We start from the raw sequence: 130784 nt of genomic DNA, 5'->3' as shown, positions 1-130784 counted from the left end.
TGTGCGTGAGATTATAACGTCTCGTCTTGACAATATTTTTCAATATAGCAACTTTTCTTTATGTTCAACCAACGTGGGGTGTACTTTGTGAGACCAGTACCACGCGCTTATACAATTGTTTGACCCATCAGGTTAATAGTAAGACGATAGTAACCAGTTCGAGGTTTTTCTTTTGTAAATTGCTTTTCGATCTAATTTATTTTAATTAGCAAAATTATTGTGGAGTTACACTCTTTGTGTAAATCAAGTTGACCACGTGAAGCATGTCGTGTAATCATCAAAGTAGCCCTCAGCTATTCGTTTCGGGAAGATTTCACAGAGAGTTAGTATGAATTTAGTGTACCAGTGTGTGGTAATTACATGACGGACAGGATTGTGCTACGAACGTAACTTCTTTGGGTGAAAATTGAATCGGTTGGTTGTGGTTAATTTCCTCTTGCATATGTTTCAACGTTCTTCGTGTGTTATTTTATGAATGCAGTGTTGTATGCAGTCTCCCAATCTTGGCTCCATATTTGATGTGTTCCGTAAGAATACAATCTCACATTTTCACACTCCTAAATAAGGCACCAGCTTAGTTATGACTCACGTTTAATATGCTGAAATTTCAATGATCAATGTTAAAATAAATTTCCAAATATAAACTGATTTATTTCTTTTTATTTCAATTCTCTTATATATATATATATATATATATATATATATATATATATATATATATATATATATATATCACCGGTTGTCGTATGACTATTAAAAGATTATAATTAATGTTAGTCTGGTTGGGAATTTGGTAAGCTAGACTGGATACCAGGTGAAACAGTTGCTCAGTAATGCAAGGTTAACTTCCCCAGACAGCTCACGGCTTTTAACCCGCTTTTATTGTCTATCAGCACCGCTTACACCACAAATCAATGCAACAACGTTACAATTTTTATCAAGAATTAAATAAAGTTACCTGGTGGCCTGGTAGTACTAATATAGAAATTGCTTGTTGACGTGGTGATATTAATCTCGACGTGAAGCTTCTGTGTTGCTGCATACTGTGACTGGTGACGTGTGTAATGCTACGGCCTGTGGGTGGCACTTTTCGTACTCTATGTATTACGTCATTTGCTAGCTGTTACCTGCGGCTACTCCCGCATATCAGTAGAATGACGTAAGTAAGTTATTGTACATTAACTAACGTCAGCTGTCATCACTGGCCTGCAAGTTCTGGCAAACGTAGCTCGTAGACTACGCTCCCCTCCAACTTCCAAACGCACGACGCAGCAATATGTACAGTAGCGTAGCCGAGCGGAGTGTACGAGGACCTAACGTGCCCACAAAGAGCATGTTCGGTACATGTGATTGCCTTGAAGGCAACATGGTGTCGAGAAGAGACTCCTGAGGAAAGCTAACACACGTGTGCTAGTAACAAGGACTTCACAATAAATGCGCCAAGGAAATTTAATATCCCTTTGGCAGTGGTGGGGCCGGAGGATGTCGGTAATGTGCCTGGGAAACGAGTTATGTGAGATGATACCGACATTCTCAAGATACAGCTGGGTGGTACTTTGTCTCATATATGTGTTCATTGTGTTGAATCGTATTGCGTAGAACATGTCAACCAATAGCAGCTCTTTCACAAATATGATAAAGTTCAAAACTCAAAGAGCAAACATCTTCAAAGAGTAAGTATGTTTCCATAATTCGCACTATATTTAATACATCCGCCACTGGGTTAAAAAGCTAACAGCGCCATCTGTTTGTTCTTCTATGCACTACCCCGTTATGATCGCGTAGCTGGGGTAAACGTCGGGACTGCTAAGCTGAGCAGACGATTTTAGATAAAACTTTAAATTACGATTTCATTTTTTCGTTTTCCGTTGAGATACAGGCCAGATGTTGCCCCGCGTTAAGTTAAAGTTAGGCCTACCTGTAACAATCCAAAGCAAAATTCGTCTGGTAGTTTTGCAGATCAATGTGTTCTAACAAGACAGACAGACACAACGGTTTTAGATAGAATTTTAAATCACGATATCTTCTTTTTTCGTGATCCGATTTTGAATAAATTAAGCAAATACGTTGCCCCCAGATACGCTCAGGTTATCTGTGAAAACCTCAAGAAAACCTGGGTTTGGAAATTAGGGTGTTCAAACAAAACAGACGGACGCGATGGTTTTACCGTTTCATTATCGCTATACTCGTAGACATAACTGAGAGGTGTTTTCGATGTGTGACGTGCTGTACTGTTCTATAGCCTTTTTGTTGCCCATTTATGCAGGAAGTTAAACATATTACACATCACTCACACAGTTTAAAGTGCACAGCACACGTTGAAAAAAACCAAAGGTCTTGGTATTTCTGCATAAATGGACTCCAAGAAAACATGAAGGGAACACAACAATGCAGCACGTCACACACTGTAAACATCGCGCATAAATGACATAACACACTAGGAGCGCACTTAAAAGTGAACTGCATCGCGCTAAGTATAAATAAAAAGCAAATCGTGACTGGGAGCAAATAAAGTTAATGTATAAACAAACATATTGTTGAACGTAAGTTTCTTCCGACGCGAAAAAATATTCAAATAACTGACATGGAGGCAGCTAAGTGACGCCTTCCACAACCATCAATATTTCTGCAGGTGCTCACTCCGTTATTTTCAATGAAAATATGCAACGAGAGAGCAGTGTACACGGAAATTTAAAACCTCGGTATGCAGGGCATTTCCTTTTGAAAATGCTACCTGCGCGCCACCTCGTTATTTTCATCGCCCACCCTATGCATGGCTGGCCAGCACCACAAAGAGCCTATGATTTGTATTACCATTATTATTAGTCATATTCCGTGAGAAAATTGTGTGAAATGTGTGTTTCGACCACTATCTAAGATTAGGGCCCATTTAGAGTCTGTGAAGGACGCTCTTGCTTTGCGTAAGGCGAGTGTTTATCGTAACCTTTCCAGTTGAGCCACGTCATATATTTGTCAGATCATCAGGACCGTGTAGGTCTGGTGTATTTAACACAAGCGTCACACACACTTCTAACAACAGGGGAAATCTGCTATTGCAGGTCTTTGTCTAGGCACCGGTTTGCTAAGCAATACAACAACGCGAAGATTCTGGAATGTACCTCGAGCTGTTGGGAACGTATTTCTGAGGAAACAGTTGAGAATAAATAATTAGCAAGTAATCTTACAGATAGAGATTGAGGTTATTGCTTAAATTCCACTTGGAACCCTATTCTCTCCCTGGTCAAACCACAGAGAACTAGACGCAGTGCTAACTCGCCGTTGATAGCAGTGTGCGATTTGTGGTTTTACCAGTGGGGGGGGGGGGGGGGGGGGGGATGTCTTAGGGGGTTAGTATAATTATATATGTTACTAGCGTGGACCGTGGCGTTACCCATGGTTAAATAGTTATTTATAAATAGATTTTAATGCCGAAACTCACTATTCACGCGCATGCACTATCAGAAAAGCCATCCCTTGTTGTATCTTTAAAAGTACGTTATAGGTAAATCTTATTTATAAAATCATCTACATACAGGTATACGAGGGCAATTAAAAAAGTAAAGGCACATTTGTGAAAAGCTGTATTTATTCTGATGATAGAAAACTGAAACATGCGTTATTTTACTACGTGACCTCCCTGAACTTCAATGCAGTTTTCCCAACGTTTTACGAGTTTTTTTATTTCATCAGATAATACGTTTATCGGTTGCATCTGTAACCGCAGCAATGACGTCTTCATCACTTTCAAATCTTCTTCCCTGTAGTGCTCCCGTTAACGGTCGAAACATGGGAAAATCGCTTGGAGCCAGGTCTGGACTGTATGGTGGATGTTCCAGCACCTCGAACCTGAACTCCTTTATTGCGTCGGCTGTCCGTTTGGCAGAATGTGGGCGAGCGTTATCTTGCTGCAGGATGACACCTCTTCACAGTTTTCCACGACGTTTGGATCTGATTGCAGGTTTTAGTTTCGTACGCAACACATCACATCCACCATACAATACAGACCTGGCTCTAAAGCCTCGTTTACGCTGGGGCGACGTCTTGCAACATTGTGGCATTCTACGGAAATGTGGCGTGCGTCGTCTTGTCATTTAGTTCTAAATGTTTTGAAATGCTTAACTACTACATAACACTTTTTCAAAATTAATAAGCAAACATATTAATAGTATTAATAGTAAACTTTCAGTGTTCGGCTCCACAAATTTAAATTATATGTAAAGTTTTACTCCAGTGCGTGGGAAATAAACATCCCAGGTTGGGATGCATAAACTAAAACCAGAGGAGGGGATGGTCTGATGCAGAGGGGGTGAAATCCCCCCCCCATCCCCCCCCCCCCCCTGCAAATCGCACACTGGTTGATAGTTAATGTTCACTATCGATAACTGCTGACGTTGATCATCTTCGGTGACGCTAGTGTTAACAGAATATGTTGTTAACAGTATGTGTTGTCTTTCTGCATTTGCCCGCTCCCGTAGTATCTGTACTTTCAAAGAGACGGAGTGTGCGCGTGTCGAAACATCGGTGGATGTCGAAGACGTCATCTGACCGCATTCCTGTAAGTTGTTTGCCCTCATTGTTTTAACAGTCGCGTGCTTTCTCCAACCGCTTCTTCAGGTTAAAATAAAAATCAGTAGTCTAATATTTTGGAGAACACTGGAAAGGGTAATTACTTCGTTTTTATCTGAATTCTTAGATTTTAGAGCCGGCCGGAGTGGACGAGCGGTTCTAGGCGCTTCCTGCCTTGGGCATGGATGTGTTTGATGTCCTTAGGTTAGTTAGGTTTAAGTAGTTCTAAGTTCTAGGAGACTGGTGACCTTAGAAGTTAAGTCCAATAGTACTCAAAGCCATTTGAACCGTTTATTAATTTGATGTCATGTTTAACTTTCAGTTCTACCGTCCAACAATGTCGTCGAAATAGGCGAGGTGGAAGCTCAAGTGGTTTTTATTTATTATTTTTCTTTATTTATTCTTTAAGAAGGGGTATGGATCTCCATGCGAGTGTGTAGAAATAATCGTAAACTCAGGTACAGTTTGTAAACACTCCATTATTTGACAATATAGTATGGAACATTCCACTGAGCTGTGTTCACTGACGCTCATACACTGCAAGGAAAACAAGTGGAACACCCTCAACGACTGTGTTTAGTAGCATAGGGTGTACACTGAGATGACAAAAAGTCATGAGATAGTGATATGCACATATACAGATGGCGGTAGTGTTGCTTACATAACGTATAAAAGGTCAGAGCGCATTGGCGGAGCTGTCATTTGTACTGAGGTTATTCATGTGAAAAGGTTTCCAACTTGCTTATGGCTGCACAACGGAAATTAACAGACTTAGAACGCGGAATGGTAGTTAGAAGCATGGGACTTTCCATTTCGGAAATCGTTAGGGAATCCAATATTTCGAGGACCACAGTATCAAGAGTGTGCGGAGGACACCAAATTTCAGGCATGATCTCTCACCACGGACAACGCAGTGGTCGCTGGCCTTCACTTAACAATCGAAATTGGCTCAAATGGCTCTGAGCACTATGCGACTTAGCTTCTCAGGTCATCAGTCGCCTAGAACTTAGAACTAATTAAACCTAACTAACCTAAGGACATCACACACATCCATGCCCGAAGCAGGATTCGAACCTGCGACCGTAGCGGTCGCTCGGTTCCAGACTGTAGTGCCTAGAACCGCACGGCCACTTCGGCCGGCAACAATCGAGATAAGCGGCGTTTGTGTAGAGTTGTCGGTGCTAACAGACAAGCAACATTTCGTGAAAAAACAACAGAAATCAATTTAGATCGTAGGACGAACGAATCCGTTAGGTCAGCGCGGTGACATTTGGCGTTAATTGGCTTTGTCAGCAGACGATCCGCGCTAGTGCCTTCGTTAACAGCACGACATCGCCTTCAACGCCTCTCCTGGCCTCGTGGGCCCTAGACGACTGGCAAACCGTGTCCTGGTCAGATGAGTCTCGATTTCATTTGGTAAGAGCTGATGGCAGGGTTCGAGTGTGACACACACCTGTCAACAAGGCACAGTCAAAGCTGGTGATGGCTCCACAGTAGTGCGGGCTGTGTTCACATGGAATGGACTGGATCCCCTGGTCCAGCTGAACCCATCATTGACTAGAAGTGGTTATGTTCGGCTGTACGAGGCTCATTTTCAACCATTCATGCACTTCATGTTTCCAAACAAGATAGGGTTTTTATGGATGACTATGCGGCATGTCGCTGGACCATAGTTCTACGGGATTGGTTTTACCAAGATTCTGGACAGTTAGAGCCAATGAGTTGACCCGCCATATCGCCCTACCTGAATCCAATCGAACATTTATGGGACGCAATCGAGGGTTCACTTCGTGCACAAAATCTTTCACTGGCAACACTTTCGCAATTATGGTAAGCTACAGAGACAATAAGGTTCAGTATTGCTGCAGGGAACTTCCAACGACTTGTTGAGACCATGCCACGTCGAGAAGCTTCCCTAAGCCGAGCAAGAGCAGGTCAGCGCGATATTACGAGGTATCCAATGAGTTTTGTCACCTCAGTGTAATGTGTGCATACTATGGGTTTGTAGTGTGCCGGCCGCGGTGGTCTAGCGGTTCTGGCGCTGCAGTCCGAAACCGCGGGAATGCTACGGTCGCAGGTTCGAATCCTGCCTCGGGCATGGGTGTGTGTGATGTCCTTAGATTAGTTAGGTTTAAGTAGTTCTAAGTTCCAGGGGACTTATGACCTACGATGTTGAGTCCCATAGTGCTCAGAGCCATTTGAACCATTTTTTGTTTGTTTGTAGTGTTGGTGATTCATTCGTCGACCTGATGGCGCTGAGGAGGCTTGGCTAAGCTCCCTCGGTACAGTTACTGTGCTGAGTTCAGAGGTCAACAGTGGTCGCTGCATTCATTGTAGGCCACAACCACGCTCCAGTGACTAGTACGTAGTCCCGATGAACAGCTTCAGCCACTTAAACGGGGTCGTATTGTGGACCCGTTCCAAGCTGGATGGGTGTAGGGAAGGACTGCTGCACATTTTCGCACAATACATCGGTCACGTGTAGTTGTTGTCAATAGTGGTCCGTGGAACATTCTCACACATGTAGGCTAGGTTCTGAGCGTCCGCGAAGAGAAGACGCGCGTCAAAATCGCCGCACTGTGCAAGCAGATGTGGCCAACCGAGCGCCATCCAGCGACGAAATTCCGGCGCATAAGGTACCTGCTGGGTCACTAAGAACAACTGTAAACCGTCTGCTTGCAGCAGCATTAAGATCAAATGCGCCTTTGAACATGTTACCACTGACATCAGTACACTTCCAAGCGTGGGTACTCAGATGTAAAGGATCGAAGAGAGATTTGAACGGCGCTGTGCTGTCTTCACTGATGAGAGTGTGTTCTGTCTGTATGCAAGTGATAGACGCACACGTGTATGACGTGAACCTGGTGAACTGCCTGTAGCAGAGTGCATTCGCTCACGACACACAGGTCCCATCACAGGCTTCATGGTGCGGGGGGACGACAGTTACAACTCGCGGTCACATTTGATGTTTCTGCAGGGTAAAGTAACATGTGTCCGCAACATTAGACCGGCTCTTATCCCCGTGCTGTTACCATTTCCTCGAGACCAAGGTGATGTGCTTTTTCAGCAGAAAATTGTACGTACACGTATGGCTGTTCCGACCAGCGGGCTCTTCGTGGTGAACAACAGTCCTGGCCAGCAAGATCACTCGACCTCACAACAACTGAACACGCATGGGACGTGATGAGCGGAAACTCACTCGTTCTCTAGGGCCTGCAAGAACTATTGACGAATAGCAACAAAAGGAGGATGGTGTTTGGGCAGTCTATCGCAGGATGCCATTCGGCACCTTTTGTGGTCGTGGAAACCAGCGTTGCCGCCAGTTGTGTGTGGGGGGACGACAGCTGTGAGTCGATGTGGCAGTTTGCGCACCCATTACTGTAAAAAATTAGAAATTTGTGGTAAGGTCTTATGGGACCAAACTGCTGAGATCATCGGTTCCTAAGCTTACACACTACTTAAACTAACTTAAGCTAAGGACGACACACACACCAATGCCCGAGGGAGGACTCGAACCTCCTACTGGGGGAGCCGCGCGGTCCGTGACAAGACTCCTGAGACTGCGCAGGTATCTCGCGCGGCTTACTGTCACATATCTGTTTCATTTGGTCTGAATTTGTTATCATTCTCCTACTATAATGAACAATCTGTCACCAGACTTAATGGTAAAATTACACTGCTGACCATTAAAATTGCTACACCACGAAGATGACGTGCTACACACGCGAAATTTAACCGACAGGAAGAAGATACTGTGATATGCAAATGATTAGCTTTTCAGAGCATTCACACAAGGTTGGCGCCAGTGGCGACACCTACAACGTGCTGACATGAGGAAAGTTTCCAACCGATTTCTCATACACAAACAGCAGTTGACCGGCGTTGCCTGGTGAAACGTTGTTGTGATACCTCGTGTAAGGAGGGAAAATGCGTACCATCACGTTTCCGACTTTGATAAAAGTCGGATAGTAGCCTATCGCGATTGTGGTTTATCGTATCGCGACATTGCTCCTCGCGTTGGCCGAGGTTCAATGACCGTTAGCAGAATATGGAATCAGTGGGTTCAGGAGAGTAATACGGAAGGTCGTGCTGGATCCCAACGGCCTCGTATCACTAGCAGTCGCGATGACAGGCATCTTATCCGCATGGCTGTAAAGGATCGTGCAGCCACGTCTCGATCGCTGAGTCAACAGAAGGGGACGTTTGCAAGACAACAACCATCTGCACGTACAGTTCCACGAACGTTTGCAGCAGCATTGACTATCAGCTCGGAGACCATGGCTGCGGTTACCCTTGACGCTGCATCATAGACAGGAGCGCCTGCGATGGTGTACTCAACGACGAACCTGGGTGCACGAATGGCAAAACGTCATTTTTTCGGATGAATCCAGGTTCTTTTTACAGCATCACGATGGTCGCATCCGTGTTTGGCGACATCGCGGTGAACGCACATTTGAAGCGTGTATTCGTCATCGCCATACAGGGTATCACCCGGCGTGATGGTATGGGGTGCCATTGGTCACACGTCTCGGTCACCTCTTGTTCCCATTGACGGCAATTTGAGCAGTGGACGTTACATTTCAGATGTGTTACGTCTCGTGGCTCTACTCTTCATTCGATCCCTGCGAAACCCTGCACTTCAGCATGATAATGCACGACCGCATGTTGCAGGTCCTGTACGGGCCTTTCTGGATACAGAAAATGTTCGACTGCTGGCCTGGCCAGCACATTCTCCACATCTCTCACCAACTGAAAACGTCTGGTCAATGGTGGCCGAGCAACTGGCTCGTCACAATACGCCAGTCACTACTCTTGATGAACTGTGATATGGTGTTGAAGCTGCACGGGCAGCTGTACCTGTACACTTCATGCAAGCTCTATTTGACTCAATGCCCAGGCGTATCAATGCCGTTATTACGGCCAGAGGTGGTTGTTCTGGGTACTGATTTCTCAGGATCTATCCACCCAAATTGCATGAAAATATAATCACATGTCAGTTCTAGTATAATATATTGGTGCAATGAATACCCGTTTATCATCTGCATTTCTTCTTGGTGTAGCAATTTTAATGGCCAGTAGTGTACCTTGTCCTTGAGCATGTTATATTTTTTCCGGCAGTGTGTTTACCATACGTGTGAGTAACCGAGCTGTACCTGCCCCGCCTGGGTGTCGCTGGTATTTGTGATGAGTGGGCTCTTTGTGCGGCGCACCTGCCGGGATGAGTCGTTTACTGAGACGGACTCGTTCTTCCAGCGGGCACCCCGGGCGGTGGGCGTCGCAGCGGCAGCAGCAGCTGGCGCAGACGCCGCTTCAAAATACTTGGCGCGTGCCGCGACGCCGCCTAAAAGATGGCCGCCAGCTGCGCCGCGCCGCGCCACGCCGCACAATGGCTCGCAGCCGCCAGGTGGCCACCCACGCGGCGGGGCTGCCACGCACGCGACACGCGGGCGCGAGCGACCAGTTGCCGTGTCCGCTGCCGGCGCGGCGGGCGGAGGCAGCCGCAAGCGCTGCCAGGCCGTGTAAGGTGAGTCACGTACTCTGACGCACTGCTCTACCTGTTGCGCTGGAAGCTCGGCTGCCGACGTCGCGGGGGGAAGTACCGGGCGGTGGGGGCTAGAGTGTACTCTCCTGCAGAACATCATCCTGCTTACATGAAACTCGATGTTGATGTTAGCCCTTCTCTACACACTCATCGTTCTGTGAGACGCATTTTCCAGCGTTGGATAATTTGTTGCAGACCTCGCTTGCACAAGCCTGCATTTCGGCTGTTCAGGATGTGATTCACGAAGTACATCAGCTCGTCGTCATTCTGGAAATGCCTGCCACGCAATGGTGTCTTCATCCGAGTGATGACATCTCTGCCTTTCCATGTCAGGTAAATACGGTTGGTGAGGCAAAGAAGCAGCATGTCTGACTATGGCCTATCCAGAATGAGTTGGGGAGTCGTCGTGATGCATAAACACTACCTTGGACCGCTTCCAGCGACCCTTCATGTTGACTGAGGTGACAAAAGTAATGGGATTGTGATATGCTATGCGGTACGGCGGTAGTATCACGAACACAAGGTATTGACGGACCTGTCATTTGTACTCGGGTCGTTAAGTCCCATAGTGCTCAGAGCCATTTGAAACCATTTGTACTCGGGTGATCCGTGGGAAAAGTGTATCGACGTGATTCCGGCAGCACGACGGCGATTAACAGACAATGGTAGGTGGAGCTAAGCGTATGCGACATTCCATTTCGGAAATCGTCCGGGAATTCAACATTCCGAGATCCACAGTGTCAAGGGTGTGCCGAGGATACCAAATTTCAGGCATTACCCCTCACCATGGACAGCGCAGTGGACGACGGCCTTCACTTAACGACCGAGAGCAGTGGCGTTGGCGTACAGTTGTTAGTGCTAACAGACAGGCAACACTGCGTGAAATAACTGCAGAAGTTAATGTTGGACGTACGACGAACGTATCCGCCTGGGTGGTGAGGCGCAATTTGACGTTAATGGGCTATGGTAGCAGACGATTGACGCTAGTGCCTATGCTAACAGCACGGCATCGCCTTCAGCGCCTCTCCTGGACTCTTGGCCATATTGGTTGGACCTTAGACGACTGGAAAACCGTGGTCTGTTCTTCCCGATTTCAGTTGGTAAAAAGTGGTAGTAGGATTCGAGTGTGGCGCCGACCCCACAAAGGTATGGATTCAATAACGCACTGTGCAAGCTGGTGGTGACTCCGTAGTGGTGTGCGCTGTGATTACACGAAACGGTCTAGGTCCTCTGCTCCAACTGAACCGATCCTTGACGAAAATGGTTGTATTTGGCTACTAGGAGACCATTTGTTCCCAAACAACGATGGAATTTTTTGGATGGCAATGCGCCATGTCACCAGGCCACAATTGTTCGCGATTGGTTTGAAGAACGTTCTCGACAATTCGAGCGAGTGATTTGGCCTCCCAGGCCACCCGACATGAGTCCCGCCGAACATTTATGCGATGTACAGTAATTTAGAAGTCAGCTAGTGCACATAAACCTGCGCTGGCCACACTTTCGCAATTACGGACGGCTGCAGACAGTATGGTTCAGTATTTCTGCAGGGGCTTACAACGACTTGTGGAGTCCATGCCACATCGAGTAGCTGCACTGCTCCGGGCAAAAGGAGGTCCGACACGATATTAGGAGGTATTCAGTGACTTTTGTCACCTCAGTGTAACTTGTTCAGGGAATTTCGGCAATTTACTCCTGTGACGGTTTGGCCCTTGTGAGCAAAATCTATTAGCACCACAGCATGGCAGTTACAAAAATGCTCAGCATCACCTTGTCCGATGATGGTTGGGTCTCTACTTCTTCCGCCGATGGTGAAACGACTACTGCTTCCTTTGCTTCTTTGACTCACCCAGCATTCGCTCAAGGTGATTAGGTGGATGAAAAACTCGTCTTGATTAGCTTGGAACAACATTTCCGATGCTGCCTTATTTCGGCCGGCTTTTTCAAAATGTGTGAGCAGTCGCAAAGCCCAGCAGGTGGCGACCTATGTAATGTTTAATTGTACTAAAGTTACTTTTTCCACTGTCGTCTCGACTGAGGTAACCCTGTATTCCGGCAGCAAGGCCTCCACTTGCCTTACGAATCCCAATTCTTCACGGAGAGACGGTCGTCCACTTCGTTCTTCCTCATTCAGGTTACTCAGATTTATCTGAAATCGTCCCACAACTCAGCGTGGATTACCGAACCCGCCGACGGCGTCGGTGGCCGAGCGGTTCTAGGCGTATCAGTCTGGAACCGTGCGACTGCTACGGTCGCAGGTTCGAATCCTGTCTCGGGCATGGATGTGTGTGATGTCCTTAAGTTGGTTAGGTTTAAGTAGTTCTAAGTTCTAGAGGACTGATGACCTCAGATGTTAAGTCCCATAGTGCTCAGAGCCACTTGAACCACCATTTGAACCGAACCCGCCCTTCGGGGTCTGAAATGTTCAAATGTGTGTGAATTCCTAAGGGACCAAATTACTGAGGTCATCGGTCCCTAGACTTACACACTACTCAAACTAACGTAAACTAACTTATGCTAAGAACGACACACACACTCATGCCCGAGGGAGGACTCGAACGTCCGGCGGAAGCGACCACGCAATCCGTGACATGGCGTCTTCGGGATCTCCCAGCTGTTCATGCCATACGATTTCAGTATATTTAGTTATTAAAACGGTATTACCCTGTTGTGGATTGGCAAGACAGCCAACCCACTATGAGAGGAAGCCGAAAGGCACGCGTTTTAGCTCACGCAGGCTGGCGTGAGGTCTGGAACAGGTCAAGGAAATGAGACTAGCAAAAAACGTACGTAGCTGCTGGAATACTTAACTTTAATCCTTAATTGGTGAACATCGCTCTTGACGGTACATGTTTTACAGCATCAATAGTAACTGGTAATGGCGCCTTGCTAGGTCGTAGCAAATGACGTAGCTGAAGGGTATGCTAACTATCGTCTCGGCAAATGAGAGCGTATTTTGTCAGTGAACCTTTGCTAGGAAAGTCGGCTGTACAACTGAGCGAGTGCTAGGAAGTCTCTCTAGACATGCTGTGTGGCGGAGCTCGGTCTGCAATCACGGATAGCGGCGACACGCGGGTCCGACGTATACTAACGGACCGCGGCCGGTTTAAAGGCTACCACCGAGCAAGTGTAGTGTCTGGCGGTGACACCACATCGAATGTCTGTGTTCAGCTCCGTTTTACTTTGGCTGCTCTAGAGGCCTGTTACGAAACTTTGGCAGGGGTACACCAGTGTGTATCAGGACTGCTGATAAACTGAGGTGACCAAAGTCATGGGATATCTCTAGTATCTTATATTCGTCCATAATTGCGGAAGCGTTGCCGAAGCAGGATTTTGTGCACGAACTAACCTCTCGAATATGTCCCACAGTTGCACGGTGGGATTCATATCGGGCGATTTGGGTGACCAGATCATTCGCTCGAATTGTCCAGAATGTTCTTCAAACCAGTCGTGACAATTTCGGTCCTTGGACACGGCGCACTGTCATCCATAAAAATTCCATCGTTGTTTGGGAATACGAAGTCCATGAATGACTGTAAGTGGTCTCTAAGTAATCTAATATAACCATTTCCGGTCAATGATCGTTTCATTTGCACCGCAGGACCCAGTCCATTCCACAGTCCACATTTTTGTGGAGCCACCACTAGCTTGTGCACTGCCTTGTTGACAAGTTGGGGCCGCGCGGGATTAGCCAAGCGGTCAGAGGCGCTTCAGTCATGGCTGTGCGGCTGTTCCCGGCGGAGGTTCGAGCCCTCCCTCGGGCGTGGGTGTGTGTGTTTGTTCTTAGGACAATTTAGGTTAAGTAGTGTGTAAGCTTAGGGACTGATGACCTTCGGAGTTAAGTCCCATACGATTTCACACACATTTGAACACACATTTGACAACTTGGGTCCATGGCTTGGTGGAGCCTGCGCCACACTCAAATGCTACCACCAGCTCTCACCAACTGAAATCGGGACTCATCTGACGAGGCTACGGTTTTCCAGTCGCCTAGGGTCCTACTGATATCACGAGCCCAGAAGTGGCACTGCAGACGATGTCGTGCTGTTAGCAAAGGCACTCGCGTCTGTCGTCTGCTGCCATACACTACACTGTCCTAACGGCTACGTTCGTCGTACGGTGGCTGCGGTTACTTGTGTGTTAGCACTGACACCTCTTCGCAAACGCCACTGCTCTCGGGCGTTGAGTTAAGGCTGTCGGCCACTGCGTTGTCCGTGCGAGATAATACTTGAAATATGGTACTCTCGTCAGACTTTTGACACTGTGGATCTCGGAATATTGAATTTCCTAACGATGTCTCATGCGTCTAACTACCATCCCACGTTCTAAGTCTGTTAACTCCCGTCGTGCGGCCACAATCATGTCGGAAACCTTTTCACGTGAATCATCCGAGTACAAATGACAGCTCCAGCAATGCACTGCCTTTTCATACCTTGTGTCGCGCTACTACCGCCATCTGTATATGTGCATATCGGTATTCCATGATTTTTGTCACCTGCAAACAAACAAAAAAATAGGTATGTAACTTTATTTTCGTGTGGTGACAGTTAAAAAGCTTAGTTAGGCGTGTCTCGTGAGTGGATGTAAAGGAATGCAAATCGAATTAGCAACTGCGGCCGACTTACAAACATGCATTTTAGATATGTTAGCTAATCTTACAATTGACAAATCTGCTGCGCCTTTTGCGGCAGAATCATTGGATAACTTGTCGCGTCAGATTCGGTTTAAGTCCCAAGCGGTAGATGATAGCCGTCCCTTCCGTCATCAGGGAGTAAGTCTGGCTATGACAAAACTTGCAAGGCTCTAATTTTTATATCCAGGGGAAGGCGTCTGGCAGGCAACATTACATCATGGGGAATAGCGCATGCCGAGGTGGCTCCCTCCTTCTACGTCCATAGATTGCATATGCACTCGCTGTCCTTTGTCGCTTATAGGGCCACCATTTATATTCGGCTATAAAATCAGGAAGTCTTCCTCTGTGCTCTTTCTTTATCAAGTGCACGTTTCGATGCGTTGTTAAGGGCATAACCAGTGTTCTAGCTGAGCACCTGGCATTGCCCGCGTATGTATTTATTCAAATTATATTGGTCAGTCCTGTGCTTCCCCTTCTCTCTCTCCATCTCCATTTCCATATTTGTCCACTTCCTCCACCTCACCCCTCCTCTCTCTATCTCCACATGCCCCTCTCTCTGTCCGTCTGCCACTGTCCTCTCTCTCTGTCCATCACCTCCTTCACCTCCTCCCCCCTCTTTGTACATCACCTCCGCCACCTCTCTCAAAAAATCTTATCTTCCGTTTGTCTGTCTCCTCTTTCGTTCTTCTGCTCACATTCCCCTCACCCTGTCTCCGTCAATTTCCTTCTACCTCATATTTGTGTCCACGTCCTCCTTCATCCTCTCCGTCTATCCGTCTCTTCCTCCCCCCCCCCCCCCCCCGTTCTCTCTGAAGGTTACCATGGCCACTCGAATAGGAAGCTGCTGGTTCTTACATCTACAGTATTTATTTCATTATAGTAAGTAGCATGTGTACCAAGTTTGATTTAAATCAGTCCAGATCGTCAAGAGGAGATTTTTACCTGCGCCAATGTCCGCTTACATGTCACACGTATTTCACACATACATGTACACATGTTTCTACTGTATCTCTAGCGAATTTTGCCTTGTGGTTTCGATTTCATGCAGTTTAGTTTTTATGACTTCATATCTCCTGAACTATGTGCTGTAAAATGGTGTTATTTTCGGCGGCTTCTGTGTATACCGCATACGAAACGTGTACTGCCGGCCGTGGTGGTCTAGCGGTTCTGGCACTGCAGTCCGGAACCGCGGGACTGCTACGATCGCAGGTTCGAATCCTGCCTCGGGCATGGGTGTGTGTGATGTCCTTAGGTTAGTTAGGTTTAAGTAGTTCTAAGTTCTAGGGGACTTATGACCTAAGATGTTGAGTCCCATAGTGCTCAGAGCCATTTGAACCATTTTTAAACGTGTACTAAGGAAGTAACAAATTAAAACGTTATGCACGATGCAGCAGTTTTCCACGCATCTCAGTATTTGATGTCATATCCCCTGAACTGTATGCCGTAAAACGATGTATTTTTGTAGGTACATACAAGGGCATATGTGTATGCTGCCTGTGAAATGCGTTGCGGATAGAATTAGTAGCAAAGAAGTAATAAATTTAAATGTCATGCATGATGGGGCAGTTTTTTCATGCATCTCTGTGTTCATGAATACATATGAACTATGTGTCGTACAATAATGTAATTTTTCTGGTACATCCAGTGGTATATGAGAATACGGTCTGCGTAATCTGTTGCGAATAGCGTTAGTAGAAAAGAAGTAAGAAATTAAAACGTCGTGCTTCAGGCTGTACTGCATGAACAGTGAAAATGTAGTAAGCGATAAACTTTTATCGTTTCTCTATTTAGTGTGGGTTGTCAGCAAGAAAAAGTTTCGTAAAGGTGTGAAATTACATGCAAAGCTTGTTATAAGTCATTAAGTGCTCCCATTCTTAAGTGCTGTATGAATAAATTTTGGTTATTCGCGGGTCTTGTGCTACACTACTTTTTCATCCCCTCCCTCCCTGTCTTTGCAGACAGTGAGTGACATTGATGAAGGTTTCTCGGGTTTCCGAACATGGGTAGTATGACACTTCCCGAAACGTCGCGAGATATCAACGCTACCACCAGGCTGGAGACCCGAGAAACCTTCATCAATAGTTTACGCCGGGAAAGCCTACAGTCACATAAGTGAGTGACATGTGTACCACGTTCGGTTGAAATTGGCCAGTGATTTAGTAAGACCTGTGGAACATACAGCCATTTTTATAACACGTATGGATTTATCACATAATGTAATTCACATTACATGCCTCATCAAAAAGAGCGAATAGTTCTAAGTGTGAGCTGGAATTCTCGTGTTTTCAAACATAACCCTGTGTTTATTTAACAAGCTAGCCTCAGCCACCTTTGATGTCTCTAAATTCCTGTATTTAAGGTGACGTTGATGTTCAACGCAGCGATCGGCAGTATTCGATATGTCATGCACCATGTAACTACTGTCATATCGGTACTCATAATGGATGTTATAAATCTCTGGTACTCCCAAGCTGAGATTAGCGTTAACATGTCGCTACGTTTCTTTAATTTTTCGTTGGTGGGTGGAAGACTGGTCAGATTGCTTGCGTGTTTTACTAGTTGCTCACCATAGAATGGAAAGTGCATCATGTGTTGGTCCTCCTGGTTTTGATGAATGGCATCACACTATGGATTCTTCAAGAGTGTTGATCTAATATCATGGATATGATTAATTCGGAGCCGAGGTGGCCCTTGTCTGAAGTAATCCTGGCCCTGGATATTAGGATGTTTAGCATATCTCTCTCGTTAGCTACGTCTGCAGATATATAGATCTATATACTTCGATTTCGATACACAGAATGGCAAAGTTTATCTGCTTTCCGTTCGAGCAATACATCTAAGGAAGGCAGCTTGGCTTCCTCCACCATCTCGCCCATAAGTCTTACGTTTGGATGTATGCTGTTCATCTGGTCGCCGAACTGCTGCAGCGCGTCACTACCAAATGATGAGATTAAAAAAGTATGGTCAACATATCTGAAGAAGCAGCAGGACATAGGGGGACAATGTTCAACGCTTGTTCTTCGAAAACGCCATGAAAAACTTAGAGATGGCTTTTGACAGTGCCGAATCCACGCCTGTTCCATCAATCATTTTATAATACTTTCCACTGTCGAAAAAATGTGGTCATCAAGGTGTGTTCAAACAATTTTAAAATCTCAGGGGAGAAATTAGCACCAGTAGTTTAAATGTATCTTTCACTGATATCTTCATGAAAAGGGAGATCATGTCAAGGCTGATCATAAATTCTCTTGGGTTATAATCGCCTGCTTCATGATATCTATAAACATTTGTGAGTTCTTGAGACAATGTCTCCAGTGGCCAACTACAGGTGTCAAAAACTTAGTTAAATACCATTCCAGACGGTGTGTAGGAGAGCCAGTGGCACAGATAATTGGTCTCAGTGGTATGCATCTTTGTATCTTTTCGTCAGACTGTACAGCGTGGGTGAGCAGGTGCTCTTGGAGTTAAGTTAACCACAGGTTTGTCAGAGAGACACAGCGTTGAAACTTCCTGGCAGATTAAAACTGTGTGCCGGACCGAGACTCTAACTCGGGACGTTTGCCTTTCGCGAGCAAGTGCCCTACCAACTGAGCTATCAAGCTTTAATTCCGCCAGTACCTCGTCTCCTGCCTTCCAAACTTGGCAAAAGCTCCCCCGCGTACCTTGCAGAACTAGTACTCCTGGAAGAAAGGATATTGCGGAGACATGGCTTAGCCACAGCCTGGGGGATGTTTCCAGATTGAAATTTTCCGTCTGCAGCGGAGTGTGCGCTGATATGAAACTTCCTGGCAGATTAAAACTGTGTGCCGGACCGAGACTCTAACTCAGGACCTTTGTCTTTCGCGGGCAAGTGCTCTATCAACTGAGCTACCCAAGCACGACTGCCGGCCGAAGTGGCCGTGCGGTTAAAGGCGCTGCAGTCTGGAACCGCAAGACCGCTACGGTCGCGGGTTCGAATCCTGCCTCGGGCATGGATGTTTGTGATGTCCTTAGGTTAGTTAGGTTTAACTAGTTCTAAGTTCTAGGGGACTAATGACCTCAGAAGTTGAGTCCCATAGTGCTCAGAGCCATTTGAGCCAAGCACGACTCACAACACGTCGTTTTAATCTGCCAGGAAGTTTCATATCAGCGCACACTCCGCTGCAGAGTGAGAACTTCAATCTAGACGCAGCGTTCTTTAGTAGCTCCCATGTGTTCCCGATTAAAGAATCTGATATGAGCTATCTTCTAATAATAGACACACTGCCCTATGATAATCTGCAGCTTTGAGAATAACTGTAGCATTATTTTGTCGGCCAGTAAGACTACTGACTCTTCATCCTCCTCCAACAATTTCAGTTCTTGTTTTTCACCCTGCCAATATAAAACTTAGAGGGGCTTGATTACCACTAAAATAAGGATGGCAGCGAGCCTTACCTCCTCTCTTGCTTCCTGTGCCACTACACTGATCATCTAGGCAATTGCAGCATTCGTGGAGCTCGAGCAAAGTTCAGGCCTTTACTCAGAATTGCGACGGTTGCTGCGAGAAGGTTCTCGAAGAAGAAGATGACAATTTTGTCAACGCCACTGCACCCACCATTCCCTTGCTCATGGGTAAGGCGCTCAAATGTAACAGCCTGTTTCGCCGTTGTCTTGTTTAAATTAGCTCGTTGATGTACTGCCAGAGTCGTTTCTACCCATTCCCAGTCCCATGGTGAGAGAGCTGCCGACGGAAACAGATGGCAACCAAATAATAAGCGTGCCTTTGCATCAAGTTTATATCTCGTGTAATGCATCCTTTCCTTGACGGTATCATGACCGCTTTCCGTAAAATTCTATTCACTGCAGCAGTTCTTATTTGGTATTTGACCACTGAGAACCTTGGCAGAATCTCATCATGACAGCGTTGTACTAAAGCCAGATTACTGAGCAGCTGTGACTAAGACGCAGCTTCTGTAGCCGAATGGCGCTGCACGCTATGTCCTGCCTGTGGGGAAAGATCGTATGATTATGAGGCCTTTCGTGATGGAGGTCTTGAGCAAGAAATTCTCCGTAAACTTGCAGCGTCGAATTCGAAATAAAGCGCAAGCTTTCGATGTTGTCAGCATCATCGTCGTTAGGGCTTAACGAGGAGAACACGGCAAGGGTCATAACCCGATTTCTCAGAAAATTCACTCAGTCGAAGAAGTTTCAAAAAAAGCGAACAAGTGTCTCGGCTTACACGTAGATACTCCAACATTTTTGAGAAAAAGGCAGTCAATGTTTTCAACGTAATTTAGCAGCCTTTTAGCCCGCGTTACTCTGAGCGGAAATGGCGGCGCAGTGGCTAGCGTTGCGGCCTCACACTGCTGCGCCCCATGTTCGAAAGGTTTCACTTTATTTCTTTCCCATTTTCTACCCATGCCCGTAGGCGGTTACTGCACGAATATTTCTCATCACGTTATGGGATACAACGGCATTGTATTAGCTGCAAAATTACATTTATTATAAAATATATGTGTGTACGAGTAAGGTATTATCAATGAATACAATCTTTTTCAATTATCGTATTCTTACACTTCATTCTTAAATCAATTCTTATATTAATTCTTATAATTCATTCTTATGTTTATTGTTCAGGAGTATCAGGTACATTCCTTTGGAGTATACCGATCGAAGAAACATTCGAAACATAGAAGTTTCGAACACCACGAGCAGAGACAGGTTTTCCGCAGTAACATTTCTTCGTATGAATCACACTCGGGAAATAAATTTTAACATTGCTGAACACTTCAAGCGTTGGCAATAATTTCGGGGCAACTAACGCTTTACAGATCACTTTTCCGAAAACTTGCGCTTGCAGCTGGTTATGAATCAAGATACAATACAAGAATTTCACGGAAAACTATTTCAAATAATTTTCTCATTCATTTATTGTTTTTTACTTAATCATTAGACACACAATTTGTAGACGTATAAGGACAATGTTATTTCAATATACGTTGGAAAACGTTAGTGTAGTAATCTTCTACGGTGATGGGTAGATAAAAGAAAAACGAAAAGAAAAATAATAATCGAGTTTCGAACATGGGGCGCCAAAGTGTAAAGCGCAACACTAGCCACCGTACTATCGCTTCAGTTAAATACGTGCTCGCTAAAAGGCATCTAAATTATGTCAAAAACTTTGACCGTCGTTTTCTCGGATAAGATCGAGTATCTATGGATAAGCTGAGACACATGTTCGCGTATTTTGACCCCTCTTTTACTGACAAGGGGAGGCCGGCAATTGTGAAATTCAGATTCGATTCATACTGCGCATAATAAAAGCTCATGGCCGGAGGTGTAATGTGGCAAAGCACCAAGATGCACTTCTCAGCCTTTGTCGAGAAAATCGACAGTTAAAAGAAACGTTTGCGGTGAAATACTCTCTACGCTTAATGACTTTCTCCAGCGTCGTGGCGCAGCGGTAAGCGCTGGAGTTCGTAATCCGAAGGTCGCCGGATCGAATCTCGCGCCATGCAATTTATTTTTATTATTATTTTTTTGTAATTCAAATATATATATATATATCCGTTTGTTTAACAGTGTGTACCAAAGCTCTCCCGTCCGCACTGACTTTCGACGATGTTATAAGTTGCGCTAGGGACCGCATCTACCTTCTTTCGAAGTTAGCAAGCAACTACGCTGTTATGCGGCGGCTCGTTTCTGCCCATTCAACATCTGTCCTTCAAGTGTAACGAGCGAGTAACGGAGTTTATATTTCATACCTGCCACAGCAAGTTTGTGTTCGTGGGGTCTCTATTCTAATTCGAACGTTTGACTTAAGCTATACGTATTCGTTTCGGAATATCGTTTCTACGTCTTCCGTTAACTATACGTGGTTAACATTATGAAGACAATTAATAACCTTTGTGAAATACAACTTTGTTTGGGGAAAACATAATGATGTTCGAAGTCGCCAGTTTTTCCATGACAAACGACTTTCAACAACTTATTATCTGCATAATTGTTGCAACTGATGGCCGGGAATTATATATATATATATATATATATATATATATATATATATATATATATATAGTATTTGTTTTTTGTAATTCAAATATATATATATATATATATATATATATATATATATATATATATATATATATATATATATATATATATATATATATATATTTGAATTACAAAAAACAAACCGAGCGAGGTGGCGCAGTGGTTAGACACTGGACTCGCATTCGGGAGGACGACGGTTCAATCCCGCGTCCGGCCATCCTGATTTAGGTTTTCCGTGATTTCCCTAAATCACTCCAGGCAAATGCCGGGATGGTTCCTCTGAAAGGGCACGGCCGACTTCCTTCCCCATCGTTCCCTAATTCGATGAGACCGATGACCACGCTGTCTGATCTCCTTCCCCAAACAACCAACCAACCAACCAACAAAAAACAAATACTAAAAAAAATGGTTGAATGGTTCGGGATTCGATCCGGCGACCTTCGGATTACGAACCCGAACGCTTACCGCTGCACCACGACGCTGCAGAAAATTTCAACTCTTAGAGAGTATTTCACCGCAACGGTTTCTGTTAACTCGATTTTCTCGACAATGGCTGAGAAGTGCATCTTGGTGCTTTGCCACATTACACCTCTGGCCATGATCTTTTATTATGCGCAGTATGAATCGAATCTGAATTTCACAATTGCCGGCCTCCCCTTGTGAGTGAAGTTCCTGGGAAATCAGGTTTGGCACTTGCCGTGTTGTCCTCGTAAGTGTATCGTGAAATTGGCGAGGTTCGTACTTTTTTACCCCGAGGACGGTATCTGCAGTTGACAAAATGTGAAAGTGCACTTTTTATAAAAAAAAAACTCAGAACAAGATTTCTCATAGTTCGTCGCCTGATGTAAGTGTTGGCGGTGCAAGCCAGGGAGGACAGTGAGTGCAAACATAATCTAGGGCTGGAGAGGACGCCACCTAACCAATCGGACATAAACGTGGAAGCTTCGCCCTTTTCATGACAGACTTAGTCCCTGATGATAATGACGGAAGCAGTCATCGAAAGCTTGGGATTTTAATCGAATTTGATGCGGCAAGTTAACCGAAAACGTTTTCTCCATTCGACAAATTTCCGACATTGGCCGATTTACGCCTGCATCTACAGACATTCCGATATTACCGATATGAGTAAGTACCATTACTTTTGTATCGGTATCTATGATAACAGTACCAGTTCGAAGTATTCGGTCATTACATAGATCGTAGGAAAAATCATGTATCGGTGTCAGAAGAACTGCATGGCTTTAGAGCAAATAATAACCTTTTATCGCTAATTTAAAGAGAATTATAAGCTGTGCCGTATACTTGTGCCATACAGGAAACAAATGCAGTCGTAAAATTTACATACCGCTTACAGTCTATAACATACCAAATTTCACCAACGCATTCAACTACCATGGAAATGTGATTCGAGTATTGATTTTATATTTCATTTCATTCATGTAAATATAGCATAATTTCCATATTTTTCCTCATATTGAAAATGAATGCTTTGTTTTAAAAATATTTCTGAAATGAGTGCTTTTGTCTTAAAAATTAACATTTCCTCATACACTGCAGTACAATTAGCATAAATTTTATCAAGGCTTTTATTTGCTTGTGATTGGAATATTTTGTCCTTTACTCCTTACGTTTATATTGGAATTCATACACAAGTTGGTTTATGGAAACGTAGTATAGTTTTCATACTTTGCCTTTTATTCCAAATACTTGCTGTTGTATTGTAGACAGGTTTAAAGACTCACAAACAATTAATAACTAGCGATGGCTTCGGTACCGATATCAGAAAGGTTTTGATGGGATTTTAAGCATTAGTATCGAAATAAAGCATCGTATCGAACCCAGTATTGGAATGTCCCCGTCTGCAAGTAGTAGCTATCAGTGAGTATTTATTTTTACGATGGCAGTCCCGAGAAATCTTTTTCAAGTTACTTAACTCGGGTATACTGCCAGTGACACTGCCAAGCAGAGACCACATGGGACCAGTCATAAATCACGATGTCCTCGAGCCAGCTTTCAGACAGATGTATCGCCCAGTGCACATATCGTTCGTCTTATTGTAAATGTCGCTTGGAGGCTGTTTTCTATGATGAAACTTTACAGAGCAACACATAACAGAAATAGCATTTTACTTAATTCACTTTTGAGTGACGTGCCTTTGAGACCCAGTTAGCGTGTACTTTTCTAGAATTCCTTGGCATTTTTAGACCATTTTCACGCTACCTTACTTTCCAAACGGTATCTAAGAAACTTGGAAAATAATATACGTAAAAACTGGGGTAAGGTGGATACACCTACCCAAACAGTTCTGAAATCTTGTTCACAATACATGTTATTTTATGCGAAAAATTGGTAACTAACGTGAGCACGTAATATGCCAACCTCACGCACATATATAGGGTGGTTCCGTGATGATGTTATAAACTTTCAGGGATGATGGAGAAGGGTAAATGTATCAATCTGAGGTAAAGCTTTTGCTTCTTTTGGCTTGAGGGCCATTTTGTGGAAGAAGCGGAGGTTAGATGTGGGCCGCCCTTTTAAAATGGTTGCGTTCATTAGTTAACTTTGTGTATTAGAAAAGGTATAAATTCTACCATAAAAATCAATAAATATAAATAAAATAAATATTGGAAATTTTATTCGGTTTATATATCGTGTTAATTTCATACTATTTACAGCTTCAAATACATTTAATTTTTTTTTGACCCAAATATAGAGAATATTTTTACAGCAAATTTCTTCGTACACGAACATTTTTCAGCAGGTAAAGATTTGTAAAAGTGAGTTTATGTCACAGATTTAATTTTTATTTCACAATACAGTCGGACTGCATGTCAGTAACTTCAGGCTGCACTTGGAAATATCAGCAGTGATCGGATAGGAGAGAAAATTGAATTGAGGCGTAATTTTTCTTAAGCCTTGAAATCTTCTTGCTACCTCTTCCTTCAAACTCTGCAACGATCTCTAATATCAGCAAAAGCCCTTTCTAACACTAAGAAACGGAAATGACAAAAATATGTTCCCCTGCTTGCCTTGCAAATAGACCTACTTTTGCTTTGAAGGATTTTACATGCTTCCACATTTCATGTGCAAACAATTACTTTCCATGGAATTTTACATCCAGTTCATTCAATTTCTCAAATATATCAACTGCAAACATCATCTCTCATATCTCCATTCCTCATATCCCATATTTGTAAGAAAATCATTAGATGTCTCCTTCACTTTGAGAAACAAGAGAATATCATTCTGAATTACCCAGACTCTTCACAACACCAACACTGTTGTTGTAAATTACGTCTTAACACTCTGTCTGCTCACCCTCAAGAAAAGTTTCGAAATGGCAATGGTGGAGTGCCATTGTTCTGGTTGTGTTCACGACATCAACAATACAATCTGCCACTTGCTTTCCGTCCAGTACAGGTTTACAAACGCTCTCATGATGCAAATTGCAATGAAAAGACAAGACATCATTATCTGTGCCTTGTGCTTGTAACTTGTTTTTTTCTTTTCTTTCTTTTTTTTTAAAAAAAAAGTTTAAACATAGCTATATTTTTCCCACTGAAACCTCTGTGCCTATCTGTAATAGTACTTGCTATTTTGTTTCAGGACAGGCCACCTTTTTACATACGATTGACAGTATACTCAAACAGGTCCTGACTACTGCTTTTATTTTTCACCGATTCTACGCCAAGTAATTTCTGTGTGATGGCGAAATTTTCATTAATTGCATGGATAAAGATGAGTAATTGTGCAACGTCTTCCTTACCTGTGCTCTCATCAAATGCCTTTCGTTTATCAACATTACAGGCTACCATAAAACTTGCTTCTGTAGTGCTATTTTGAAGTGTTGATTACTTTGTAAATAAAGATTGTCGCTTCTTCCGGATTTTCACACACTCCGTAGCTTTTATTTTGCGTCATTTGTAGCGAAATTCACTATCTTTTGCATTACTATGTCGTTTCATGTTGCACTCCTTAAGTAGGGCTATCGTTTCATAATAAAATAAACACATCGCTTTATTGCCTATATTAACAAATAAAATGTGTTCGTTATTCGTCTGGGTAGCCGTTTGTGTTAACGCGACTGCTTTCGAGCTGGAGTGGCATGCTAAGCTCCGATCAAATTCGCCTGGCGGATCAACGACGAAGGATCGCTGTGCCGACCAACCTGGATGTCATTTTTAGGCAGTTTTCTACATCCCAATAGGTGAATGCCGGGCTGGTTCCCCTGTTCCGCCTCAGATACACACTCTGCTAACATTTAGGAGATTTTATGATATTTTCACGCCGAATTTACTCTGTATGCAGACAGACTGGGTACACTGCTTCTGTCGTCAGGGGTAAGCAGAAAACTGATACCTTAGCTGTTTGGTCTCAAACACTTTCTCAGCATGATGTGTACGTCTGTCTCATTAAACAGACGTCATCCATCACTGATTTTTTGTTTTTTCGGAGGGTTCATGGTTTCGCTGAAGTTGGAAATTTACATATTTATTGTTGCACGGACAATAAATCGGGTCAACCGGGAAACCTTTACACTACACATACGTATTGACGTCGACGTCCTAGTAGAAATTTTCAGTCGCGCACGGGAAGGAAATCTTGATTCAAGATGGATTTTTCTGGCGGTCCTGGCAGGCCACACAGAAACCGTGGGTAGGCGGCATGTGGCCTAAGGGCCGCTATTTGCCCACTCCTGACCTAGCCAAACCCAGAACTGTCATGACGTGTAGGTAATGAGTTTTTATTTACAATTTAATCACGCCAATCACGTTGAAAAATAGCAAATGTCCTGCAAGTTTGCTTCACTTTAACAGTATCAGCTTTAAAATTCAAAGAAAATAGTGCACAACAGCGCTGTTAAAAACTGAATACTTCTACGCTACTTCTTTAATGACAGATTCGTTCTTTTTATTCATTTACATTACATTTGAGAATCGCAACATGAAAGTGTTTCAAACAAAAATACACTACTGGCCATTAAAATTGCTACACCAAGAAGAAATGCAGATGAAACGGGTATTCATTGGACAAATATATTATACTAGAACTGACATGTGATTATATTTTCATGCAATTTGGGTGCATAGATCCTGAGAAATCAGTATCCAGAACAACCACCTCTGGCCGTAATAACGGCCTTGATACGCCTGGGCATTGAGTCAAACAGAGCTTGGATGAAGTTTACAGGTACAGCTGCCCGTGCAGTTTCAACGCCATACCACAGTTCATCAAGAGTAGTGACTGGCGTATTGTGACGAGCCAGTTGCTCGGCCACCATTGACCAGACGTTTTCAATTGGTGAGAGATCTGGAGAATGAGCTGGCTAGGGCGGCAGTCGAACATTTTCTGTATCCAGAAAGGCCCGTACAGGACCTGCAACATGCGGTCGTGCATAATCCTGCTGAAATGTAGAGTTTCGTAGGGATCGAATGAAGGGTAGAGCCACGAGTCGTAACACATCTGAAATATAACGGCCACTGTTCAAGGTGCCGTCAATGTGAACAAGAGGTGACCGAAACGTGTAACCAATGGCACCCCATACCATCACGCCGGGTGATACGCCAGTATGGCGATGACGAATACACGTTTCCAATATGCGTTCACCGTGATGTCGCAAAAAACACGGATGTGACCATCATGATGCTGTAAAGAGAACCTGGATTCATCCGAAAAAATGACGTTTTGCCATTTGTGCAGCTAGGTTCGTCGTCGATTACACCATCGCAGGCGCTCCTGTCTGTGATACAGCATCAAGGGTAACCGCAGCAATGGTCTCCGAGCTGATAGTCCATGCTGCTGCAAACGTTCGTGGAACTGTTCGTGCAGATGGTTGTTGTCTTGCAAACGTCCCCATCTGTTGACTCAGGATCGAGACGTGGCTGCACGATCCGTTACAGCCATGCGGATAAGATGCCTGTCATCTCGACTGCTAGTGAAGCGAGGCCTTTGGGATCCAGCACGGCGTTTTGTATTACCCTCCTGAACCCAGCGATTACATATTCTGCGAACAGTCATTGGATCTCGACCAACGCGAGCAGCAATGTCGCGATACGATAAACCGTAATCGCGATAGGCTAAAATCTGACCTTTATCAAAGTCGGAAACGTGATGTACACACTTCTCCATACACGAGGCATCACAACAACGTTTCACCAGGCAACGCCGGTCAACTGCTTTTTGTGTATGAGAAATCGGTTGGAAACTTTCCTCATGTCAGCACGTTGTAGGTGTCGCCACCGGCGCCAACCTTGTGTGAATGCTCTGAAAAGCTAATCATTTGCATATCACAGCATGCTCCTGTCGGTTAAATTTCGCGTCTGTAGCACGTCATCTTCGTGGTGTAGCAATTTTAATGGCCAGTAGTGTACCTCTGGTACCAGCTGGAGGCTAGAAACAGCGCACTTTGACTCGGTGAGCAAAGAATGTCACCCACGTCAAAACAGTGCTTCTTAAACATCTTATTCACTCCGTTGTACAGTAGTTCCCGTACGAGCATTAGGCGGCTGCAGTGGGTCGGGGCGAGAGACATGTAGTACGCATGCATGTTTAAAACCAGTAAATTCGGAAGGTCATAAATGACTACTATCAGAAACATGACCCAAATTATCGACGGCTTCGATTTCTGGGTCTGACGTCTTGGAAGTGCGCTTTATTCTTATTAAAATATGAGCTAGAGTTGGGTTGTTTCCTTGTAAGTAAGAGAAGATAAATGATTTTTCTCTGGAGAAGTGAAAATAAACGCACAGGACACCTGAGGGCCTGCCCGCATGAATGCGCCAGCGGGATGGCACGCAGCAAAGACCATCCCAGTCTGATAAAAGCGCCCATCCATAGCCTGGCCGTAGGTGCTGCCAACAACAAACCCGGCAAAGTCCTCGAGTGCACAGATAGAATCAGTAAACGAGAGGAGGTTGAGTAAAACGAGAAGGAAAGGGGCAGGTCCTCCAGTTAGGAAAAGAAACAACAGAAGCACTACGTGTAATGACCTGACGAAACTACAGTCGTCCAGTATAACTGTGAGCTCTTTGACTTCTCTGGAATATGGAGAGGAACTGTAACACATGGAATAAGTCACTTATTACAAGAATGGTAAAAAGGTATACTTATCTTCATACAATCCATTGCCACAAGAATGTGCCAAATATTTACACCTCTCTTTGAATATTAAAGCATCACTTGTCGCACACATTTATCAAACTTTTCTCTTGAAGTACAAATTTCAGAATGATAGTTCAGTCTAACTAGGAACACGTTGAGTGAGTGGTCGCAAGTTCAGTCTTTAGTAAGGTTCGTTTCAAAGTGTTGTGTTAACAATTACGACAGGAAAAATATTTGCTGCTAACGACTCACCATGTGCATCAGGAGGGCGACAGAAAATGAGAGTAAGGGAGATGCAGAGATAAACCTTCTATGGGATGCATGTCTACACTTCATAAAATGGGTATCGTCGACATTCAAGAAAAGTTCGAAACAAACCTTTAACTCGAACGCTGGGCACAGTGATCACAAAGATTCTCATTTTCAAAATCGAACGCGAACCCCTTGGAGTTACAAAAATGGTTCAAATGGCTCTGAGCATTATGGGATTTAACATCTGAGGTCATCAGTCCCCTTGAACTTAGAACTACTTAAACCTAACTAAGGACATCACGCACATCCATGCCCAAGGCAGGATTCGAACCTGCGACCGTAGCGGTTGCGCGGTCCCAGACTGAAGCGCCTAGAACCGCTCGGGAGTTACAAACCGTGCAAGACTTTCAGCTAGGTATCCACTCTTAAAGAATGCAAATATAATCATATTGGTGTAACAGGGTGGTGATAACCGATGGAATGTGATAGCATGCAACCGAATGTGAAACAGTCTGTCGTGGAGCTTACCGTGGAACTGACTATCGTTGAAGGCGTAGCTGCAGATAGTGCGATATTATGTTTTATAGACAAGGAAAAAAAAACAAAAATCTGGAGGCTGAATTTGTCTAATGGTTCCAGGCTGTACGAACTGCAATGTCACACACTTTTCAGGAGGAAAAGTTTGCTCTAAAGGACCGGAAATCAAGCAAAAGCTATTATTTTGACCAGATATTGGCCAAAAGCAGTGTTCATGTCCTGGTTGTAGTTCTCTTACGCCCATTTTCCCACTCTTACTTATTGTGACGTAAATATTCCCTACTGCTCTTGCAAGATCACGCACACAAGAAAGACTCGTAGCAGGTGGAGCATCCCCAACTTCTCGCTGCACAATAAATAACTTTTCAGCCAATTTACCATCCAGATAAACATTCGACATAAATGAATACGAATGTGTTAAGGCATTGATGTTAGTTGATCTTGAACAACTCTCTTGGTACCTCTAATTTCCAGAGTTCCTTTCACATGCACTTTCTCTTCAACTCCCGATAGGTCGGAGATGAACAAATTCCTTACTGAATAATGGGATAAGTTTGTTTATCTCATCTACAAATTTTCGGGTCGATTCCGAAGTTCCCTGTGTAGCTTGCTTACAGTAATGCTTAGTATATCACTTTAGCGTAACTTTTTGTCAGCCTTCTTATTAGTTTGACGCGGCCCGCCACGAATTCCTCTTCATCTCAGAGTATCACTTGCACCCATCGCCCCCAGTTATTTGTTGGATCCACTCCAATCTCTGCTTTTCTTGCGGTTTTTACCCTCTACAACTCCTTCAAGTACTATGAGTTCCCCTTCTCACTGATTCTGTCGAGAATCTCCTCACTTCTTACTTTACGAGTTCTCCTAACTTTCAACACTCTTTTACAGCAACACGTCACAATCGCTTCGCCGGCCTCTGTCGCCGAGCGGTTCTGGGCGCTTCAGTCCGGAACCGCGCTGCTGCTACGATCGCAGGTTCGATTCCTGCCTCGGGCATGGATATGTGTGGTGTCCTTGGTTTAGTTAGGTTCAAGTAGTTCTTTCTAGGGGACCGATGACCTCAGATGTTAAGTCCCATAGTGCTCAGAGCCATTTGAACCATACTCAATCGCTTCGATTCTCATCTTTTCCATTTTCACATAATAATAATTTAGACCATATAAAATGGAAATGCGCACTCACCATTATCAAGATTTCACTTAGCACTACGACTACAGACCTGCAGACTAAGGTTACGTGAGTGTGCAAGTGGGAGGACCACTGTTTCATTCAATCGCGTCCGCCTACATTCGAGAATAAAGTGTGGTATTGTCCAAAGGTCACTGTGCCGTAACAAAGTCGGTACCTCGCATCGAGATCACAGAAGTTAAAAATGTCTCGCTGCATTCCGCAACGATGAATACGAGGCGTTGGTGAAGCCACGCACTTGCTCCCAGGCCGCAGTGCCACCGCACGGATGCCGATCTACAGCCGGGCAAAGGAAAGCTCGGCTCCAGTTCGTGACCTCTGATCAGACAACATTGTCTAATTAGGACACATGTGTAGCTCACGTGTTACAAGGAATCGCTTGAGTGTGAGGTCGCAAAAGGTCGATGATATTTACGGCATACGATGGCCCACATACTGTCTACCATGCAACCACAATATTGGGTGCTAATGACAACAGCGGGTAGGACTGGAGGTACCCCTATGGTGAACACAGCTAGAGGCTACGAAGCATAGTTGAACTGCTTAATCGACGAGTGACTCACAACAGTGCTACATCAGTGGAATGTGTGGTGTCGTATACGTTCGACTGTGCGGACAATGTATATAAGGAGTCCAGTGATGACGATACGTGCTTAACAAGTGAAAGTGAACTGAAACTGGTGTCGAGCCACGAAAGTCGTCATCCTTGTCGGAGAGGGAGGCACAAATTTCGTCTCCAGTGAAATAAGGTGACGGAGAACCGTTGTCCAAGGGGTGGATACTAAAGATAATTACGTACTTGGACGATCATCCGCAGCACAGTAAAAAAAGAAAAAAATGTGAAAAGATTTCGAATAAACCCACAGCTATATGACCGTGTAATGTATAAGAAATAGAACGGATATTCGAGGAAAGATAAGGTGCACTTGTTACAAAAACATGCTTGCGCGTTTCAAGGATGCTCGATACAATTTACAGGATGTGCAAGATAGTGACCTACTACGTTAAGAACATCAGACTGCGCGCGACATAGAGTACAGTGATTCCAAGGGAAGCAGCGAATGGTTGAATAATGTCAGTGCCACAGATTTGGAAGACGTAAGATAACGAAATTTCAATTAATGGCGAGTGCGCATTTCCAGTTTATATGGTCTAAATTATTATCATCGCAAAGTGGGCAAGATGAGAATCGAAGCGATTGAGACGTGTTGCTGTAAAAGAAATGAGGAGATTCTCGACAGAATCGGTGAGAAGGAGGAACTCATGGTACTTGAAGGAGTTGTAGAGGGTAAAAACTGCAAGGAAAGCAGAGACTGGAGTGGATCCAACAAATAACTGGGGGGCGATGGGTGCAAGTGATACTCTGAGATGAAGAGTAATTCGTGACGGGCCGCGTCAAACTAATAAGAAGGCTAATAAAAAGTGATATACGCTAAAGTGATATACTAAGCATTACTGTAAGCAAGTTATTCTTATTACCTTAGAACATTTGACTCGGTGTCTCACTGTTGAAGTCCTAGGCGGCAAATCGAGAGGTCTCGCGTTCGATCCCCTTTCAGTCTTTTTTATCTATCACTTATCATTCTTTCACCTCTGACAGTGGAAAATACCGAGTTGCACCGTGGTTTGGAATCAACTTTAAGCAATAGACACCCCTAAATCTGTCTATGAAGTCAGTACAAACGTAGGAGGAAGGAAACGACATACCATCTACAACAGGATCATGCCTAATAAACCACTGGCGTATTCAAAACTGTCTCCGGATTGATGACAACTTTATTTGATGTATCGTATTATCGAACCCTAGCCAGCTCTAAGTCATTGAAAGGGGGAGCGACAGTAAATTACACCGAGATTACGGAAGTCGTAGGATAACTCCTAACATTATGTTCGAACTCCTTTTGCCCTACGTAGAGCAGCAAATCGACGTGGTATGGACCCAAAAATTCGTTGGAAGTCCCCTGAAGAAATACTGACCCATGCTGCCTCTATAGCCGCCAATAATTGCGAAATTGTTGCCGGTGCAGGATTTTGTGCACGAACTGACCTCTCGATTACGTCCTGTAAAAGTTCGGGCATTCATGTCGGGCGATCTCGGTGGGCAAATCTTTCGCTAGAATTGTGCAGAATGTTCTTCAAGTCAGTTGCGAACAATGGTGATCCGGTGACATGGCGCTCTGTTATCTATACAAATTCCAACCTTGTTTGGGAACATGACGTCCATGAATGGCTGCAGATGGTCTCTACGTAGCCGAATATCCAGAGGACCCAGTCTACTGCACGTAAACACAGCCCACACCATTATAGAGTTACTACCAGCTTGCACAGTGCCTTGTTGACAAATTTGGTTCATGGCTTCGTTGGGTCTGCGCCACTCTCGAGCCCTACCATCAGTTCTTACCAACTGATATCGGGACTCATCTGACCAGCCTACTGTTTTCCAGTAGTCTGGGCTCCAACCAATGTGGTCACGAGCGCACAAGAGGAGATGCATGCAATGTCGTGCTATTAGCAAACGCATTCGCGTCGATCGTCTACTGCCATTAACGTTAAATTTCGCCGCACTGTCCTAACGGATACGTTCATCGTACGTCCCACACTGATTTGTGCTGTTATTCCACACAGTGTTGCTTCTCTGTCAGCACTGACAACGCGACGCAAACGTTGCTGCTCTCGGTTGGTAAGTGAAGGTCGTTCACCACTGTATTTTCCATGGTGAGAAGTAATGCCTGAAATTTTGTATTCTCGGCACACTCTTAATACTGTGGATCTCGGAATATTGAATTCCCTATCGATTTCCGAAATGGAATGTCCCCACTACCATTCCGCGTTCACAGTTGTTATTTCCCGTTGTGCGGCCATGTTCAAGTGGGAAACATTTTCACACGAATCATCTGAGTACAAATGATAAGTCCGCCAATGCATTGCCCTTTATGCCTTGTGTACGCGGTACTATCGCCATGTGCATATCGCTATCCCATGACTTTTTGTCACCTCAGTGTATATTAGAGGAGGAGGGAGGTGGGAGACTACGAGGAGCGGGAGAAAGTAATACACTATGATCCCTATCAGAACACAACTCTGTGTGTCTGCGTGGGCTTCGGCATGTGGGTGCAGTGCCCTGGAAGGGACTGTTGCCTGCATTGGGTGATCAAGGGTTTGATATAGAGGGGCAGTGTTTGGTTTCCCCGAGCCACTGTAATGGGTCCAGTGGTATCCGTAACGAGTACAGAAATTGTACATTTTACGAGTCGCGTGGGGTTTGAAAATTACGAAGACCAGAGTGCAAGTGCGGTTATTTGCAAGATAATTCTGGCACTGCTCATTGACGAAGCAGTTCTTCCAGTCATTGGAATTAAGAAACCAAACTCCCCACAACTGGCATTCGCACATTTGATAAGACTGTGCTATTTATCCAGAATCGCGGATCTTACACTAACTAGCAATTTCTTCAGCTGACTATCACTGGCTAACACCAAGGAGCGGAAGTGGCACCAAAAGCGGAAACACTAGGCAGCAGCTAAAGTGTTCCTTCTTTTTATGACCATCCAAAACTGCTTTGCCACTGTAATCTCGCATGAGGTTTGGCTATACCACAACATGCTCTGTTATGATGTGTCTCTTTGCTACACTACAGTGAAAGAAAAATAGTTAGCCAGTACAAATAAGCTTCACTACACCTGCCTTCCCTACTTAGTTTACAATTAGGACTACGAGACTCACTATGACCCATGAGAGAGGTATATAAATCTGTTCCTACACACGTTTCTGGAAGCTTGAGCTTATCTATTTGCTTCCAGTAAATACGAACACTAGATCGAATTTTATCACACGATTTTCAGCCTCCAACTTTCCATTAACCACCAAGAATCGCCACATACTGAGCTCTTGTCAGCAGTGTCTCGCGGGAGCATAACTACGATACAAAATCGTAGGTCACACAAATAAGGTTGCTGATATAGAAAAGTTTTTAATATAATCTTGAAAAAAATTCTGATCAAATTAGCTCAGTACATCAATGTCATACTGATATACTAGTACACTTCAGCATTCTGTAGGCCGGCCTTGGTGGCCGAGCGGTTCTAGGCGCTTCAGTCCGGAACCGCGTGACTGCTACTGTCGCAGGTTCGAATCCTGCCTCGGGCATGGAGGTGTGTGATGTCGTTAGGTTTAAGTAGTTCTAAGTACTAGGGGACTGATGACCTCAGATGTTAAGTCTCATAGTGCTCAGAGCCATTTGAACCAATTTATTAGCACAGGAGATCTGCAAAGCAAATACATTCCCAGACTATAGAGTTTCGTCTTAGAGACACACAATCGTAGAACACATATGCATATGCCATCTGTGAGATCTAAAATAGCAACGAAATCTGAGCTTATATCTTCAAAATTTTCATCTTTGAGTTCTGGCGATGTTAAACGAATCTATTGAGATATTTGATCTGAAAAAACAGAGCTGCCCGTGGAACTGCATTCTCCAGCAAACAACAAACATGTCTCCTATAAATGAAACATTACGTGGAATAAGTGAACAATATGTGACTCTAAGAAGTGAGTGTGTTGCTTGTTTAAACAGGACTGGTCGTGAACAAGAACACACAAAGGGAGATACAACTCGATTGCAGATACTGTTGCAAAATTAATCTAACGTCCACTAATACATAACAAGCAGCTTTATACAGGCGACTACAATCAGTCTCAGATATTACACGATGGGGTGTAGTATAGCAAGTTTTTAGAGTATTTATAAAATAATCTCATTACGGCAGTTTGCTCACTTACAGCGGTGTGAGAGAGGGAGCGAATGCCACGAATGTTTATAGGTGAATGAAGTACGAGTGGTTAACTAACCACGTGGACACGGGTTTCTGAATTCATCACAAAGGACACATAAGTTTCCATTTCAGTTTGAGCGAGCTCGCCAACACGAAAATTTATTTCGGCTAACCATACTCTATAAGCAAATGCGATCGACTTGAACGTAGTGAGAGACACACGAAAATCGTTGCTGAATCTAAGAGTGCCTTACGATCTCGTCCAGCAAGTATGATGCAGGATGGTGAAAACAGCACCGAATTCGGCCCCAAGATAGGTGCGAACGTAACAAAATTCAGCGCCAGCATGAAGCTTCCGCCTGACCGTGCTTCCTCACTACGTAAACCCGCGACCACACGCCTCGTTAGCTCCTGCTAGCCAAAAAACGTCACACACGTTCACGGATACCACGAGCAGCCAGCACATGACAGCGCGTCTAGAAGTATCCCCCTACTTGGAAAATAACAGAGTAACAAGATGCGAACTTATTAAAAGAGTCGATGCGAATACCAGAAGCCTTTCACCCTCATAAATGTGTGGTGTTTTGCAGACCGGGCTTTTTTAGTAATGGTCCTTGATAGAGTAGGGACACCTCAGGCAAACACCATGTAAACTGGTATTGGGGCAGAGAGAGCCACAACTGATAATATTTGGGCCGAGACAATTCCGACACTTGCCCTACAACCAAGGGAAACCTTCCGAAACCCTTTGGTTAGAACCAGGCGTTGGGAACTATTTTTGATTAAATTCGTTGTCTCAAGCAAAAAAGTTTAAAGTTTGATGTATGTGAAGCTGTATTTCTTTGTGCGTGTAGGAAGGAAAGTCTCAACAGTGCAGTGTACATACACTCCTGGAAATGGAAAAAAGAACACATTGACACCGGTGTGTCAGACCCACCATACTTGCTCCGGACACTGCGAGAGGGCTGTACAAGCAATGATCACACGCACGGCACAGCGGACACACCAGGAACCGCGGTGTTGGCCGTCGAATGGCGGTAGCTGCGCAGCATTTGTGCACCGCCGTCAGTGTCAGCCAGTTGCGTGGCATACGGAGCTCCATCGCAGTCTTTAACACTGGTAGCATGCCGCGACAGCGTGGACGTGAACCGTATGTGCAGTTGACGGACTTTGAGCGAGGGCGTATAGTGGGCATGCGGGAGGCCGGGTGGACGTACCGCCGAATTGCTCAACACGTGGGGCGTGAGGTCTCCACAGTACATCGATGTTGTCGCCAGTGGTCGGCGGAAGGTGCACGTGCCCGTCGACCTGGGACCGGACCGCAGCGACGCACGGATGCACGCCAAGACCGTAGGGTCCTACGCAGTGCCGTAGGGGACCGCACCGCCACTTCCCAGCAAATTAGGGACACTGTTGCTCCTGGGGTATCGGCGAGGACCATTCGCAACCGTCTCCATGAAGCTGGGCTACGGTCCCGCACACCGTTAGGCCGTCTTCCGCTCACGCCCCAACATCGTGCAGCCCGCCTCCAGTGGTGTCGCGACAGTCGTGAATGGAGGGACGAATGGAGACGTGTCGTCTTCAGCGATGAGAGTCGCTTCTGCCTTGGTGCCAATGATGGTCGTACGCGTGTTTGGCGCCGTGCAGGTGAGCGCCACAATCAGGACTGCATACGACCGAGGCACACAGGGCCAACACCCGGCATCATGGTGTGGGGAGCGATCTCTTACACTGGCCGTACACCACTGGTGATCGTCGAGGGGACACTGAATAGTGCACGGTACATCCAAACCGTCATCGAACCCATCGTTCTACCATTCCTAGACCGGCAAGGGAACTTGCTGTTCCAACAGGCCAATGCACGTCCGCATGTATCCCGTGCCACCCAACGTGCTCTAGAAGGTGTAAGTCAACTACCCTGGCCAGCAAGATCTCCGGATCTGTCCCCCATTGAGCATGTTTGGGACTGGATGAAGCGTCGTCTCACGCGGTCTGCACGTCCAGCACGAACGCTGGTCCAACTGAGGCGCCAGGTGGAAATGGCATGGCAAGCCGTTCCACAGGACTACATCCAGCATCTCTACGATCGTCTCCATGGGAGAATAGCAGCCTGCATTGCTGCGAAAGGTGGATATACACTGTACTAGTGCCGACATTGTGCATGCTCTGTTGCCTGTGTCTATGTGCCTGTGGTTCTGTCAGTGTGATCATGTGATGTATCTGACCCCAGGAATGTGTCAATAAAGTTTCCCCTTCCTGGGACAATGAATTCACGGTGTTCTTATTTCAATTTCTAGGAGTGTATGTATGTTGCTACCGATGGGAGGCGACTACCTGTGAGTCTGCGTTAAACTGTTTAGGTAAGGGTCGCCAGCCTCGATTTGCTTTGTGAGACAATATTCTGAAATCCAAATCATTCAAATGGACCTTACAATTATCTAATGGTGCTTAAACTCCAAGGTCAACCGCCTGGGATGGAAATCATACAATGTGCCATTAAATGCTCACAAACCCCAATTGGATGCATCCAACATTCTCCCAATCTCAGAAAATAAAACACGTTTGATAATAATTCAAGAGGTGTTATCGTCATCGGTCTGAAGACTGGTTTGATGCTGCTCTGCATGCTAGCCTATCCTGTGCAAGCCTGTTCATTTTTGCACAACTACTGCAAAACCTACATCCCTCTGAACCTGCTTATTTTATTCTAACCTTGGCCACCCTTTATATTTTTACCACCAAAACTTCCATCCATTAACAATTTCACAATTCCTTGATGTCTCATGATGTTTTATCAACTGATTTCTCCTTTTAGTTAAGTCGTGCCATAATTTCTTCCCAGGTCAGCTGAGTATCTCCTTATTTCTTATTCGATCCAACCATATTCTTGTATAGCGCCACATTTCAAAAGTTTCTGTTCCCTTGTTGCTTGAACTGCTTATCGTCCAAGTGTCACTTCTGTTCAAAGCTATATCCCATACAAATACTTTCAGAATACACTTTTTAATACTTAAAATTTATATTTGATGTTAACAGATTCCCCATTTTCAGAAATGTTTTTCTTACTATTGCCAGTCTGCATTTTATATCCTCTCTATTTCCGTCGTAATCAAATGGTTCAAATGGCTCTGAGCACTATGGGACTTAACATCTATGGTCATCAGTCCCCTAGAACTTAGAACTACTTAAACCTAACTAACCTAAGGACAGCACACAACACCCAGTCATCACGAGGCAGAGAAAATCCCTGACCCCGCCGGAAATCGAACCCGGGAACCCGTCGTCGTAATCAGTTATTTTACTGCCCAAATAGTAAATCTTATCTATTTCTTTTAGAGTCTCATTTTCTAATCCGTTTCCCTCAAAGTAACTTTAATTCGATTACATTCCTTTACACCTGTTAGTTTTATTAATTATAATCTTATGTCGTCCTTTCAAGCCACCATTCACTCCGTTCAACGCCATCCACTCCGTTCAAATCCTTTACTGTCTCTAACAGAATTACACTCTCATGGACAAACCTTACAATTTTCATTTTTTCTCAATGAACTTCAATTCCCTTATTCCCTTTTCAAATCTCTCTTGGTTTCCTGCACTGCTTGCTCAGTATACAGGCTGAGTAAATCGGTGATGGTGTGCAATCCTGTCTCTCTCTTCTCAATTACAGCTTTCCATTTATGCTCCTCGATTATTATAACTGCCGTCTGATTCCTGTACGAGTTGTAAATAGCCTTTCGCTCCCTATATTTTATCCCTGCTACCTTTAGAGTGTAGTCCAACAAACACTGACAAAAACACTCTATAAATCTACAAATACTAGTAAGTTAGGATTTCCTTCCTTCAACCTTCGTTCTAGTGTAAGCCCAAGGGTCGGTATTGCCTCTGGTGTTTCTACATTTGTGCAGAACCCAAGAGTAAGGGAGCCAATCATGGCGATGTAGTTTTGTGTCGAACGCTTCTTCTATGAATATAGAATCCACCTATTGACCTGCTATATTCTATTTACAAGATATCGTACTTATAGTGGACATCAAAGTCCAGTTGGTATGCCAGGCAGGCAAAACAATCAACAGCATTGAGACAATAATCCCACCAACGTACCAGGATGATGATACCTGTTTGGTAAAACACCGGGTCCTGCTGTAACTGCCTGTTGCACATTCTCGTCGCACAGGAATCGTTGACCCTTCACTTCTTTTAAGGGAATGAAGGCGTGACAATCGCCGGGGAGAAATCAGAACTATAGGGCGGCTGCTCGAATGCCTCACACTTGAGATGGCGTTGATGAGGCTGGCATCCCAGATCGACCAGTGTCTTGTGTCGAATCGCGACCAGCACGGAACTTGGCGCACCATTCCACGACGGTGGTTTTCGACAGACAAGCTTCCACACACACATTCTTTATTCTGCGATGGATGCCTACCGGTGATTGTGCAGCCAAGAAAAGAAAAACAGTGCACTGGTCCTGTTTGCACGCTTTTAGTAATAACGCTGTCAAAATTCTCGTTTCCACATTTACTGCACACACATTTGAAAGACACGAATACCACACTAATCCCCTGTCTACACGTCTGTGCTTACATACTAGCATCGCAGTCGTGCTACGTTGCATTTACGTTGCAGCAACGTCCTTAAAGGAAAACTTTTTGGTCGCGTCTTATAAATATAGTAATATGTATTTTCCTGAATTCGTTTTGATTCTTTGAGAGCAGATTGTTTTCCTCAAGAAACGTCATAATTTTTTAGTTTAGATTAGGATCCTGCATCACATGGACGTCAGCGATGTAGCACCGATATTGGTATACGATTATGAGCATCGTTTCTTTTACATATTTTGAAAGAAGGAGTGACCTCCACCATTTTCCAGTCGAACTGGACTTTTCTCTGCACAGCGGATTCTCGATTAATATTAGCTACAACAGGAGCTAACTCCATGGTGTATTCAATGTAAAATCCAACTGGACATTTGTCAGGGCCTTATGATTCATGCACTTCGAGTTGTGTTAAATGTTTTCTAATAAGGAGTTGTTTATATACTTCTCTCTCATTTGTGAGTCTGCGGCGGCCGCACACTGGTACGGTGGAATCCTCATGCATAAATACATTTTTAAATGCGGAATTTAATATTCATGTTCAATGCTGACGTATTCAGTTTCAACGTAAGAATGATCCACGAGAGATGAGATGGAAGGTTTGAATAGTTTCATTGAGTTTACGTATGACTAGAAATTTCGCCAAGATCTGGAAATTACTGAAGGCTTTAGCAGCAGCTCGTCTTAAGGATACGCCAGCTGATGTTAAGATTTTTCAGTTAGTATTCCAGCAATCTGTGTTGTAGAGAGAGGGTTTTGGTCTCTGTTATCATTTCTCCAAATGACTATATTATAGTAAGATGGGTCTTTGTTGTTTTTTATTACCGCATTTGGTATGCATTTTTCTAGTCAGCTGTTGGTAACATCTTTCATCTTTAGTCACAACTGTCCTGCTTTTACCGGATCTAAACTAAATGCTTTTGGTTCGTATGTTAAGGAGATCTTTAGTGATTGATCAGTGTGACCTTACTCAAATACCCTCCTAGCAACCTTGATGACATTTTTATCTTTGGTGACTATCGTTCGTATAATGCCATCGGAAAAACCTTTGACCGTCTTCGGCGCGGCTAGGAAATGCACACAACGTCCCGAGTACGCGGGGAATGCTACAGCCACATGGATACTGAAGGCTTGCCATGATGTCATCCAAATTCGCAGCTCCTTAGGACTATGAGCACCGTAACTATGATTCCTCTTCGAATGCAATAACAGCGAAACTGATACGAAAGGAAAAGAGCACGGGATCAATCAATAACACCGATACTAATTGATTAAAAAATGTAGCGAGACTGAGGTCTGGGACAGAGTCTCCAGAGAGGGAGGACTTCCGAGAGATCTCGATGACAGAAGGAATTTGAACTGCGATTCAGCATTTGGTTTTTGAAGTGGGAGTAAATTCCAGACGGAACTGTGCGTCGCTTTATGCGTTTCGTGGAGAGTATCTGACAACTGCCGGGAGAGGTCATTGTCCAAACTGTCTTGTGGAGAGCATAGTTTCAGATTTGGGGATTAGTGAGAAGTGCTAGAGCAAGCACTCTGTCAGACATGATATAAGAACAACAATATTTCTACTGAACATACTTGATTTTATGAGACTATCAGCTGTAGGCTGGAACTGCCGTTGGAAGTAAGCTTTTATGAAAGTGTGCTGTCTTCATGTTGAAATATTATCATTAAGTTTGTCGTCCTAGAGAATAGTGAATAACGAAACATGTCCGAGCTTGCAGAGGCAGATTGCTATAGCGGTGTAATACCTGGTGTGGACTTTACTTTCGGGACTTACGTCACTTGACGCAAGATACTACTGGTCTGGAAGAAATATATGTCCACTGTGAGTACTTCAGACGTTCCGTGGACTTCCGTCTAGTGAGAGGGGACGCTGGAGGCTCTCAGTGGCGAACATCTTCACTAGTGAGTTCATCACATACGGAATGATCAAGCTTTTCCTACTCGAAATAGTTTATAGCTCGGGTTTCTAGATTGGGAAAAGGGCTGGTGAGTTTCCCAGACCGAAAGTGGTAGTTTTCAGAGTTATGATGTAATTGAGAGCAGAAAAGTGTACAAAAACGCTGTTAGAAGGTGAGGCTGCAGCGCCAATGAAAATTTCCATTACCGACGCAAAAATCAACCAGGTGGTAAACACAGCGTTCATGGGATAAAAGGCTATGGGGTGAACACATTTTGGAAACTGTCCTACTCTTGATTTTTGTCGGAGAATGTCGTTAAGCATCGTGGAAGATAGGTGTTCTTTTTTTCTCTTTCTTTTCCTACGCGCTGAAACGCTCCTTTCGTCCGGGTCTGATGAACTGCGGGAAGGACAAATTACGCTACGCACTGCTCCGTAGGTTTAATCAAAACGTTTAACGGCGGATTCGGAATGTTTACCTGTACTAGTACACTAGTCAGTTACGTCAAATACGGTTCGCCAGTCTCACTTTGCCCTGCGACACAGAGTTCCAAAGAAAATAATTATAAGCCCTGACCTGCATCTGCTGTTTACTAGTTTCAGGAAAGATACTTAAATCCGACAAATGGACTGGAAAATGTTCACCACTAACATTCACTATACCACATTGAGCTGGCTAATGCCATTATTGACCACAACAATACGCGAATCCAATTCACAGTGGTTAGCCAAAAAGTCCCACAGAAACATCACTCTCAAATTTCCACAGAAAAAATGCAAATTATTGGCTTCTAAAACCTCGTCAAGCCCGTCTCGTTCACTAAAACGCTACCGTCAAGCCAGCTACTGGTTCCTTGCTCAAAACTACCGGACACATGCACACACGAAGAAAAACAACGTCCGTCTAGAAGACAAGGAAGTTCATTCCACAGTCCAAAGTTCAATCCAGAATCCACGTACGCACACGAAAAGCACTTTAAAAATCTGTGCAAGAAATAACCCCTGAAAAGTGTCTCTCGACACTACGAAGACACCACCTCTGCCACAGAAGGCACTCGTCTTCAACACAACACGACGGCGGCCGGCCGACTCCTCGATTTCGCGAACTCCACACCGCTCCACAAAATCATTGGTCATTTAGGCCTTTCAGACAATCAAAATAAGAGCAGAATGTAGACGTTCTCGTTGCCTATTTCCTGCTTCCTCTTACAGTGCTTCTGAGTGGCACTGTTTCCTGGTGTAGCTAGTAGAACATTCTCCGCGTACGTTTGAGAAAATACTGGCCATCATGGAAAATGACAAACTTGTAAGTCAGCCATGTTGGCTCCGGCTAGGTTAGAAAGTCGGCAATTTTGGTACGAAGTTCCCTCCGGCATGAATACTGAACAGTTATATAGCGCAATTTAATGGTAGTATTCGAAGGATCGACCCCGCACTACAGCTTAAAAAATCGATATCTTGCCTCTTGCCAAAGAAGTCCAAGCAGCATAGTACTTAGTACTTCTGCTGCAAAAACAATAAGAGACTCGCCTCCACTTAGTGGGACTTGCGCAACAGTATGTGCGGAGGATGGTGCTGGAGGCAGCTGTAATCACCCCCTTTACACTCTCAACCTGACATAGCGACCAAGTGGCCAAGTCAAGACCCACCTTAACAAATCAGTGGTAGGTCATTAAAAATAAAGCAGCAAGTAAAAAGAAAAGCATCGTAGAGACCTAGTGGCAGTCGCCGGTTCGTAACTTTCCCATCAGATCGTTCGTTGTCGGTTTCCAGTAGCAGTGCTTATGACCAGTGGCTCTCGCGCAAAGACAACGCGTGACTGGGCGAAAGTGATATCTGGCCAACGTCAATAACAGGACGTGTCACCTTAAAAACATTTCATGAGATATAAATCCTTTGTCGTATAGACAACATAATTTTGTGGATTACGTTATCTGGTGTTAGTAATGCTTTTATTTTGCCTTTTTTATTTTAAAAAGTATAATAGTTTATTTTCTTTTGTTTAGAAATGTTTGAAATATTCGTAGAAAAACAAAATTTAGACAGAAAACAATTCAACTGTTTTGCGTATGACTGATGTACTTATTCTAGCTGACGTGAGCACTCTACAGATCAAATTGTAACCAGCAACAGACGAATCTTAAAAAAAATAATAATAATAATAAAATAAAATAAACGAGCACTTGGTTCAGGCTTTAAACGCGAAAGGGATGTTGACCGACCACCGTGTCATCCTCTCCCTTTCGGCGTCACACTGATGCGGAAAGATGGAGGGCCATGAGGTCAGCACACCGCTCTTCCGGCCGTTTTGCCGACTTTCCAGACATTGGAACCGCTACTTCCTATTCATGTAGAACATCAAATGGTATTACACGGTCGAGTGCACCCTTTACCAGTCCTAGCACCAAGAAAAATCTTTGGCAGTACCGGTAATCGTACCCGGGTCTTCCGCATGTAGGCCATCTAAGATGGCAACTCGTCTACGGAAGCAAACCAGCAGACGAATATGGATTATATGTAACTGCTTGAATCACATCTTTCATTTAAAAATATTTTATTTTATATGAAAAGCAAAAATAGTTCCGCAGCCAGAGCCTCAAGACCACGCGATGACCACTGGCCGCCGCGTCATTGTTGTCGGCTCTCCACACCTAAGAGCTGCTACTTCCCATGCAAGCAGCTCCGCAGTGCGCTCCTTTCCAGTCCTTCCACCAAGAAGAAATATATATGTATGCCTTAAAACGGAAAATTCGCATGTCTTCATTATACGTTATTTGCAATATCTTTGCGTCAATTAATTCTCAGTGTGTCCAATCTGTAAACTGTTGATTCTTGCTCTACCCTCTACCCTCTATTTATCCCTCACACGACCATATCCATCCATGATCATCGCATAGTTTAAAAATAGCACCAGTATCTTATGAACCTAGCTGGAAGTCAGACGCATAACAGTGGAAGTTATGCACTGAAACAAAGATAGTCTAAGTTGAAGGATACTGCTTCGCTTGAAAACACTAAAATAACTTTTTCTACCGGCAAGATAACCCTTACATAGAGGTGGCGTTGGCAACAAAACTGAAACACCGCACATCAACCCAGGCGACACTGGAGAACAGTCCAGCTGGGTCCACGCGGAACAATGAGTGCGGGGAACAGATATAGCTGTCCGTGTCCCTGTCGCGACAGCTGCCTCTGTGTCGCCACACAATTCGCCCTGGCACAGCCCCAGCACGCACTGACAAATGTCCGCCGACTCCCACGGAAATATCAGTTTTTTCCTCTACCTATACGGGCCCCAGCTGGTCACTCAGAATACAACTGCTTCTCGTCCACCTAGAAACGCAAGGCAGGAGTCCAGGGTAGGTTTCAGGCTTAAACCGCGGTCCTACAACCACATGTAAAGGATGAATCACCTAAAACTGGCACCGCAAATATTGCGGAAATGGAAAGTGCAGTTTTCACAGAATGGACTGGTAGTCAGGTGTTCGTATTATTAGCCAATAAACAGACTCTAATTATACTTAGAAGTGCAGACGTACACTTGTTTAAGTGGAACAATACCAATTGACATTAACAAACTAAAAGTAGGGTGAGTTAGAATGACAGTGGTGTTTGTCGCAAGTGCGAGTCGTTCACGAGATATTGTATTTTGAAAAGTTCCCGCACAGGCACTTGTACAATATCGGTGGTAGCACACACTAAAGAACAACACCAGTGCATGCACTGGTTATGTGGATTCTGACCAGTAACGAGACAACTGACCGTCACAGGCTGTGTTCAAAATGACCACCGGCAGCGGCAGCACACGCTTCCAGCCTGGTGTGGAACGACTGCTGCATACGTGCTACCATTTCATCTGAGATGTCCGAATAGACTGCTGTGATACGTCGTCGCATATCATCGGGTGTATACGGTATATTCCAATCCCAAAGAAAGCAGGTGTTGACAGATGTGAAAATTACCGACTATCAGTTTAATAAGTCACAGCTGCAAAATACTAACGCGAATTCCTTACAGACGAATGGAAAAACTGGTAGAAGCCGACCTCTGGGAAGATCAGTTTGCATTCCGTAGAGATGTTGGAACACGTGAGGCAATACTGACCCTACGACTTATCTTAGAAGAAAGATTAAGGAAAAGTAAAACTACATTTCTAGCATTTGTAGACTTAGAGAAAGCTTTTGACAATCTTGACTGGAATACTCTCTTTCAAATTCTGAAGGTGGCAGGGGAAATAATAAAGGGACCGAAATGCTGTTTACAATTTGTACAGAAAGCAGATGGCAGTTATAAGAGTCGAGGGACATGAAAGGGAAGCAGTGGTTGGGAAGCCTCTCCCCGATGCTATTCAATCTGTATATTGAGCAAGCAGTAAAGGAAACAAAAGAAAAGTTCGGAGTAGATATTAAAATCCATGGAGTAGAGGTTCACCGATGACATTTTAATTCTGTCAGAGACAGCAAAGGACTTGGAAGAGCAGTGGAACGGAATGGACAGTGTCTTGAAAGGAGGGTATAAGATGAACATCAACAAAAGCAAAACGAGGATAATGGAATGTAGTCGAATTAAGTTGGGAGATGCTGAGGGAATTAGATTAGGAAATGAGACACTTAAAGTAGTACAGGAGTTTTGCTATTTGGGGAGCAAAATAACTGATGATGGTAGAAGTAGAGAGGATATAAAATGTAGACTGGCAACGGCAAGGAAAGCGTTTCTGAAGAATAGAAATTTGTTAACATCGAGTATTGATTTAAGTGTCAGGAAGTCGTTCTGAAAGTATTTGTATGGAGTGTAGCCATGTATGGAAGTGAAACGTGGACGATAAATAGTTTAGACAAGAAGAGAATAGAAGTTTTCGAAATGTGGTGTTACAGAAGAATGCTGAAGATTAGATGGGTAGATCACATAACTAATGAGGAGGTGTTGAATAGAATTGGGTAGAAGAGGAGTTTGTGGCACAACTTGACTAGAAGAAGGGATCCGTTGGTAGGACATGTTCTGAGGCATCAAGGGATGCAGAGTGGAGGGTAAAAATCGTAGAGGGAGACCAAGAGATGAGTACACTAAGCAGTTTCAGAAGGATGTAGGTTGCAGTAGGTACTGGGAGATGAAGAAGCTTGCACAGGATAGAGTAGCATGGAGAGCTGCATCAAACCAGTCTCAGGACTGAAGACCACAACAACAACAACATATGGTATATCCTTGTAGACAGCGTCCTCCAGCTTTCCACACAGCAAAAAGTCTATAGGCGTCAAATCCGGGGAATGGGCTGGCCAAGGTAAAGGTCCTCTTCGTCCAATCTATCGATTCGGTCCGGCACACAGTTTTAATCTGTCAGGAAGTTTCATATCTGCGCACACTCCTCTGCAGAGTGACAATATCATTCTCGAAACATCCCCCAGGCTGTGGCTAAGCCATGTCTCCGCAATATCCTTTCTTTCAGGAGTGCTAGTCCTGCGAGGTTCGAAGGAGAGCTTCTGTAAAGTTTGGAAGGTAGAAGGCAAGGTACTGGCGGAAGTAAAGCTGTGACGACGGGGCGTGAGTCGTACTTGGGTAGCTCAGTTGGTAGAGCACTTGCCCGCGAAAGGCAAAGATCCCGAGTTCGAGTCTCAGCCCGGCACACAGTTTTAATATGTCAGGAAGTTTCATATCAGCGCACACTCCGCTGCAGAGTTAAAATCTCATTCTGGAGTTTGTGAAGACTTACCGTAGTACTTGTGCACTATGGGTCGGACAGCAATCGTGTTGGTAGCACAGGTTCCTCCTAACGTGCAGGGGAACGTCTTCTAGCATCCGTGGAAGCTGGAAGTTGGTTATGGTAGCTGTGTGCGTTCAGTGTATAGTCTGTGAAACGTGGGCCTATGAGCTGATGGTTCACTATCCCACATAATACGTTTACACTCCCTGGACGGTGACGTCCCACCTGACGAAGTTATCGAGGATTGTCAACAGAGAAATAGTGTATGTTACAGCGTTTTACCTGGCCTTTATTGGTAAAGATGACTTCTGCTCTAAACAAGATACATGATACGTCTGGAGTATCCTGTATTGATACCAATGTACAGAAGTTACTACGATTTTCATAATCGTTTCCGTGCAGCTCTTGATAGAGGGAGATGTGATAGGGACGGAACTATGTCGACGGAGAATGCATAGGACACTTGCCTGAGTCATTCCATTTCCTCGTACGATTGCGAGGGAGCTAACGGGCAAATCAACTGCAATAGCAGCAAGAACATTAATTTCCCCCTCGTCTGTCGTCACTTGTTTCCTTCCGTTACGTTGTCCAAGTGTTAAACTACCACTTTGACGTAACTGGCTGAAGAGGTTGATAAATAATTGCTGAGATGGTTGACGTCTATTGGGATATGTTGCCGCATGTACCGCACACAAGTGAACAGTATTCCTCCTACACTCTCCATACACCTTGAGTATGTCGGCTTTTTCTGCATTGGCAAATCGCATCGTCCACTCGCGACCGATTGCATGGCCTGCCACACACTAACTGACTAGCAAGTCGCAGTGTAGCCCAGGAATAGACACGAGCACTGTCGGTAAACATAACCACATCGTACCTAGCAACTACGCAGGTTGAACGGCACAAAGAAGTGTCTCGTAAACCACTCGCACTAAAATCCTGCAATAAACATCACTGACATTCTAATTTGCCCTACTTTTAGTTCGTTAATGTCAATAATCACTGTTTTATTTAAAAAATGTGTTTTTGCACGAAAAATACGTTTTCTAAGCATTATTACAATCCGTTTGTTGGCTAACAATATGAGCCCCTGACTACCAATCCATTCTGCGAAAACCGCACTTTCCATTTCGGCAATACTGCAGTGTAAGTTTTAGACTCCACAAGAAGTCTTACAGTGTAAAGGGGAGAATATTTACTGCTCTATTCGGAAACTGTGTAGCGGAACGCCTGTCAGGAAGACTATGTACGGGTCCGAAAACAGCTACAAAATAGTCTACATATTGCTCCAAGGGAAGTTGTCACGAATAAGAAAACAGGCACTGAGAATAAATAATAATACGATTAAGGGATGTGGGGTAACCAGGCACTTGGGGCTTCACATAAACAAAAAGCAAAATTTCCATGCACATATTGAAAGTGTCTGCCATGGAGCTGTTAGTCTCATGAAGGAATCTGCAACGACTGTCCAAAGTGAATTCGGTCAACCACGAGACACCATGGGACTGCGTCGCGATGCTAACTTCCCTCCACCGCAGTCTGCGCTGCAAGTTTGTGGATGCGTAGGGCAAGACTAACTAGACCTTGAAAGCTTACATTATCAGCATTACACAGATAACTATCAAACTCTCCAGTGAAGCTGGTTAATGTAGCTATTAGTGATCAAAAGTTTCCAAAAAACGTATCCGTGCGCAGGGGGTCATTTTAATTCCTAGCACAACATAAAATTTAAGGCTGGGTGTTCATGAAAAATTCTGAACATAGCTTACTCCGAAATTTACCCTAAAATTATTGCGCAAGGTCTTCGGGAAATGCAATTTAATCCAAATAATAATATTTTAGATTCGGAAGGAAGTGTTACAAAGGGCTGTTCTGAAATGATTATGGGAGATTTAGGTTTGAACATGGAGATTTAGGTCTGAACATTGCCTAAGAAAACTTTATGACTAAATGTCGCCGTATATTAAGCCATGCCTTGTGTAGGGTGATTTTTTTCCACCGTGTACGAACTCTAGGGATAGATCGATGAAAGAATACGCACCAAAAAAAGTCTAATGAACTATGTCCGGAAATGCGTGGTTTCCATACTAGAGACCATTTATTCAATCATACATTGTTACAGAGACTGCGCTCTAGAACGCGCTGTACCATGCAGCCACAGTTACAGTATACATGGTTTCCTCGTAGAGGGTGGTACTGTCCCTCATACGTTATGCCCTAGCGCCCTCTCCTGCCATAGTAATTAGTAATTTTGTGTCCGATTCACTTCTCATGCCGATTCACACTATAGTGGATGTGATAGGCGTTGTACACAAAGGTTCCGTATTCGAATCGAGAGCTTGCCAACATGGTGTTTACTTCCGGAAAGGCGAATGCCAACGGGCAGCGGACAGCAAGGTTGCATCAGAGGCCAACAACCACGTCATTCAATATTTGCAACAGTGTTTCGCCGTTTGTCTTGGACAGGGTCGTTTCTGGAAGCAGGAAGTCGTAAAGGACGTATCCGAAACGTTCGGTTACCAGACTTAGAGAAAAATGTGATTGACACTGCGGAAGGCGACCGCCATGTCAGTAGCAGACAGTTGTCCTGCCACTAGAGACTAAGTCAGACGTCCATATGGAACAGCGTCATCTGTGGGATAGTATGCCTAAACTCCATGGTATGGTAACAGCGAATCATCAGCATCGGTGAAGCCGGAATGTGTGGGCCGGGAGTAATTGGCGACCGTATTTTACGACCAGTCTTCCATCCACATCGCCTAGCAGGCCAGACTTATGGGCGCTTCCTGCGGAAGAGCCATTGATGATTCGAAGGGTTATGTGGCTACTATACGATGCTGCAGCAGCCCACTTCGGTGTTAACGTCCGGACGCATCTCAATCGTGTCTTCCCTGGTCGATTGAACGGACGAGGAGATCCAGTTGCATGGCCTTCTCGCTCACCAGATCTCAACCCGTGAGGTTTCTGGTTATGGGATCATCTCAAAAGTATCGTGTATGCAGAGTCCATTCCAGATGTGGAGACAGTGGAGCAGCGTATTCATGCTGTCTTTGACACTGTTCAGATGGAGCCTGGCCGATGTGAACGTGTGAGACAGAACATACTACGCCGCGTACACGCATACGTTGAGACACATGGAAACCACTTTCAACACATACTGTAACTGTGGCTGCGTAGTATGGCGCGTATTACACTGCAGTCTCTGTAACAATGTATGATTGAATAAATGGTCTGTAGCATGGAAACCATGCATTTCCTGATATAAGTTCATTAGATCTTTTTGTTCCGTATCCTCTCATCGATCAATCCATAGAGTACGTATACGGTGGAAAAAAATCACTCTGTAGACTCAGATCTTGCAGGGCAAATGTGTTTCCATCTGTAACCTTCAACGCATAAAAATTTTGATAATCTGTAAGGAGGCTTGGTGGAATGACAGAATACTGGTGATGCTGTCTCCGCAATTAAATGCCTCGGAGAACTGTATCACGTGGCCTTAAGTGTCGTCCTGTGAAAATTCTAAGGAAGAGAGTATCAAAAGTGCTGTACTATTAAATGCTGTTGTCCTTGAAAATAACACAATGTAGATAAATGATACTCATTGCCACGAAGCAACTCCTGTATAAATTTGATCAGGAGAGCGGCATGTGGTCGGAAGCATATTCATACGAATGTATGAAAAAGTAATGGATCCACGAACGCCAAGAGTGCTCAATAAGAATTATTAAGATACAAATAATTACAGAGAATGAATTACCCGTCGTGGGTGTACAAGACATGCGATCCTTGGAATTTAACATCGCAGATGTATATCGTCACACAAGAGACCTTCAAAATAGTATTAAAAAGTGGATACCACGATTTTACGAGAGAGAGATAGAAATATTGAGAGAGATACAGTAAGTCACCTGCATCTACGTGTGGATGTATTCAAACAGGATAATGACTTGCACGTTCGTAAGTGAAATATAATGAACCACAAAAGAATGCTTAGTTCCTTCGGAAATCGAATGACCCGGCCTGGGAAATAGTGTGGTTTAGCATAGCTTGAGCCATATGCAAAATTCCACTAACATAAATGCAACTCGAATGCACGAAGGAATCAGCTATCCCATTTAATACTTTGAAACAACGTGTTGAATGCGCCCATCCCGAAACACACAATACACGCTTTTACTTTAAGGTGGAAAGATACATCTCTTTGGCAGACGAATTGGTCAGCAACTGATTATCTAAGGAAAAAAGTAACCCTCATTTGTCGCATGGGTGTGCGTAATATAAGACAATGTCGCACGGGGAGCAGCCATGTTTCGATCTGAACAAGCTCAACGTGGTGGGCAAAGTTATGGACTACTGAGATTTACAAGTGCTTACATGACCAAGATGAAGAGATAGAGAAAGTATGTGAGGATATTGAAAGGGAAATATAAAACGTAAAGGGAGATGAAACTCTAATAGTCTTGGGAAACTGGAATGCAGTTGTAGGGGAAGGAGCAACGAAATGGTTACAGGAGAATATGGACTTGGGTCAAAGAATGAGAGACTAATTGAGTTCTGTAACAAATACCAATTAGTAACAGCGAATACTCTCTTCAAGAATCACAAGAGGAGGAGATATACTTGGAAAAGCCGTGTGATACGGGAAGATTTCAGTTAGATTACATCATGGTCAGACAGGAATTCTGAAATCAGATACTGGATCGTAAGGCGTAACCAGGAGCAGATATAGACTCAGATCACAATGTAGTAGTAGTGAAGACTAGGCTGAAGATTAATGGGTTAGTCAGGAAGAATCAACACGCAATGAAGTGGACTGACGAGATACGGCTGAAGTTCTCTAAGGCTATAGGTACAGGAATAAGGAATAGATCAGTAGGCAGTACAGTTGAAGAGGAATGGGCCTCTCTGCCGCGCGGGATTAGCCGATCGGTCTTAGGCGCTGCAGTCATGGACTGTGCGGCTGGTCCCGGCGGAGGTTCGAGTCCTCCCTCGGGCATGGGTGTGTGTGTTTGTCCTTAGGATAATTTAGGTTAAGTAGTGTGTAAGCTCAGGGACTGATGACCTTAGCAGTTAAGTCCCATAAGATTTCACACACATTTGAACATCTTTTTGAATGGACATCACTAAAAAGAGCAATCACGGAAGTCGGAAATAAAACATAGGTACAAAGAACGTAACTGCTAAGAAACCATAGGTAACAGAAGAAATACGTTACTTGATCGATGAAAGAAGGAAGTACAAAAATGTCCAGGGAAATTCAGGAATACACAAATACAAGTCACTGAGGAATGAAATAAATAGCAAGTGCAGGGAAGCTAAGACGAAATGACTGCATGAAAAATGTGAAGAAATCGAAAAAGGCATTATTGTTGGAAGGACTGACTCAGCATGCAGGAAAGTCAAAACAACCTTCGGTGACACTAAAAGCAATGGCGGTAATATTAAAGTACAGTGGGAATTCCACTGTTAAATGCAGAGGAGAGAACGGACAGACGTAAAACAGTACATTCAAGGCCTCTTTGAGGAGCGTTGCGTCAGAATTTCTAAAATCATTCGGGGAAGTGGCAACAAAACGACTATTTACATTGGTGCTAGTCGCAAATGTGGTAAGTTCGGGTGCGGAGCGAGCTTTCTGTGTGTTGGAGCCGGCCGTAGTGGCCGAGCGGTTCTAGGCGCTACAGTCTGGAACCGCGCGACCGCTACGGTCGCAGGTTCGAATCCTGCCTCGGGCAAGGATGTGTGTGATGTACTTAGGTTAGTTAGGTTTAAGTAGTTCTAAGTTCTAGGGGACTGATGACCTCAGAAGTTAAGTCCCATAGTGCTCAGAGCCATTTTTTTGTGTGTTGGAGTTCGGCAAAAACAAGTGTGCTACAGCTGTTCATCGGATGTTCAGAACCAAGTACGGTAAGAAACCACGAACAAGGAAGGCCATTTACCACTGGCACACCAAATTCGTTACGACGGGCTGCTTTTGCTCGGCAATAAGAAGCGGACGTCTCAGTGTGAGTGAACTGAATGTGGAGCGCGTAAGAGAGACATTCATAAGGAGTCCAAAGAAATCGGTGAGTCGTGCATTCCGTGAACTCGAAATGGCTCCAATGACAGTGTGGAAAGTCCTGCGACAGAAGCTGTCTATGAAACCTTTCAGATTGGAGCTAGCGCAGAACACAGAGCTGCCTCATCGATGGATCGGCCGTGCTACAGAAAGGGACAGCTGTTTCATGAAATGGCCTCCCAGAACACCAGATCTCACTCCGTGTGACTTTTTTCTGTGGAGACACATAAAACGTCTGGTGTATGTACCGCCTCTATCAGGTGATGTAGCAGAGCTCCGGGAGAGAATGAGCGAAGCGACTACCACAGTCGATGATGCCATGCTGGAACGGGTATGGCAAGAATTCGATTACGCTATGGGCGTCAGCCCGGTTCGCATTTCGAATGTTTGTAAAAAAAAAAAAAGAAGACTTTCAGAGTTTGTTTTCAAAATGCAATATGTATGACATCTGTACAATGTTTATTTCCCGCGCAATAAATAATTGAAAGTGTTCCTGGACTTTATGTACACCCTATATTTCTGTACGAGATCTTATTTCTCTTCTTTTATTATGACGATCATTTTTCCCTATGTAGAATGGTACCAATAAAACATTTTGATGTTCAGAGGGGGAAGTTGGTGACTGAATTTACATGAGGAGATTTTGATGCAGTGAAAAACGCCTTTGTTGTAATGATAGCCACCACAATTGATGAATCATATCTGTGCGTCTCTCTACCCTTTTTCGCGATAATACAAAATGAGCTGTCCTTCTCTGAACCTTTTCGAACACTTCCATCAATCCTGTCTGACGCGAGTCACACGCTGCACTGCAGTACTCTAGAAGAGGGCAGACAAGCGTAGTCTAAGCAGTCTCTTTAGCAGACTTACTACATTTTCTAAGTGTTCTGCAAATAAATCGCAGTCTTTGTTTTGCTTTTCTCACAACATTATCTTTGTGATCGTTCCAGTTTAACTTATTTGCAAAAGTAATCCTAAATAGGTAGCTGAATTCACGGGTTTTAGATTTGTGTGATTTATCGTGTAACCGAAATTTAGCGGATACCTTTCGGTACTCATGTGCGTGACTTCTCACTTTTCTTTGTTTGGGGTCAACTGCCACTCTTCATACCATACAGATATCTTGTCTAAACCAGTTTGCAATTGTTTTTGATCTTCTGATGACTTTACTATATGGTACATCACTTCTGTCTTACTCGATGATTTTCTGTAGATTACTACATACTGTGACCTTTCTGACAGTAATCACGAATCCAGTTGCACAGCTGAAGTGATACTCTATAAGCACACAGTTTGATTAGAAGTCTCTTGTGAGGAGCGGTGTCAAAAGCCTTCTGCAAATCTAGAGATATGAATCCAATTTGAGATCCCCTGTCGATTGCACTCATCACTTAGAGGAAATAAAGAGCTAGTTGTGTTTCACACGAACGATATTTCCTGAATATGTGCTGAACGTGTGTCAATAGACTGTTTTCTTCGATGTAATTCACAACGTTGTTCCAACACAGAATATGGTCCATACTCTTATTGCAAGTCATCATATTACTCCTATTACATTTCCTGAGTATTGGTGTGACCTTTTCAGCTTTCCAGTATTTTGGTACAGATCTTTCGTCGAGCGAGTGGCTGCATAATTATCCCTGGTTGAGTCGATTCGCCTGTGTTTGGTGCCATTTTCCACAGAAGTGCTCAAGCTCCTTCAGTGACAATAGGTGATCATATGCTCTCCACTGGAGACTTACTATGAATGGCTAAACACTCATCTACAAAAGCAAATATTCAAAAATTTTATGATGGGCAGTTACGTGATCCAGCAATCTACAGAAAAGCGGCTAATCTGGCAGCCATATGCCTACATAATCTAGGAGAGTATACGGATCAATCTGAAGGAGTTAGCATGTCAATCTCTGCATCTGTTGGAAGGAATAATCGCTCAACTCTATGACACATGCTGTTCATAAATATGTGGAAGTATGTATGAACCAGCCCTGGTGGATGTAGGCACTAAACTATGTTCTTTTAAGTAATGTACACTTGTCCAACTATATGTAAAAGTTTATAAATGAAAAAGTATTAGAGTCACGTATATATGTTTTTTTTTCTCTTTAAAATCCCCTGTATGCTAATGTAAACATATAGTAGCGTCTGACTGGTCCTGCAGTACTACTGAAAACAATAAGATTATGAAAAAGAAGAATGGATCGCACATTCCCAATAATATGTGAGTGACAATTGCTGATCAATCAGACTGTACCAAGAAAAATGTTATTTTGTCATTGCTAACACATTCAGATAGCATTCATGTCAAGGATGTGTATTTATTTTGGAAACATTGTTTCTGTCCAAATTCCAGCTGTTACACAAGATATTGGATTGCATTTGTGGTGCAACATATATGACATTCAAAGGAAGCATTGATATACTGCAACCTGAAAGAGAAGAGCCAAGTACCGTGTTTATATTTGCTGTGGAAAACCAGCATCAAATACGGAAATATTTGTGTTTCGGTCGTCATAGGGAGGGACGATGTCTTTTATTTTAACCAAAGCAGTTAGTAAGGGACAGTGAAAACCTTGTTGTACTGTAGCTTTCAAACAACGTAATATGAATTTAAAACACATTTATCAGGTGCATGTAGGAACTGACATACATTCAATGAAATTTTAACCATATGTGAACACTTCTGGGATCAGATCAGGTATAGGCTTCTGGTTATTGATAAGGCAAAAAACTGAAATTTCCGGTTATTGATAAGACAAAAAATTGAATGGCAGGCAATGTAGACGAAATTTCCTGGAGGTTATTCTTAAGAGATAGTGTTCCAGTACGTAAATGTGTCACCATAGCGTACACCACACTTATATCATGCGCTAATTCCAAGGGGACGATGCATAGGCCATTACGTTGATGGAAAAATTGAACCTATCAACAAAAATCCTAAATAGCATTCTACAGAAATGTTAATGATCAACGAACTTCTGAAAACCTAGTCTGCAAGAATTTCAATGTTGATTGATAGCATCAAAACTTCTAACAAACACATTCAGCCTCATAACACTAAAAGTAAAACATGCTAAGTTGATTAATTTGATCATGGAAACACCGAAGATTATAAATGTTCAAGAAAACGATAACTGCAGGGCATCATCGCTAACTGAATTTGGGAACTGCAAAGTTTCGTGAAATTCGAGAAATGCTGGAAAATATAAAGGAAGACCTTCCACAAAGCTAGTCTCATAGTATGCAGGGAACCCACCAAAGAGTTATCAGGACCATTTTCTCTGGTATTTCAGCAGATATTTGCATTTTCGTTTTTGTAAAGTGTAGCGGGAATCAGCCCAAACAAATTTTCATCACGCCCTTCAAGCGTCGCCCAGACTCGTTGGAAAGCGTCAGTTTGTTTCCAATTACAAAGAAAAGTATTTTTAAGTCGGAATTTTATGTGCCCATTTGACAGAGCTGTCCCAAACTAGTATAGTGCGATACTCGTTTTATCGACATGTCTTAACAGGAAGAGTAAAACAAAAAGAATAACCAATACTCTAGCAGCGACACCACCGCCCTGGCCCACACCGACTGCCACTTCCAGGCAGGAGCGTTGCTCCGTTGCTGCTGGAATTTTAGGTTATTCTTCATGTTTTACTATTCCTGTTAACACTTATCAATAAAACGAATATCGCATTAAACTAATTTGGGACAGCTCTGTCGATAGGCACATAAAATTGCGAATTAAAAATCATTTTGTTTGTAACAGGAAACAAGCCTTGCTTTCCATCGAAACTAGGCGTCGCATGAGACACTTAATGAGTAATATTTATTTAACCTGATTCCAGCTACACATTGCAAGAACGTAATTGCAAATATCTGCTGAATCACCAGAGAAAAATATGCCTCACGACCTCCTGTATACAGTCTCAAAGCCTTCTTAGTTTGCAACAGCGAGTCGACAAAACGCAACTTTATCAAAGTGCAGAAGGTAGTTTGGCAGAAATTAAAGCTGCTAAAATAAGGACAATTGCAGTGAGATCAAGCGTTCAGACGTATAACTAAACTCTTAAATGGTTTCCATACACAGCCGATCAGATGATGGAGGCATAAGTGGAGGAGGAAGAGAAGAAGAAGAAGAAGAAGAAAAAGAGAAGAAGAAGAAGGATACACTATATATTAGTCATTAACCATCACATAGATAGTGAGATAGATGGAACATAGGGGGTCATAAGGGGTCAACCATACCGGCTGGGTAAGCACCCTGTAACTTTAACTAAGAATGGAGTGCAGGTTTGCAGATAGAGAATTTGAAAGGACTGCCTTGTTTAAACCTTGAAACCTCGGAAGTGTTTTACAAAAGAGATACAAATATACGTTGAAATATGATTAATGTGACTAACGCCCATAGGAACTACAGCACCACAGATAGATAAATAAAAGCCCTAGCAGTAGGAGATAGGAAAATATTATTAAACCATTGTTAGCTCTTACACGTAGTACCAGCTAAGGTCTTAAGATTCAGCATAAAAAGTGAAAAATCGATATTTGCAGTGTACATAATAAGAAGACTCCAATAAGATAGCAGAATGGTTACGACTGCTCACAACGTCAGCCATTACTGAGAGTACTAGAGCTCATCAGTCATTTCGGAGTAGAGAAAGATGTATTAATGAATAATTATGGAGACAATAGCTCAAGAAATCCTCGAACTTGCACACAAAACATTACCGTGCACATGAATTATATTTCGACTTTGGATGATTTATGACAAGCGATTCCCTTAGATATAAGACACCATTAGTGAGCAAATAACGGTTTCAAATATACTATAATGCTTATTGATATCTACTGAAAATTTGCCTGGGCACTACCTGCGAAAACAAAGCTTGGGGAGGAAGTTGCAAAGGTTTGTAAACAACTGCTGTAGACAAAGATGAATCAACGTCCTGTAAACAACTGCTGTAGACAAAGATGAATCAACGTCCTGTAAACCTTCAAAATGATCATGGCAGAGAGTTTTACAACAGATAGTTCAAGATGTAATGGATTGGTATTGGAGCACACCACTACTCAACATTCTACCTGTTCAAGGCAGATATGATGAAATATTTGAACAGAGAGCAATAAAAATTTCTGTATGTGATACATTTTTATCTTTGTGAATCATAATAAATAGACAGATGTTCTTCAACAAATAATTGGACAATATAACCAGATAATGCAAAAATTAAACCAATTGATATTCATAATAATGATTTCACACCCACAACCCATGGACCTTGCCATTGGTGTGGATGTTTGCGTGCCTCAGCAGTACAGAGAGCTGTACCGTAGTTGCAGCCACAGTCGAGGGGTATCTGTTGAGAGGCTTGACAAATGTGTGGTTCCTGAAGAGGTGCAGCAGCCTTTTTAGTAGTGGCATGGGGAACAGTCTGGTTGACTGACTCATCTGGTCTTGTAACATAAGCCAAAACAGCCTTGCTGTGCTGGTACTGTGAACGGCTGAAAGTAAGAGACTACAGCCCTGATTTTCCTAAGGGCATGCAGCTTTACTGTATGATTAAATGATAAGGGCATCCTCTTTGGTGAAGTACTCTGGAGGTAAAATAGACCCCATTCGGATCTCCGGGCAGGTACCATTCAGGGGGATGTCATTATGAGGAGAAACAAAACAGGCGTTCTATGGGCAGTAGCAAGGAATGTCAGACCCCTTAACCAGGCAGGTAGGTAAGAAAATTTAAAAAGGGAAATGGATAGATTAAAGTTAGGTACAGTTGGGGTTAGTGAAACTTGCTGGCAGGAGGAAGAGGACTTTGGCGAGGTAAATACAATGTTATAAACACAAAACCGAATGGTGGTAATGCAGGAATAGGTTTAATAATGAATTAAAGAAAATAGCAATGTGGATACGCTACTATGAACAGCATGATGAAAGTATTATTGTATATGCGATTGCAGTCTTTCTTGGCGTATTCCCACTGAGGAATTCTTCTTGGGTTATCAGCCGCTGGCAAAGATGATGGGTATGAAACTCATCGAAACGTTGCGACAAGACGGTGCCACCACTCGGCTGATAACCCGAGAAGTATCGGAATATTATTGTAGCCAAGATAGACATGAATCCTGTGAGGTAACGGGCGAGTTGTGGCGTCCTGAAAATACTCTAAGTTCGGAATTGGCAAAGCAGCACTGTGGCCTCTCGGTGGGCCGCGATTCTTCGGCGGCCGCGTTGGTGCCGAACGTTAGCTGGGGTCCAGGCCGACCGCGTTGCTGGGAATTCCATGGTGACGCTGAGTCGATGAAGGAGACATGCCAGGAGTGCCAAAGATGGCGGACTTCGTGAAACCTTATTGGCAGACATTTCACAGTTCGTATAGAAATTAATAGTAGCCAGGTGAATCATTATATCTCAAAAAGAAACACGTAAATTATCATTATTTGCACGACGATTCTGACGGTGTAATCAGATTTTCAATATCTTTATTTGTTTAAACTTTAGTGTCTGATGATAAATTATACAAGTAACACCCAGCAAAAAATTTCCAAAATCTAAATGGTTCATCCAATTTTGTCGATCGACATGTCTTTAGAAAGCTGTTAGTGTAAACCTAAATTGGAATGAATTACAGGCATGTAACTTGAATAGTACATAAACTATTGGAGGTCAATGTGGCCGATTACTAATTAATCGCGTCAGGGCATAAGTACTCCACACTTACACGAAAAAACTGTAGCAGCATGCTTATAAATATATTTATTCATCTGTGTCTTTGTTTATATCCATTATATATTATTCATGAAGAAATTGGTCAATTTTTTACTGTGTTTTAGAAAGCACAGAGACATTAGGCTACTGGCTTACTTCCGTTCTATTCCTTTGATATATGTTTGTTTAATTTGTTTCTGAATTTAGTAATGTGTCTTAGAGTGTGTTTATGGTCCAGCCGTAGGAATATTTATTTAATTTCAAGTTATTTAAATGTAAATCCAGTATTTTGTATGTGTTTTAATATGTTTGTGAGTGTGCGTTGGCTTGGGGACAGTACAGCAGCGCTCTAGCCACTCACAGCGATCGTTCCAAAAAGGACTCGTGGAGAGACTGTATGGAAGTGGGGGAGCAGCATCGTTTCGAGAGAGGACAGGGGAGTTCTGGACAGTATGGGAGAAGACACGGGAGAGACCTGGACAGACTTGGGCACCTGTGAGATTTCCGTGGCTTATGCAATGAAGACGTAGTATGCGTTTAGAAGTGAATATCTCGCGAGCTATGCTGTTGTCCACAACTAATTACGTGAAGTAGGAAACAGTTGTTTCCCTATTATTCAACTTATATTTTATTTAATTACTGGACCATCGACACCAATAAGTCTTTTACAGTAATAAAGATCATTCTTAAAGGTACTTCTGCTATTGTACTCATCATTTAAAGTCGTTAAAATAGTACCCGCAGAATTTATTTAATTACAGTCTTTCATTTATAAACGTCTATATTACGTTCAAAATTCGCAATTGAAAAGTGTAGGAACGTTCGACCATTCGATTCATGTGTATATTCATATTGTATACTGTAGACTTAGCAGTATTTGGCATGTAATGCGGCAACTACGCATCCCAGCCACTATACAACGAAACCAGCCAAAACTTTTAATATTTCATCTCTGAGTCTGTGGGTACGTAGTTGAGGGCCCCCACAACATCATTTCATTTTCTATTTGAAACCCCATAAGACCACGCCTACCACAGTAGTACAAGTTTATATTCCAACTACCTCCACAGATGACGAAGATTTGAAGAAATGTACGATTAAATAAAAAAATTATTCAGATACTTTAGGGAGACGAAAATTTGATAGTCGTAGGGGAATGGAATTCAATAGCAGGAAAAGGAAGAGAAGGAAAAACGGCATGTGAATATGGACTGGGGAAAAGGAGTGAAAGAGGAAGCCACCTGGTAGAATTCTGCACAGAGCATAATTTAATCGTAGCTAATCATGAAAGAAGGTGATAAATGTGAAAGAGACCCAGAGACAACTGCAAGGTTGCAGATTTATTATATAATGGTAAGACAGATTTAGAACCCAAATTTTAAACTGTAAGACATTTTCAGGGGAAGATTAAAACTATGATCACAATTTACTGGTTATGAATATTAAAAGTTAAGAATCTGCAAAAATGTAGAAATTTAAGGAGATGGGACGTGGACAAACTGAAAGAACCAGAGACTGATGATGATGAGGTCTGGTTTGTGGGGCGCTCAACGGCGTGGTTATCAGCGCCCGTACAATTACCCAATCATTGCTCAGTCCAATTTCGCCACATTCCTGGATGATGATGAAATGATGAGGACAACACAAACACCCAGTCATCTCGAGGCAGGTGAAAATCCCTGACCCCGCCGGGAATCGAACCCGGGACCCCGTGCTCGGGAAGCGAGAACGCTACCGCGAGACCACGAGCGGCGGACGAACCAGAGACTGTAGAGAGTTTCAGAGTGAGCATTAGCTAATGATTGACAAGAACAGAGGACAGGAATGCAGAAGAAAAAGAATGGGCAGCTTTGAGAGATGAAAATGTGAAGGCAGCAGAGGATCGAGCATGAAAAAACACGATGGTTACTTGAAATCCTTGGTTAAATTTAATTGATGAAAGGACAAAATATAAAAATTCTGTAAATGAAGCAGGTGAACGGAAATATTAACGTCTAGAGATTAGATAGACAAGAATTGCAGAATGGCTAAGCAGGAATGGCTAGAGGATTTAGAAACATATATCACTAGGGGAAGTATAGATGGCGCCAACAGGAAAATTGAAGAGACCTCTGGAGAAAAGAGAACTACGTGCATAAAGAGCTCAGATGTAAAATCAGTCCTACGCAAAGAAGGAAAAGCAGAAAAGTGGTAGAAATATTCAGAGGGTACAAGGGAGATGTGCTTAAGGGCAGTATTATGGAAATGTAAGAGGACGTAGATGAAGATGACATGGAAGATATGATATTGTATGAAGAATTTGACAGAACACTGAAATACCTAAGACCAAACAAGGCCCTGGGAGTAGACAACATTCGGTTAGAACTATTGATAGCCCTGAGAGAGCCTGCCACGACAAAACTCTTCCATTTGGTGAGTACTATGTATGAGACAGGTGAAATACCCTCATACTCCAAGAAGAATATTATAATTGCAATTCTAAAGAAACATGTACTGACAGGTGTGAAAATTACCGAATTATCAGTTTAATACATTATGGTTGTAAAATACTAACATGAATTCTTTACAGAACAATGGAAAGACAGATAAAAGCCGACCTCAGGGAAGATCAGTTTGGATTCCAGAGAGAAATGTACGAACACACTAGGCAATACTGACCCTATGACTTCTCGTAGAAGATGGATAAGGAAAGGCAAACGTACATTTATAACAATTGTAGACTTAGAGGAAGCGTTTGACAATGCTAACTGGAATCCTTTCTTTCAAATTCTTAAGGTGGCAGGGGTAAAATAGAGGGAGAGAAAAGCTATTTACAATTTGTACAGAAACCAGATGGCAGTTAGAAGAATCGAGGGTCATGAAAGGAAAGCAGTGGTTGAGAAGGGAGTGAGACAGTGATGTAGCCTATCCCTGATGTTATTCAGTCTTTATACTGAATAAGCATTAAGGAAACCAAAGAAAAATATGGAGTAGGAGATTAAGCTCAAGAAGAAGGAATAAAAAGTTTGAAATTTGCCCATGCCATTGTAATTCTGTCAGAGACACCAAAGGGAAGAGCAGTTGAATGGAATGGACAGTGTCTTAAAAGGAGGATACAAGAAGAAAATCAACACAAGCAAAACAAGGATAATGGCATGTGGTCGAATTAGGTTAGGAAATGAGACACTTAAAGTAGTAGATTAGTTTTGCTACTAGGGCAGTAAAATAACTGATGATGGTCGAAGTAGAGAGGACATAAAATGCGGATTGTCAAGGACAAAAAAGTTGTTTATGAAGAAGAGAAATTTGTTAATGTCGAGTTTAGATCTAGGTGTCAGGAAGTCTTTTCTAAAATATTTGTAAGGAATGTAGCCACGCATGTAAGTGACACATGGACGATAAACGGTTAACACAAAAAGAGAATAGTAGTTTTTGCAATGTGGTGCTACAGGAGAATGTTGAATGTTAGATGGGTAGATCATATAAAATAACTAATGAGGAGGTACTCAATAGAACTGGGGTGAAAAGAAATTTGTGGCACAGCCCGATTAGAAGAAGGGATCGGTTGGTGAGACACTTTCTGAGACATCAAAGGATCACCAATTTAGTGCTGGAGGGTAGCATGGGGGGTAAAAATTGGAGAAGGAGACAAAGTGATGAATACAGTTAGCAGATTCAGAAGGATGTAGGTTGCAGTAGTTACTTGGAGATGAGGAAGCTTGCCCAGCTGCATCAAACCCTTCTTTGGACTGAAAACCACAACAACAACAACAATAATGAGCTTCTAAATATGGTATACAGTTGCATTAAAATGGTAGATCCAGACAAGCATAAATTTAGTGTAGGTGATTTGTTATGTATTTCAAAATACAAGTCTGCATTTGAGAAAGTATACCTACGCAACTTGTCAACAGAGATATATACAGTTTCCAAAGTGCAATGATGGTGGTAGTGAAATAGCTAGTAGTTTTCACATAGAAGAATTACAGAGAAAGAGTGAATCAGACTTCTTTCTCATAGTGTGTCATAAGATGGTCTTCGTTTAATACCTTGGCTTCCCTCTATCTCTTAACAGATGTGTGGATGCAATAGACATGGTACATAACTGGGCGTGCAAACACTCCATCAGTGAAGACAGCATAATAAGTCTTGTAGGATGTGCATTGTTCCTGGTAATGGTAGTATCCTCAACAAAGTACCAGTAGAACTACACATTCACTCGTATAACTACTGTGGGCAGGGAACAAAGCTGTCGAAGTAGTTAGTACACTGTGAGAAGAGAATTAATCTGCGGGATGAGGCTTGGAAAGAGCATGATGTCGCTTATGTCGCACATAAAGGTTTGGCAGATAGTATTTTAGTTGATAAAACCAAGCAAATGCATGTAGGATGGGACACAGAAATTGCAGAATTTGCATTTGATAAAACAATATACCAAATTTAAATTGGGTGCTATGATAGATTTCTGACAAGTTATGAATGCCACTAGTCGTTCACTTAAGAGGAAGAACAAACTTGTAGCACGTTTACTAAATTACCTCCAAACATCACTGTCATCAACTAGAAGTGTCCTGAAGTAGAATGGAAAAAGAAGAGAGAAGAGGAAGAGGGTTAAAGCACCTTGGTTTCTACCAATATCTAAGACATTTGTTGGAATTAATCCATTCCTAATTTCTGTACTTCCAAGGCTTTCGCCTGTTGGATCGTTAGCCGGAGGAGCATCAGGCATCACCCGAACTGTGAAAAATGCACAGAGCGTCAAGAACATTTTGAGAGGCGAAAAGAGACAATAACAAAGGATTATATTTAAAACCGCACGGGAAAAGGCCTGAATTGTTTATAAGAAAAATCTCCTTGCTATACTACCCATCAGGCCGCTTTCAAACATCGACCTTCTTTGATTCTTCAAAAAATTTCGCATTCCGAGATTTTGTGGAGTGTTTATGGATAACCTTGACGCCTAAGACTGTGTGGATATCTAAAGAATGTGGAATTGTAAGCTTAGATGTTGGTAGAGGTCCTGGAGCTCACTGGGTTGCGTATGTTAAGAATGAACCTAAAAAACGTGTGCTACTTGCATTTTTTTGGAGACTTATACCCGCACGAGCATCGCACTGTTACTTTACCAACTATTTTCAATATTACCAAGACTCACATACATATTTGTGTAGACATTTCTGCCTCCTGCTCTTCCCGATAACTGAATTAAAAAAGGCAGCGATCACTGTAAACTGGGTTACACTATTCGTCTGCAAACTGCCCTTCCTCGCCTTTATACTCAGCCGATTCATGTGAAAAGGTGCTCAACGTGATTATGGTCGCACAACGGGAATTAGCAGACTCTGAAAGCGGGACATTCCATTTCGGGAATCGTTAAAGAATTCATTACTCCGAGAGCCCCATCGCCAAGAGTGTGACGAGAATACCAAATTTCAGGCATTACCTCTCACCACGGAGAACACAGTAGCCGAGGGCCTTCACCTAACGACCAAGAGCAGCGGTGTTTGCGTATTGTCAGAACTAAAAGATAACCAACACTGCGCGAAATAACCACAGAAATCAATGTGAAACGTAGAAAGAACGTATCCGTTAGGACAGTGCGGTGAAATCGGGCGTTCATGGGCTGTGGTAGCAGATGACCGACGCGAGTGTCTTTGCTAATAGCGAGACATCGCCTGCAGTGCCTCTCCTGGCCTCCTGACCATATCGGTTGGACCCTAGCCGACTGGAAAACCGTTGCGTGGTCAGATGAGTCCCGATTTCAGTTGGGAAGAGCTGATGGTAAGTTCCAAATGTGGCGCAGGCCCCACAAAGCCAAAGTTGTCGAAACGGCACTGTGCGAGCTAGTACGGGTTTCATAATGGTGTAGGCTGTGTTTACATGGAATTGACTTGGTGCAACTGAACCGGTCGAGGACTGGAAATGGTTATGTGCGTCTACTTGTTGACCATTTGCAGCCACTCCTGGACTTCAAGTTTTCAAATAACGTCGGAATGCCAAATAACGATGGAATGTCGCTGGGCCAAAACAGTTTGCAATCTGTTTGAAGAACATTACGGACAATTCGAGCGAATGATCTGGCCATCCGTATCTCTCGGCGTGTATCCCACCGAACATTTATGAGACATAATCGAGAGGTCAGTTCTTGCAAAAAATCCTGCACCGGCATAAGTTATTGTTATTATTGTGAGAAATATGAATTACTATTCACGTATCGACTCATAAACAATCAGACCTCAGCTCTGAGAGCTTAGGACTGAAAATGGCGTCATTGCTTGGAATGGGAAGATCTCTTTGTGCTCAGTTTCAGTGGCTGTAGTGTCTACACATTTCGCCTTCGTAACATCGTTACCTAAGCTACTTAGAGAAAAAACAGTCCTGCAGGCAATGAATACAAGCACAAATTATTATTTTAAAACATTGTTATGTGAATTACTACTAATGTACCCGATGATTCACAATCAGACCTGATAACGTAGGGCCGAAAATGGCGTCATGGCTGGAGTTTCGATAATCTCATCATACTCTAGTCCCAGTGGCTGTGGCATCTACCCGTTAAATCGTTGGTAACGAAATAAATAAATCTGTCAACTAATGTGTGCAAACGTAAATTATTACTTTAGAAAACTTTCACATATCCGCTCATCAACGATGAGAACCCAGTCGTGAGAACTTAGGGCTGGAAATGCTGTTATAGCTTGAGACGGGAAATACTCCTCAGGAACCTGGCGTACATGAGAGAGAGAGAGAGAGAGAGAGAGAGAGAGAGAGAGAGAGAGAGAGAGATGGCTAGAAAGGGTCACATTACTTATAGTGATGGGCAGCTAGTGGACTGGCCCCGTCTGGTAGACGCGTATGCAACCAGGAGCTCCGTCGTATCTATTTCCGTGGGACTGAGTTGCTTCAAAAATCCCGTAAAAACATAAATTTTTGGGGACGACCTGGCCATTTCTGCTAACAACATAGAGTCAGCAGCCAACAGGATCAATAGCCTGTCAGAAATTGCTGAAAAAGTTGGACTCCAGATCTCTGTTCAAAAGACAAAATATATGACGAACTTCTGTGATGGACCTGAATGGATGATCACTAATCTGGGAAAAATCGGACGAGTTAAGAATTTCAGGTATCTCGGTGAAGTCATCCAGGAGAATGGATTAAAAGAAGAAGCAATTAATGTCAGGATGAGGAAGTTAGACCAAGCATACCAACTGACATAGAATACCTATAACAAAAAGTCTATGAGCATTGGGACCAAGTTCCGACATTATAATACAGTTGTAAGACCTGAGGCTTATATGCGTCCGAAACTTTGACCACGAATAGACAAGGTCAAGCTGAGCGGCTGGAAAAGCGAGAGCATAGCATGTTAAGAAAAATCGTAGGTAATAGACGGATTGATGGACAATGGGGAATGAGAGCAAATGAGGACTTGTACAGCAAGACAGAATCTGTCACAGCATCCATTAAGAAGAGACGGTTGTTATTTTACGGTCATCTCATGAGGAACGACGGTGACCGACTAACAAAAAGAACATGGAGTTTCTTCCAATCTAAGAAAACAAGGCCAAGATGGTTCGAAGAATGTTAAAAAGAGCTTAGGCAGATTGGTATCTTAGAGAGAGGAATTCCTGACAGGAACAAATTTAGAAGATTGGTGAACAACTACCAAGGTTTTAAAATGCACCAACGTACAAAAGACGGAGACGACCATTACCTGAAGAGCATAAACAGGCACTTCTTGGTGGCCTCAGAAGATACTGGCAGGAAGTCAAAGCTGGAAGAAGAACAAGACCTAGACACCAAAATGAAATTAGTTGTTACCACGTAGTCCATAGAGGCTCAACAAGATAATAATAAAAAAATCGAGAGTACAGACACAAACATACACACGCTAGTCTTGTCTGGGATGCGTGTAGTGCCTATGTGCCAGGAGCTAACCGCATGCAGAGCCGGCTACCTGCGTGTAGTGTCCACGTCTTGGGAGCACACAGTTAGTGCATTCAGCCATAATATGCTCATCCCTCCTCATTTGACCAACCGTTCAAAAATTGTCCAGGGAAAAAGGAAAGCGACAGATAATCATTGTAGAAAATATTCACTCACAGATATAGGCATATAGAGGAAGTACTTGTGATCCAATCTTTGTTCGTTAGTAGTGCTGTTGCAGACGTCCCAAACCAGCCACCTTCCAACACGCCAATTATCAAGAAGTCCAATGTTGCATCCCCTGCCAACAGGACGCTATGCCGCAATCTGTAACATAAAAAAAATCACGAGACCATGACTATACAGGGTGTTACAAAAAGGTACGGCCAAACTTTCAGGAAACATTCCTCACACACAAAGAAAGAAAATATGTTATGTGGACATGTGTCCGGAAACGCTTACTTTCCATGTTAGAGCTCATTTTATTACTTCTCTTCAAATCACATTAATCATGGAATGGCAACACACAGCAGCAGAACGTACCAGCGTGACTTCAAACACTTTGTTACAGGAAATGTTCAAAATTTCCTCCGTTAGCGAGGATACATGCATCCACCCTCCGTCGCATGGAATCCCTGATGCGCTGATCCAGCCCTGGAGAATGGCGTATTGTATAACAGCCATCTACAATACGAGCACGAGGAGTCTCTACATTTGGTACCGGAGTTGCGTAGACAACAGCTTTCAAATGCCCCCATAAATGAAAGTCAAGAGGGTTAAGGTCAGGAGAACGTGGAGGCCACGGAATTGGTCCGCCTCTACCAATCCATCGGTCACCGAATCTGTTGTTGAGAAGCGTACGAACACTTCGACTGAAATGTGCAGGAGCTCCATCGTGCATGAACCACATGTTGTGTCGTACTTGTAAAGGCACATGTTCTAGCAGTACAGGTAGAGTATCCCGTATGAAATCATGATAGCGTGCTCCATTGAGCGTAGGTGGAAGAAACTAAAATGAGCTCTAATATGGAAATTAAGCGTTTCCGGACACATGTCTACATAACATTTTTCAACCAACAGGAAAACAGGATGCCGATGCAACTGTTTTACAGAGCAAGCACTGAGTGTGGCAGGAGGAGTCAATTGTATATGGTCTGTTTTTGCAGCGGTAGTGTGTGAGATTGCATTAACAAGCTGAATCCAACGACTGTATGGAGGACTGATAGAGAGTAATAAGTTAACAAGAAATTTTCAACTGTGAGTATGTGTTATTCAACGTTTTTGTCAGGCTTCGTTAACGCACAGACTGCATGCATTTTGGCAAAACGCCGCTTGTGAGTCAGCAGCTGCAGTGGCAGAGACTCAGTGCTAACTACCACTGGGACCTCTGTACACTCACTGCTGCAGACACTTGGTGATGCTGAGTCAGCAGCGCCTTCACCTCCATGGAGTGTGTTCCACGTACACAAGCAGCAATCTGCCACACAATGAATGAATGCACTGTGAATAAACCCGCAGAAGCCTGCTGCCCAGTGTGTCGATAGGCAAGTGATTGCTGTACGGTGCTGGGCAAATGTGTGGAAGCTGCAGTTGCAGGGCGTGGGCCACATGAGTCGCCAGTCCAGTAGAAGCCGCTCCACTGTACAACGTCCATCACCTGACGTGTGAAGTATTTGATGACTGCGGATTTGTGTCTATAAAAATTTTAACTGATCTGTGAGTGCAGCGTGACGTACACTCCTGAAAATGGAAAAAAGAACACATTGACACCGGTGTGTCAGACCCACCATACTTGCTCCGGACACTGCGAGAGGGCTGTACAAGCAATGATCACACGCACGGCACAGCGGACACACCAGGAACCGCGGTGTTGGCCGTCGAATGGTGCTAGCTGCGCAGCATTTGTGCACCGCCGCCGTCAGTGTCAGCCAGTTTGCCGTGGCATACGGAGCTCCATCGCAGTCTTTAACACTGGTAGCATGCCGCGACAGCGTGGACGTGAACCGTATGTGCAGTTGACGGACTTTGAGCGAGGGCGTATAGTGGGCATGTGGGAGGCCGGGTGGACGTACCGCCGAATTACTCAACACGTGGGGCGTGAGGTCTCCACAGTACATCGATGTTGTCGCCAGTGGTCGGCGGAAGGTGCACGTGCCCGTCGACCTGGGACCGGACCGCAGCGACGCACGGATGCACGCCAAGATCGTAGGATCCTACGCAGTGCCGTAGGGGACCGCACCGCCACTTCCCAGCAAATTAGGGACACTGTTGCTCCTGGGGTATCGGCGAGGACCATTCGCAACCGTCTCCATGAAGCTGGGCTACGGTCCCGCACACCGTTAGGCTGTCTTCCGCTCACGCCCCAACATTGTGCAGCCCGCCTCCAGTGGTGTCGCGACAGGCGTGAATGGAGGGACGAATGGAGACGTGTCGTCTTCAGCGATGAGAGTCGCTTCTGCCTTGGTGCCAATGATGGTCGTATGCGTGTTTGGTGCCGTGCAGGTGAGCGCCACAATCAGGACTGCATACGACCGAGGCACACAGGGCCAACACCCGGCATCATGGTGTGGGGAGCGATCTCCTACACTGGCCGTACACCACTGGTGATCGTCGAGGGGACACTGAATAGTGCACGGTACATCCAAACCGTCATCGAACCCATCGTTCTACCATTCCTAGACCGGCAAGGGAACTCGCTGTTCCAACAGGACAATGCACGTCCGCATGTATCTCGTGCCACCCAACGTGCTCTAGAAGGTGTAAGTCAACTACCCTGACCAGCAAGATCTCCGGATCTGTCCCCCATTGAACATGTTTGGGACTGGATGAAGCGTCGTCTCACGCGGTCTCCACGTCCAGCACGAACGCTGGTCCAACTGAGGCGCCAGGTGGAAATGGCATGGCAAGCCGTTCCACAGGACTACATCCAGCATCTCTACGATCGTCTCCATGGGAGAATAGCAGCCTGCATTGCTGCGAAAGGTGGATATACACTGTACTAGTGCCGACATTGTGCATGCTCTGTTGCCTGTGTCTATGTGCCTGTGGTTCTGTCAGTGTGATCATGTGATGTATCTGACCCCAGGAATGTGTCAATAAAGTTTCCCCTTCCTGGGACAATGAATTCACGGTGTTCTTATTTCAATTTCCAGGAGTGTATTTTAACACACATCTAATGTGAAAAGATGAGGCTTTAGTTTTTTAAAAAGCTATAAAGTGCAGTGCAATGTAGTTTAACACAATTACAATACGAGAAGGAGTTCCTTATGTTTTTAAAAAGTTATAATATGTCAATTACTGCACTGCAACGTATTTTAGCAAACCTGTAATGAGAGAACGAGTTCTTTACGTTTTTTTTACAAAGTTATGCTGACCTAAAAACCAGAAAAGTAAGGAGACCCGCACTTTGCCTAACCAACGAACTAAAACAGCTCACGAATCTCATAGATGCTGCACATCGGGCTTAAAAGCTGCGCTCTACGCCTGAAAATCATATTGCTTACAAGCAGAAGCGGACAGGATTAGTCAAGCTGCGAGAAACGCCAAACTCAGGACTGTCCAGCTTCATAGTCTTGGTATAGACGAAGTGAAAGCTGCAGCTGATTATTGTCCCAGCCGAAGAGTTGGACCGGCGCTTCCCATTGCTTGGAGCCACAATGGAACCGCAAACGAAATAGTGAATCATGGATCACTTATGGGAGTAAACAGCTGTAAACATGAAAAATTGTATCTAAAGCATGCCACTTTCAATACCATCAAAAATACCATCATGCATATCAAATCAGCATCTACTGGACATGATGGCATCACAGCAAAAGTAATGAAATTTATTATTGAGCTACTACTGCCCCCTACCACTCCTTATCCAAAACTGTTTTCCCAGATGCCTGGAAAAAGGAAGTAGTTAAGCCAATGGTTTGCATTCTCCCTGCACTGCCAAAGGCCTTAGAATATATAGTCAATAATCACCTAACAAACTACCTAACTTCAAACCAGACGGTCACCAATCAGGTTTCCACAAGAATCGCATTACAATATCTGCCTTAATAAAGGTAACAAATGACCTGAAGCTTGCCATGGATGCACAAGAGGCGACTATAATGTGCTTCTTAAACTTCAGTAAAGTCTTTGTAAGCTTCGATATTTTATTTGCCAACCTTAATAGTCCAAATTTTTCGCAAAGCACAGTGCAATGACGTCTCCCCAGCAGTACAGAACTTCCAGCACCACAAATTGATGTTGGAGGCCGGTAGTATCAGGCGTCCCCCAGGGTTTGGCGTTAGGTCCTATACTCTTTTCATTGTATATCAAAGATGTGTCACCACTTTTGTCCTGATGCAGGATGTAGGGTTAATGTTCAATCCATCCAAAAGCCAACCGGTACTGGTTGCTATTCTAGGTTCATTAGCCCGAAATATCGGGAATCCCTACCATCTTTTACCCTAAATGGGACAAATACTAACTTCTCTTCCTCAGCAAAGAGTCTATGAGTAATAACAGATGAAAATCAAAATTGGTCTGAACACATAACTGCAATGTGCATAAAGGCATCAGTATCTCCCCATGCCCTACAAAAATATAAAAAGCTCTTACCTCTTGACCTGCAAATCAAGCTTGTACAAAGACTTATACTTCCAATTATTGATTACAGTGATGTTATCCTGCGAGGTCTTTCTCTGGAAAGCTCACGGCACCTGGAACTGTTACGAATGCCTGTGTTCGTTATATCTCTGATGTTCGACTCTGATCATATTTCACCATCATATGCACAGCTATACCGGCTCTGTCCAGGCAAATGCAGAGATTTCCATACCCCCGCCTTCTCTGCTGTCTTATCTACTTACACTGTCGCTCATATATCTCCTCGATTTTAACACTCGTGTCTGAACAACTTGGCTGAAACAACGGTTCCCATCAGAGCACTTTCTATCCCACTGCGTCATTCAGTCGCCTTTCTTTTTAATTACACTTGCACTAAAGCAACAACAATGATTACCATTGTCCTTGTACTAACTCGTTGTCTGTACATCCTTCTTTCCAACCAGATCTTTTTCATTTCCCAGTATTCTTAGAGATGCAATCTCCTTAAATTTACTTTCTCTAGAACTCGCTATAGCAGAAAACATCTATATTACACACCTATAAAATCTTTATATATCTGCCACCACCATATGGTTAGGGCCTATTATTGTAGTTATTATTATTATTATTATTATTATTATTAGTGGCTGCAGGTAGTAGAAGTACTGCCAGTATTAGCTTTCTTAGTTCATAGTCATATTTATTCACATTTTCACTATGGACACTCACATCATTTTAATAATGTTTGTCGTATTAAAATCGTTATTTTCTAGGTGACTATGATGTAAAAAAGTACTGTATACGTGAAAATCTGGTTCAGTGTAAGAAAAGTCCCGATGTCCCTAATCAGATCAGGTAAAATAAAATAATTGTACAGTAGCACAGTGCTGGTGTGTTTTGTGGTAGATGTCTGCTATATCACTTGTGTTTCACCCATCCTCCGTTATATCAAAGGTTATGGGCAGCTAAGACGTTATTTTTTGGTTATAAATTATAGTACTTAAGATAATTCAACTAATAGGATAACACCCAACCACTTATAGGCCTACTTCACCCAGTTGGTCTAGAGGAATGCGGTAGGGGGAAGAAGTATGATGACCATTTTTTGGGCCAGAAATTAACAACATGAAGATAACTGGGTTATAAATTAGACATACACAAGTATAACATAAGATCACAAGTGACTAGTTTGTTTATATAAAGGTCACAGGCCAAGTGGCCGGTTTGCTTGCGTAAGGAGAACAACATTTTGCTACAAACCGCTCTGCCTTCGCATTGTAGATCGATGTACAATCGCTGTGCAAAATTATGAGACAGTTTTCATTAATAATGTGGGCCAGTGTCATGGGCTACTACTAGCTTGAGCTCTATTTTTATTTTTTTATTTTATTTACGCGTCAAGTTCCGTAAGGCCAAATTGAGGAACAAATCTCCAAGGTCATGGAACGTGTCAGTATATGAAATTACAACATAAAAGTATAACAGATAAAAATAAAATGTTTATGAACCCAAAAAAATGTCAAGCTATAAGCTTAAGTAAACGCAGTCAACAATACAACAAGAATGAGCTTAATTTTTCAAGGAACTCCTCGACAGAATAGAAGGAGTGACCCATGAGGAAACTCTTCAGTTTCGATTTAAAAGCACATGGATTACCGCTAAGATTTTTGAATTCTAGTGGTAGCTTATTGACATGGATGCAGCAGTATGCTGCACACCTTTCTGCACAGGAGTTAAGGAAGTCCTACACAAATGTAGGTTTGATTTCTGCCGAGTATTAACTGAATGAAAGGTGCTTATCCTTGGGAATAAGCTAATATTGTTAACAAGAAATAACAGTAAGGCTATATATATATTGGGAGGCCAATATCAGAATACCCAGACTCGAGAGCAGGGGTCGAAAAGAGGTTCGTGAACATATACCACTTATTGCCGAACTGCCCTTTTCTGAGCCAAAAATATCCTTTTAGAATGGGATGAGTTACCCCGTAATATAATACCATACGATATAAGCCAATGAAAATAAGCAAAGTAGACTAATTTTCGTGTCGATCTATCTCTTACTTCAGATACCGTTCGAATAGTAAAAATGGCGGCATTAAATCGTTGAGCAACATCCTGAACGCGGGCTTTCCATGACAGTTTACTGTCTATCTGAACACCTAGAAATTTGAACTGTTCAGTTTCACTAATCACATGCCCATTCTGTGAAATTAAAACGTCAGGTTTTGTTGAACTGTGTGTTAGAAAATGTAAAAATTGAGTCTTACTGTGATTTAACGTCAGTTTGTACAAGCCATGAACTTATGTCATGAACTGCACTATTTGAAACCGAGCCAATGTTGCGCACAACATTCTTTACTACCAAGCTAGTGCCATCAGCAAACAGAAATATTTTAGAGTTACCCGTAATACTAGAGCGCATATCATTTATATAAATAAGGAACAGGAGTGGCCCCAACACTGGGACACCCCCCACTTGACTGTACCCCACTCAGACCCCACATCACAGCCATTCTCAACACTGTGAATAATGACCTTTTGCTGTCTGTTGCTAAAGTAAGAGGTGAATCAATTGTGAGCTACACCCCGTATTCCGTAATGGTCCAACTTCTGGACCAATATTTTGTGATCAACACAAACAAACTCTTTAGTTAAATCAAAAAATATGCCTAGCGTTCGAAACCTTTTGTTTAACCCATCCATTACCTCACAGTCAAAAGAGAATATAGCATTTTCAATTGTTAAACGACTTCTGAAGCCAAACTGTGTAAGTAGGCTGTTTATGTTTTCCTTATGTAAGTAGGCTGTTTATGTTTTCTTATTGGCAACGTTACGTAGCGCTCTGTATGAAAATCACTGGCTGTGCTGTGTGCAGTCTGTGGCTAGTTTGCATTGTTGTCTGCCATTGTAGTGTTGGGCAGCGGCAGCTGGATGTGAACAGCGCGTAGCGTTGCGCAGTTGGAGGTGAGCCGCCAGCAGTGGTGGATGTGGGGAGAGAGATGGCGGAGTTTCGAAGTTTGTAATACTGGATATCATATATTATGACTATTAAGGTAAATACATTGTTTGTTCTCTATTAAAATCTTTCATTTGCTAACTATCCCTATCAGTAGTTAGTGCCTTCTGTAGTTTGAATCTTTTATTTAGCTGGCAATAGTGGCGCTCGCTGTATTGCAGTAGTTCGAGTAACGAAGATTTTTGTGAGGTAAGTGATTTGTGAAAGGTACAGGTTAATGTTAGTCAGGGCCATTCCTTTGTAGGGATTTCTAAAAGTCAGATTGCGTTGCGCTAAAAATATTGTGTGTTAGTTTAAGCACAGTCGTGTACAAATGTTCTAAGGAGACGTTACAACTGTACATTTGACAGCAAATCGCGTGATATAAAATGATCAGTTATCCTTACATACACAGCCTTTTCCATAACTTTAGCAAACACTGATGGCATAGAAATAGGTTTAAAATTGTCTACATTATCCCTTTTTCCCTTTTTATAAAGCCTCCTTGCTACAGAGTACTTTAATCGCTCAGGAAACTGACCATTCCTAAAGGAAAAATTACAAATATGGGTACCTTCATCGACTCAGGTGGCCAATATACACATTGTTCTTGCAGGAGCACTCGCTGACGTTAGTGGAGGAGGTAACATTACGTATCCGAGGAAGTATCTGTGCATAGTCCGACCTGGCACACTTTCCATAACCGGTATCTGCAGCAAGCATTAACCCCCCTTTGAGCAAACGGTGGATCAGGGGGGAAGGACCTTTATTTTGGCTTGCAGGATCCTTGAACCTCATCCAATTAGACTTTTTTTCTCTGGAGCTACATGAAAATCGATTTATTCCTGGGACTGAGAGGAGGAATCATTTGCAGCGCTACCAACACGTGTCCCTGGGCGCGGACTGGTGACTGAGCGACGAGTCAGGGGGGACGAGAAGTGGAGGGTGTGGACCAGACACAGCGCGGCAGGTCAGACAGAAAAGCAGTTGAAAATGTCTGCATCACATTACGTCTATAACTGGTACTGTCTTGTCGCCTGAGCTTTTGATGTTCATACAGTTATTTCTCTTTAATTTTTCTACGTACGATATCTGTCTTTGCCATGTAAACTTCTACAGCTTGGCATTTCTTCCCCAGACATTCTTGCTTTACTATTTCCTAGTTTCTACCAATTTTATTTTTTAGACGTCTGTACTTACTTTCACCTTCTTCATTTAACCCTTTTTGCGTTTTCTCCTCTTAACAGTTTAATTCAGGGTTACATACTGCGAAGGTTTTGCCTAATTTTTTTCTCGATTGCCTGCGCTATTTCAACTCGCAGTGCTAGCTGTTCATCTTCTGTTGTATTCTATGCGCTGTGTGAGTCAATCATTACCTAATACTTCCTGTGAAACTCTCAAAAAATCTCGGTTTCCTTCAACTTATATGGGCCCCGTCTCCTTAATTTTCTACCTTTCTACAGTCTCTTCAATTTCAATCAGCAATTCATATGCATTTGCATGTTACGCAGTTTAAAATCTAGTTTCGAATCCTCTGTCATCACATTAGATAAATATTTTAAATTCTTAAATGTCTCCACGACCTCTGCTTCTTCCATGATTCTTAAACCAAATATTCATCTTTTGGATCTGCAGCTCTTGAATTATTTTCCGTGTCTCCAGTTAAATTATTGGCTATAGATTCCGCCTTTTATACGAAAACAGTTTTTTATTGTTACCCAAACACGTCTTAGCACCGCTGTGCTATCATCAGTGGGTTTTGTTTACTCATAACTAAAAAAAGTGAGCATACTTTAGGTTGTAACATTTAACGGAGTGAGGCCTAAAGAAAGTTTTTGTTCGTTTTTCTTCTTACCGTGATTTTACATTACATGTTTTGCAAGACCGTGTCTATGGTGTCTGCACTCACTGACAGCTTGTCATCTGCAAACCAGACTACATAAAAATGAATTTCATCGGCGAGTTAACACATCTCTTGATTTCTAAAAACTTGGTTTTGGTGTGGCAAAATGTTTTTCGTATATATTTGTTATTACTTAAGTTTTGTTGTGACTGATCCTCCTCCTTTTTCATTCTGAGGGCACTGCACATGCATATTAATATACTTTGTGCAATTTCGTTTCTACAAACGTCTTGTTCACTTCGCGAAACGAGGTGAGCGCTATGTTGTGTTTTCTAACCTCGCCGGTGTTCATTTGCTCCCGAGAGAGTTTTCTTTTCTCTTTCTTTCTGTGTGTGCGTGTGTGTGTGTGTGTGTGTGTGTGTAAGCTCCTTGAGCTGTTTTTGTTACTTTTTCCGTAAAGCTTCTTTAATGTGTTAAATAATGTGCCTTTACAGAGTACAGGGTTTTCATTTAAAATTTGTTTGCCTTCTGCTGTTTCCTTCTTTATTTTGAAGTTCTCTTTTATTGTCAGTTTGTGGCGCAGGCTGTGGTTGGATGTCAGTATTTTTAAATATGTTGCTGTTGTAATTGGGTGGTCGGTACGGGCTGTTAGGTGGTCCGCAAATGTGCAGTGGTTGCTGTTACTTTTTAGGGCTGTGAGGTGGTCTGACTTTCTTGTTTTAAAGTTCCTGCATGTTGTCGTTTGTATAGGAAGAAAAAATCACATTCGTTGTTTTCCGTGCGAGTTTTCCGAATATGGGACGAAACCGTATCGATAGAGAGGCGGCCAGCCTCAACAACTAGTTTCTCCAAATAAATTTGAGAGTTCTGTAATGTAAATTTTAAAAAAGAAGATAACGAGTGATAATTCGCAGAACCCTCTACTTATCGATTCCTAAAACAGACTTTGCAGAACGAATTTAGCAACTTAGCTACTAATTATAAACGAATTTATTGCGCAAGTTAATGATCATGAAAAATTTGTTCAAAGTGACGAAGTAGGAAAATTTATTCATTTTTAGTTTGTTACTCAATGAGAGGAGGGGGTACATGCCTAAATAATAATGACGTTTACTGCAGTCAAATAGTAATATGAAATAGTTTAACCACTACAATGACTCAAAAATCATTTTCAGCAGTGCATATTCATTCTTGTCCTGCATCAGATGTGTTACGGCCTTTCTTTTCATACTTTTCTTGAAGGGGGGAGATGGGCACATGTTGGAACAATCACTTTTATTCCTTAGTTTTTACTGTTGGGTCGCTGTTTATTTCGTTGTTTGTAACTCGCCAGACGAGGATCATTCTTCTAAATAGGAATTATTGGAAACACTTCCGGTACACTCAGAGGAAGGCCCCTAAATCTCTGGCCAGAGATGCGTTAACGTGGACACGTGATCTAAGCCGCTATGACTTAAATATGTAATCCCACTATTTCACTATACGAAACTTTTTTTGTTGGAAGTTAAGTAGGATGACATGTTCACTCGAATGAATACGACTGTCAGTTGTCACACAGTTACCTGTTCACACATCAAAAACGATCTTGAAAGACGAAAATACACTTGTGTCTTAAGGAGGACGTCTAAAATTGTATCTTATCACTGAACAGTCTACACACGCGAGTAGGGAGCGATACAGTTGCGTACCTGTTTGCGCTGCGCAGCGCCGTGCCCGTTGCAAACAGCTGTTAGTGACAGCTGTCACTGGGCCGCGGCCAACCGGGAGCGAGGTGGCGGGCGTGGCGGTCGCTATTGGTTAGCAGGTCGGCGGGGCTCCGCGGCGCGGGTTACGCAACAGCGGCGTGGGCGTGGGCGTGGGCGTGCGCGGCGCGCGGGCGTCGGGGCGCACGGCGAAGCGCGGCGCGGCGTGCTCTACCGGCTGCCAAGGGGCCGGGTCGAGGCACGGGGCGGGGCCGCGCACGCGCGCTGCCGCGGCAGGGGGCGGAGCCTGCACCGCTGCCAACCAACCGCCGGCTACCGATCTGCGACGCGCCACGCCTCGCCGCGCCGACCGCGTTGCGTTCGCAATGAGTTGCGGAGCCAGATGTGGGCTGCCAGCCAGCTGAGACGTTTTGCTCCCTCAATTTGGCCGCAGTTTCTGCGTCGCAGTGAGCTCTCGAATTTCCTGCAGGCGGGGATACGCAGTTCACTTTACACTGCGGGGCACCGTATATGGTAGCGCCGCCTCCACGTGACGTGGGAGGCAGAAACTGACGTAGGCTACAAACTTTCCAACGTTCCTCTCCTGAAACACGATCTGCATGTAATGACGCGCACCCGTTGCACCCTTCTTAAGGCTTATCCTCTTTTCACATACGGGTGTAACACGAAAATTACAACTGTTTCTCTCTGTGTGCGCTGTAATTGGTGTAATCTTATCTTCACGAACCGTGCAGCAGCGATATCAAGGGGGCTGTTTGGAACTTTATTAGCCGATTTTCTCGCAGTATTTGGTGTAATGGGTCTGAAAGTTAGGATTTTCAATGGTTATTTACGTTTCTTCAATATCTCTTTTTAGTTCTTTTCGGTATAGGACCCACAGACTTGAGCAATACAATTACAAGGGACGTACAAGCTTTTTTTAGTGTAAGCAGACACTTTGCAGGTTGACTGCACATTTCCAGTACCTTACTGATGCTCCAAACGATCATACTTTCGTTACTAAACGATGGTGTACGGAACCAAGCACCTTCTAGAAGTCAACAAATACCGTGTTCACCTTACTATCTTGCTCCATGCCATTCATGACGTCTTGTCAGGAAATTGGTGAGCTGGGCCACATGTCCTCGTTCTGCTCTGAGTAGCTAACAGAAGTGATTTTTTGAAAGGGGAGCTGTCTAACAAGCGAAGAGTTCTCTACTGGATATGGTTGCATGGAAGGTAGTATGCCCTTTACTTCCTTCCCCTCCCCCCCCCCCCCGCCCCCACCCCTCCCCTCATGTGTTGCGTAAAGGTCTATAGTTTGACACAGAATCCAAAACAGGGTGGATAATGACATTGTCTTACACTGAGGTGTCGTTGCCAGAGATAAATCCAGTTTCTAATAAATAACAATTTTAGAGATAATTTCTGGGGGAGTTGCTGATTTTACTGATTGTAAAAAGAAAGCTTCAATCGCGTTTATTTAACTTTGTAAGCGCTTTCAGTCCATAGACCATCACCAGACGAAAGTGAATATAAAAAAGAGTCATAAGACATAAAAACAGGAACATAATAACGACATAATACAATAGAGAGGGAAAAAAAGTTCACTGTATCTAACACTTGAGGCAGGAGAGACGTGACTATAGAGGTAATACCGAATGGTATCTGTCACATGTTGAGTAGAGGTTTAATAAGTAAACGTCAGACTTATGAATGTTGAGATACGTCCGATTGGCCTCGCGGGTAATGTAGTTTAATTTATAAGATGTGTCCATAACGAATAAAAGTAAAAAAAAATGCAGATATGTTTGACAATTTAAAAGTTAAAAACAATCAAAAATAAGTTACTGAACTAAGACTCGTACAAAATCGAGAAAACATAAGAACACACTACATAACATAACGTCTGGCGTAAGCAGAAAATCTTTGTCTTACTGCCTGCGGTAAGAATGGACGCCACAGTTTGCACATCAGTGATATGGTTGTCAGCCCTCCACTGTTTCTCGCTGTTAATAGATCTGTGCCTAACAGCTGACAGAAACCATTCGACATTATTTGAGATCAAATAACAACAACCACTAGCTGCACTTTTATTTTTGTTTTTGATTACCACGACCGAATTCATGCACCAATATCGTTTTCCAGTTTCTGTCTGCACAAAATTGAAAAACAAAGCACAGTACGATAATTATATGAAAAAGACATAGCAAAGTAAATTGTGTTGGAACTCGTCCACTATTTAAGAAAGTAACATAGGCCATTGTAATATGAACTTATTCGAATATGTCTATCGTCGTGAGAGTTTACAGACTTCTGAGACATGTGGAGGGGCAGTGCTTAAACAAGTCAAGGGAAGGTTACTGCAGGAGCCTGTAGAAAGCCGCCAAGGCGGACAGAGGGAAACAAATAATAATAGTGACATAAAAATGCTTTAAAACTAAAAAAATTACATAAGTACATGGCATTTAAAATTTATATTGATACATAACAGACGGACACGTAAAAAGTACTAAGAACAATAAGCAAAGATAGCAGACGACGCTCAGACAGCGGAAGATGAAAGATGAATCGAGCTTGCAAACGCAGCGATGTTTGCGTACACAGATACATTTGCTGATTCCACTTGTTTTATCATCACTGGCTTTGCAACGCATTGCAGCACATAAACGCTAATGGAATTCTCTGCAATCTTTATTTACTTTGGACGCCACTATCATTTGTAAGTTATTTCTGTATAAAATGTAGCTCAAATTTACCTCCCTCTATGTAAAAAGTCTACGTGTTACCGAAACTATATAACCGCAAACTGTTTTCCAACTTAAACTCGTATGCTAATCTTTGACTAGACAGAACCTAATTTGAATTGAACTGTAATTGGTCTGAATACAACTCTTTAAAGTAAATGCGCAACTGAAGTAAAACAATTATCTGGCCCTCATGAAAATTTCCACCTACCACGCGTCTTGACAACGTAGTCGCAGATGTCTCGAAAGCACAACAGCAAACAGCAAGCAGCAGCTAAGCTAGGTGTCTGTTTTTAAATAAAATTTCCAAACAGTATTCGGCAACATGGTCCAATGTGATAATACGTAACGGTAAACCTTCTTTATACAGTGGGATGAAATGATATTCCAAGACAACGATTTTAGAATGAAATCAAAAAGACACAGTAAAACTTCGCGTGTTCTTCACACATAACATTGGTCTGAACAATACTATGCTTAATAAAGTGAACAATGATTTAAAGAAAGTACAGCATTAACAGAGAATTTCTATAAAAACCTAACAGCTTAATCAGTTGGTATGTTAATGCATGACTCGGGGAAGCGGGGTGGTCTTTCTCTCAGCCCTGAGCAAGTGAACAAAGTTAACAAGCTAACAATAATCCTTCCAAAAATCTAGTTGGACAGTGTTGCACTCTTATCTCAAACTTCTTCTCTTAAAAAAAAAAAAAACACTATTCATAATCTATATTACACTCCTGGAAATTGAAATAAGAACACCGTGAATTCATTGTCCCAGGAAGGGGAAACTTTATTGACACATTCCTGGGGTCAGATACATCACATGATCACACTGACAGAACCACAGGCACATAGACACAGGCAACAGAGCATCCACAATGTCGGCACTAGTACAGTGTATATCCACCTTTCGCAGCAATTTGGCTGCTATTCTCCCATGGAGACGATCGTAGAGATGCTGGATGTAGTCCTGTGGAACGGCTTGCCATGCCATTTCCACCTGGCGCCTCAGTTGGACCAGCGTTCGTGCTGGACCTGCAGACCGCGTGAGACGACGCTTCATCCAGTCCCAAACATGCTCAATGGGGGACAGATCCGGAGATCTTGCTGGCCAGGGTAGTTGACTTACACTTTCTAGAGCACGTTGGGTGGCACGGGATACATGCGGATGTGCATTGTCCTGTTGGAACAGCAAGTTCACTTGCCGGTCTAGGAATGGTAGAACGATGGGTTCGATGACGGTTTGGATGTACCGTGCACTATTCAGTGTCCCCTCGACGATCACCAGTGGTGTACGGCCAGTGTAGGAGATCGCTCCCCACACCATGATGCCGGGTGTTGGCCCTGTGTGCCTCGGTCGTATGCAGTCCTGATTGTGGCGCTCACCTGCACGGCGCCAAACACGCATACGACCATCATTGGCACCAAGGCAGAAGCGACTCTCATCGCTGAAGACGACACGTCTCCATTCGTCCCTCCATTCACGCCTGTCGCGACACCACTGGAGGCGGGCTGCACGATGTTGCGGTGTGAGCGGAAGACGGCCTAACGGTGGGCGGGACCGTAGCCCAGCTTCATGGAGACGGTTGCGAATGGTCCTCGCCGATACCCCAGGAGCAACAGTGTCCCTAATTTGCTGGGAAGTGGCGGTGCGGTCCCCTACGGCACTGCGTAGGATCCTACGGTCTTGGCGTGCATCCGTGCGTCGCTGCGGTCCGGTCCCAGGTCGACGGGCACGTGCACCTTCCGCCGACCACTGGCGACAACATCGATGTACTGTGGAGACCTCACGCCCCACGTGTTGAGCAATTCGGCGGTACGTCCACCCGGCCTCCCGCATGCCCACTATACGCCCTCGCTCAAAGTCCGTCAACTGCACATACGGTTCACGTCCACGCTGTCGCGGCATGCTACCAGTGTTAAAGACTGCGATGGAGCTCCGTATGCCACGGCAAACTGGCTGACACTGACGGCGGCGGTGCACAAATGCTGCGCAGCTAGCGCCATTCGACGGCCAACACCGCGGTTCCTGTGTGTCCGCTGTGCCGTGCGTGTGATCATTGCTTGTACAGCCCTCTCGCAGTGTCCGGAGCAAGTATGGTGGGTCTGACACACCGGTGTCAATGTGTTCTTTTTTCCATTTCCAGGAATGTATTTTTGCCTTTCAATATCTACATCGTATTCATCCTTGCTGTCCTTTGCAATAAACCTTTCTTTATCTAGCAGATACTATCACAAGACAACACAATACTACAGAATACGTCCATCACCTACCACACTTCAACTAATAATGTATCAGACTGCACAGAGGCAAAGACTGTGCCGCAACAAGGTGAAAGATTGTTTAACAGTGACGTAGCTTACTCTCTCTCCGATGTGTACATCGATAAATTCCAAAAAATCAAAATGACATGCCCACCTTACACATCCTCCACCTTCTCCGAGTAGAATTTTGTGTAAGGATCATTTCAGACAGGAATGTTACGACGACAGAATTCTAAGCGTCATGGGGAGGAATACACAAAACATGTTACAAATTCAAAGAGAAAAATAGGTTTACAAGAAAATGAGTTAAAGAACTATAAGTAAAAAATATTTACATAGTTCAAGAACATGTGAATGATGTAAGCAATAGTATTCACGTCAACCAGTTTACCATGTTTCATGACATCTATGGGAACGTTCTGCACAGGGCTCTTTTGAAAGTTTATATGTCACATTTTATATTGCAGTAGTAGTTTTTGTAGCACATAGGAAATAGATTAGATCACACAGGGCCTACATTTCTGTAGGACAGTCACATATGGCTGTACTGATTTGCACAACAGAAGTGGGGAGAAGAGTGTCCTTGTCACAAACGATTCAACTTTCTCTAGGTCGTTGTAATTATGTCACTGTTTTGGAAATTATGTGGAAGCAAACTCAGTGAGACTAAGCATAGTTCTCAGGTGACACCCCTACACATGCACAAACCCGTAGTATCTCCTTGAGGCAGACTGCAGATCCATTGAGAACTCCAGAGCCATCTTGTAGTATCGAAGAGTTCCTTACAAAAACCAGCTGCAGCTTGTATCGGTGAGAAGTGCAAACATTTGGCAGAGAATATTTCAGTACATAGTAAGTAGATATATCTCTTCTGACTTGGCAAGTCTCAGTCATTTGTGTTGAATAGTCAATCAGTTACAATTTGTTACATTTACAACATACAATTACCTACATTAAGACGGGAGTAATAATATTTTATTAGCTGTACGTATGGGCTGACATGTAGTGTAATGGTAACAACAGATTTCTATGTCTATGAAAAAAACAATAAAAATTGGCAACATGTTTTTATAATACTGAATTATAGAAACGTCAAACGAATTAATAATATGAAACAGTGTACAGTAATAGGCATGATAAGAAACAATTATTGTATGTGTGCGGAATAACCTAAAAAAATTCTAGATCTATTCATATAAATATGTATGCATGGTCATCAATAGAATACACGAAAGTATATCATGTATAAATACAAGAAGACAGTTAATATGCAATGTCACACATGTTAGTAGAAAAATATGCATAAAAGAATCTTATCCTATGCCATGGAGAAAAGAAGAAAGCTAAAAAAAAATTTTTATTAGCATCCCACATACTTTTTGCAGCTCATCGCCTTTTTTCTCCTTCTAAGTATCCAAGTCCCACTCTGCGAATCATGAATTTCATCTTCACCTCCAAAATTTCCCAAACACGTAGATGGTGGTGGTTAGTGTTTAACGTCCCGTCGACAACGAGGTCATTAGAGACGGAGCGCAAGCTCGGGTTAGGGAAGGATTGGGAAGGAAATCGGCCGTGCCCTTTCAAAGGAACCATCCCGGCATTTGCCTGAAACGATTTAGGGAAATCACGGAAAACCTAAATCAGGATGGCTGGAGACGGGATTGAACCGTCGTCCTCCCGAATGCGAGTCCAGTGTGCTAACCACTGCGCCACCTCGCTCGGTCCCAAACACGTAGACTAATGCACAATATCGTTTCACACATATGTAAACTTTATCTGTTAGACAATGCAAATGTAGATTGGATCTACAGAACTCAGTAGAAGTTAAATATTGGTTGCATGTAACTGTACACAAACCAGGAAAAAAAAGTCATTCATCTCTATAAACAAGAAAATAGACACTACCACAAGGACAAGGCACAAAAAGTTCAGAGAGATACCATACGCTAAAACATTGTGTCACAGTACAGAGTAGCAATCAGTGCCGAACCAAATCTTTGCAAAATTGGGCTGGACATCATTGCCTCATCCACCTTAATAGTCCAGACCTGGCACGCCCGGACTTCCAGCTCTTTGGGCCGTTTAAAGATTCTCTACAGGGAACACACTTTGAAGATGACGAGAGTGTCAGTCATGCAGTGAAAACAAGTATACACCTACGGCACAAGAGCTTTTACCAGCAGAGAATACACGCTCTTCCATCACAACGATGGCGTACGGCCATAGAACGTGATGGAGACTACGCAGAAGAACAGGACATGGATAAGACATGATGACGTATATTGTCACCCAACTCTGACTCTTAACAATAAAAATGTTCTGAGAAAAAAATGCGTGGCTTTACTTATTGATCGACCCTCGTAACTTTGTTACACAAATGAGAATTAGCGCTAACGGACTGTACAGGTTTGATAAGTACTGATTTCTGCGTACTATGTCTACAAAGTATTTTGCTGGACTAGAGAGGTCAGATTGTTCAAAGTTTCGTAAAATTATAGTGCTATGTTTCACCCGATCTTGTGTAGTCCCCAACCAATAGGCTAAGAAAAATGCTTAGTAGAAATCATTTACGCTTTGGCAGTATTGAGCGCATTCTTGCTGCAGGTTCATTTTCTAAATAAACGCACAGAAATTATAATTTGTTTTCAAGAGGTCAGTTTGGTGGTACTGAATATAGGAGCTGATCAATCCAAACTTGGGATGAATTTCGTTACTGTAATTCCTGAAAACTACGTACTGTCAAAAAGTGTTCGTGTGAACCAGATTGTTCTCTGTTGCACCACGTCAGCGACTCATTGTCGTATCTGGGTGTGTGGTACTGTTCCCGTGGAATGCCATAAATTTGTATGGTCACCAAAATTTTCTGAATACGAACGTAAACAGTCAAATTCGTCTTCGTGGTTAAACTTTCTTTCAATATCCTCGACTTTTTCAGTCGTAGTGTTCCTATAAGGCTTATTTTCCCAATTAATTTTGTCTATAAAATTTATTAGTTACTAATATTCTGTTGTGTCTGAAAATTATACTGTTATCGTGTCATTTGAATCTCTGTCTACACTGGTTGACAAATTTGCAATTGTCATTGCCAGGTAATGATTTTTTTATTAAATTGTGCTAAATTGTTCTTTTTGTTCTTCAGAATTTAATGTCAAAGTTTCCATTTGTTTGCTAATTTCTTTCACCGTTTTGGTTAAGCTGTTCGTTCTGTTCTTTCATCAGTGAAACTATCGCACTCGTATCTATAATGTTGATGTTAGCTAACAATTGGCCCTTGTCATTACGCTGGTTCGTTTTTATGTTTTCGTGTTCAGTTTCAAGGTTAAATAATCTAGTTGCAAAACTGATAATTGTTGGTTGAATGTCATTTTTAATACCTTCCTTAATATCAACTGAGAAATTTTGTATTTTCAGTTTCACTTCTTTCCGTGATTTTCTATTCTCTTCCTGTAATTTTCTATTCACTTCCTGTGACTTGTCGATTTTCTCACTCATTTCATCTTTTGTTTCTTTAAGAAACTGACTAATTTATTCTAGAAATTTTGTCAGATTCGCGGAGTGCGGTTCTGTATAACTGGGGTCAGTGAAGGTGATGTGAGTTGTGTTCCTTTAAAAGACATTGCCGCAGAACATGATTCTGGTTTCTCTGTTACCAGCTGTTGTAATATTTCCCACGACTGTGACAACTTTTGTAAGCTTTCACTAGACTGTGCCGACTTATCAACGACCGACTCAACTTCAGAATTTGCGTGTTCATTACCCATCGTTTGTTCGGTTTCCTTATTGTCAACTAAATTGGTTAATAATTAGGGATCAGCGCAATTTCCTGCAGTTTCATGTAAAATATTGATAGCTGCTAATTGCTCAAGGTGGATTATTTCATTCTATAGCGACTCGTTATTTTGTAACACACTCTGTTATCTTGTGCTACGACAGACTTTCATATTGTTTTTGGTTGTGCCAGACATGATGAAACACTATTTCCTGAAAAAATAAAATTGCAGTAACGAAAAAACAAACAAACAAAGTTCTACTATCATGCACGCAAATACTTAGCAGTGAATGAAATCCTCGCAGAACCTGTACTACTATGCCAACTGTTTACGTAATAGAGTAATCGATAATCGTCACACAACACAAAATTTTGCAAGTTAAACATGAAATTTTTAATGAATTGCCTAAAAAAGAAGTACAACGTATCAGTAAAATTAGCGCAACTGTACTTTTTCTTTCGAAAAATCCGACACCATCTGACTACATATTACCAAAAGAACCAACGAACAATCGTGGCAGAAAAGGTCGACATATGTATGTTCCCCACTATGTGTTTCTGTATGAAATTTAGCCCAAATTTATCTCCCTCTCTATGAAAAGTCTACGTATTACCAAAACTATGTGCCCACAAATAGTTATCCAACTTAAACTCGAATGCTAACCTTTGACTAAACAGAACCTCTTTTGAAATGAACTGTAACTGGTCTGAATACAACTTGTATTTATATTAGATGCGCAACTGAAGTAGAACAATTATGTAGCCATAATCAAAATTTCTACTTACCTCGCGCCTTGACAACATTGTTGCAGATTTCTCGAAAGCACAACAGCTGACAGTAAGCAGACAGCGGCTAAGCTAGATTTTTATTTTTAAATAAAATTTCCAAACAATAATCAAACTGTGGCATACCACATGGTGCAATGAGGTAATGCGTAACGATGAACGTTTTTTAAACAATGGGATGGTGACAGTAACTATTCGTATAAAATGATATTCAAGACACGGATTTTAGAAAGAAGTCAAAAAGACAGAGTAAAACTTGGCGTGATCTTCGCACATGAGATTGATCTGAACAATACTACGCTTAATAAAGTGAACAATGATTAAAAAGGGTACAATTTTAACAGAGAATTTCTAAACAAACCAAACAGCTTAATGAGTTGATATGTTAATGAATGGCTTAGGGCAGTGGGGTAACCTTTTCCTCAGCTCTGAGGCCTAAGCAAGTGAAAAAAGTTAACTAGCTACAGTAATCCTTCCGACAAACCAGATGCGCAGTGCAATCCTTCCTCAAACTTTTTCTCTCAAAAAATATTTTAAAAAATATATATTGTTTTTGCCTTTCAGAACCTACATCATATTCATTTTTGCTTTCCTTTACAACAAATCTTTCTTCATCTAACAGATACAATCACAAGTCAACATAGCACTACTGAATAGGTGTATCATCTACGACACTTCAACTAATAATGTATCAGATTGCGCAAAGGCCAAGATGTGCCACAACAAGGCCAAAGATTAACAGTAACACAACTTGCTCTCTCTGACATGCACATCGATATCTTACAAAAAAATAAAAATGATATGCCCCACGTTACACATTCTCCCCCTAACCATTTCCACTAGCGAAGGGTGCGCAGTGTACAACGAATCTCTGTAAGGGTTTGTAAGTTTTTTACTTTCCATGATTTTTTTGCCATCGTAATTCGACGATGTGTTTGCGATAGAAAGAACACATGATTCACCCTTTATGGCGTGTTCTCGGAATTTCAATAGTATATAATCATGGCTTAGCCCCGTTCTCTTCAAACCTCTGCAATTGGAGCTGGATGTGCATCTCCGTTTCATTCTCCCCCAGACTAAACAAATGTGAGACGAATCGCGCTGCTCTTGTTTGTATTTTCCCCAACTCAGCTATTAATCCTAGACGGAAAATGTACGAGCAAACCAAGAATTTCTCAGACTAGTATTTACTTAGGTACCGCCCCTCGTGGATGAATTACATTCTGTTTGGACTCTTCTTATGGATTCCGGTCTGACAACTGACATCTCTACAACTAGGTTTATGTGGTCATTTCACTACTTGCTCTGGGCGCATAGATCCTTCACTAAGTGTCGCTCAACCGCAGTTCTTATCTTCGTGCGTTTCTGTAGAATTTCCTGCTACTGTCACAAACCCAAATGCAATAACACTATCTGCAAATAGCCTCACTTCCTCTACTGCATATGCTGGCGCCAATTAAGCTAGTCGTAAATGCCTTAGTAAATGTCACACTTTCCTACCCGGTGTTCTGATGAGAATCAGTCTTAGATTTTACGACATTTGGGTACTTTATGTCAAAAAGCTCTGTGCAGACGGAGATATTTCTTGTGTCATGACTGGCCTAGCGAGTAAATTGCTTCGTGTGAACAGTTACCTTGCGTGCCATCGCTTTGCTGGTAAATGGCATGCAACCGAACGAAGCTATATTCCGCGCCATATGGCTGCCATTTGAGTGCATACGTCTGTTTCTTTTTTACCTTTTGTTATGAGTAGTGCACTGTGTGATAATGGAGTGGTTTAAGAAAGCTATATCAATTCTTATTGAGGCTTACAGACAGGAAACATGTTTTCATGACACAAAATTACCCGCATTTCAGAGAAACACGCCAGGAAATACTCACTCGACAAAATAGTTGATTCATTTTCATCTCATGATGAAATTATTGCTAAGATGAAAAGTATACGCAAGACTTTGGTGTTGGAACTTAGTAAAATAAAAACTCCGCAAAAAGGGGTATGGGATATGCTGACGTGTATGAGCCCACGTTGTGGTATTTTAAGAAACTTATGGTCTTGCGAGACCACGTTCAGGCAAGGAAAGGAATTTGCAGCGCAGAGTCCACACAAGAAAGCATGGACTACACTAAAAACACTAACGTCACTGTAAGTAATACTTTTCCGTTCAGTTTCCTCTGCAGTTAGTAAAGTAAGTGAAAAAACTAAGCTGATAACTCGTTGTCTTGGCGAGCTTCACAAGATACATTACACTAACAAATATACAATGTTTTTGCCATGTATACATCTAATTTAAATACAATCCAAAAGTTTTGTGATACCCGTTGGTGAATAAATTTATGTAAACATTAAAAAAATACTCCAATTTACATCCCCTCTTATATTGTCACTTGTGACATTTAAGTCTCTAATTTATCTTCGATAACGTTGGAAGCTGAAGAAGTGAATTAAAAGTTGTGCTGCGGCCGGAACTCGAAGCCGGGTCTTTTTGCTTACTAGGCAGATATGCTGACCATTAGCTCGGTTGTCTATTGCGTTAAGTTTATAATTCGAATATTGTGGATCGAACCCTTTTTTTCCCTTTGTAACTTAAAATTAAATACGATGTGAGGCTGATTTCGTGACTCATGATCTCGTACAGTGTCCTGTATTGGCCACAAATATCCAATCACAGAAAGTATAAGGTACATACTGCAGGTTGTGCACAATTGTTATCATTAATTTTTAGGATGACTGTCTTGTCAGTGAGATCCCAGAGTCTCTCGTTGATTTTAGTGAGGAGTTCTTAATTATAGGCAATATGAAGTTGCAGAAGATGGCCAGCCATTTCAAACAGTATCATTGTCATCAACAAACAGTGATCCATGTGGAAGTGGTATGGCCAAGTGGAAAAAAGTAAGAGAGCTTACAATGAAGAAAAAAATGCTATTTTGAAAAGAGCTGACAATATACTGACCAGCATAAATAAACCTAAAACTGCTCCAACTGATACTTAAATATTTGGTTCAAATGTAACTGCTTCTCTACAGCAAATAAAAAGTCAAGCTCTGTTGATGAAAGCTAAGAGAGAGCTGTTTAACATACTTTGTACTGAATAAGAGGAAGACCTGGGCAATAGTGAGTAACAAGACTGTCTATTTGCTTATTTTGAGTAACAAGACTGTTTAGGTGTTTATTTTGAGTAACAAGACTGTTTAGGTGTTTATTTTGAGTAGCAAGACTGTTTATTTCTTTATTTTGAGTAACAAAACTGTTTATTTCTTTATTTTGAGTAAAAGGACTGTTTACTTCTTTATTTTGAGTAACAAGTCTGTTTATTTCCATTAAAATTTAATTGCTTAATATCTATAAAATACAAGTTGAATGTAGTGCTTTATCTTGAATGTGGATTGTAATTATACCAAATTCAAATTACAAAATTTATTGCTAATATCAACTAAATTAATTTATGAATACCATACACTCTCCTGCGTACTGTATTAACTTTTTAGTCATAATTTACGTTACTTATTTTCAAGATTTGGCTCTGAATCAGTACTGATTTTTTTTTTACAGATTCCCACTACCACTGTACTTCTTTAACTGATTTGTGTTTACCTAATCTTCCGGTGTCTCAGAGATAACTTTGCAGCCATTCTCCTGGAATGATAACACAGTGATCTGCGTCCCTTTCCTTTACAGTTGTTCGACATAACTCTTCCCACATAGGCCCAGAAATAAAATTATGTAGCACACAAGTAGAAATTTTCTCCACAGTTTCAACAGATAGCTCCTTTTCTCAAGGAGAATTCTGAACGTATTGCTTAGTATTCCATAAGCGTTTTCGGAAATTCTTCTTGCCCTGCTCAAACAGTGATTAAATATTTTCGTTGCTGCATTAGATTTCCCTTATATGGCTTCATTATATGCTCTGCTAAGGGAAAAGCATCATCAGCTACAACTATAGAAGACACTGCAGTTTGAGCTCATGATAATATCTCTGATGTAGGAATGTTCATTAAATTTTAAGCACCAGTAAGAATTTCGCAGGGCGGAATGTTCTGAAACATTTCTCCATCACTAATCTTCACATTATAGCCTACATCCACACATGTAAATTTATACTGTACATCAACAAGTGCCAGTAACACAATGCTATTACCTCCTTTGTAACTGTGGTAGTATGATCCCTTACATCTTGGTGCTCATAATTCCACACCCTTCCTGTCTAAGGCGCCAAGACAATTTGGAAAATTCTACATATCTTGAAACTGTTTTGAGACATGTTACCATTCTTTTTCTGTTGATGGTATCTGAAAGACAGATAATCTAATGTGAATATGTCAATGTGACATTCATAGAGGCGAACTGAAAAGTAAGTTTATCTTAAAGTCCAAAATCACTATGTATGAGACACATTTTACTGTAACTGAAAATGATGAATTATGAAGTGCACTGATTTTGTTTGAAACAGTTTTAGCCTATAAATTGTAAGGTTTAATTCTTAACATAAACTTTTACAATATAGGGCTACATGTCGAATATAATTACCAAACTATAAAAATATGTGATAATGCCTGGACACAGCCATAGCTGTGATGTGGTGCACATGGGGCTCCAAGCTATTGCAGCCCATTCTCCCTTCCCTGGCTGCATTTCATTCACTGTGCTCCTCCCTCTCTATTGTCACTCCTTCCCCATTGCCCACTGCTTCCCTTCTCTTGGTCTTCTGATTTATGTCAAACTGACTATTCACCCAGTTCTCTGCCTGCAGTTTTGTTCCTCCTGGCTGTTATCGTTCATGTACACGTCTACATCTACATGGATAGTCTGCAAATCACATTTAAGTGCCTGGAAGAGGGTTCTCCTGTTTGGTGTTTTGCTCTCCATTTGGGGTTTGACCTCCACTTCTCAATTTTCTGCTTTTAGTGTGAGCCATCTGTGGAAGAACTCCCTCCATAGCGTCTACAGCCTGGATTCCTCTTCCCCTTTCCTTCCCCTCTTCCTTCCCCACTGTAGCCCCCCTCCACCCTGCTAGGTTACCAGCATGTGTAACCAGTCCGTGTGGTGAGGTTGTTAAGGACGCATCTGGCTGAACCCCTTGACAACACAAGGATCACACTGTGATACCTCAGCTGTTCCTTCCCCATGTATGCCAATGAGTGGTAGCTTGTCTTTCTGTAGCATCAGAACTCTTAGCAACAACCACTGTGCCGGACAGCCATTGCTGTGGCTCATTGAGTCCCAAGGAGAGAGCTCCTGATCGCAGTAGATGGTATCAGGTCGGATGCTTGGCACATGAAGCATATCAAGATGCAAAAATCTGACTCTTCTCAAAAGGCTGTCTCTCTAAGTGGTAAATGTTCATTGAATGCAGCTCCGTATAACCTTGCAGCCTTTCCTTCTCTGGCTAGCCCCTGGGAGGAGGGTCAGGCTCGCCATCTTGGAATGAAACACTTTCCCCGCTACCTGGTCTGTAGTAGGACGGTCAGGAACGCATTCACTGCCATAAAGCCGTTGTTTTTTTGTCGAGAACATAGAGGATAGGTTTGGCCAAGTGGAATCTCTCATTTAGATGCGACCGAGCTCCCTATTGATCTTCTTCTGCCACCCAATCTGCAGCTCTTTGTGCTTGTGATCGTATTGGCGACGTTCTGGTGTCTACTACCCCTCACTAGTCACCGACTATGGTCTAGCGAGTGATTATTCATTGGACCTCATCCTACAAACTGATGAGGAACTCTGGAGCGATGTGGCGTCTTCCCACTGTACAGAGGACCCCCTTCATCATGACTGTAGACACCCACTCCATGAGGTCAGCCCTGTGTTCCGCCACCTGTGTGTGTGTAAAGTGCAATGCGCGCCACACTCCATGCTCGCCAGATAACCCAGCTCACAAGAGAGAAAAGAAGATCAAAGAGCAGAAGTCCCTGGACCACTTATGCTGAGGCCCACTAAAAATGATGGACTCCATGTGATGTCACTTTCTTCGAATTTTGCCTCTGTTACATACTTTCCCCCTCCTCACTATCCTTTTCCCTTCCTCACTCTTCCTTACCCCAGCCCCATCCCTGTTTTTCCTCCCCCTCCCCTGTAATTCCCACACCTTTCCCCTCTGGGTGCTGCTATCCCTCTCCAATCGAGAAGTGCCTCTTCTTCGGCACCCACTGGTGATGGAGCTCCCCAGTCCCCCTGAACCCCTTCCCACTAGTGTCTCTCAGGCTGGAAACCTGCTACCACAACTCGGCCATGAGACATATCGTCTGTGCTCCCAAAGGTTGCTCCCTCTGTTTTGGTCCCAATCTTGGAAAGCCTGCTCTCCCTCTGTGTCCTGCCCTTCTCATCCTCTGAAAGAGGAGAAGAAGAAGAAACGTGAGTCCCAGGACAAGGCCCCCCACCCTGACATCCCCTGGAGGTGCCATATCATACCTTGCAACCTGAGTGACTTCTTATTTATGGATGTCACCTTGTTCTTGTCTGTGATGTCCACTGACCCGGTGATGTGAACTCTTCTTGGTTTCTTTATGTCTAACCTGGACTCTCGCCACACACTAATCCAGTGGAATTGCAGCTGATATTATCATCACCTACTGGAAATAAAACACGTTGTTTCCTTATTCTACATTCTGTTTTGCTCTTCAAGTAACATACTTCTGCGATGACCACTCTCCAACGTTTCATGGTTATTGGACGTTCTGTCGGAAGTGTGCCGGCTCCAGGATAGCATCTGGAGGGTCTGCACTTTGGTTCGCACTGATGTCATTAGTGACTGGCTCCCCCTTTGTACCAACCTGGAAGCAACAGTAGTTGAGTGCAAACGATCCCAGCAATCATCGTTTGCAATTTCTACCTCCTTCCAGGTAGGCCACTTCATGTTGAACTGTCCACCTTAATACAGCAACTCCCACCCCTGTTTCTCCTCCTTGGGGATTTCAATGCACACCACTTCCTGTGGGGTAGTGCCACTTCGACAGACAGGAGTCTTCTAATTGACCAACTCATTACAGACTTTGTCTCCGCAATTACAGCTCTTCTATTCACTTTACTGCTATCAGTCTCACGATCTCCTCCCCTGCTCTTGTGACATCCCTACATTGGTCACCTCATGATGATCTTTGTGACAATGATCCCTTTCCAGTGAAATTGTCGTTCCCCTGCAACCATCAGGCAAATAGACTCCCACACTGGGCATTCTGCAGAGCCAGTTGGCATTTTTATACATCTGCTGTGCACTTTGACATCTCTCTGACTGCACTGATGCGGTCATGCAAGGCAGTCTCTGCCACTATTCTCCATGCTGCTGGCACTATTATCCCCCTATCCACCGGTCTCCATCATCTTCGACTGGTACAATACTGGACCAAGCACGTAGCAGTCGCTAACCAGGACAATCGATGGACACTGCAGCGATTTAGATGCCACCCTTCACAGACCAACCTTATCGCTTTTAAGCATATCAATGCTTCGGCTCGCTGTCTGATTAAGCAGAGTAAATAGGAACATTCGGAGTGCCATGTTTATTTCCTGGGAACATAGGCCTCTTCATCTGCGGTTTCATCCAAGCTCCTTCTGGGCTGCCGACAATAATCAGCTTATCCTCCAGGGTGCCCTGTGTACCGATCCATCGGTCCTTGCAGAACACCTCGTGACACACTTTGCGACAGCATCGACATCCTCTTCCTTTCCAGCTACCTTTCTCCAGCAGAAACGCTGACTTGAACAGTCCCTCCCCCCCCCCCCCTTTTTTTTTCAACCTCCACCAAGTTGAACCGTGAATGGGAACTCTTGGGATCTTAACTTTTCACAGGATATGGCCCCAGGTCCAGATTCCATCCACAACTAGATGATCCAACAATTGGAAGTTACCCAGAGGCAACATCTCCTCAGCTCATGGGTACCTTTCCTCGCAATGGCGAGACAGCTTAGTTATCTCTGTCCTTAAGTCCAGCAAGAACCCAATACCTCTCGACATCTACTGCCAGATTAGCCTGACCGACGTACTTGTAAGCTGCTCTAAAGGATGGTTAGCTTTCTATTGTTCTGAGTACTCGAATCTCGGGGTCTTTAGTCCCCATATCAGCGTGGCTTCCAAGAAGAACGATATTCAACGATCATTTACTCAGATTGGAATCCGACAGGCTTTTACTAACCGGTGGCATCTTGTTGCTGCCTTCTTTGTCGTGCATAACGCATATGATGTGGCTTGGAGCCACCACATTTTACTTACCCTCCATGACTGGGGCTTTCGTGGCCCTCTTCAGATTTTTATTCACGAGTTTTTATTCCATTGGCTCATTCAGGTTCCAGATGGCACTTCACTCAGCACCCCTCGGACTCAGAACAGTGTCGACAGGGTTCTGTGTTGAGTGTCTCCTCATAACCATCTTCTTCCTCATAACCATCAAGTCTTGTAACCTCTGTTGGGCCTCTTGCTACCCCATCATTGTATGTCGACGATCTTTGCATTTGGTGTAGGTCCCACCCAGCAGCATCTGCTGAATGCCAGCTCCAAGACACCATGGGATGGGCCTCTGTGAGGGCCCTCTCCCATGGTTTCCAATTTTCTCCCTCCACAACGCCGGTTGTGCATTTTTGCCATCGACCCACAGTACACACCGATCCACAGCTTTAGACGACCAGCGCCTAGATAATGTAGCAGTCCCGTTTATTGGGCGTTTTGATAAAAAGCTGACGTGGCTACTGCTTATACTCCACCTTGAGACCCCATGCATGCCGAAGCTTAATGCTCTCTGCCTCCTGGCCCGCACATATTGGGGTGCAGACCATGCTACCCTTCTCCATCTGTATGTGCTCTTGTTTTGTCCAGACTAGATTACGGTAGTCAGGTTTATGGCTCAGCAGTTCCTTCCACTCTGAAACTACTCAGCGCTGTTCATCATTGCGGAGTGCATCTAGCTATTGGTGCTCGTTGACAGTCTCCTCTCAGACGTGGGGATTTCCCCCTCTACAAATCCGATGGGGCCCACTCTTGGTTCTTACGCAATCGCCATTCGCTGATTCTCTGACCATCCCATGTACCCTATCTTCTTTGCAAATGAGGAATGTCTCCTTCCTGATACACACCCCTGGGTGGAATTGCCAGCTGGAACACGTCTCACTTGCTTCTGTCGGGATATCCACCTCCACTCACTGGAATGTATCCCGTGTAATTCCTCCCGCACTACCGCGTTCCATTGGATGGTGCCTAGACAGCGGATTAGGACCGACCTATTCAGGATCCTAAGGTCTCTGTCGCCCCTTTGGACTCCAGCACCTTGTATGTTCCATCCTTGCAGAGTTCCGAGGTTCTACCATCTTCTATACTGATGGCTCTAATACGATATAGGAGACAAGATACGCTTTCACATCTACTGGCATGGAATACCATTTACTATGGGGTTCACAGAAGAGCTCCTAGCCATTAACAGGGCCCTTCATTGTTTACTCCTCCCTCTACAGTGTTTTAATATTTACCGACTCAATAAGCAGCCTGCAGGCTATACGGGGTGTTTTTTCCGTCATGAACAAACTCTAGGGATTGATCGACGAAAGGATACGAAACAAAAAAGGTCTATTGACCTTATGTCCGGAAATGCATGATTTCCATGCTAAAGACCATTTATTCAATCACACTTTGTTACAGAGACTGCAGTCTAATACGCACTATACTATGCAGCCATAGCTGCAGTAAGCATGGTTTCCTCTTAGAGGGTGGTACTGTTCCTCAAGAGCCCTCTCTTGCAATAGTAATTGACTATGTTGTGCCAAATTCACTGCTCTTGCTGACTCATCTTTTAGTGATTGTGATGCAGCGTTGTAAACAAAGGTTCTATATTCGAATCGAGAGATTACAGACACCGTGTTTTCTTACAGAAAGGCTAATGACAATGGGCAGTGGGCAGCAAGGTTGTATCAAGAAACCTATCCCCGACGACAACAAGCACATCATTCAAGGTTTGCAACACTGCCTCACCCTTTTTCTTAGACATGGTCGTTTGAGCAAGCAGGAAGTCTTTAAGGACGTACCAGAAATGTTCGCACACCAGACTTGGCGGAAATGTAATAAACACTGTGGAAGGCGATCGCCGTGTCAGCACCAGGCAGTTGTCCCGCCAGTATAGAGTAAGCCAGACGACCATGTGCAACATTGTCCGTGACAATTGTTACTTCCGTTATCACTTAAAGTGTGTGCAGGGCTTACTAGCGACGAATTTCCACATTGGGAGCAATTTTGCCACTGGTTTCTTCACCAGGCAACCCCGATTTGGGGATTTGTTCATCCATCCTACACCCAGATGAGGCCACCTTTATGCGGAATGTATCTTTAATTTTCATAACAACCATTTGTGGGACAGTATGCAGAAAGCCCACGGTATAGTGACAGCGAATCATCAGCATCGGAGCAGCTGGAATGTGTGGGCCAGGATAATTGACTAATATATTTTGGGACCAGTCTTCTTTCCACCCCGCCTAACAGGCTGGAACTATCGGCGTTCCTTGTGAGTGACTTTGCCTTCCCTGCTGGAAGAAGGGTTATTGATGATTCGAGGGTTATGTGGCTGCTACATGATAGTGCTCCAGCCTACTTCGCCATTAACATTCGGATGACTCTGTCATGTCTTCCCTGGTCGATGGATCGGAAGAAGGGGTCCAACTGCATGGCCTGCTCTTCACTGGATCTAAACCGGTGCAATTTCTGGTTGTGGGGCCATCTCAAAAGTATCGTGCATGTAGAGTCCACTCCAGATGTGGAGACACTGGAGCAGCGTATTCATACTGCCTTTGACTCTGTTTGCATGCACACTGGTCGATGTGAACGTGAGAGACAGAACATGATACGGCGCGTACACGCAAGCGTTGAGGCACATGGAAACCATTTACAACACACACTGAACTGTGGCTGCATGATACAGCGTATATTAGACCGCAGTCTCTGTAACAATGTATGATTGAATAAATGGTCTCTAGCACTGAAACCATGTATTTCCGGACATAAGTTCATTAGACCTTTCTTGTTCCGTAACCTCACCGATAAATCCCTAGAGTTTGCACACAGGGAAAAACATCACCCTGTAGACCGATGCTACTGTAGTCACCCTTTGGTATCGGCTATCCATGACCTTCTTTCTGCCCTTGGCCGTGTCGCCTTCTCAGTTGTCTTTCTGTTGATCCCATGTCATGTGGGCATCCTAGGGAATGAACTAGCTGACCGTTTTTCTAGCGAGGCCAATTCTTATCCGCCATTCCCTTTCATGATTCCAGGTGCAGATATGTGGAATTACATCAATTCTCCCTCTGCTCAAAAGTGGAATGACATCTGTTTCTCTATTACTCTCAGTAATAAATTCTGTACAATCAAAGACACTATTGCAGTTTGACACTCTTCCTTCTGCTCCTATCGAAATGAGTCCACGCATTGGTCATACCAAGCCCAACCATTCTTTTCTGTGGCGTAACGATCCACCCCCACAACGTGGCTTTGAAGCCAGACTGACAGTATCTCATGTATTGGTGGAATGTCCCCTTCTTTTGGGCGTTCGCATTAAGTACTGCCTTACAGATTCTTTGTCTTTAATATTAGCAGACGATTCCTACGTAACAGTGGTTTTTATATTCAGCTATAAAGTTTTGCTGTACTCCTGGAGCAGGGGTAGAGCGATTGTGTTTGTGGCTTCTCTTCATGATTTTTCGGTCTGTGAGCCATTGACTACTCCCCCGCACGAACACCACTCTTTTATCGTTCTGTTTTCCCAGTTTCTAGATTTGATGTACCCTTTTATACCTTCTACTATGTGTGTTAATTTTCTCGTTTTATGGATTGACCCCTCTGAATCGATCCTCCACTTCTAGGAAATCACCTCTCTTCCACAAGTAACTTCGGAAACGCGGGACTGTTAACCTCACTATTTAGTCCCATAAAATCCCCTCAGTCAATCAGTCAGCCAAAAAGTTGTGGCAGAGGCACTAGGAGACACCCCCCCCCCCCCCCCCGAAATATGTTTCTTGCTGAGACTAACACATCTGAACAAAAATGGTTCCCATACTGTACTTTTTAGTTTATTTGAATGTGTTATTACATTAACTTATTTTACTCATGTTCTCGTGAAATTTAACAAAATCAACCTGCCTTCATGTATGAATCTTTCAAGCACTGGTAAACGCGTGTAAGAAATAAGTGAGGATATCGTGTCTCCAGGTATTCTGTATGAAAACATTGGGCTTCTGTAGCTTTCTCCAGTAGCTAGAAACCTCAGCGTTAGAACTAACGTTAAGAAAATTAATTAATTAGTTACAGCTTACAAGCATGCACTGTATGTGCAGCAGTCTAAGAATACTGGTCTTATATCATGGTACTTACTCACCTATTTGAAGCTGAAATACATTCTCACATAACTGTGTCTTGCTTCGTTATTATTGGATCTACTAAACGAAGCAATGTCAGGAATTCCATCCCTCCCATTCTCAGAAAATTGCTGTACGATTCCCTGTCCTCCATCCTCAGTTCATCGTGTAATAGACTGTGCAATTCCCGACCGCCGTCGTCACGTCTTAAAATCCAAGGTCTACTCCACCATCTTCTATTATGCCAACGTAAATTTCTTCGTCGCCGAGATATTATTGCAATAAATACTGTACAAGCAGCAGCTGCCACTTACAGTTCATTAGCTGTTCTCTAAAATACTGCTGCGCCAACTCCAACCATTGTGCCTATAAACACAGCTACTAGATAGCTTGGAACACCAAGTTGTACTATCTTATTGCACCTTTAGTGGCGCAGGATGTGTCCTCGTCTCTACAGGCTTAAGTGTGGAGTTGTTTGGTGCTGCAGGTTTATGAAGTGTCATGTGAACCAAAGTCGGATTAGGCCTATCTCCGAAAATGCCACAAGAGTGTTCCTTCCATCGCTATATTATTCAAAGTTGAAAGTGTGTAACTAACCCAAATAGAGGATGTGAACGGAGCTCCTCTGACATTTGACGTTCCGAGTAACAGAACTGTTACTATGAAAGGTGCTAAAACAGTAACCTTAAAAACAAGTGGACATGAAAAAATGCACTACACTGTTGTGCTTTTGTTTTGTGCTGACGCTTCTAAACTTAATCCAACGATCATTTTCAATCGAAAAACAATGCCAAAACCTTCTGAAATACCGCCAGGTGTTATTCACGGACATTACAAGGGTTGAATGGACGAGCCCGTTATGAAATTATGGATTAACAGACAGTGCGAGAAAAGGAAAGGTGCTCTGCTAAAGAAGAGTTCTCTTCTTGTGCTAGATCAGTTTAGTAGGCATTCCAAAAATTCTGAAAAAAGAAACTGAGACACGGAAATTCACAGCTTTCTATTATTCCGGCAGGACTTACTTCAAAATTTCTACCTCTTGATGTCTCGATAGATAAACCATTTAAAGTATGTAAGAGAGGGGAGTATAATAAATGTATAATGGATGAAACCCAACATGAATGCACGCCGAAGGGAGTTTTAAAGCGACAAGTGTGTCAGTGGATAAAACAATCATGGACTAGAATGAGAGAAGCATTACCGCTAAATCTTTCAAGAAGTGCCGTATAAGTTACTCTCTCGATGGTAGTGAAGACCATCTTATATAAAAAGAGAGCAACGATGACGAAGAAGAAGAAGAAGAAGAAGAAGAAGAAGAAGAAAGCTCAGATGTCGATTTTCAGGGATTTAGAAGGTAAGTTCGATTTTATAAACGAAGAATTTTTTTTTAGTCTGGCTTGGCAACCTTAAAAATTAAGGTGCGTCTTAAAGTCCGTAGCGTCTTATATTCCGTAAAATACGGTATATGCTACTGCGACTTCAATCAACTCATTTGTTTATTGTGTGATGAGCGAAGTTTCTCGTATTGTTGTACACTTTGTGGCAGCATTTGACAACTTCTTCACCATTGTGAATCTAATGCAAATACTGTTAAACAGCGATGTATCTATTCTATAAGCACTACGAGACAAACTGGAGAAACTGCCATCAGTGATGAAGTAGATATATGCGCTGAAAGGAGGGGAATTTCAGTTCCAGTGCAAAATTGGAGCTCTTATAGAATAAATGGACAACAAATCTGTCACTCTTTTGACAACTTCAGACAACTCTAGAGACACTAAACTTCGTCAAGGAAGAGCAGGGACGTTACTACCACCAATATTAGTTCTCCAATAGACAGTAATCCAATGGAGCCTCTGGATGATTCGACCAACTAAGAAAACGTTATGCCATAGGACGACGTTCTCATGGTGATAGCAGCGGATTCACTACTTCCTACTAGCCATGGTAATTGCTAAAAGCCTCTGTACTGTAATGTCAGTATTGATGGAGATGTAGATGTTCACTCGAAGTTACGACAATCATAGGCGTCCGCCGAGTGGAGGGTGAGTGGGTGTGCAAAAGGGTCTCTGACCCCCTCCACCTCCCCCCCCCCCCCCCCACAGAATCTAGAGTACAAAGTTTTTAATTCATCACAGAATTTTCAAACAAGTCTATAACAGCACGAATGATCACAGCTGTTCCACGGATCGAAAGAAGTCGCTAAAAGCAGCTCTTCTTTGCCGTGCCGACTCTCTTTATCTTCGAAGTATTGTTGTCTAGTTAGTTACGAGGCGCTTCCTAACTATTGTCGAATCAGATGCCCTGTCACTGTCTTAACGTAATTAACAATAGTTAAACGCAGCACTTCCTGGAGCATTGTTTGGTTTCACAGAATGCCACGTGCGGTGCCGCTACACTACGCTATGGATTAAAATTTGTTTTTGCGTTATCACTTCCGAGAAAGAGTTGTCAAAAGCTCTTTACGACTGGTAATTTTTGTTTATAACCAACAGTATTCCCACTTCTGATTATACCCTACTTTAGACTTTCCATGCCGTACCGACGTAGAAGAGGATTTCGACGTTCAAGAATGCCAGTGTACAAGACTGTTATCAGCTTTGATGAGACACCAAACCCAGTCTTGCAGGATTGGAGGCTTACTATGACAGAGACCTTATCTGTTATAGAACATTTGCAATTGGAGTTGTTGCTGACAGGAATTATGGTACTTGTGTTGTGACAATGGACAAGCCTTTCTCATTGTATACAAGGAACAGAAGAAGAATTAATGCAAATGAGAGAGTTAATATATGGTGCAAAATTGATGGTCGTTTATCAATATATATATATATATATATATATATATATATATATATATATATATATATATATATATATATATATATTACAATACAGAGTTAAAGATTAATATTTATATTATTTACTCCATTCCCTTAAATGACACAAAATGCATCTACTATATTTATAGATTTATTTATTCCTATTCAAGAATTCATCTATGGTATAGAAGGAGTTGTGAAGGAGATATGATTTCAATTTATTTTTGAAGCTATTACTGCTGTCTGTCAGACACGTTATTTCATCTGGTAATTTGTCGAAAATTTTTATAGCAGCATATTTTGCCCCTTTCTGTGCCAAAGATAGGTTGAGCAAAGGATAGTGTAAGTCTTTCTTTTTCTGGTATTATAATCATAAATGTCACTGTTGTTTTTAAACTGGTCCATGTTGTTGAGAACCAATTTCATTAGCGAGTAGATGTAGCGTGAGGTTTTTGTAAGAATTCCCAATCTTTTAAAAAGATGCCTACAAGATGTGCGACTATGAACCCCACACATTATTCTAGCCACTTTCTTTTGAGCAGTGAATACATTTTGTCTAAATGTTGAGTTACCCCAAAATATTATTCTGTATGACATCAGAGAGTGAAAGTATGCAAAGTATGTTAGCTTCCTAATTTCTATATCCTCAAAATTGGCAATTATTCTGATCGCAAAAGTTGCTGAACCTAGTCGCATTAGGTGATACAAAATATGAATTTTCCAATTAAGATTCTCATCTATATGTACACCCAAAACTTAGTATGCTCTACCCTGTCTACTGACTTCTGTTGATGTGTTATATTTATTGAAGGAAGTGCACTTTCTGGAGTAGAAAATTGGATGTACTGTGTTTTTTCAAAGTTTAGAGCAAGCCCATTTGCAGAAAACCATTTAATGACTTTTCCAAAGATCTTATTTGTATCATTTTCAATTTGACTTTCTTTTACTGGATTAATAATGATGCTTGTATCATCAGCAAACAGTGTCAGTTCAGCTTCCTGTTTCAGATAGGAAGGGAGGTCATTCACATCATCAAGAACAGAAGGGGACCCATGATTGAACCATGTGGAACAGCTAATGTAATTTCACCCCAGTTAGATGATGTGGCAAACTTATTTAAATCACTTGACCTATATAAGGAAACTTTTTGCTTCCTGTTCTGTAGGTATTACTTAAACCACTCATAAGCTATACCATTTATACCATAGAATTGTAATTTCTGTAACATAATGTCGTGGTTCACACAATCAAATGCTTTGGAGAAGTCACAGAAAATTCCTATTGGTGACATCTTACTATTTAAAGACTCTATTATGTGGACAGTGAAACTGTATCTGTGGAACAGCATTTTTGAAATCCGAACTGTAATTTACTAAGTATCCCATTACTGTTGAGATGACTAACCACTCGTGAGTACATTACTTTCTCAAAGATTTTTGAGACTGCTGTAAGCAAGGATACTGGCCGATAATTATTGACATCTGTGGTGTCCCCCTTTTTACAGATAGGCCTGACAATGGCATATTTTAACCTGTCTGGGAAAATACCTTGAGTTAGTGATGCATTACATATGTGACTCAGAACAACAGTTGTCATTACTCCACATTGTTTTAATATGTTATTAGAGATGTCATCTACTCCAACAGAACATTTATTTTTCAGAGATTTAATAATTTTACTTATTTCACAAGAGATTGTTAGGTGAAACTTAATCTGACTAATTTTTTTCAAAATAGGCTCTTCCATGTACTGCCTAGCTTTTTCTTTTGAACTGTTCTCACTAATTTATATCTCCTACACTTACGAAATGGTTGTTACATTCATTAGCTACTTGTGTATTGTTGGTTAGGATGGTCTCGTTCTCTTTAACAGTAATACTACCTACCCCAGTGGTTACTTTTCCTGTCTTCCTTCTAACAGCATTCCATACTGATTTTGTTTTATGGCCAGAGTTGTCAATTTCTTCTCTAACATACATGTTTCTTGATTTCCTCACAACTTTTGTCAGTATGTTACAATAACTTTGATAGTATAAAACTACTTCTGGATCTTTACTAGTTCTTGCTGTCTCATACAGTATTACAACTGAATTCATCTGAGGTCATATTTATTACTGCAAATAGGCAACACAATTGAACGCGAACGTCACAATGTGTCAAACATCGTCGCTTTTACTGGTGCCGGAGCAGTGGCAAATTATAGTTACTTTGTGATTTAACAAATGTGTACTTTTTAAATTTCCGCTGGCGACTTGTGGCAGTGGGTTCAAGAAAATTTCCCTAGGAGATGCCGGAACGTGTTACGGCGCCTTCCTGCCGCAATGAATCCACGCCAGCGCGCAGTGATGTACTTACCTGGAAGCAGATGTAGAATGACCCATGACGATCTTTCGTGCTCCGCGAGAATAATTTCTTGCGACGTTCATCGATCTGTTCATTCCTACAGAGCACACTGCGTTGTTACGATGTGAGAACATTAGACAGAAAATATACCCAAAGTTCAAATCTGAAGCAATTGTTGTTGTGATCGTAACTATCGTATTCTATAAGTATTTGATCCTGGCTTCGGTATTTAACGCTTGGTCTCCCTCTGAAAATTAGAACTACATATATTACAATTGCTTAACGAATTAACGATTTCTTGATGCTTCAAGACGTGTCCTGTCAACCTACTGATTGTTTTAGGGAAGTACTACTGTAATTCTCTGTTCGCCCAACACGATTCAGTACCTCTCCATTAGTTATACGACATAACAATTCAAACTTAAGTTCTTCTGTAGCACCACATTTCAAAAGCTCCTATTCTCGTCTTGTCGTCCATGCTTAATTTACATACCAGGCTGCATATCAAACAAATATTTTCAAAAAGGCTTTCAGCCAGTTAAATTTATGTTATATGTTAAGCCGTTTCTTTTATTCAGGAAATTTTTTCTTGCTACAGTCTGTCTATGTTTTTCAAGTGTTTTACTTCTAACCAAAGCAAAGAACATTCAGCGTCTCGTTTCATGATCTATTACACGCTCAAACACACACACACACACACACCTCCCTAGCCCTTCTTGACATAATTATGCACTTTCTTTTAAGCTTGTCTTATTTTCATTTACAAGACACTCTCCATCAGCGCCGTATTTGCAATCTACAGACAGCTGGGCTGAACCCGCGAAAAATGTCGGGATAACTAAGCTGCGAATAAATCATTTTAGAGCAATTTTCGGATTAAGCCTCTAACAGCGTACTTAAGGTTTATTATTTAACTACATAAAATTTTACTATGTAATTTATGATTTAATGAATTAATGGGATAATAAATGAAAAGAACTGAAATAATAAATGTATTGAACATCATTCATCAAATCGTTATGCACAAGTATATTTTTATTAACAAAGAACAAAAAGTTGAGCTTCATATCTATGCCAAAGTCTTATTTAGTTTGTAAAAATAACATATTGTAGGTATAAGATAACATGTTTGTTAGGCAGATAAAAGGTAACAAAAGTACTGAACAAGCAAAGAAATTTTATTTACACCTCATTCTGAAAGAATCAGCGTTGACAATGAAATTACAAATAATGTAATTGGCTTTATTGGTTTGCGTCTACACTGAAAACTAACGAAGCTACTTGCACTGTCTTCATAACTTAGTTATCTTAAAATTATCACTTCTGATACTTGAACATGTCTTTAGGATGGGTACTGGAAGAACGACTAAAATGGTTTTTGAATCTAGAACAACTGAAAGAAAACAGAGAGTAAGATGGGTAGACAATGTGGAAGAAGATACAAAACCTCTTAGAGTCTAAGTGAAGCGGAAAATCGGTTCGCAGAGGCCAGAATGGAGGAAAATTGTTGAACAGGCTAAGATCCACGCTGGGCTGTAATGCAACGAGAAGAAGACCTTTCTCCGCTGCTGTCTGTTATCGTAAGTGACAGGTATATTCTTGGAGCGTTCTCGATATTAGGAAAGGAAACTTATTTTAGGAGTTTTTACATCTACATCTTCTGACTAAGTACTATTTTTGAAACTTATGATAAAAACTCTTGAAGTGAATTGTAATATTTCCTGAATGACCATCAGAGTGATTGTTATGTGTGACAACTAAATTCTAAGTTGCAGCAATTATCTCTTTGTTGATAAGTATGCAAAACTTGTTAAGAAAACCAAAACTAGTTAAAACGTCTCTAACCTGTACTGCAACATTGATTTCTATTGATCTATGACATGGAGGGATATATTGCTTCTTAAACTTGTTGGTTTTGTTTACAGTGATGTCCAGAAAATTTTGTCTACTTCAGACTCAATTGTGTGTTTTGGGTGAACTGTGTTTATATCTCCGTGTACTTGTTTTATCCAGTGTCGGTTTCGTTTACTAAACAAATAATATCGTTCACATTGCAGTACTTTGTATTGTATTGGATATATAATTCCACTGGATATGTTGTTTTAGATGTGTTTCAGAAATATTTTGGCGATACACTACTGATGGACTGATCCATTGGCAGGTCATCTTCTTGTAAACACAACTTGAAAATAAGCTGTCATATTTGCAACTTTCAGTATTTGATTTCCTATTTCCACTATTAAAAACAGTCATCTGGATGAAGTTCTGTTTCATTCCTTTTATGTCGACAAATGAATTTTGACCTCACAGCTGGGTGTCTTTTAGTCTGCATGATATGACTGTACGATGTGGAGGATATGGTGCCTGTTCCATTAATTAACTGTGAACATGACTGTACATTTGAAAGGATTCTAATTAGAATTTATTTTAGAGAATATGAGAGACCACAACATATATGTAATATATTGGTGTACAAAGGTGCTGATGAAAACTGAAGGGTAGCAACCACAGGGATATTTATATGACAATTAACTGGGAGACAAATACTGACTGAAGAAATGGAACAGGGCAGATGTATATGAAGAAACTTCTCCTCCTGAATTATTGTGAAGTAACGCTAATTGTTTTGAAAATGAGATAGGAATTGGTAAAAGTGTGAAATAAAAGGCGAAACACTTCAAATCACATTTTCGACATTGAGAATCTTTGGTAATCTTCAGTGTTGAAAGTAACATGTGTAGTGAAGTGACTGATCAGAAAGATTTAGTGTATTTTGAGTAATTTTCTTTTCGTTGCAATAGTGTGTGATTTGATATAAGTATTATGTGATGAAACAATATCAGTGTTTTTGTATGGATGTTTTGTTTCACAGTGGTAGAATGAATGTCTCCATATATTATGATAACTACAACAGGCAACAGACCATGCACAATGTCGGCACTAGTACAGTGTATATCCACCTTTCGCAGCAATGCAGGCTGCTATTCTCCCATGGAGACGATCGTAGAGATGCTGGATGTAGTCCTGTGGAACGGCTTGCCATGCCATTTCCACCTGGCGCCTCAGTTGGACCAGCGTTCGTGCTGGACGTGCAGACCGCGTGAGACGACGCTTCATCCAGTCCCAAACATGCTCAATGGGGGACAGATCCGGAGATCTTGCTGGCCAGGGTAGTTGACTTACACTTTCTAGAGCACGTTGGGTGGCACGGGATACATGCGGACGTGCATTGTCCTGTTGGAACAGCAAGTTGCCTTGCCGGTCTAGGAATGGTAGAACGATGGGTTCGATGACGGTTTGGATGTACCGTGCACTATTCAGTGTCCCCTCGACGATCACCAGTGGTGTACGGCCAGTGTAGGAGATCGCTCCCCACACCATGATGCCGGGTGTTGGCCCTGTGTGCCTCGGTCGTATGCAGTCCTGATTGTGGCGCTCACCTGCACGGCGCCAAACACGCATACGACCATCATTGGCACCAAGGCAGAAGCGACTCTCATCGCTGAAGACGACACGTCTCCATTCGTCCCTCCATTCACGCCTGTCGCGACACCACTGGAGGCGGGCTGCACGATGTTGGGGCGTGAGCGGAAGACGGCCTAACGGTGTGCGGGACCGTAGCCGAGCTTCATGGAGGCGGTTCCGAATGGTCCTCGCCGATACCCCAGGAGCAACAGTGTCCCTAAATTGCTGGGAAGTGGCGGTGCGGTCCCCTACGGCACTGCGTAGGATCCTACGGTCTTGGCGTGCATCCGTGCGTCGCTGCGGTCCGGTCCCAGGTCGACGGGCATGTGCACCTTCCGCCGACCACTGGCGACAACATCGATGTACTGTGGAGACCTCACGCCCCACGTGTTGAGCAATTCGGCGGTACGTCCACCCGGCCTCCCGCATGCCCACTATACGCCCTCGCTCAAAGTCCGTCAACTGCACATACGGTTCACGTCCACGCTGTCGCGGCATGCTACCAGTGTTAAAGACTGCGATGGAGCTCCGTATGCCACGGCAAACTGGCTGACACTGACGGCGGCGGTGCACAAATGCTGCGCAGCTAGCGCCATTCGACGGCCAACACCGCGGTTCCTGGTGTGTCCGCTGTGCCGTGCCTGTGATCATTGCTTGTACAGCCCTCTCGCAGTGTCCGGAGCAAGTATGGTGGGTCTGACACACCGGTGTCAATGTGTTCTTTTTTCCATTTCCAGGAGTGTATATCTACTGAGGCAATGTGTATGGACACTTTATGATTGTGTTATTTTAGCCACGGATTCTGAGATATACTAGTACAATTTATAACTATATTAGATTATGCAGATAGCACATTTTGTCTGGTATTATGCTGTATTAAGTTAAGCTGATTATAGATGATGAGAAATGTTGGAACACGTGAGGCAATACTGACCTTACGACATATCTTAGAAGAAAGATTAAGAAAAGGCAAACCTACGTTTCTTGCATTTGTAGACTTAGAGAAAGCTTTTGACAATGTTAACTGGAATACTCTCTTTCAAATTCTGAAGGTGGCAGGGGTAAAATACAGGGAGCGAAAGGCTATTTACAGTTTGTACAGAAACCAGATGGCAGTTATAAGAGTCGAGGGGCATGAAAGGGAAGCAGTGGTTGGGAAAGGAGTAAGACAGGGTTGTAGCCTCTCCCCGATGTTATTCAATCTGTATATTGAGCAAGCAGTAAAGGAAACAAAAGAAAAATTCGGAGTAGGTATTAATATTCATGGAGAAGAAGTAAAAACTTTGAGGTTCGCCGATGACATTGTAATTCTGTCAGAGACAGCAAAGGACTTGGAAGAGCAGTTGAACGGAATGGACAGTGTCTTGAAAGGAGGATATAAGATGAACATCAACAAATGCAAAACGAGGATAATGGAATGTAGTCAAATTAAGTCGGGTGATGCTGAGGGAATTAGATTAGGAAATGAGACACTTAAAGTAGTAAAGGAGTTTTGCTATTTAGGGAGTAAAATAACCGATGATGGTCGAAGTAGAGAGGATATAAAATGTAGACCGGCAATGGCAAGGAAAGCGTTTCTCAAGAAGAGGAATTTGTTAACATCGAGTATAGATTTAAGTGTCAGGAAGTCGTTTCTGAAAGTATTTGTATAGAGTGTAGCCATGTATGGAAGTGAAACATGGACGATAAATAGTTTGGACAAGAAGAGAATAGAAGCTTTCGAAATGTGGTGCTACAGAAGAATGCTGAAGATAAGGTGGGTAGATCACATAACTAATGAGGAGGTATTGAATAGGATTGGGGAGAAGTTTGTGGCACAACTTGACTAGAAGAAGGGATCGGTTGGTAGGACATGTTTTGAGGCATCAAGGGATCACAAATCTAGCATTGGAGGGCAGTGTGGAGGGTAAAAATCGTAGAGGGAGACCAAGACATGAATACACTAAGCAGATTCAGAAGGATGTAGGTTGCAGTAGGTACTGGGAGATGAAGAAGCTTGCACAGGATAGAGTAGCATGGAGAGCTGCATCAAACCAGTCTCAGGACTGAAGACCACAACAACAACAGATGATGAGTCTGTGCACATGCCACTGGAATGACTAAGATGTGCCATTATATTCATGTATTTGTGTAATCCTTTTGTTTCCTTGGTTTGAATTTGTATGAATTTAAATGTGTTAAACATGTGAAATGATCCTTTCTAATGTATAAGCAATGGAAAAGTAGTGATGGTTAGGGAAGTTGTACATGTAACAATGTTGTTCTCTTTTTTCAGATGAGGTGGAGGAATATTTGGCATGACAGATACTACGATGTTATTCAGTGTTCTATATTGACAAAATTTCACTTTCAGCAAAAACTGTTCCGATCCTGATGCGAGTGGAGTGGGATGTATATGTGCACATGTAATCTGTTGTTGTTGCGAATCATTAACTGAAAATTTACATGATTTAACACACTGGAAGTAACATATGCAGAAAACTGATAGCAGTTTGCAGAGTATGTAATATGCAGATTTTTGAAGTGCACTTCCTGCAGTGTTGCCTGTGATGTAGTCTAATGTTCTGGTATGTGATGTGCTGAATGACACTAATGCGAAGAGATCCAGTGATGAGGAGAGAAAACTATTTCTATAGAAGGCTTTTTAATATGTATTTTGATTGTGTGCGGAAAGAGTCCATTTGCAATACGATATTTTTAATAATTTTCAGTGAGGTATGGATTACGCATGGTAATTTTCTCAATCTACATAGCGAAATTACTGAAACTTTCATGATGTGGATGCATGTTTCACATATGGAAATCCAGTCTTTGTATCTTCATGAGGAGAGTATGTTTTGGGGATTGGTAGAGAATCTGTTTGCTATTAATTCAGACAAACAGTAGAAATGTTAATGTCATCACTTTTTCTATCACTGATTCCTTATTTGTACTGATTTTGTTTTGTTTGACTTTCTGATGTTATGAAACTCTGAGTGTTATGTGTTTTCTGAGCATTATTAATACATGTGCTGTTGTGATTTAATTACCTTTTTGAAGTCGTTGTATGAATAAAACGATCAAGCGTTCTTCCAAATCAGTTTCTCCTTGTAAACCAGTTTCCTGTCCAGATGAGTTTGTGCTGTCTTGCAGTCAGCACGCGACCGCTACGGTCGCAGGTCGAATCCTGCCTCGGGCATGGATGTGTGTGATGTCCTTAGGTTGGTTAGGTTTAAGTAGTTCTAAGTTCTAGAGGACTGATGACCTCAGATGTTAAGTCCCATAGTGCTCAGAGCCATTTGAACCAACCATTTTGCAGTCAGCAGTCAGCATACGATCAATTGATGTGAAATGCAATACTTGCCATAAGGGATTTTTTTGTTATGATTTACATCAAAACTACCAGTAATTACTGTGGATGTTATGCTTCACATTCCGTGCATGATTTTTCAGCATGAAAGGTAAGTGTAAATGTTGATGCAGCAGGCCATAGGTATTTATTCTACAGACAATGTGTTTATTCAGTGTCTTATATTCGTATTCTATTGTAATAGGATGGATCCACATGCACACGACACTGAACAGGTCTATAAGCCATGGTGCATTACACATTTTCGTGCTTAGTGAAGTGTGATTGTGATTACATTAACATAAATTCAATCTGTTTAGCTATGACAATTACAAAATTGTTGGGCAAAGTAAGTATTCTCTACCTAGGTAAGATTCTGTAACATTTTTGCATTCATGTTGCTTTATCAGTTTCTTTTAATGGGTCCAAACAGTGAATGTGAGAGGGTATTTTTTACTTAATTCAGGGCATATTCGCACTCACTTCCATAGGTAACCCATGTTTCAAGCCTAGCAGGGACCTTGAGAACTCACAGCTGACAGTGAACCAGTTCTGATCTGTTACAAGCTTGAGAATGGCTTCAGTTCCTTCTACATGCACGTCTGTTGGGTTTCCTTGTTTCTGTAGTTGTTTCTGAAAACACTAAATCTTTCTTCTATTGGCACATTTGTGTACATAGATGTGATGTCAAAGAACATGAGGTTTGCCGCTGGTGGTATACTTATGTCTTACCTTTTCTGTATTTTCCTTGGTATGTTATGGTTCTTAATTTTTATGAATTTTATTTTTATTTTATTTATACGTCAAGTTCCGTAGGGCGTAATTAAGGAGCAAATCTCTAAGGTCATGGAACGTGTTAGTGCATCAACTTACAACATAACAGTAATAACACATAAAAATAAAATGTTTATGGACCTGAAAAAAGTCAAGCCGTAAGTTTAAGTAAACGCAATCAACTACACAACAAGAAGCCTCTGCAGCACGTAATCAGGCCGGGACAGCTGGCGGCGTGCATGCACGGCCGGAGTTGTATGGCACTAGCTGCAAGAACTGCTTAGTTCTTCGCCCAGCGCACCTGCATACTGCAGTTGAGTAATCAGTGAACCTGTCATGAAAGGTCAACCGTTGTGACATCTCTTCATTGATTGCTGGTTGTTGCACCCTGATTATAATTTATTAGTGAAGTGCCCCAGCGGTATCTTCTGCCTTGCGGTCGTTAACGTTCCAGTTACCTGCCCTGGTCGTTAGCGTAGTTTTGTGGCAGTGTGTTTTCCTCGCCGTGTTGATGCTGTCCAGCACGGCGTGTAGTTCGACAGATTGGTATTGTTCTATAATTTTCTCTTTGAGTGTTTATTGTACCTTGACTGTGTTTATACGTCAATTATTAAGACTTAATCATGCTGCGATCCTCGTCTTCGCTGGTACTTTTGGTTGTCGTGCTGTTGGTCGGGTGGAAGGGAATTGATTAGGCGGTTGGTTGGTTCGTCAGCCATCCGTTGGTCGTGGTGCAAACCGATTATTTAGTGTTATGCTTGGCTGCCTGTCTCACCTAAACTGTGGTTAGAGTTTCCTCCCCAGGCCGACCCTTAAAACATTTCTGAGAACCAGGCCTTCAGCTGTGTATTAATATTGTCTGTTTTATGTTTAATATATGGCCTTCAGCCGAACTTCAACTTTAAGATTAGGCCATCAACCTTGTTTCATTTAAAATTCTTGTTGCTCTGCATTTAGGCCTTCAGCCGCATTTGTTTCAGAATCTGTGGCTTTAATATGTAAATCCTTGTTCATAAGGTTTCTCTTTAATTATCTTGAATTCTTGAAACGGCCTTCAGCCGTATTCTGTAAATGTTTATCTTAAGGTTTTCTGTAATTATTTTTGAGTAATTGTTTGGGCCTTCAGCCGACAAGATACTTCAAGTTTTCTTAAGATGTTTTTCTGTTGTACTGTTTAAAGGCTTATCTTTAAAGTCTCTCTTGTATTATGTAAAGTGATTTTTTTAAAATTGGGCTTTTAGACGAAGAATTAACTTGAAATTTTCCTCAATATGGCCTTCAGCCGGAATTTGTAAATGCTTGGCTTTAAAGAATTTCGTTAGCTGATCTGAAACATTATTTCGGTCTTTAGCCGAGAAGATATTGTAAATTTTACTTAAGTAAGGCCTTCAGCCATTGCTCTAAATCCTGGTGTTTTAAAAGCAATATTTTAAACTTATTCTGGAGAAGTTACTTGGGCCCTCAGCCGTGAACTGATCTTTGTTGTTTTAAAGAGAAAACTGTGTATTGGTTTGAGGAACAAAGTTGTGTGTGTTCTTGTATAACTATCAGTAACTGATCTTGTCCCCTTTCCACAACCTGATTCAGTCTGTCCTGCGAAACCAGGTTTCAATTTCTTAATAATTTTCTTGTGTACAATTACTTTCCTTGACCCTTGTTTGAATTATAAGACAAAACTGTATATTGAATTATGACATTTCTACAGTAAACTTCAATAATACGCAATGTTCTAACAATAAGAAACTGCATAATAACAAATATTAAAAAAAACTAGGTTACCGTATACGTTGGCTTACATAATTTCTCGATTAGTACAATCCCACTTACTGAGGGTTTTTTTTCATGAAAATGTATTATTGCAAAATCTTTCTAAATACTGCTGCCTCCACTGCATGGCAGGCCAGCTTCCATCCTTTTCGCACTAAGTACATTTCCAGACGAGCGCACAGTGCCTGCTACTCTCTTCAAAAGAAGTAACCTGTCTGACCAACGCCTCAAGAAGGGACTTATAAAGAATAAATGGGCATATCGATACTATGGAGGTTGAGTACATTCGTCAGATTCACATCTTCCTTTACATTTACGTTCAAAACTTCTTGAAAATCTAAATTGCAAATAGGACAGTTACCTTCCAGTAGGTCAGAGGTGACCGATCAGAACGCTGACGCCGAGTCTGCCTGCCGTCACGTTCACCTGCAGTACAATGTCGGGCCACCGTGATATCGAGATTCCTCACAAATCTGGATACTGCACAATTTGACGAGCGGGCCAAATGGAGGCCCACAATGAGGCCACTTTCACACTGTGTTAAATGCTGATAATGCTGTCTCAGACGAGTGCATGGAATATCCGTGTTCTTCATAGCGATCTCTCAGAAGCGAACGCTGTTCACGGCCCTTATATACTCTTACAAGGGCCTGTTAGCAACAGTAAAGACAAGCAACACAAATGCAATCTGGTGGGCGTTTTACATTTCACAGAGTATTGCGAGTGTAATCATTTATATACCCGCCAATGATGCGTATATGTGCGACACTTCTGGACGTTCACACAGATTCACATCTTCCTTTACATTTACGTTCAAAACTTCTTGAAAATCTAAATTGCAAATAGGACAGTTACCTTCCGGTAGGGACTTCTCTCTTCCGTAGAAAGTCAATAAAGATATCATTTTGTTTTTCAGCTCCTGAACTGGCCTAGTCATTTCGCTGCTTATGCGCTTTCATGCCTCCTCACATGTTTTTTTTTTATTTATGGTCTCTGTTGTTTGGGTTTCACAACACATCATTTGTTTTGTACAGCTCTGTCAGAGCAAGCCAGGTCTCAATGTTAATTTTTGTGGCACAGAAACAGCAGAACCACGCTTGACTTCGGCTCGGTGGGCGGGAAGTTCGACTGCGCCAGTTGAATGCTGCAACACGGTATCTATTGCACGAGACACAGTAACGAACACTGCCGCGCTCAGTCAGCACTCTAGTTCTAACGGTCCTGCTCTATGCGTCCTACTGTTCGGCAACTATGAATACGTAATAGAAAATCACGCTTTTCAAGTCCTGAGGACGTTCATGTGACGGACGCACGAAGTCTCGTCGCGATGTATGAGATAGGAGGATCGTGATACAGCGTACGGCAAGCACTTCCTGCTCCAAGGTATTCGGTCATCTGTTGGTGTACATTAACATGCCGCGCGGGATTAGCCGAGCGGTCTGGGGCGCTGCAGTCATGGACTGTGCGGCTGGTCCCGGCGGAGGTTCGAGTCCTCTCTCGGGCATGGGTGTGTGTATTTGTCCTTAGGGTAATTTAGGTTAAGTAGTGTGTAAGCTTAGGGACTGATGACCTTAGCAGTTAAGTCCCATAAGATTTCATATACATTTGAACATTTTTGACATTAATATGATGTGTCTCCACCCTTCAGGTTTATGACGACTTGAGTTCTGTTTGGGACATTTTCAGTGAGGCGTCTGAATGTCGGTGCAGGAATGGTAGCCCAGTCTTCATCAAGAGCCGAAATCAGAGAAGGTAGTGATGTTGGTTGCTGGGGTCTGGGGTCTGGAGCAAAGTCGGCGATCTAAGTAATCTCTGAGGCGTTACATTGGGTTCATGTGGGGTCTCTGGGCAGACAAATCCACTGCAGGAATATTACTGTCCACAAACCATTGGCTCACACATGCTGCTTTATGACGGAGTACCTTATCTTGCTGATACTGTCGTCGACTCCAAACTGTTCCTCTGCCGCACGCAGTACACAGCGCTGTAAAATGTGTTCATATTCTTCCGCATTTAGCATTTTCGTAAGCACGGTAAGGGGACCACAACCCTACCCCGGAAAACACCTGCATACTGTAAAACAACTGCCTCCGCACTTCACTGTTGCTAATACACGTAATCGCAGATATCGTTGTCGAGATATTCGACGAAACCCAAACCTTCCATCGGATTTCTGCAGGAAGTAGTGTGATTCACCATCGCAATTTTTTTTTCCAGTCGTGCAGTGTCCAGTGGTGAGGCTGCTTACACCTCCTGAGGCGTCACTTAGTACTGAGAACAGAAATGGGGCTCATGGGGAACTGCCCGACCATTGCATCTCATTCACTTTAACTCTCCACCCACAGCTACTGTACTAGCCGGATTGCTGGTAACAACTTGCAACTCACGATTGATGCCTTCAGCTGATTTAATGTGGTTTTTTACAACCAATCTTTGCGATGCTCGACTGTCACTGTTGTCAGTACATGAGGTCTGCGTAGTCCTGGTTTAGCTACGATTGTTTCTTCACGTTTCTGTTTCACAGTTACATGACCAACAGTCGGCTTGGGTAGCTTTAGAAGAATCGAAGAGTTCCTGCTGAATATGTTACTCGACTGACAACCAGTGACCAGTGCATGTTTGCAATGACTGAGTTCTCACGACGGATCCATCCTGCTGTTACTGCCTCTCTACTGACAACACAGTACGCCCCGCCTCTTCATACTCTGGCCTCCCGAGCTATCTAGTGGTGAATTCTGCATTGTACAGAGGTGTCCTAATACTTTTGATCAGGCGGTGGTTTCAGTCTTTTAAAACGCAGCACTATGGACGCACGTGGAGAGACAGCGGGGAATCGGTTAGCGGGATCTACAGCGCTAGCAGCGGCGCCGCAGTGAATGGAGCGGGCCGAGATAATGCGCCGGTGGTCGTGACCGGCGCGGCCCCGCGTGACTGGAGCGCCCCACTGCCGGCCGCCGACCCTGCTCAATGCAGCTCCGCCATGCGCCTCCTCCCGCTTACATAACGCTAACCACTGCCGTCTGCAGTCCCCGCTCCTCTTACGTTAACGTTTTGCCTCTTGACGGCGTCGAGTCAGTGATACAGCCGGGGCGAAAGAAACCGTGACGTGCCAACTTCCCTTTTTTTAACGTAGCCAGCTGTCACTACTGTGCATGACCGCATCTGAGTAAATCTCCGTCTGCGCTTGTATCAGATAAGCTGCAGTATCTATTCTGTACAGGCATAACAGTTGATTCCAAGACGTAACATTAACAAAGAAAGTTTCTTGAAACTGGCAATCGGACAGAAGCTATTCTCCAAGTAAAGAACAGCATGGACGATTCCGTTGTTCACATAAACAAATTTAAAAAAAAAACATCTTTTCACACATTCATGAATGCGTATATTTTTGTTACATTATTCTTCTTATTTGTTGTCATATCTCTGGTTTGCTACTTAGACACAACAAACTTTACAACAAAAATACAGTTATATAAAAGAAAATCAGAAAAGGAAAAATTATATTGGTCACATAACGAAATAAGTTCTAGCAATAGAAACTGATTATATTACAAAAGTTTCAAATTAATCTAAATCTAAATTAAAATTATTATTTCATCTGGGTATCAGACCACAGTACGCTCGTTTTCCCAACTGATAGTCTTATGTTCTACATCTTCCTAACACATTCTTCTTGTTCCTAGATGCTCCACCTGATATTAGATACCATACAGGGTGTTTTTAAAAAAAGTGTCACATATTGCCACAGGAGATAGTATTGGTCAAGTCTAGGAGAAAAGCTGTGATAATTAAATGTTTCGAAAACCAATAGGGTTGGTGGAGGTAAAACAACACATGACTGAACTGACCGCCATCGATTCAGGAGTTGACCACCGGGTGGTAGGTTTGTCTTATTGTAACACATTGTTCCATGAAAGTTCGTCCCGGCAGGTCGCTCCAGAGATGGGAAAATGAGGTAAGCAGACTTACTAGTTACATTAACTTTCTGATGCTTTACTTGGACGCTTTATAATGTGTGGTTTGAGAAGAAGAATCAACGAATTACTCGTTCGTACTACCGTATTTAAGCTTCAGTTTCACGAGAAAACAACTGTTCCTGTCGATTACCAAAATAAAAAAGTGGCGTGTTTATCAGAAAACGGGAAAATGAGGCAAATCCGCGCAGGTGTTTTGGGATAAATCCCCGCAGCTTCAATAATCTGATCATAATTCTTCAATGATAACCGCCACAGAAGATGACATTCAACCCACACTGCGTGATACTATCTCACCTGAAGATATAATTCCACTGTCTAAAATACGGTTTTAAGAAAAATGTTGTAGCAAAGCACTGAAATCTGTGCTTCTAAGGTCGATACCCAATAAACGAATGCAAGAAGAATGCATGCTAGAAGGATAGCTTGCTGCTGAGAAGGAAAGACGTGCCAAAGAAGAGCGTGCGTATTATAGAAAGAAAACGATATAAGCTAGATCCCATTACATGAGTACCCAAAAAGGAAGAAAACAGGTCAAACAGCCAGTTGACTATTCTTCAGAGCCAGATTCAGATTTGCGACATTATAACATTAGCTCAGGTATAGTTACTATGCCAAAGAACTGTCCGAAGAATAAGAACAAGAGCCTAGGACTTCAAGGAAGAATGGGATTTCTCTTCCATTCAATGACTCCGCTGTAGTAAAAGTGAGGTACAGCCTTGCACTTCTTTGCTAATTGCAAATTTCTCTGTAATTAATTATCAGAATGAGCTGGAATTTGGGTGAGATATGGGTAACAACTCAGTCAATGACTGCAATTTGAAAGTGCTGTAAAGCCTACCCCTCACTGACCACACCATTAGAAACACTGGTAATTTCGGGCTTTACTCCCACCTACCATACTTGTTGAGAAATGGGGCACTTTTCTTGTGACGAGAAGTGTACAATATTTGCAGATAGGACAGGATTTACAGGTGATTGCATAGCAGATTACCACAATATGCTCGTGAGGGCAGATGTAAATCCTCGACCAGTCATAGGGGTAAGGCTTCAGGAACCCTTCAGTGTCAATGTATGGGCACGAATTATCGCTGACAGACTCATAGCGCCACATACATTACCAAATAGAATGTAAGGTTCTTCGCATCACTGATTGTACGTGATGTTAATGTGCGCTATTTGTGAACGTTCCCTTTGCAAATAGGGGTAATGCAGGAGTAGGTTTCCTAATGAATAAACAAGTAGAAATGCGGGTAAGCTACTACAAGCAGCATAGTACAGGCATTATTGTAGCCAAGGCAGATAAGAAGCTCACGCCTACCACAGTAGTACAAGTTTATATGCCAACTAGCTCCGCAGATAACGAAGAGATTGATGAAACGTATGATGGGGTAAAAGAAATTATTCAGATAGTTAAGGGAGAGGAAAATTTAATAGTCATGCGGTACTGGAATTCGATAGTAGGAAAAAGAAGAGAATGAAACGTAGTAGGTGAATATGAAATGGGGGTAAGGAATGAAAGAGGAAGCCGCCTAGTAGAATTTTGCACAGAGCTTAACTTAATCATAGGTAACACTTTGTTCAAGAATCATGAAAGAAGGTCGTATACTTGGCAGAGGCCTGGAGACACTGGACGGTTTCAGATAGATTATACCGTCCGCACTGGCGGAATGTTACGTGATACCACGTACTTATACGTTTGTGGCTATTACAGCGCCATCTATCACAAAGCGAAAAAAGTGGTCCAACTAAAACATTCATATTTCTTTACGTACTACAAGAATATGTGATAAAAAAGGGGGTTCCTATTTTAAAAAACGCAGTTGATATCCGTTTGACCTATGGCAGCGCCATCCAGCGGGCCAACCATAGCGCCATCTGGTTTCCCCCTTCAAGCTAGACAAGCTTCGTTCCTTGTAGTTTCTCCGTTTGATGCTTATTTCGTGATATATTTGGCCCGGTCACGATCAATGGACCACCCTGTATATGTGCATGTAGACTACTTCGTGATTTCGAAATGTAATTTGCCTTTGATCAAAAGACCCATTCATACGATGGAGCAATGGAATCAGATCCATGTAACAGTTCCGAATCGTCTTTCAGTGCCTGTTTAAGTATAGTATACATCCCATGCTGATCCCCCAGCATGTTACTATTGTTAAGACATGTGCTACACAGCTCCACATGATCCGGTTACACTTGCTTTGCGACATCTACACCCCACTGAGTTAGTAGCAACTAGATTCTATATTGGAGTGTATTACAGGGAGGAAAAGAAACTCTGACTGCTGCCTACAACCATGTGTCATATTACTTCAGTAAAGAGCACTACGCAGCCGACGTAATCGGAATTGGCGGTAGAAGGCACTTAGTTTCTTAATGCATACACTATATGTAGGACGTTAGGACGATATCATAAATTGTAATTTAATTTGGGTAGTCAATGCATTCTAGAGGCGTTGTACAATCTCCCAGTCAGGAGGCATATTAAGCGAAATTGGTATGGATGCAGCGCTACGAGCTTATGGATTCGGATTAAACCCAACTTTTTTTCAGACCTAACGTCTGTCATAAACGTGTACATCTTCTTCTCCTAAAAAGAGCCAGGTTTTTTAAGCTCTGATGAATAACTACTGAAGTAGATTGTTCGAGTTTGTTTCTGTCTAGATGCTAGCAAGGCGGAAGCACACTTCAAAAATCAATGTGGGTTGTATATTGTGCGGAAGACTGTAGTTTTAATGGAACATTTCTTAATGATGGCAAAGAGTACCCAAGACAGCATCATTGTCCTTAAATTCTTCCCGAAAGAAATTTGGAAATTGTACACACATTTGACTCTATTGCTCCACTGGATGAATGAGTTTTTTCCTCGTAAATAAATTACATTTCGAAATTAGGAGGGTGTCTACACGCGCGTATATGGCACGGAAGACTGTAGTTTCAATGGAAATGCCAGATACTCCATATCAGCGACCTCAGTAGTCATTGGACATCGTGAGAGATCAGAATGGGGCGCTCCGCGGAACTCACGGACTTCCAACTTGATCAAGTGATTGGGTGTCACTTGTGTCATACGTCTGTACGCGAGATTTACACACTCCTAAACATCCACAGGTCCACTGTTTCCGATGTGATGGTGAAGTGGGAACATGAAGGGACACGTACAGCACAAAAGCCGACCTGGTCTGTTGACTGACAGAGACCACCGACAGTTGAAGAGGGTCATAATATGTAATAGGCAGACATCTATCCAGACCATCGCACAGCAATGCCAAACTGCATCAGGATCCACAAGTACTATTACAGTTAGGCGGGAGGTGAGAAAACTTGGATTTCATGGTCGAGCGGCTGCTCATAAGTCACACATCACGCCGGTAAATGCTAAACGACGCATGGCTTGTTAAGGAGCATAAACATTGGACGATTGAACAGTGGAAAAACGTTGCGTGGAGTGACGAATCGCGGTACACAATATGGCGATCCGATGTCAGGGTGTGGGTATGGTGAATGCCCGGTTAACGTCATCTGCCACTGTGTACAGTGCCAACAGTAATATTCGGAGGCGGTGGTATTATGGTATGCTCGTGTTTTTCATGGAAGGGGCTTGAACTTCTTGTTGTTTTGCGTGGCACTATCACAGAACAGGTCTACATTGATGTTTTAAGCATCTTCTTGCTTCTCACTGTTGAAGAGCAATTCGGGGATGGCGACTGCATCTTTCAACACGATCGAGCATCTGTTCATAATGCACGGTCTGTGGCGGAGTGGTTACATGACAATAACATCCCTGTAATGGACTGGCCTGCGCAGAGTCCTGACCTGAATCCTATAGAACATCTTTGGGATTTTTTGGAACGCCGACTATGTGCCAGGCCTCGCCGACCTATATCGATACCTCTCCTCAGTGCGCCAGTCCCTGAAGAATGGGTGGCTGGCCATTCCCCAAGAAACCTTCCAGTACCTGACTGAACTATGCCTGAGAGAGTGGAAGCTGTCATCAAGGCTAAGGGTGGGCCAACACCATATTGAATTCCAACATTACCGATGGAGGGCGCCACTAAATCGTAAGTCATTTTCAGCCAAGTGTCCGGATGCATTTGATCACATAGTAGAGCTAGACAGACGTCTGAAACATATGCGTAAGTATTTTGCAAATAATTGTTTTTTGTATGCTTCGAAATCCACATTTATTGCATACAAAACCTGTTGGAGCAAGTATACCGTTCAGTGACAGAAATCAGAAAAAGCATATCTTCATCTCAATGCTCTCACTATCTTAAGCAAGAGAATACCACAAATCTACTCTCGCTCCACTGCAGCACATATCGCTTCCTGCAGACCAAGTATGTTCATGGCACGTTGTCGCTTTAGAAGTACGCTCTGCGATCACTCTTGAGCTAGTAACATTTAACTTAGCAGTACCAAGCACAATGTGTAATGATGCTGCTGCTGTCGAAGAAGGGAATGCCGTTACAGAATGTGTCGTGCTTAGCCCTCAACTGCGTGTCGATATATGCCAGTCTGCCGCACAGCTTTTCCCACTCTATCTGAACGAGCCCCACCATCAATTTCCACTATAACTTTGAGGTCACTGTCAGCTGCTATCCGACATTGACATGCATAGACCCGTTTGTGGTTAAATAATGCGTACTGGTGAACAGTAACATCGATTTTACAGTTCACTACTTCATAGTCACTGTCTACCAAAAAAAAAAAAAAATGTTCAAATGTGTGTGAAATCTTATGAGACTTAACTGCTAATTTCATCAGTCCCTAAGCTTACACACTACTTAACCTAAATTATCCTACGGACAACACACACACTTATGCCCGAGGGAGGACTCGAACCTCCACCGGGACCAGCCGCACAGCCCATGACTGCAGTGCCGCTCGGCGAATCCCTGTCTACCAACCATGTGCGTCAACATCTGTTAATGTTACACAACATGGAGTAAAGGTATCATCTGGATGCGGCTAGTAAGATATAGGTTGGCATACTGCCCTAGAATATGTTACGGAAAGAAAAAATCTCTGGGAGAGGCGACGTATTGCTTCTGGAAGTGTAAGGACCGATTAGGATACGTACGCAGGTATACAGACAATATGTTTTTACTCGTCCAGCTATTGAGTTTGCGATGGAAGGGTAATCTATTGTACCTGTGCGATGTACCCTCCTCGTACACAGTGCACCTGCTCGCGGCATATTTGTTGTAGATGCAGGATGTTCGCAGGTGATGAGTTGTCTATAAAGAAGTCGGGAAGACCTGTGGTGGGTCTGGTAAAGCAGAAGAATAGGTCAGGCTCAAATTCATTTTCATGGATTTCTAAGAAGTGGCAGAGTAGGATGCAAGATGTCGCAAATCCCGTCGGTTTGTCACGTAGAGATTGTGGCACTACGGTTAGAATCGAAGTGTAAGAGGCGCAAAGATGACTACTGTTGTTGGAAATATCACAGACATTGATTTGGTCTGGGTTGTACTTGTTGATTGATGGCTTTCGATGTTCGATAGTCGGATAAGCATGTAAGTGCTGGGTTTGCTTCTGAATAAATAACTACAACAACTCATATGCGTATTATCTATGTGGTTATAATGGTAAGTCCACTATGGAAAATTGCGTGGTGGAGGTGGAATAAAGAATGCTGCCAACGTAGTTGCCGCTGCCAACCGACCGCGTGGTGAAGTGATGCCGGGGCTGATCTTCAGTTAAGTAGTTTTAATTGGACAGGGTACCACGGTACTATAGGTTTTAATTTTTAATGTTGACTGTGACTTACTCTGGCATGTTATAGTAATTTTATGCTTCTGAAGAAGACTAGATTATTCTAGCCGAAACCTGGGTAAAGACCAGTAAATGTTTGCAACTGAGGCGGATTTTTCAATATATTAGTCTATCAAAGTTGCTGACGCGGCTGTAATATGCTAAAAATACTTGAATTTTGTTCGAATATACCAGTAACAAATCTAGCAGCTAACCTCTAAACTGCTTCGATGTTTTCATTTAATCCGACTTGGTACAGGCCTCATACACTCAAGCAGTACTCATGGGTCTGAGCAGCATTCCATTTCCTTTATAGATCAACCACACTCTCCCAAGATTCATCGAAGAAACTGAAGTCGTCCACTCGCCTACCGTTTCACACTTCACATCGCTTTGCAACATTACGCCCAAATATTTAAACGAGGTGGCTGTCTCAAGGAGGACACTAATAATACCGTATCCGAGTATTACAGATTTGTTTGTCCTACTCTTCCGCATAACTTACATATTTTCTACATTTAGACGTAGCTACCAATTAAAATTTTTGCCTAAGTCTTCTTTTATCGCCGGCCGGGGTGGCCGAGCGGTTATAGGCGCTACAGTATGGAACCGCGCGAACGCTACGGTCGCAGGTTCGAATCCTGCCTCGGGCATGGATGTGTGTGACGTCCTTAGGTTAGTTAGGTTTAAGTAGTTCTAAGTTCTAGGGGACTGATGACCTCAGTAGTTAAGTCCCATAGTGCTCAGAGCCATTTCAATTTCTTCTTTTATCCGCCTATGGTCACACTTCCCTGGGGCACTACCGACGTTATCCGTCCCTCTGATGAACATTCGCCATTGAGAACGACGAACTGCGTGCCGTTACTAAAGAAGTCTTCGAGCCACTCGCGTTCTGGAGACCTATTCTGTACACTCTTACCTTCGTTAGTTGCCTGCTTTTGGGCAGGTGCCATCAGTGGTTGGTCAATACAACAATAAAATTACTGTAGCATACATAATGGTACACAATTTAAAATTTTGTACATAAAAACTACAAATTCCCAAGTCACAATACAAAAGATAGTGTGTACCGAACGGATTTTGCAAATGCGTATGTGTCACAGCTTGTAGTACCACTAGTGATCAGTCAGTATAACAGCAAATGAATGTACCTTACAGACTGGTACACAATCCAAGTTATTTAAACACATACACTAAAATGTCTAAGACCACTTAAGCAAGGGCACAACATAGCTCCAATATATTTTTAGTATCAATAAAAATATTGCAATATATAATCACTCAATGAGCCAAATACAGCACATAATAGAACATCATATTGCATCATGCATTGCACTACGGCAATAAAATGTATAACATCATGCTTTAAATTCCATTCATACTGATGAGTAATGTATCGCTAGTGGTACAACTACTAATAATCTTAAGACAACTGTCAGAAACTGAATAGACCGGACCGTGAATTAAATACATACTACGATTGCGTGTAGAGTCTATTCACAATGAACACAAACCTCTCACTGGTAAGATACTGATGGCCATTCTTAACGATGAAAGGGATCATGTAACTTGTCATCTTCCAAAGTCATTCCAAAACTGTCACATGCAAAAATTAGAACTTCATTCTAGGGAAGGGGGTGGGGGGAATGGAAATGAGGGCAGCTGAAGGGATAGAGGGAAGCGAGAGGAACATTGGAAAGGGTACAAAGGGGTGGGGAATTAGGGGCAGAGGGGAAAGGGGAAAGAGAATATATCAGTACTACATGAAGCAACCTTATATGCACAATATAAAAATAGATACATCGAAACGATTAATCTAATTCTTGTAAGTAATGGTTTCTCAGTATCAGACAAAATCAGAGTTATTGATCTCCTATGTTGGACCATGTAAGCAATATATGTAGAAAGTTTCCATATAATTATATTAATCCATTAGCGCCAGAATTAATTATTTAATGATTTTTTTTAAAAGATTTACGTTATTATGTCTATAAAAGGCATAAATTACACAACAGAGTTGTTTCAACGAAAGTCATTACCTCTATTAGCGAGATATTTGATGTTGCCATATGGCAATGCTAGACGCTTTCACTACCTAAATTTATATGGATTACAACTTCAACTAAAATAAGTAGGTTATTGAAATTTCTTATTACATATACCAGTTTTGTTCAAATTTATTATTCAGTCTTCATCATACAATTGATACTTTATAACACAGTACAATTAATAACAAAAATCAAGCATTGAATTCAGCATTATTTTACATGAAATGGAATAAAACAGTCAATACACAATCCCACATTACACTTTGAATGCATTGTTCTCACAATAGATTTACAGTCCTTGTGTGCACACCTTTTCTTCTTCTTTCCTTTCGTGTGCTGGACGAGGTGGTCAGTCTTATCAAACCTAATTGAATCTGACACGCAGCTGTCAGAACATACCCTTGATGCAGATGGTCTCCCAGAGCCTTTTGGTAAAGCTTGGTGTCTTTGCAAGTACACTGTTGCTACTTCTCTCTTGAAATCAAGCTGCGAAATAGTTTGGTTTCTTGCTATATTATACAAAATCCAACTTTTTTGTATGGCGACATCTAACATCCAAGTAAATAGACACCAGTATCATTTCTTGCTTCTTATTGCTATGCGATTGCATGCTAGATTCTGATCCATCTGATCCATACATCCCATATATGTATTATATTTGGCTACCAGTTTTGGTCTGGGAATCATTATATTTCGCTTCTTTAGTTGTGAGAATCTCTTGACTTGGCCAACTTCTTGTGCACCACATGAAGAAGAGATCATTATGACAACTGAGTTGTCCAGCCACCGCACATACACTCCTGGAAATTGAAATAAGAACACCGTCAATTCATTGTCCCAGGAAGGGGAAACTTTATTGACACATTCCTGGGGTCAGATACATCACATGATCACACTGACAGAACCACAGGCACATAGACACAGGCAACAGAGCATGCACAATGTCGGCACTAGTACAGTGTATATCCACCTTTCGCAGCAATGCAGGCTGCTATTCTCCCATGGAGACGATCGTAGAGATGCTGGATGTAGTCCTGTGGAACGGCTTGCCATGCCATTTCCACCTGGCGCCTCAGTTGGACCAGCGTTCGTGCTGGACGTGCAGACCGCGTGAGACGACGCTTCATCCAGTCCCAAACATGCTCAATGGGGGACAGATCCGGAGATCTTGCTGGCCAGGGTAGTTGACTTACACCTTCTAGAGCACGTTGGGTGGCACGGGATACATGCGGACGTGCATTGTCCTGTTGGAACAGCAAGTTCCCTTGCCGGTCTAGGAATGGTAGAACGATGGGTTCGATGACGGTTTGGATGTACCGTGCACTATTCAGTGTCCCCTCGACGATCACCAGTGGTGTACGGCCAGTGTAGGAGATCGCTCCCCACACCATGATGCCGGGTGTTGGCCCTGTGTGCCTCGGTCGTATGCAGTCCTGATTGTGGCGCTCACCTGCACGGCGCCAAACACGCATACGACCATCATTGGCACCAAGGCAGAAGCGACTCTCATCGCTGAAGACGACACGTCTCCATTCGTCCCTCCATTCACGCCTGTCGCGACACCACTGGAGGCGCGCTGCACGATGTTGGGGCGTGAGCGGAAGACGGCCTAACGGTGTGCGGGACCGTAGCCCAGCTTCATGGAGACGGTTGCGAATGGTCCTTGCCGATACCCCAGGAGCAACAGTGTCCCTAATTTGCTGGGAAGTGGCGGTGCGGTCCCCTACGGCACTGCGTAGGATCCTACGGTCTTGGCGTGCATCCGTGCGTCGCTGCGGTCCGGTCCCAGGTCGACGGGCACGTGCACCTTCCGCCGACCACTGGCGACAACATCGATGTACTGTGGAGACCTCACGCCCCACGTGTTGAGCAATTCGGCGGTACGTCCACCCGGCCTCCCGCATGCCCACTATACGCCCTCGCTCAAAGTCCGTCAACTGCACATACGGTTCACGCCCACGCTGTCGCGGCATGCTACCAGTGTTAAAGACTGCGATGGAGCTCCGTATGCCACGGCAAACTGGCTGACACTGACGGCGGAGGTGCACAAATGCTGCGCAGCTAGCGCCATTCGACGGCCAACACCGCGGTTCCTGGTGTGTCCGCTGTGCCGTGCGTGTGATCATTGCTTGTACAGCCCTCTCGCAGTGTCCGGAGCAAGTATAGTGGGTCTGACACACCGGTGTCAATGTGTTTCCAGGAGTGTAGAATAATCCATCATTCTTCTCTATTTGGATCTGGGGGCTCAACAAACACATCACCTTCAATATCGTCATTATAAAGAATCTCCAGCGCCTCAGCAAGCGAGAAACCTCTTCTAAAACAAAAAAGAGATAATTCGTCCTTTTACTGAGTACAAGCGCCTAGCGTTGCCATATGGCAACACCGACGTTCAAACGGCCTAAATGAACGTAATTCATTTCACAGCAAGCAGTAACCTCCAAATAATATATATTTGAGTATTTAAAGCACAACCATAGTACAAAACCAAATTATATACCGTAAGTTACTGTGTAAAACATACTTACTCGAACTTATACTCCATTTTTCTTCGTCATTCAGCAAACAACGATTTCCAACACTGCTTACGCCGCAGAATTTAAATGTATTGTTAAAACTGTTGCATTGTAGTGATCTTTATAGTCTTGAGGAATGGAATCCAGTGCTGCCAACACTCTCGCTTCGTTGATCTCGTGGAATCAACGATTTTAAAAAAGTGTTAGAAACGTTGCCATATGGCAACGCATGGCGCTAATGGGTTAATTTATTTTCTTTCTGTACTTGTTACTTAAACAACATAAAATGGGTATATAAAACAAATTGGCAATTTTTATGTTTAATGGCTTAGGTGAATCTGTACCCAAAGACCTCTACCTCGTTAACCAGTGTAAGTGATTTATTTAAGACAGAAGCAACATAATGGAATATGAATCTAGAAAGCTGTCCACAGTCAAAGGAGTATTAGAAAAGATGGAGTTTGAGGGGGAGGCAAGGAAGGGGGTGTAAGACCGGAATATACATGGCTACAGGGTTACTAGGGGTATGGGAGGAAGGATTAT

General features: G+C 42.8%; 1 long non-coding RNA gene across 1 annotated transcript; it reads left to right on the top strand.

Moving 5' to 3' along the window:
- The first annotated feature begins 10019 nt into the window (after nt 1-10019).
- On the top strand, nt 10020-113107 carry LOC126187988 (uncharacterized). Its single transcript, XR_007537817.1, has 3 exons — nt 10020-10090; nt 107956-108189; nt 112350-113107. It is a non-coding gene; the product is annotated as an uncharacterized LOC126187988 (long non-coding RNA).
- Nucleotides 113108-130784: the final 17677 nt, after the last annotated feature.

The sequence above is a fragment of the Schistocerca cancellata genome, chromosome 5, assembly GCF_023864275.1.
Source record: "Schistocerca cancellata isolate TAMUIC-IGC-003103 chromosome 5, iqSchCanc2.1, whole genome shotgun sequence".
NCBI lineage: Eukaryota > Metazoa > Arthropoda > Insecta > Orthoptera > Acrididae > Schistocerca > Schistocerca cancellata.
The sequence above is the reverse complement of the archived record's forward strand: the minus strand, read 5'-3'. Positions and strand labels throughout refer to the sequence as shown.